This window comes from Artibeus jamaicensis, unplaced genomic scaffold (genome assembly GCF_021234435.1).
Source record: "Artibeus jamaicensis isolate MK-2021 breed Jamaican fruit bat unplaced genomic scaffold, CSHL_Jam_final contig_700, whole genome shotgun sequence".
Classification (NCBI taxonomy): domain Eukaryota; kingdom Metazoa; phylum Chordata; class Mammalia; order Chiroptera; family Phyllostomidae; genus Artibeus; species Artibeus jamaicensis.
Window position 1 is genome coordinate 5,623,739 of NW_026521930.1, and position 138,301 is coordinate 5,762,039.

Sequence of the window (138,301 nt, forward strand, 5' to 3'; positions counted from 1 at the left end):
ACACTGGTGATCAGGATGATCACAGAACTGGTTGATTTTAGTCACAAATTAGAAGAACATATGAAGGCTAAACTAATTGAAATGAATGGAAATACACAGGAAACCAATAGTAATGGAAAGGAAACTGGCACTCAAATCAAAGGAGTGGACCAGAAGGAGGAAAAAAATGATCAAACAGAAAAGGATGAAGAAACAAGAATTCACAACAATGAGGAGAGGCTTAGGAACCTTCAGGACATCTTTAAATGTTCCAACATCCGAATTATAGGGGTACCAGAAGGCAAAGAGGAACAGCCACAAGTGGAAAACTTATTTGAACAAATAATAAAGGAGAATTTCCCCAATCTGGCAAAGGAAATAGACTTCCAGGAAATCCAGGAAACTCAGAAAGTCCCAAAGAAGTTAGACCCAAGAAGGAACACACCAAATGACATCATCATTACATTAGCCAAGATTAAAATGAAGGAGAGAATCCTAGAAGCAGCAAGAGCTAAGGGGACAGTCACTTACAAAGGAGTTCCCATCAGACTGTCAGCTGATTTCTCAAAAGACCTTACAGGCAAGAAGGGACTGGAAAGAAGTATTCCAAGTCATGAAATCCAAAGACCTACAACCAAGATTGCTCTATCCAGCAAAGCTTTCATTTATAATGGAAGGGCAGATAAAATGCTTCTCAGATAAGGTCGAGTTGAAGGAGTTCATCATCACCAAGCCCTTATTATATGAAATGTTAAAGGCACTTACCTAAGAAAAAGAAGATAAAAAAGATAAACAGTGAAAGGACAGCAAACTCACAGTTATTAAGAACCACACCTGAAACAAAAGCAAACTAAGAGGATAGCTAGATCAGGAGCAGAACCATAGAAATGAAGATCACATGGAGGGTTAGCAACAGGGGAATGGGAGAAAGAGAAGGGGGGAGAAGGTATAGAAAATAAGTGGCATAGACGGTAGGTATAAAATAGATAGGGGGGAGGGCAAGAATAGTATGGGAAATATAGAATCTAAAGAACTTGAGACACATGGTCATAAACTAAAGTGGGGGGAATGGTGGGGGAGTGGTGTGCAGGGTGGAGGGGAATGAAGGGGGGAAATAGAACAACTGTAATGGCATAATTAATAAAATATATTTAAAAAAAGAAAGAAAAAAAAACAGCACATGAGCTCTCAAATGAACTTGGACTTCAGCACCACTTGTTACTGTATGGTCACTGAAGCATGGTGTCTGGACTCATGGAGCCTCACACATGAACCTTAATTTTGTCGTACACAAAGTGCATCACCTCGGAAATAAATCTTAATATACTTTAAAAAAAATGAAAGAAAACTTCCTTAATTTGGTGAAGGAAATAGACATACAACTCCAGAAAGCATAGAGAGTCCCAAAGAAGTTGGAACCAAAAAGGGCAACACCAAGACACATCATAATTAAAATGCCAAAGGTTAAAGTTAAAGAGAAAATCTTAAAAGCAGCAAGAGAAAAGCAAAGAGTTACCCACAAAGGAGTTCCCATAAGACTGTCAGCTGATTTCTCAAAAGACACTTTGCAGGCAAGATGGGACTGGCGAGAAGTATTCAAAGTGATGAAAAGCAAGGACTTACAAATAAGATTATTCTATCCAGCAAAACTACCATTTAGAATGGAAGGGCAGATAAAGTGCTTTCCAGATAAGGTAAAACTAGAGGAGATCATCATTATCAAACCCTTATTATATGAAATGTTAAGGGGACTTATCTAAGAAAAATAAGATCAAAACTATGAACAGTAAAATAACAACAAACTCACAACTATCAACAACTGAGTCTAAAAAAACAAGGAGACTTCCGCCAAGATGGAGGCATAGGTGGATATGCCGTGCCTTCTCACACAACCAAGTTTAGAGACAACTAAATATTAGCAACAGAAAACACAGCCAGAACACAGAAAATTGAACTTTTCGGAAGTCCGTTAACAACAAATTCTTCAGTCTGACCAGTAAGGGGCGAAACCAGCAGCTGGTGGAGCAGGGTTGCACAGGAAAACTCGGTCAGACGGACTCAGGCGCATGGAATCCAGGTGCAGTGTTGGACCTAGTGAGCGACCGAGTGAGCGACTGCGGGGGAAACAGCCCGGGAGCAGGGCTGCGTGTTGACTGTGGTCGTGCATTTGTGCACGGATAGACAAGCAAGGGACTGGGAGATTGGACCGGAACCCAGCAGGCCCCAGTGGCGAGCGGCAGCACAGGGCGCTGCCATTTCCCCACTCTGACCACGCCCCCACATACAGCGTCACAACCCAGCGACCTGGGAGTCCAAGGCGCCGCTTCTCACACTTAAAGGGCACGAACAGACCAAAAATGGCGCAGGAAGATCTCAAAGCCCCAGAGCCTATAAATCTAAGCAATGAAGAAATAGCAAAACTCTCAGACTCACAGTTTAAAACACTGGTGATCAGGATCCTCACAGAACTGGTTGATTATAGCCACAAATTAGACAAATATATGAAGGCGAAACTAATTGAAATGAATGGAATTGCACAGGACACCAATAGCAATGAAAAGGAAACTGGGACTCAAATCAATGGAGTGGACCAAAAGAAAGCAAATAATGGCCAAACAGAAAAGAGTCAAGAAGCAAGAATTCAAAGAAATGAGGAGAGTCTTAGGAACCTCCAGGACATCTTTAAACGCTCCAACATCCGAATTATAGGGGTACCAGAAGGCGAAGAGGAACAACCACAAGTGGAAAACTTATTTGAACAAATAATAAAGGAGAATTTCCCCAATATAGCAAAGGAAATAGACTTCCAGGAAATCCAGGAAACTCAGAGAGTACCAAAGAAGTTAGACCCAAGAAGGAACACACCAAGGCACATCATAATTACATTAGCCAAAATTAAAATGAAGGAGAGAATCCTAGAAGCAGCAAGAGCTAAGGGGACAGTCACCTGCAAAGGAGTTCCCATCAGACTGTCAGCAGATTTCTCAAAAGAGACCTTACAGGCAAGAAGGGGCTGGAAAGAAGTATTCCAAGTCATGAAATCCAAAGACCTACAACCAAGATTGCTCTATCCAGCAAAAGTTTCATTTAGAATGGAAGGACAGATAAAGTGGTTCTCAGATAAGATCAAATTCAAGGAGTTCATCATCACCAAGCCCTTATTATATGAAATGTTAAAGGGACTTATCTAAGAAATAGAAATTAAAGAAACATGAACAGTGAAAGGACAACAAACTCACAGTTATTAACAACCACACCTAAAGCAAAAGCAAACTAAAAGGACAGGTAGATCAGGAGTGGAAACATAGAAATGAAGATCTCAAGGAGGGTTAGCATCAGGGGAGTGGGAGGAGGAGAAGGGGGGAGAAGGTACAGAAAATAAGTAGCATAGACAGTAGATAGAAAATAGATGGGGGCAAGAATAACATGGGAAATATAGAATCTAAAGGACTTGAGACACATGGTCATAAACTAAAGGGGGGGTAATGATGGGGACGGGGGGTAGGGTGGAGGGGAATGAAGGGGGGGTAATAGAACAACTGTGACAGCATAATCAATAAAAAATTTTAAAAAAGAGAGATAGGACAGAAGCAGAATGAAAAGAATTCAGGGACTGACCGGATGTCCGGCAGAAGAAAATTGAGAGTTGATGATCCATTCACTAAAATTATGAAATCAAGAAGGATGGGCTTGTAGGGAGAGATAATTGCAGCTTTTAACATTCTGAGTTTAAGGTACTATGGAAAATAGCAATAACAATCACCAGCATTTATTGAGCACTTAATAGCTGCCAGGCCCTGTGCTCTGGGTTTTACCAGGGCCTGTGCTCCGTGTTTTATGTGCATCGTCTCATTTAATTGTCACAGCAGCCCTGTCACAGTGCAGTAGATAATATGATTATCTCCATTTTGCAGAAGGGAAAACCGAAGCTCAGAGAAGCTAAGTAAGCGGGCAGGGGTGTAATATCTGCTATCGTGTGCATCTGCCACTTTGCACAGAACTGGGCACGTGGTGAGTGCTCATAAAATGGCAGTGTTATTCATTGCTATTATCTTCGTGTCGCTATAGGAAGGAAGCGCAGGTCAAGTCTGCAGAGTGGGGAAACCAGTCATATTTAGGAGTCCTGTGTATACAGAGAAGTATGTATACATGCCTTAGTGTGTATATACATAGACCCAGTTTGTTGCTGCTTTTTATTTTTGGCTTTCTAATTAGGCATCTCAAATGCCTTTTGATCTTTCCCATTCTCCAGCCCTGTCCCACGCCCACCCCATAATTACTGTATAAATAAATTTCTTCCCCAAAAGTTAAAAAAAAACTGAGTCTAAAAAAACAAAAATAAACTAAGTAAAACAACTAGAATAGGAAGAGAATTATAGAAGGGGAGATCATACAAAAGGTTATCAGCTGGGAGGGGGAAGAGAAAAAATGGGGGGGAAGTATAGGAATTAGGAAGCACAATTGGTAGGTACAAAATAGACAGGGAGATGTTAAAAATATAGTGAGGGTTGGCTGGGATGGAAGTAAAAGACAGAAAACTGTACTTGAAAAATAATTAAATAACAATGAAAAAAATAATATAGCAAATAAATAAGCCAAAGAACATATACATGAACCATGAACATTAAATAAAGGGTCGGGGATGGCTGGAGGGAACGGGGGTACCTGGCAGAGGGGGATAAAGGGGAAAAATGGGATAACTGTAATAGCATAATCAATAAAATATACTTAAAAAAATTTCTTGGAAGTGGAACATGTTACTCATACTCAAGTTTCATTGCTTAAAGCAAGCTACATGCTCAGAGATGATGTTAGTGGAGTGTGGAGATACATATAGTATGGTGGGACCCTGTAGTGAGGGCCAATGAATGTTTCTTTTTTTTTTTAATTAATTAATTAATTTTTTTAAATTGATTATGCTGTTACAGTTGTTCTATTCCCCCCTTCATTCCCCTCCACCCTGCCCCCCCATCCCCACCATTACCCCCCTTTAGTTTATGTCCATGTGTCTCAAGTCCTTTAGGTTCTATATTTCCCATGCTATTCTTGCCCCCCCATCTATTTTCTATCTACTGTCTATGCTACTTATTTTCTGTACCTTCTCCCCCCTTCTCCTCCTCCCACTCCCCTGTTGCTAACCCTCCTTGAGATCTTCATTTCTATATTTCCACTCCTGATCTAGCTGTTCTTTTAGTTTGCTTTCGTTTTAGGTGTGGTTGTTAATAACTGAGAGCTTGTTGTTCTTTCACTGTTCATGTTTCTTTAACTTCTTTTCCTTAGATAAGTCCCTTTAACATTTCATATAATAAGGGCTTGGTGATGATGAACTCCTTGAATTTGGTCTTATCTGAGAAGCACCTTATCTGTCCTTCCATTCTAAATGAAAGTTTTGCTGGATAGAGCAATCTTGGTTGTAGGTCTTTAGATTTCATGACTTGGAATATTTCTTTCCAGCCCCTTCTTGCCTGGAAGGTCTCTTTTGAGAAATCTGCTGACAGTCTGATGGGGACTCCTTTGTAGGTGATTGTCCCCTTAGCTCTTGCTGCTTCTAGGATTCTCTCCTTCATTTTAATTTTGGCTAATGTAATTATGATATGCCTTGGTGTGTTTCTTCTTGAGTCCAACTTTTTTGGTACTCTCTGGGCTTCTTGGATTTCTTGGAAGTCTATTTCCTTTGCCAGATTGGGGAAATTTTCTTTTATTATTTGTTCACATAATTTTTCCACTGGTGGTTGTGTCTTTCCCCCTTCTGGTACCCCTATAATTCGGATATTGGAGCATTTAAAGATGTCCTGGAGGTTCCTAAGACTCTCCTCATTTCTTTGAATTTTTGCTCCTGGACTCTTTTCTGGTTGGCCATTATTTGCTTTCTTCTGGTCCACTCCATTGATTTGAGTCCCAGTTTCCTTTTCATCTCTATGGGTTTCCTGTGGAATTCCATTCATTTCCCTTAATTTAGCCTTCATATGTTTCTCTAATTTGTGGCTATAATCAACCAGATCTGTGAGGAAGCTGATGACCAGTGTTTTAAACTGTGCGTCTGAGAGTTTTGCTATTTCTTCGTCGCTTAGATTTATCTCTGGGGCTTTGAGGTCTTCCTGCGACATTTTTGGTCTGTTCTGGCCCTTTAAGTATGAGAAGCAGCGCCTTGGACTCCCAGGTCGCTGGGTTGTGACGCTGTATGTGGGGGCGTGGTCAGAGCGGGGAAATGGCGGCGCCCTCTACCTCCGCGGCCGCCCTTTATCACCTCCGGGACCGGTCCAACCGCCCACTCCCTCGCTCGCGCGCAATTAGGCAACCGCAGTCAACACGCTGCACTGCCTCCCCACTGTCTCCTCTGCAGTCCCTCACCCGGTGGGTTGCTCGGTCGCTCACTAGGTCCAATCCTGCGTTTGGAACCCGTGCGTCTGGATTCGCGCGTCTGGATTCCGCGCCTGGGTCCGTCCGACCGAGCCCTCCTTTGCAACTCCTCACCAGACGCAGGTTTCGCCCCTTACCGGTCGGGCTGAAGAATTTGTTGTTAGCGGACTTCCGAAAAGTTCAGTTTTCCGTGTTCTGGTTGTGTTTTCTGATGCTAATATTTAGTTGTCCCTAAACTTGGTTGTGTGAGAAGGCACGGCACATCTACCTATACCTCCATCTTGGCGGAAGTCCTCCAATGAATGTTTCTGAAGAATTGTACAATTTTTCCCAGTCTGTCCTCTTTGTCACAAATCCTGTCTTGGTTTTTTTTCCCCCCACATGCAAAATAAATGCATTTCCTTCCCAAGAGAGACCACCCAAATGACCCAGTGAATTATGGCATCAGACTCAAATCCAGAACTTCTAATAGTCTCTATATCGAGTCCAAGTGTGGCTTCTTTGATCCAGAGACCTATGAAGCCCATCCCCAAAATAAATAAGTAAAACAAGTTCTCTCGTCTCCCCACCCAACGTATGAGGTGGAACAAGGACAGAATAATAGTAGTAGATACTCTCATTCAGAAGAAAGAATGGGAGACATACACTAGTTACTGGTCTATACACAGGGAGTAATTCTAAAATCTTGCTGGGCAGACATTGAGAAGGCCTCCCCACTTTTTCCTGGGACTAGGGATACTTTCTAGAGGTAGTTCCCTGTTTCATTTTACTCCATGTCATTGCTCCGCCCTTGGAGTGGCCCTTCCTTTTCCACTTACTCTCTTTGGCCACATTTGAGAAGATACTGGAGGTTATGGCTTCCTGAGGTAGAGCAGCTTTCTTGATCTCCTTCTTGTTCCTACAAAATTGGGAGCTCTCAAGGTCATACTAAGTTTTGAACACTCATGGTCTTTTTTTTGGGGGGGGTACATTGAGGCATTTTATCTGCATGTATGTATTACATCCCTAGAAAAAGAACCCCAGGATTTTCCCTCCTGTGTGTTTTCATCTTCCTTCTTCATGATCCATGATGCCCACTGAGATTGTCCATACAGTGAAACCAAGTGACAGGATAAGAGCAGGTTGCTCTTCCATTTTCCTAGATCTCTGAGTTGCACATCAAATCAGGGCTAATTACTCCACACTTGTCTAACCTGCCCGTGAGGTTCACTACAGTTTTTCCAGCTCTGTGGTCATCAATAATATCAAATTCACCAATGTAACCATACTTTGTCATCACAGTTATAAAGCAGACAATGACTTGGAAGCACAGCCTAATAAGAACATGGCATTGCCTCTCTTGTCAGTATTGTCGATACTTTCAAGTGCAACAAACAGGACTTTCACGTGCGCCATTATGGCACCATGGAAAGATGGTGGAGAGAACCCCCTCTTTTAAAAGCCCATGCTAATGGCTTTTGGTGGAGGGAGCTTTTCATTTTTTAAGTATATTTTATTGATTATGCTCTTATAGTAGTCACATTTTTTCTCCCCTTTATCCCCCTCTGCCTCAGACCCTGCTTGCCTCTAGCATTCCCCCACTTAGTTCATGTCCATATAAGTTCTTTGGCTTCTCCATTTACTATACTATTCTTAACTTCCCCTTGTCTGTTTTTTACCTACCATTTATGCTTCTTATTCCCTGTACTTTTTCTCCTATTCTCCCCCTCCCTGGGGAATAACCCTCCATATGATCTCCTTTTCTATGATTCTGTTGGCCCCCACAAGGGACCTGGCCTTCAACCCAGGCATGTGCCCTGACTGAGAATCGAACCCACAACCCTTTGGTTCTCAGGCTGGTGCTCAGTCTATTGAGCCACACCAGCCAGGGCTGCCCTTCATTCTAAATGATAGCTTTGCTGGATAGAGTAATCTTGGATGGAGGTCCTTGCTTTTCATGACTTTGAATATTTCTTTCCAGCCCCTTCTTGCCTATAAGGTTTCTTCTGAGAAACAACTGATAGTCTTATGGGCGCTCCTTTGTAGGTAACTTTCTCCTTTTCTCGTGCTGCTTTGAAGATTCTCTGTTTATCTTTAATCTTTGGCATTTTATTTTTTAAGTATTTTAATTTTATTTAAAAAATATTATATTTATTTTTAGAAAGACGAGAGAGAGGGAGGAAGAGGAATAGAAACATTGATGTGTGAGAGAGCTATCAAATGTTTGCCTCTCACTCTCCCTTAGGTGGGGACCTGGCCCACAACCCAGGCATGTGATGTAACTGGGACTCAAACCAGTGGCAACCCTTTTGGTTCACAGACTGGTGCTCGATTCACTGAGCCACACCAGCCAAGGCTAACCTTTGACATTTTAATTATGATGTATCTTGGTGTGCTCCTCTTTAGGTCCTACTTCTTTGGGACTCTCTGAGCTTCCAGGACTTGTACGTCTATTTCCTTGGCCAGATTGGGGAAGTTTTCTTTCATTGTTTTTTTCAGATAAGCTTTCAATTTCTTGCTATTTTTCTTCTCCTTCTGGCAATTTCTTGCTATTCTTCTCCTCCTTCTATGATTTGGATATCAGAACATTTAAAGTTGTCCTAGAGATTCCTAAGCCAGTCCTCATTTTCTTTGAAATTTTGTTTCTTCATTCTGTTCTGGTTGAATATTTATTTCTTCCTTTTGTTCCAAATCATTGATTTGAGTCCTTCCCTTCACTGTTGTTCCTTGTATATTTTGCTTCATTTCACTTTGTATAGCCTTCATTTCTTTATTTTGTGCCTGTACTCAATCAATTCTCTAAGCATCCTTACCACCAGTGTTCTCAACTCTGCATCTGATAGGTTGGCTATCTCCATTTTGCTTAGTTGTTTTTCTGGAGCGTTTTTATTTTTAACACTTTATTTATTTTTAGAGAGAGGGGAAGGGAAGGAGAAAGAGAGGGAGAGAAACATCAATGAGTTTTCCTTTTAACAATCGAACCTAAAAAAGGACATTGTTCTTTTTTAGGTTCGGTTGTTAATAGCTGTGAGTTTGTTGTCATTTTAGTGTTCATATTTTTTATCTTCTTTTTCTTAGATAAGTCCCTTTAACATTTCATAAAAGGGCTGGGTGATGATGAACTCCTTTAACTTGACCTTATCTGAGAAGCATATTATCTGCCCTTCTTTTATAAATGATAGCTTTGCTGGATAGAGCAATCTTGGTTGTAGGTCTTTGGATTTCATGACTTAGAATACTTCTTTCCAAGCCCTGGCTGGTGTAGCTCAGTGGATTGAGCACAGGCCTGCGAACAAGAGGATCGTGGTTTGATTCCCAGTCAGGGCACATACCTGGACTGCAAGCCAGTTCCCTGCAGGCCAGTTCCCAGCAGGGGATGCATGAAAGGCAACCACACATTGATATTTCTCTCACTCTCTCCTTCCCCTCTAAAGATAAATAATAAAATCTTAAAAAAAAAAAAAAAAAGAATACTTCTTTCCAGCCTCTTTTGCCTGTCAGGTTTCTTTTGAGAAATCAGCTGATAGTCTTATGAGAACTCCTTTGTAAGTAACTTTCTCCTTTTCTCTTGCTGCTTTTAAGATTCTCTCCTTATCTTTAATTTTGGGTAATGTAATTATGATATGCCTTGGTGTGTTCCTCCTTGGAGCCAACTTCTTTGGGACTCTCTGAACTTCATGGACTTCCTGGAAGTCTATATCCCTTGCCAGATTAGTGAAATTCTCCTTCATTATTTGTTCAAGTAAGTTTTCAATTTCTTGGTCTTCCTTTTCTCCTGCTGGTACCCCTATGATTCGGATATTGGAACATTTAAAGGTATCCTGGAGGTTCCTAAGCCTCTCTCTCTCTTTTTTTTTTTTTTTTGGATTCTTGTTTATTGTGTTCTGGTTGAATGTTCCTTTCTTCCTTCTGATCCAAAACATTGATTTGAGTCCTGGTTTCGTTCCTGTCACTGTTGGTTGCCTGTCATTTTTTATTTCACATAATGCGACCTTCATTGCTGCCTGGGTCATTTATGCTGTTGAAGTACCCAGTGAGTTCCTAGAGCATCCTGATAACCAGTGTTTTGAACTGTGTATCTGATAGGTTGGCTATCTCTTTGTCACTTAGTTGTAGTTTTTCTGGAGCTTTGATCTGTTCTTTCATTTGGGCCTTTTTTGGGGGGGTGGGGGTCTCAGCCCACCTGTTACGTAGTAAGGGGTGGAGCCTTAGGTGTTCACCAGGGCAGGGCAACCCATGTAGCTGCATTCTGACACTGTGTGTGGGGGAGGGGTCCAAGAGGGAACAGTGCTACTTGCTTCACTCTCTGCTGGTTTTCAGTCACTTCCTCTGCTACCCATAGTCAAATTGGGCCTTTCTGGTGCTGACTCCCGGGTGGGTGGGTTTGTATACATTCTAAGACCCTATGGGTCTCTCCAACGAACTCTCCTGTGATCTAGGCTTAAGAAGTCTTGATCTAGCAATTACCAGGCTTGTGGGAGACAAGAAAAAGAAGGGAAGCTGCCAGACTACTCACTGGTGCTTAAAGCTTTTATTGGGTAGGCCAAAAAATCCATTTAGTTTTTTTCCTTAAAATAAAAGATGCATTTTTCATCTTTACCAGTAACTTTATTGATTTGAATATTTTGAGTATGTTGGCTATCTCCCACATGATAGAACACTGATTATTTTCAATTAATGTCTCGATTTGACTCCTATCAACTTCAACTGGTCTACCTGATCAGGGAGCATCATCTATTGAGAAATCTCTAGCACAAAACTTCAAAAACCCCTTTTGACACATTTGGTTAGTCACAGCACCTTCTCAATACACTGCATAAATCTTTTTTTGCATCTCAGCTGCATTTTTACCTTTTGTGAAATTATAAAGCATAATATGCTGAAAATGTTGCAAATTTTCTTCCATCTTCAATATTAAAATAGCTACACAAAAATTCAGCAATTTTGATAAGTTTTTTGTTTAAAAAAAAACTGTATTGTGGCATGCTGATGTGACAGTTGGTCACAATCTACCAAAAATGTTCTGAATGAAGTTAAAGACAACTAAGCACTACTAGAGCCATCTTGCAGAAAAAAACAAACAAACCTTTTGGCCAACCCAATATGTACATTTCTATTCACATTCCATTGGTCAAACCAAATCATACAGCCAAGCCTATTGTAAATGGGACATGAATATATAGTCCTCCTACAGTGAGGGACCTAGTAGGAATGATAGCATGCGCCCATGCGTGCACACACACACACTCACACACACACACCACACATACCACAGAGCTGTATCAGAAATGTCAATCATTGAGCTCATATACATTCTGCTACAGCATTTTATATCATGTAACCTCACATCTTGGTCAAGGATAAAGTGCCTTGACTCAAGACAGACAAATCATAGGCAGGTCAATGTAGCCTGACCTAGACCAATCAGGTTACTTTGATTAGAAATTTGAGCCATAAACATTGAGTGAATGAAGCAATAGGTAGAGAGAGATGCAGATGAAAGCTTGTGATGCAAGATGGATTTGTATAAGCCACAACTAACCAAAACCCTGATTTCTGAAAGCTGGGCTGATAGGATTTCAGTCCAAACCTGCCCTTAGCTCCCTACTCAGGTCAGTTTCCCACAGGGAAGGGGTATACATAAGGAGGCCTGTGAAATGTCAAGTGCATGTGTCTGCTTGTCTGCTAGGTTTGCTTGAGACTTGCCATTTACCTGTTCAAAAACCTTCAGTGGGTCTCCTAGCCCACAGGAAAAATTTAAACTACTGAGTTTGGCCTCTAGGCCTCAACTTGGCCACCTAGCCACCTCTTCCAAGAGGTTCTAGACAGTTTTCTGAATGAGACAGGTAAGCAGACTTTCAGAGCTGGTGCTGTCCAAATGGCCAGGCAGAAGTCACATGCCCCACATGGACACCCGGCTGCATAAATATGGCGTGGTGTCTACATAGGTCTGACAGTCTTTATCAGGTCCCAATAGGTGTCATGGGTGATGCAGTTTTATTCTGAAGGCAGAAAGGTGAAGGAGTAGAATAAGCAGACCAGCAGGACAGTATTCCACTGAAGATGCAGGCTGCAGGGGAAGAGATGGAGAATCAGGGAAACCCAGGGACCCCCTGTCCCAATCAGTCTTCTACTGGGACAGAATCTGGTGGCCCTGCAGTTTTCCATTGGGTGGATATCAGGTTGTTTGCATACTGCTGAGAATGAGCTCTTTCCTGTAGGGGTCTAGAATTTCACACTACTGTATAAACAGTGCATGATCTCAGGCAAGATGAAGGCATGCGTATTCTCCCAGATTTGGGCAGGTACAAGTTCAGTGGCAAGGGAGTGGAACTCAGCCATGACTTCTCATATGAAGAGCCTGAATCTCCCTCCATTCCTGCCAGTCTCTCCAAAGCCCACAGACTTCTCCTGTTTTGTGGGTTTGATCATGCCCCCTGTGCTCTGTAATCCAATCACTTTTGGGTGCAACTGCAGAGTCAGAGGCCCTGCCCATAACAGCGTCCCACATCTAATTGGGGTTTAATACTGGGGTTAAAGTACCAGACCTCAGTACCAGGTCACCCTACAGACCAATCCTGATGCTGTTCAGGAACAACATTCAGGTCCGCTAGCCAATCGTTTTCCAGTCACAGCCACCATCTCAACATCATCCCATACACCACACCTCATGGGCACAAACACTTCAACTGTGGCTCCAGGGCCACTGCAAGGCTCCACAGGTGGATGTCCTTCCAGCCATGGATGGAGGCAAAGGCAGGAGTCCTGTTTTGGGGGCCCAGTCCCACCCTCTGGCCCCTCTCCCATCCTAGGTCCAGAAAACTGCACCAAGAGTATCACATCTAGCCCTTCCATAGCACCCACTTGTGTGCCCCCCATTCAGTGGCTGAAGCAACTGGTACTGTGGCCAGACAGGCTGGGCAGCCAGAAGCAGCAGCAGGAGGGGCCTGTGGGATCAGAAGTGGGATGGGACAGGACGGCCAGAACCAGGCCGCTAGCCAAGGTTAGGTGCCACTCCACTCCAACCAAGCTTCAGACCCAGGGGCCACCCTCACCCTGAAACCAGGTGACGGAGGACAGGTGTCACACCCAGCTCCAGAAACCAGGCACCTGCCCTCAGAATTCTCAGAAATTTAGTGTTAAGGCCTGAAGCTCAAGTGCCACATAAAAATCAGGTTCCTCTGCTTCCTCTACCGGCTTTAGCCACATACCCCTTAGAAATGGCATGCTTGATCCCAAATGGCTTGGTCTTCAGGCTGAACTCGGGTAAAAGGCAGTACCTTTTTCTGGGCACAGGACCTGGCCTGTGAGACACCGCCTGCAACTTCTCCTATAACTGGCTCTTCATGTGACATTCCACTCAAATGTCACCCCCTCTGAAACAGGCCCTTCCATGACAACTATATCCAAAAAACAGCCTCAGTCACTCACAATGCCTCTTCTTCTTGGCTGCAGGAATGCCCATCCATGTCTCGCACCCACCCCCCCCCACACATACATCTCACCTGTGTCCCAGACTGGCCTGGCCCAGCCTCATGGCTTCAGGGTTACATAGCCACAGTGGTCTTTCCCCAGCGACAGTACTGAGCCAGATGTGGGTTTACCCCTCCCAAACCCAAGTGTTCCTGTGAGAGACAGAAGGGTAGTGCCAACCTGCTGTGGTGACAGTGCCTAGAAGCGTCTGAGTTAAGCTGGGCCTGGCAGGATGGCCAGGAGGTGGGAAGGCTGGGTACCTGGAGGCCCTGTGCCAGCCCTTCTAGGAACACACACGCACAGGGAAGTCTCCAACCTTTTTTTTTTTTTAATTTCTTACAAAACCATGTGTCCCATCCAAACGGGACAGTGCAGGCCCTCCGCCAGGCATTGCGGCCCAAGGAGAGAGGTCCCCATGAACAAGTGGCTGCCAACCCCAGAAGAACCATCTGCCCCTCTGCACAGGGCCAGTGTGAGGAAGGGGGTTTGGCTGGAGGCACTGTGCTGCCTCTGCCCCAGCTGCAGGCAAAGAAGGCAGACCCTGGGTCCCTGGTGCTCTTAGTGCCTGCAAGGGAAGGAAGGAGAAGAGGGTCTAAGGGGAGGAAACAAGGTGGGGGCCAGGGAAGGGGCAGGCTGGAGGGCAGGCCCACAATATCTCACCGAGAATGCATGATGCTATCAAGCCAGTATGGAGACACAAATGATGACCACCAGAATGAGGACAGTGATGAACACACAGATGGCAATCAATACTTTCTTCTGTGAGAGAGGAGAGAGTCAGGGAAACTCAGGAGAGGAGGGAGGGCCACCCAGGGGAGGGGGGAGGATCACCTTTCGAGCTTTCTTCTGGTACTCCAGGGTCATCTTGACGTGTTCCTGCCCACGTTCCACATAGTCTGCTGAGCTCAGGATGTTCTTCTCAATCCGGTTGATCATCTCCCCCTGTTCACAGAAGGTGGAAGTTCAGGCTGGTGGGAGTGAGTGGGGCGGGAGGTCCCAGTAGTCCACTCTGGCCACCCCAGTCCCAAATGACCAAAGGACATTACTGGCAGAAAACACTGCACTAACCAAGGCATGGAGACCGGACCACATCTGACACAGTTCACAAGCCCAGGGTGGCTTCCAGGCCCTGTTCTATCATGTGGTACCTTCTTCCCTGCTCCCTTGCCCTACGCAACCTTTATTTGTAGCAGTTTCTTGGAGCCAAATGCCTTAAAGAGCTCATACCTTTTCACAGAGTGTGAACTTTTGTCCCCTCACAAAATTGTCTGAATTTACCCATTCTCCTAGGCCTGTCTCCCAGCTGTAAAGCTCTTCCTACTCCCGCCTCCGCATGGCATCACCAGCGTGCAGGTTCTGGCAGTCCTGAGTAAAACCACTTCCCCATGGCTCCCAGCTATAAAAGGGTATTGGCCACAGCACTAGTGGGTCAGCTCCTCCAGCACAGGGCTAAAAGCTCACTTCACCCCCACGCAACCAGGGCCAGGGCAAGAATAACACTTCCCACCCCAATCTTGTACAGATTTTAGGAGGCAGGCCTTCTAGGGGGCGAGTTTGACTAGAGCTCTTAGATGTATAAGGGTAATTCTATTGATGGAGGGGGAGCCAGGGTTGGAGCTATAGTGGGGGGTGGGCTCAAGTGCAGGGCCAGGAATACTATGTATAAAAGAGTGGCCATCTTTGTAGCTGTGGAGGTGAATGCAATTCTGGGGCACAGCTAAGGGTAGAAGTAGGGCTAAACTTGAGGGCATGGCCCAGAATGGATCAGGAAGAGAGGCTAAGGGTGGAGATGGGCTGACAGTTACGGCTGGGGGTCTGACTCAATATGGTTTCACATTTGGGGTCTGGGTCAAGCTCAGCCAGCTCCCTGGGGTGCCCACCTGCATTTCCACCTCAGTAGCCAGAAAAGTGAAGATCTCATGAAGTTCACGAATACTGCGTTCAAGCTGCTGGATCTCACTGTGCCGGGCGGAGATCTCATTTAGGGCCTGTCGGGTCACCTGAGTGTCCTTCAGTATCTGGGGAGTGGACAGGAGTAAAGGGACAGGTAACAGGGAAACCAGCAGCAGGCCACAAGGTCCTATTGATTTGAGGGGCAACCCTTGGGTCTAGAACTGGGCCAGGGCTCTGCTGAGTGACTCCGGGCATGCAAATTTATTCCCTTCTGGGTCTCACTATCCCCTCAATCAAAGAGGGCCAGAGTTTGAAGAGGATGGGAGGCTCAGCAGAGGGAGGCTGGTTGTGGCCACTCACATTAGACACAAACACCTCGCTCTGCCCGCTGTCCAGCATCTGCTCTAACTCCTCGTCAGATACCGTTCCAGCATTTGCTGTGAAGGAAAAGGCCAGGTTCAGAGCTGGGTCAGGTTACCCAACCCTGTGGGCCAGGTACCACAACTCACTAATCTTCAGCTGCCTCCGAATCCGCTCCACATTCTTCTCTCGGTATTCAGACTGCATCAAGTTGCACTTGTTGATGAGCTCCACAAATTGCTGGGACAGGATCCCATGCTACAGACAGGGAACACAGGCTGGGCACCCTTGGGAGGATCCCTGCCCAGTCTGGGCCTCAGCATCCCCATCAGTACGATGAGCAAACAGCATGAGCTGATATAGGTGCCTGCTGTTTTACCACCATGAAAGCTCCCCCATTCTCTGAAAGTAAAAGCCAAAGCCCTTACCAGTGCCTACAAGGCCCTATGTGACCTGCCCCTCCCCAGTTTCCCTCTGACCTCACCTCCTCCCACTGTCCCTCCCTTATTTCTTCCAACCACGGTGGGCTTCCTCCTCCTCCCTGAACAAAGCACACTCCCACCACAGGCCTTTGCGCTCATTGCTCCTTCAGCATAGCATGCTCCTGACACATGAAGGTCTTTAAGTCTTTGTTCCAATATTACCTTTCCCTGCTCAATATTACCTTTTGAATGCAGTGTTCTCCACTTCACTGAAATTGCAACCTGCCTTTTCTGAGCACTTCTGCACCTTTTTCCTTAATACTTAACAATGTTCTAAAATAATTTACTTATGTATTATGGTAATTGTCTCTCCCCACTGGAATGTAAGCTCCACAAGGACAGGGATCTTCGGTTCACTGCTGTAGGCCAAACAGCTGGCACTCAATACATACTTGTTGAATAGTTGCCTCACTGCTTAGACTAGAGATGTGCCTGGAGTTCAATCTGTGGCCAGATTTTACAGGTCCAGCTGGGCACTCGGCCTCTTACACTGAGGACCACCTCAGGCTCCCTTTGAAATGCCCTCTGGCCTTGTCCATTTCCCCGATGCCTTATTCCTTGGAGTACTTTCCTCAGAGACACAACTGTTCTCTTGGCTTCAGCTGCACCCTTTCAAGATGCCCAAACTGCTCCATCTTCAATCTGGGCTCTTTGCTGAGCTCTGGGACCACCCACTCCAATTCTGACCTCCAAGAATTCCAAACCCCTCCTCTTTGGGCACCCAGAGGGGGCTGGTCAGATCACCTCAAATCTCCCTGCTAAGATGTTCATTCAGTGACATTCCCTCCAGGAAAGTTCCACCTCCTAACTTCTTTAATTCTGCCCCTGGGGCACAGGATGTCCATGTCCTCTGGGCAGGAAACCTCCCAGTCATTTATGACTGCTCCCTCTTATTCTTTGAGCAGAGCCACTAGCTAACAAGTCCTACCTCAGTAATGTCTTTGTCACCTGTCTCCCAGAGCTGAGCCCAGGTCATATCTGGGGACTCAGCAACTTCTCACTGAATTCAAAAGAAGGCAGGGAGTTATAACAGATTGGGAACCAGAAGACCTGGATTCTTGATCTTGAGTAAGTCCTTTCTCTTTCTGTGCCTCAGTTTCTCCATTTGGATGATCTCCAAGTTCCCCCTTCTTACTTTTTGTCATCAAAATACTTGCTGAAATGCCCTAGTTCTGGGAATAACAAACCCACCTGGGTTTTTCTCATCCTTGTGTTGACTGAATTACAGTTCTCATCAGCTTCCTCCTTCTGGGGTTCTATGGCTGTGGGAAGACACAAGGGTAATGTGGGGGAGGGGGGCCGGCCTGTGGCTTCTGAAAAGTGTCTGGAGATCAGGACACACGGCCAGGGCCGTACTTCAGCCACACAATACAGAGGTGCTTATCTCCATACGATTTGGGGGGGAAATACAATCGATCATTAAATGACTAATTCAATTCTAAGTCTCTGGCAGGAGATAGATTTCTGATAGGAGATATTTTTCTTCGCAATACATCAAATAATTCCCATAAGTATGCAGAGGCCTCGTAACAACCCCCCCCCCCAAATACCTGCCTAAAGAATGCACACTGGGCAGCAAGAATTTTAGGAGTGGACAGTTTCACAGTTAAAAAAAGAACCCGGGGCGGGGGGGGGGGGCAGACATGTGCTGTGGAAAAAGCTATGGGCTTTTGGAAGCCTGGAGATGGAGATTCCAGACTGCTGTGTAACCTGGACATATCACAGGCCTTTCTGGGCCACACAACTCCCCAGATATATCAGGAGCTTGGCAAGAACCAAAAGAAGGGTCAGGTCCTAGGAGCTCACCCTTCAACTGCGCTCGGATCTCCCTCCCTAGCTGTTTGATCTCGTCGCGCAGATTCTGCAGGTCCTGCTTCATGCCTAAACAAGAAAAAGCAGTCCCTACATCAACAAATCTCCCTTGCTACCACCTGCTTGGAACTACAGTACCCAAAAATCCCTCTGGTTGAGCATGCGTTCTGCATCCAGGTTTCAACTCACTGTCCTCAGGAAGGGGCGTGGCCAGGATGGTGACCTGCTGTTTCTCCAATTCTCGGACTTTATTCTCCAGCTTGACAATAGTCTGCCGAATTGTCCGGACCTGGGGAGGGTGACCGAGACGGCTGAAGGAGATATGAGGGTACTCCAGACTGCGCTGCTCCTCAGATCCTCCAGCCCCCTCGTGAATCCAGGCAGAGACCCAGCCTCGTACCTTCTGGAAGAACTCATCGTCTGGGCTCCCCAACCGTGCCGTGCCCGGGTGTACCACCAGCGCGACCCGATCGTTGTCCTCATCATCCGAGCTGTCATCCCCCTGCCAGGGCCGGGGTCACTGGCATCACTGCCTTGCTGTCGCTTTCTCCCCGCAGGACTTAACTGGCTTCCTTCCGGGTCTTCCCTTTCCAGACTTCAGCCACCCCTCCCTGCCCCGAAGACCAGGAAACCGGCGTTCCAGGCAGATCCCACCCGTCCCCCCGACCCAACCCTGCTGCCCCAACTTCTCACCTGCCTCAGCTCTTGGGTCCTGTCCCGCATGGTGGCCCGAGCTCCCTCTCCCCTGCACCTGAGCCCCGAGGGCCTCAAGATTCTAAGTTTGGAACTCCCGAACTCCCCTCACACCCTGACACTCCCCTCCGCCTTCACCCTGCGGGCCCCCAAATCCCCCACGAGCTGCGAGAGGCTCCGTCCCTGACACCATCCACAGTCACTGGAAAGGACCTAACAGTTGGGACCCCGGAGACTCCACAGGTTGGAATTCCCTTTTCTTTCCCCCCTCCCGCTCCCGGAGCCTAGGCCCTCCTCCTTTTGGAGGATTCCGGGCATGCGCACGAGTTCGCGTCTCTTCCCCGCCCAGGACCGAGGCGGAGGTCGGAAGTTGCAACGTCGGGACCAGAAGCAAAACCCTGGCGGTTTTGCGAAGTGAGAGCCCGCCCCCGCTGCCGGAACTGTCGTATCTCTCAACGGCAATCAAGCTGCCAAAAGGGGTGGGAATGCGTCATTTATACGTAATCCGAGAGGCCCTGCATCTCACATCACCCCACGGTGCACCCTCGCATCACGTGACAGACCCGTCCCCGCTTTCCGGACCACGGAACGTGACGCTAGGGCCGTCACGTGTGTCCCGGCTTCCGACAACTCCGTCTGCGGAGCACCCCGCTCTCCACCTGGTCGCGGGCGCCCGGGCTACGCCCCTCCAGCTCTCACCGGGCGGGAGAGGGCGCTGACTAACGCCAGAGACTTTTTGAGGCAGTGGGTGGTAGGACCCTTGATGAATTCGGCTCTTACTTCTTTTGGGTCCAGGGGCGTGGGCAGACTGAAGACGGAATTTGGGGCTGTCAGCATCATGGGACCTTGAAATTAAGGAAATAATAAGATCCAGCGTCAGAATTGCAGGGTTTTGAAGGCAGAGAATCTGGGGGTGGGAAATGACCTCATCCGAGGCAGAAATCTCTTCTCCCGCACACTCCTGGCACGACCGCTGACAGGTGGGCGGAGGGCACCCTGCTTGAACACTGCAGTCCCGCTGCACTCACCACCTGATGAGCAACGAGACCATTTCAGGGCACCTCAGGCTGAGAAGAGTGTCTGAATCTCACCGAGCAGTTTGTCTTTTGCACTGGGCTCTACCCTCCGGGGCCCCCGCCCCCCGCCAAAATCTGCACACATTCCACATTAGAGTGGACTGTGAGCACTTGAAGTCGCGTAATGACTGTCTTGTTTTATCTGAATCCCCAGCGCCTAGTTCCGTCGTACCCAATGGGCCCTCCGTAAATATCTGTAGGCAGAATTTCAGCCTTTCCTATGTCTGAAGATAAAACTCATGGTTCCTTGGTTTTCTCTTTTAGGCTTCAGACTCTCACAGTGACACCTCTCTATAATCCTGGTCCTCTAGATGTTCAATAATTCAGTATTTATCGGGCACTTACTATGGGCCACTGTTCTAGGAGTGGGGTGTACATCAAGGCCTAACAGATTAAAATGCCTTGCACTTGTGGTACTTACATTCAATAGGAGTCCCAAAGCCACTAACTGAGTGTGGGCATACCTGGAATGAACGAGTGCCCAGGATCCCACAGCTGATTGCAGGGAGTTTATATGAAGGTTCAAGCAGGAGAAGGAAGGACCCCTCTGTAGTATGCCCTGGTAAGGAAACTCAGATTCCTATGACTGAGTTACTGTGGCCTTCTAGAAAGTCATTTGTCTCTGGGCCTCAATCTCCCATCTATACAATGGGTGGCAGTACAGGGGTGGGGAGATCATCTTTATGGGTATTCCCTGCCATATCCTTCAACAGTTTGAGTTTGGAAACTGTCAGATGCTGTCTGATTCTATACAAGGGGCTTTGTACCTTCTCCTCTTCCCTTTAGAACCTAGCTTGCCTGCAGTCAAGAATGAAGAGATGAGGATGCTGTGATCAGGGTTCCTCTGATCACAGGGGAAATTAAAGGTGGGAGGGGTTTCAGGAGGCCAAGCCCTGTCCTGCAGATCACAAGGAAGGATTTCTCTGCTCTTGGGTCTTCCATATCAGCCTCCACCTCCCTGCCCCTCTCCTCTTCTCTATCTGTCTCCTTCATACTCTATCTGTGTGGTACAGTGGAAGGAATTTGGGACTTCTGACTCTTAGTCCTGGGTGTGATCTTGAATAATTCATTGCTCCTCTTTGGGACTCACTTTGTCCATTGGACAACTTGGTCAGGTAATTTCTGTGTTGCTTAAGGTAAAACACTGAACAATATCCAGTGAGGTCAGGAAGATATGGGAGGGTCTTGGAACACGTTGAGTGTTTCCCCTCCATGGGCTTTTACTGCTGTGAGTTCAGCACTCTCTGGGTTCGGCAGTGCTACTTGCCTTTCTCTGTTTATTAGCCTTTTGATGACTTGCCTTTTTGGTTCCCAGCTGTAATTTGAAATTGTTGCTTCCTTTGTTAAATAGCCCTGGAGTATGATATTCATCATTTTTAAAAAGAATTTTATTTACTTATTTTTAGAGGGGAAGGGAGGGAGAAAGAGAGGGAGAGAAACATCAGTGTGTGCTTGCCTCTTGCGCACCCCACTGGAGACCTGGCCCACAGTCCAGGCATGTGCACTGACTGGGAACTGAACCAGCAACCCTTTGGTTTGCAGGCTGGCACTCAATCCACTGAGCCACACCAACCTGGGCTGATATTCATCATTTTGTTTCTGGTCTCTGGGTAGGATCTAGCTTTGGGATGTTGACTTAAGGTCCCAGGAGACTGGGCTCAAAGGCTTGTGGAGGGGATGAGGAGCAGGGGCCATCTACGGAGAATGGCTCTGGGGATGGGGCTTTCCAGAGTTGAACCCTTTTCTCTGTTTCATGGTCCTTTGTTACTCAGGCCCTATGAGAAACTGTGAAGTGTGTATTAAATATATGGGGTTTTGGATGTGTGGATATTGGTGATGTATGAGTATTTTTCTTTCAGTCTGTATAAAGGTCAGGTCCTACCTGATCCTGAGACTTGGCAGCCTGCCCTATTTCTTCCACATGTAGGTCCATCCCACTGACACTGGAGGTAGATGACCTGGTTTAGAATCCCAGCTCATTCACCTACTATATAACTCTTTAAGGCAAGTTACTTAACCTCTCTGTGCCTCAGTTTCTTCACTTAAATTATGGGATCAGTAACAATATCAACCTTATAGGGCTGCTGTAAGGATTGAAGAGGTGATATAAATATAGTGAATAGAACAGTGCCTGGTACAGAATAAATGCTCTATAAGTGTTTCTTGCTATTATATGCCGGTGTAATGACGATTGTTACTCTGAGGGCGCCAGCAGCGCTGATGTCTTTGCTAGGGACCCCATTCTGCTGCGTGTCCAGGGTCTTCTCCCCTTTTCATCTCCTGAGCCCCACCGTGTACCAGGTCCTGGCTAGTGGCCTTGTTAACACCTGCAAGTCTCTTGTGCCTTGACTTGGGTCTCATATTACCATATATTTGGCCTACTTATTTTTTAAAGATTTTATTTATATATTTTTAGAGAGAGAGGAAGGGAGGGAGAAAGACAGGGAGAGAAACATCAATGTGTGGTTGCCTCTCACATGGCCCCCACTGCGGACCTGGCCCGCAACCCAGGCATGTGCCCTGACTGGGAATCGTACTGGCGACCTCACAGCCCACACTCAATCCACTGAGTCACACCAGCCAGGGCTTGGCTTATGTATTTTATATATTGCCTGCCTTTATCCCCTCTCTGCTCCCTACTAGAATGTACGCTCCATGAGGACAGGGATTTTCACCTACATTATTCACTGTTGTGTCCCCAGCACTTTCAACCGTGCCTGGAACACAGTAGCTGATCATTAAATATTCATAAATGAATAAAATTTAATTTTAATATAAAATTCATACAGCATTTACTATGTACCAAGCACCAATATAAGTACTTCATAAATATTTACTCATTTAATCTTCGTATCAGTTCTGTGAGATAGATAAAAACTGAAGCACAGAGATGTTAAGTACCTGGCCCAAAGTTATACCTTGGTAAATAAGAGAGCCAGAATTTGAACTCAGAGAGTGAGCTCCAGAGTCTGTGGTCTTAACCATCACACTGTGACCCATGGAAAATACTAACTAGCGGTGGCTCCTGGTGTTCCGTCCACCTTTGGGCACTTGCTGCCACCAGTCGATGCCCTGCTCTGGATCATCTGAGGGCAGCAGGGAGTAGACTGCCTGTAAGACTGAGCCTTCACCCTCCTTTGACACAAGGTCTCTCTTGTCAGTTGGGGCTGACAGCTAGGGAAGTTATGGTCCTCATCTCGCTCATGGTTAGCTGTGTCCGCCAAGGGCAAAGATACGTGTCATACGTGTCTCAAGTAAAGGTCCTCTGTTTACCCCGAAAGTGTGTGTGAGGCTGTTTTTGTGCCAAGCCCCAAGGGCCACAGAGATGAAGCCCCCACAACTTTTTCCTCGTGATGTGCTTTGGGCCCAACCTTGATCACCCCCTAGAGCTTCATCTGAGAACCTCTCCTCTTCACACTCTACACACATTCATATATGTCAGCTTTAACCGACATCCACGTGTTAGTTCCCAAATCCATATCTCCAACTCAAAATGTTCTCTTGAGTTCCAGATCTCAGAATCTATCTACTTGCCTCCTAGACATTCTGGATGTCCCACAGGCATCTTAAATTCAACGTGTCCCAAACAGCATGCATCATTCCCTCCACCCCTGAGTATTTATTTCTTAAACCAGCTTCTGATTTTTCCTGTTTCCTGTCTACATGGGTGACAGAAGGTTACCCATGCCATAACCTTGGCCTTAAACTTCATTTTAAAGGTGATGGGTCAAACTCCAATTGTCAGGATAAACTCCAAAATATACTAGAAGAAAATATGGGTAAAATATTTTATAACTCTTGCAATGAGAAAGGCCATTCTACTGCAACATTCCAAATTTAGAAGCTAGAGCCCTGGCTGGTGTGACTCGGTTGGTTGGAACATTGCCCAGTAACTTAAAGGTTGCAGGTTCCATCCCTGATCCAGGCAGATGCAAGAGGCAACCAATCAATGTTTCTCTCTCTCCCTTCCTCTCTCTCTAAAAGTAACGAAAATAAAAATGTCCTTGGGTGGGGCTAAACAATTAAAACAAAAAATTTAGAAGCTATAAAAAAACTTACCTCATTTGTCTCCATGAAAAAATTCTGCATGGCAAAAACATCAAAGCAAAATTGAAAGACAAACTAGAAAACATTTATAATTCTTATCATATACAAAGGGCTAGTTAAAGAGCTCCCACATATTGATAAGAAAGACCAAGTGTTATGTGAAAAACATAACAGACAGATTACCAAAAATTCATAAGGATATGAACACTATTCAAATGTTCAACTTCACATGTAATATGAGAAATGGCAATTGAAGCAAAACTGAAATAGCATTTTTTTATCGCATTAGCAAAAATCCCTGTGTTTGATAAAACTCTTTCAGTAAGCCTCTGAGGGAAACAGGGACTTTTGTCCATTGTTGGTAGGAATGCAAAAGAAGACAACCCAGACAATATTTATCAAAATTATAATGCGTATACACTTTGAACAAGCGGTCCCTTTTCTGAATTTATCTGAAAGGTATTCCTGTTGTATCAGTTGGCTACTGCTTCCTAAGGAAGCACCTCAATACTCACAGGCATAAAACAATGATTTATTATTTCTCCAGATTCTAGGGATGGGTGGGTGGTTTTTCTGCGGATATTACCTCAGATTACTCAGGTGGCGACAGTCAGCTGGCACCTCTGCCGCAGCTGATGACCCATGATGGTCTCTGTCACAATACCATGTCTGGGACCTCAGCTCTAACGGCTGGGTGAGAAGGGGCAGCTGGGCCTCTCTCTCCATGTGGTGTTTCATCCTGGTTTTCTTCATAGCATAATGGCCTCAGGATTACAAGAGTATGAACATAGAAGCTACAGGGTCTCTCAAGGCACTGCTGAGAAGTTACACATTGCTGCTGCCATATTGTATTAGTCAAAGCATGTCACAAGTCCACACACACTGCACAGGGTGAAGAAATAGAATTTTAATTCACATTATGCAATGACACATACGTTAATGTTCTTCATTGAATATTATCTGCAATAGATCAGAAACTTGTCCATCAGCAGATACACAGCTGTCAAAAAGAAGGAGAATGCTCATTATATATAAATGTGAAAGCACTTTAAAATATATTGTTGCCTAAATATCAAGGTGTAGAAGGAGTGTATCATGCTAGAGTTCTAGAAGAAAAGCGTGTGTGTGTGTGTGTGTGTGTGTGTGTGTTTGCTTGTATTGTCATAAAGAAATCCTGGAAAATACATAAGAAACTAATAAAAGTGGTTCCTGATGAGTGGCTCATGAAAGCAGGGTGGTGAGTTGTTAGAGTAAGTATTTTCACTAAACTTTTTGTGTTACTTAGATTTTTGAACCATGTTAAAGTATTGCCTATTTTAAGTTACTATATCAAAGAAAGAATTGTACAGAGCTACATATTTATTTATTTAATTCTAGAGAGAGGGGAAGGGAGGGAGAAAAAGAGGGAGAGTAACACCGATATGAAAGAAAATCGATGATGGGTCGCTTCTCCAATGTGTCCCGACCAGGGACTGAACCCACAACCCAGGCACGTGCCCTGACCAGGAATTGAACTGACAGTTTTTCACTTTTCAGGATGATGTCCAACCAGCTAAGCCACACCGGTCAGGGACAGAGGTAACTCTGAGTAACTTTAAGAAAAAGAATATGTCTTAATCAGCTCAAGCTCTTATAACAAAATACCATAGGCTGGGTGGCTTAAACAACAAATACTTATTTCTCACAGCTCTGGAGACCGAGAATTCCAAGATCAAGGTGCCGGCAGATTCAGTTCTTGGTAAGGGCTTTCCTCCTTGCTTGCAGATGACCACCTTCTCGTCTCTTCACATGGCAGAAGCAAAAGGCTCTCGTGTCTCTTCCTTTTCTTACAAAGTCACCAATCCCATCAGGGCCCCCACCAGAGTGTCTTTATCTAAACCTAATCACCTCCCCAAAAGCCCCACCCTCTGAGACCATTACTTTGGGGGTTAGGGCTTCGACATACGCGGATGAATTGGGGGTGGGGAGGATGCGTATTCAGCCCATAACAGAATGCTATGGGCAAACTTTTATTTTACAAAGATCCCTGTGGTGGCCACGTACCGGGCCACCATCGATGGCTGTGCCCGTTTGCACTATACAGGACACAGCACAAGAAGGGCGCCAATTACACCAAAGACATGGTATATTTGAATGTTTATTATAACAGAATTATTATGTCAGAATGTTTATTATCTGACAGAGTGTCATGAGGAAGGGACACCTTTTTCTATTGACACACGGATATAGTAAGAGTTGTCAGTAGCCCTGGCTATGTTAAGGTTGATTGGCAGATCAGTTAGAAATCACCCTAGGCTAAAAGAATGAGGCCAGACTGAGGCCTGGAGGTGGAGATGGAATTCCACAAATGAGGAGGTCTATCCCGCAGCTGCAGATTGGAAGGGGTGGTGAGGGGGTGCGGGAGGGTCCTACATCACTGCCTTGGCTCAGGCAAGTTTGCTGATAAGAGAAATATCTCAAAAATAAATTGCCCTTATAAGTCAAAGTAACAGGGGTGGAGGGAATTCAACAAACAAACAAATATATTGCGGCAGCAGACTTTCACGAAATGTAAAACCACCATGGACAAAAATATGTGGTACCAAAGTAAATCTTTTCAAAAGATGTTAGTATCCTTGATGAGAGAAAAATGTACATTTTTATTGAAAGATTTTAAAGAGGTCCTAAACTAATGTACAGATAACCAAGTAAATGGGTAAGAGACTCAATATTGTAATGGCATCAATATATCTACGAAGTCCACATATGGTGCAGGCTCTGCTGCCTGACGTTGAGTCTGGTTTCAGTGAAAAGGACTGGGCTGAGCCTCCCAGGAGACAGAGGGCCAGTTTTCCAGGAGAATGTTTCAATAGTCGAGGGTTTCTGCCTGGATCGGATCCAGCTCCTGCCTTGAAGAAACTACTTGAACTCTTTGTGCTTGAGTGAGTCCCCTTATTTACGGATGGAGATGATAGCAGTAATCTCAGATAACCATTGTAAAGATTAAATGAATAATAGATATAAAGCAATTAAAACAGAGCTTTGCACATGATAGGTACTGTATTAGATAGATATAGAATATTTAAATATTATTATTAACATTACATTCATGATGTATGAACGAGGTTTATGATGAGTTGAAGAGGCAGTGGAAATAGGAGAGGGATGTGCTACCAAATTCCAGGGGCTTACGGAGTAAAACCTGACAACTGGATAGAAGGGGTGGAGGAGCAGATAGGGGCACCCGCCAGAATAACAGCATTCATTCACTTCTGCTTAGATTGAGATTTCCAAGTAACAAATGGCTTCCATGCTTGTTTTCTTCATTTTAATATGTTTTAAAGATTTTATTGGGCCCTGGCTGGTGTAGCTCAGTGGATTGTGCTCGGGCCTGCGAACCAAACAACCACAGTTCGACTCCCAGTCAGGGCACATGCCTGGGTTGCAGGCCAGTTCCCAGCAGGGGACGCGCAACAGGCAACCACACATTGATGTTTCTCTCCCTCTCTCCTTCCCTTCCCCTCTAAAGACAAATAAATTTAAAAATCTTTTTAAAAAGATTTTATTTATTTACTTTAAGAAAGAGGGAAAGGGAGGGAGAAAGAGAGAGAAACATCAGTGTGTGAGGGATACACCAATTGGTTGCTTCTCCCCCACCCCCAACCAGGGACCTGGTCCGAAACCCAGGCATGTGCCCTGACTGGGAATTGAACCGGAGACCCTTTGGTTGACGGGTCGGCACTTGGTCCACTGAGCCACAGCAGCCAGGGCCATGCTTGTTTTCTCAGTAAATCCTCACTTTACAGATTTGGAAATTAGGGCTTAGAGAAATTAGGTTACTGGCTCCACGGGGCAGGTTGATGTCTGTTTTGCTCACCACTGTGTCTCTAGCACTAGAGCATAATCCTGGTACAAAGAGTAGGGCCTCAATAAGTACAGGGTAATGGATGAATAGCTCGCGTGGGTATTCTTTATTTTGTTCCTGAGCACAGCAAGGGTCATAGGTCCTATGCCAGGTACCATGAGGAGGCAGAGATTAATGAGATGGGGTCCTTGAATATGAGGCGATCAAAGTCCAGCATGTTAATAAACTGTGTATAGATTTCCCCACTGAAGCACTGTGTCTTCTTTGAAGGACAGGTACTCTGGAAGGTAACCCCAACTGCTACAGAAATAGAGCTTTGCTGTGTTGAGTCACGGAGATTGGGAGGATATTTCTTACCCAGCATAACCTAGCCTTAGCCTTGCCTACCTGATAAACTGTGGCTCCCATACTTGACTGAAAATATAAATTGCCAGAGGTGAGCCCTGGCTGGTGTGGCTTTAGTAGATTGAGTGCTGGCCTGTGAACCAAAGGTCACTGGTTCGATTCCCAGTCAGGGCACCTGTCTGGCTTGTGGGCCAGGTCCCCAGCTGAGGGTATGTGAGAGGCAATTTATCGATGTTTCTCTCACACATAAATTATTCTCTCCCTCTCTTTTTTCCTCCTTTCTCCTCTCTCTAAAAAATAAATGAAATATTTTTTAAAAAGAATTGCCTGAGGTGATTCTTAAAAACCAAGATTTCGCCTTGGCCCTGGCTGTGTGGCTCAGTTGGTCAGAGCATTGTCCTGATATGCAAGGTTGCAGGTTCAATCCACGGTCAGGGCATACATAAGAAGCAACCAATGAATGCGTGAATAAGTAGAACAACAGGTCAGTGTTTCTCTCTCTCCTGCTGGCTCTCTCTCGCCCCCTTCCTGTCTCTCTAAAATCAATCAATCAAGCCCTGGCTGGTGTAGCTCAGTGGATCGAGCACGGGCCTGCGAACCAGACAATCGCGGTTCGATTCCCAGTCAGGGCACATGCCTGGGTTGCAGGCCGGTTCCCTGCTGGTCAGTTCCCAGCAGGGGACGCACGAAATGCAACCATACATTGATGTTTCTCTCCCTCTCTCCTTCCAAAGATAAATAAATAAAATATTTAAAAAAAATAAAATCAATCAATCAATAAAAAGAAGAGTAGGTGTTGCACTGGGAATATGAGAGGATGGGGTGTTCAGGGATCAGGAACAACATGAGGAAACACATGGAAGTGGGGAAATGCAGGGACAGCTCGGGACTGGAATCAGAGAACACGAGGGATGATGGTGTGGTGAAAGTGTGCAGTCAGATTAGGAAGTCAGAGCCGAGGGAACTGGGAAGGTTTTCCACAGAGGCTGGCCTGGTTATACTGATGCTTTAGAAAGACCAGTCAGGCAAGGAGACTGCACAGGAGGTGGGTGTGCAGTTCCAGCAACTCACCTGATAGAGTTACGGGGAATCCTTCAAGGGATCATGGATGTGGTGAGATCAAAATCACTGAGCAATGAGAGGAGTCACCATGGTCCTTGCATCGTGTGTTGTGCACCTGTGTCTACCTTTAGAACTGTAACCAAATTTGAGTTCACACCTTTCACTGATACATTCATTTAATAAGTATGCATTTATTGAGCACCTACCATGTGCCAGGTGCCACAGTGATACTGGAGAACCAGAAATAAACAAAACAAACAAAAATCCCAACCTTTGCCCTGGCTGGTATGGCTCAGTTGGTTGGAGTATTGTCCTGTGCACCAAAAGGTTAAGGGTTGGATTCCCAGTCGGGGCACACACCTAGGTTGTGGGTTTGATCACCAGCGGGGGTGCGTGTGGGAGGCAACTGACCAATGTTTCTCTCTCACATTGATGTTTCTCTGTCTCTGTCTCAAATCGATAAACATGTCTTTTAAAAAACAAATTTAAATACTCACCTTCATGGAGATTGTTTTCTTTGTCTTTATTCCTGGGTAAAGGTGTAAAGGAATATGGCATTCGCTGACTCATTTAGTCATTTAGATTTTTTTTAAAATAATTATTTATTTATTTTTAGAGAGGGGAAGGGAGGGAGAAACAGAGGGAGAGAAACATCAGTGTGTGGTGGCCTCTTGTGCGCCCCCTACTGGGGACCTGGCCCATAATCCAGGCTTGTGCCCTGACTGGGAATTGAACTGGTGCCCCTTTGGTTTGCGGGCCGGTACTCAATCCACTGAGCCACACCAGCCAGAGCTAGTCACTTAGATTTTTAGTGAACACCTACTTTGTACCTGACCTTGTGCTGGTTGCTGGGGAGAGGCAGACATGAATCAGACCCAGTCTGGTCTAGTGGGGAAGTAGACTCAGCCCACACCTCAGAACATTGTCTGCCTGGACTTCAGGGAGAGGCCTGAACTGGGCCTTGAAAATGACCTTCAGAGAAGGGATGAAACAATGTGCCAGGCAGAGGAAATGGCACAATGAAGGACTCCAAGGTTTTTGGGATCTGTGCTTCTTCAGTGTCGTTAAGGCCTCACATTGGTGGCACAGGGAAGGCAGCAGTAGAAGTGAGGTCATGGTGGTGTGATTCAAATGCCAGAGCAGCTACTGAGTGTAATCAGGAGGCAGTCGGGGCGTGGTGCAGGGGACTGATATCACACTGGTTTGGGGGGGGGGGCAACCACACTAGTGGTTGTGGAGAAAGATGGACATGAAGGAAAGGGGCTACAGGTGACAAGACCAGAGAGGAGGCTGTTCTGATGGTCCAGGTGAAGGCAGATGAGGACCTAGACTGCCCCAAGGGGGTGCGGATGGGAAGGACCCAGGAGGCAGCTCTGGACCTGGCCACTGCGGGAGAAGCTGTATATAACACCGTGGTTTCCCAAGAATGGGCTTTAAAATCACATAATGCAGGGGAGAGCCCGAGTCCTACTCTTTACTAACTTTGTGAACTTGGATTCATTACGTAACCATCCTAAGCCTCAGTTTCCTAATCTGTACAGTCCTGACAACAGCAGTAGCTGCTCTGGAGCTGGGAAGATTATGTAAATTGCTCAGCATTGTACCTGGACATAATGGATGGTCATGGATAAGGGGAGGCTCCAAGAGCAGCTTTCTGTTTGCGCTGAGCGTCAGGGTGGATGGAGGTGCCATCTCCGGCAGAAAATACAGGAAGGAGCACAATGGGGGAAGGCGAGGCCTCCACAGCTGGGGCAGTTCCAACATCAGAGCCTTGGACTCACTCACTACAGTTATGGTTCTACTTATGGCTCTGATCACATCTTTTGTCTCTGTGCCCTTGGTGCCCAGCTTGGTGCTCGGGCACACAGTAGGTGCTGCCTTTGAGTTGCAGGTATAGGTGTGGACACCATAGACATGTACAGACGGCTGAATGTGGGGAGGCTGGAGGGTAAAGAAAGAAGAGAACCTGGGATCGGGCCCAGGGAACCCTGCTGTGGAAGGGTTGTGGGAAGAGGAGGGGGTCTGTGAGGAACTGGGAAACAACACCCAGAGGGCTTTTGGGGGGCAGGGTGTAGAGACAGGAGGCAGACTGGGAACCAAGAAGGCAAGGATTGAAAGAAGAGAGAGGTCATTAGAGTCACATTAGAGTCCCTGAAATGTCATGGAGGATAAGGCCGGACAAATGTTGATGGATTTGATATCAAAGAGGTCACTGGTTACTTGACAGAAACAGGTTTAAGGCCTGCTTGGGGCCAAAGCCCCACTGCAGGAGCGGAGGAGTTGATGTGGGGCTGGGGAGAGGAGAGGTGGGCGTCCAGGAGGGGGCTGCAGGGTGCCGGGTGGTCAGGGGCACCAGAACTCCCCTCCCAATACGGACGAATTTCCACTTTAAGTCAGAGCCGTCTAAAGACAGGCCAGGAGTTCTGGTCAGGTAGTGAGCAGCCTGCCTGGAGAGGTAGACAAGGAGAGCTCCGAGACCCCCTGGTGCCCAGGGACTTGCACTTGAAGTTGGGAAGGCTGTTCGACAAACATATCTCTTGTCCTTCTCAGCTAAGTGTGGCTGATTCCTTGCATCACAAAAGCCACCTAGAGGGTCAGTCTTGCTATTTCTAGTGTCCAAAGAGCCTCCTGTAGGGACACACACACACACACACACACACACACACACACACACACAGAGGTGGTCGTACACAGACTCACACAGAGACTCCCAGAGACAAAACATAAAATGTATCTGTACCTCCCGGTGTCAGAGGATTCACAGCACCTCTCCCAGGATATTCATTCTCTTACCTCCTCGTGCTGCTGTTCCACCTCCCCACTCCCTACGCCCAGCATCTCTGTGCCTCCCCGCGGCATCTCCTCTGTCTCTCTCCACATCTCTTCCTGTCTCTGGCTCTGCCCTTACCCACTCCCTCTGGGACTCTCCAGTTCTCCTCTCCTGGGTCCCCATCCCCCGGACTACAACCCCCAGGCGCCCCCAGACCCGGGTGCTGCGCATGCCCCCTGCTCCCCGCCCCCTCCCGGTTCCCCCCTCCCTCCCTTCCTCCTTACCTCCCTCCACCCCCCTCCCCCGCGCTTCGGCTCCCGCATCCCTCCATCCAAGCCTGTGCCGCAGCCGCATCGCCACCGCAGCCCCAGCAGAGCCGAGCCTGGTCCAGGCCGGTGCCCCTGCTCCGCTCTCTGCCCGCCGCCCCCGGCCCCGCCCCCGACCGCAGCACCTCCCTCAGCCGCTCTGCCCCCCAGCGCCCCCAGACCCCCGGCCTCCAGCACCGAGGCGAGAGGTAGGAGCAGCAGCAGGGACAGTAGGACGAGGCGGAGGAGGAGCCGTCGCAGGATGAAGGATCGGACCCAGGAGCTGCGGAGTGTAAGCTTGGGGGTGGGAAAATGGGGGGAGGGACCCCATTATTTCGGGAGCGCGTGGGGGTGGAGTGGGGCAGGTGCTGAAATGTGGGGGCAAATGATGATTGGGGGTTGGTTGCAGGGGCGCCACAATATCTGGAGGCACATAATGTGCTTCAGTGAACCTGCATTTGGGGGAACAGTGGCTGCAGGGGTTGGAAGCTGGTGAGAGACAAGGGGCAGGAGAGGTCTCAGGGGTCTTGGACACCCCACATTCCCAGGAGGCCCCTAGGATCTAATCTGAGGATGGGAAAGAGTAAATGCTAAGAAGGAATTGCAGGGTGCCGTCAGCCCCGGGCTGAGTCTAGCGGGACCAGAGATGGGGGTGATACGGGAAGGGCACAGGTTGGCACTGAGATGCCAGCACCTGGCGGTGGATGAGGTGTGTGTGCGTGTGCACACGCATGTGTTGCTCTCCTCCATGGGAAGGGGGCACCTCAGACTCAACGATGGAAGGGGTGCCTCAGGAGACAGCCGGAGGGCCAGGGCCTGAGATGGGGTGACCCCAGAGGTTGGAGGTGGGGTTGCAGAGAAGAGGAGGAGGTTCCAGGCCCAGGGCCACGGAACCGGGCTGTGTGACGTGGACTGTGCTCTGCGCGGGGAACTGGGGTACCCTGAGCAGTCAGGGCTGGCGGACGTGGGCCCTCGAGCTGCAGGCCTGGGGAGGCCGGGCGCCAGGAGCCCGGCCAGGCAGTAAGTTGTGTTTGGGTGACAGGAAGGAGGGCGGCACTGGTGTCTGCAGTGAAGGCTGCCACTTGGAGGGGCTGGGCAGTGGGGCCTTGGTGAGAACGTTCCTTTGGTGGGGAGGATGCTGGGGCATTTGGAGAAACGACCTGGGGCTTCAGGGAGGCAGAGCTGACAACCTGCCCTGCGCTCGGGTCCTGTGGTGTTAGGTTAATAAAGCGCCGGCCCAGCCAACTTACTCCATTTGGCCAATCGGGAAACGGGGGTTCAGAGATGGGCCGGAACTTGCCCAAGGTCACCAAGCAAGTGGGTGGGAGAATCAGACAGGAACTTGGGTTCTCCTTTTGCCAAGTTGACATGTGTCTTGGCTTTTTTGGCCTTTGAAACCGAAGTCTCAATACAGTCAGGGATGGGGGTGGGATGGGGGGTAAAGGATTGTGGTTGGAGAACTCCTGGATTTTGGAGTGGGGGAGGAGGCCGCTACTGAAAGACAAGAGGAAGGGGTTTGGAGGCCAGTGCTCGCTGTCTCTGGGGAAGGCGGCTGGCAAGTGGGAAGGAAGGAAGAAGGAATTGGTGGATGAGGGAGGGAATTTTGAAGGTTTATGTCTTTATTAAACTTACCGAATAGGTAAACTTACAATAATAAAGATAGCCAGCACTCATGTGCCAGACACTGTTCTAAGTGTTTTATACACACTCACTTATTTTGATTGTCAGGGCAACCCTAGGAAGCTGAAACTAGTCTTATTCCATTTCATAGACGAGGAAACTGAGGCCCAGGGAGGTTGAGTAACTTAACCAAATTCCCGTGGCTAATCAGAGGCAGCCAGGCAGGCTGGCTCTGTCTCTGCCCTAACTACCCTTCTCTCCAGATGCAGTCTTCATCCGTGGCAGGTCGCCATCTGTCATCGTTTAGGCCCTCACCTGCCTCATGGGAAGGCAGGTAGACTGAGATACTACCTCCTTTCAGAGTTGAGGAACCTCAAGCCCAGAGTGGTTAAATAACTCGCCCAAGGTCACACAGCTAGCAAGTGAGGAATCCAGGTGTGAACCCAGATTCCCTGCTGCCAAGACTATCCATGAGTCCCAGACCCAGAGAAATGGAGAGCGGGTTGGGGTGAGGGGGTGGAATTAGAGAGGGAGGGAGGAAGGGCAAAGGGACAGAGCAGGAGGCGGGGGAAGGGAATCCTCATCTGAGTCAGGGGGCCCTGCCCAGAGCTGAGGAATCCTGTCTGCGGGGCTCTGATGGGCAGCCAGGTGGAAGAGGTGGGAAGTGGTGCGGAGGGTAAAGGGGTCTGGGCGAATGCTGGTGGCTCTGGTGCTAGTCACAGCTCTGGAGAACCGGAGGTTTGGGAGGGGTGGCTGGGGAGGGAAGAAGCTGCCAGGTGCTAGGATTGCTGAGGGTCTTCTCCCTGCAAGAGCGAAGAGCTGAGAGACTGGGAAGCGGGGGGAGAGACTGGGCAGGGTGTGGGAGACCTGGGAAAGGACTCTCTAAGAGGCTGAGAGGGATGGGGGGGGGCAGTGGTGGGAGGTGATGTCAGCCCAGCGGGCCCGATTGTCTTTCCAACAGTACTTTAGAGTTCCCAAGGGCTTCTCAGACAGGTTTATCACATAGCAGGTGAGGGCACAGATTTGGGAGTCAGACTGTCTGGGTTCAAATATTAGCTTTGCTGCTTCCTATGTGGCCTGGGTAAGTTGCCTAACCTCTCTGGTTCTCAGTTTCTTCATGTGTGAATTTAGGATAACAGTTTGCCGAGTTATCCCAAGGGCTGAAATTAGTTGCTATGCAAAAAGTACCCAGAAGAAGGCCTGGTACCCAGCAATGCTCTATGTGTCTGTGTTATTCTACAGCAAACTAACTTCTCTTGAACTCCGGGGATGTGTGACTGTAATTTACTTTAGAGAGAATTGAGGGCCACAGAGGTAACCCGACTTGCTCAAGGTCACACATCTATTATGGCAGACGCAGGGTCAAACCAGGGTTTTCTGTTTCCAGTTCGCCAGACACGTTTGGTTGGGAACTGGGAGGTGCTGGGCTGAAGTAGAGCCTGAGATTGGAGTTAGTCGACTGCATTGGCACCCCAGGATCCAAGTACCGGGGCCAGGGACGGGGCCCAAGAAGAGAGGAAGGGGAGCACCTGAGGTAGAGAAGGCTTGTGGGAGAGAGCAACGCAAGGAGACGCATTGTGGGCTAAAGCCTGTGGGGCGGCTGTGGAGTGGGGAGGCAGGAGACAAAGGAGGTGGGGAGACTGGGAAGTGGGGAAAGGTGAGGCCTGCGGTGAGAGGGGCGTGACTCTGAGGCCTGGTGGGAAGTGGGGACTGTCACAGGACAACCTGCACCCTGAGGGCAGGGACTGAGTCAGATGTGTGGCACACAGGTATGGTCCAGCACCATAGGGGATTTGGAAAGGCAGACTTGAAATAACAAGGAAAGAGTGGCCCAGTTTGCACAAGAGGAGGCAGGGACCAGGGAGCCCCGGATGATGAATTGGTACCAGCCAGCTGCACCGGGCTTGTGTCTGCTGTTCAAACACAGCAAGTTCACCCCTGCTTTTGAGGACTTTTGCACTTGTTCCCTCTGCCCAGAATGCTGGTCCCTCTGTTTTGAATATTATCCCCTCTGCCTTGAATCCTGCGTTCCCCAGACTGTAGCACAGTTGACTCCTACAGGACTTAATTCAGGTGTCAAGCCCCCAGAAAGGGCCTCCCTGGCCATCCTGTGTAAAGCAGCGCTTGTCACTTGTTTCCATCACGTCTCCTGGTTTATCTCCCTCCTGCTATTTAGCACGATCCGGAATTGTTGTTCATTTTTCATTGTCTGTCTCCTGCACTGGGATGTCCACTCTTTGGCCGCAGGACCTTCTTCCTGTATTGCTCACCACTTTTCTCAGCAGCCACGTGCAAGAGAACTCGGCACAGATCATACATACTTGTTAGATGAATGAATGACTCAGTGGGGCAGAAGGAGGATGAGGAAGAGAATAAGTAGTAAGGCAGGGAAGGCAGGGGAGTGAGGTCATGCTGGCTGCTGGAAGAGGAGAGGCCCAGGTCAGGGAGACGGATGGATGGAAGGGGGTTCCCGTGGAGACCAGCCGCTACCTCTAGATCAAGCGATGCTTGCACCCCTGAGGAGCACATGTGAGCACGTGTGTATACATGGACCTTGTACACACACACACTGTGACTCTTCTATCACCAAATTCCAGTCTCTCTCCGCCTGTGTTTTAGTCACCCTCTCACCGTCTGTCTCTGCGATCGCTGACTTGCTGGCTCCCATCGTCCCTCTCCTCCTTCCATGGACGTGTCTGTCTGTGTAATCTCCTGCCACTAACACGCGGAGGGCCCTGGGTGTTTCAGGTGGGGAAGGAGGCTTGGATATGATTCCCTATTTCTAAGGTGGTTCCAGAAGGTGCCCGGGATCTTCTCTCTCTCTCATTCAATCCTCGAAAACACGTGAGGGATTGTGAGCGCTAAAGAGTGGAGTGCCTGGGTTCAAGTCCGGACACCGCTCTCTCAGCACCCATAAGCTGTGTAATCTTGGGCAAGTTATTTAATCTCACTTCGCCTCAGTTTCCTCATCTGTCAAATGGGAATAAAGATAGTATCTACTTCATGGGATGGCTGTAAGGATTAAAAAAGAAATTCACAACACTTGTAACAGGGCCGAACTCATGGTCATCAGTACGTATGTGTTAGATGCGTATAATTCTTCTCTTCTTCATTTTTCACATGAGGAAACAGGCTTGAATTGTTCATAGAGGGGATCAGGCACATTTGATCATCTTCTCCTAGGTCATCTAATTTGCCCACAGTTGGCTTTCTTTTTGGCCAACTTCTTCTGGAAATAGAGGCTGTGCTCATTATTAAACATGTATGCCTCAGAGCAGTGGGGGCCCTTGATGAGCACAGCCCACCCATTTCCCAGCTGAACTGGGGCCCAGAAGGGGCTGAGAGTCCCCTGGGGTCGCACAGAGAGCCAAGCGGAGGCTGCAATGCCTGCCTGCCTTCCCGGGTGAGATCTCCTGGCAGCCAGCCGCCTCTTGCTGTGTTTCTGTCCTGGCCACAGGAGTCCAGCAGTAGTGAGGACAGAGCAGAAGGGACTCTGTGAGGCCAGGAATAGAAGGGTGGGGGGGAAAGAACCTGGGATTTAGCACCGGACAGTTTAGGTGCCACCTCTGGCCTTATTGCTGCAAAGCCTTAGGCCAACAACTTCCCCGAGCCTGTGTCCTCATCTGTGACAGGCGAGGGGAGGCAGTGATAGCCAGCCCTCACCAAGCATTAATTCTCACTCTGGCACCATCAGGCACTTTTCTTCCTGGGGCTCGTTGGCCTCCAACCCACCATGTGGGGTCGATGTTACTGCCATTCAGTGGGCCGAGACTCAGAAGGGAGAAGTCCGATGTGGCCTTCTGGCTGCTGACTTGGGCAAGTTCTTTAGCCTCTCTGTGCCTCAGTTTCTCTATGTATAAAAGGAGGCTATAATAATATCTACCTCAGGGGGTCATGTGTAAGAATTAAATGGATAAGTCTATGCAGAGTGCATAGAACGGTATCCCTAACAGGCTATGTAAGTGGTTGCCATAATTACAATTATGTTGGTCAATGGTCCTGATAGAGGGTTTATTTTATTTTATTTTTACTTTTTAGAGAGAGGGAAAGCGGTGGGGGGGGAAGAGAGGGAGAGAAACATTGATCCGCTGCCTCTTGTGCGCCCCCAGCGGCCAGGTCCTGGCCCACCGCCCAGGCACGCGCCCTGACCGGAAGTCAGACCAGTGACTTTTTGGCCCGTGGGACGATGCCCACTGAGCCACACTGGTCAGGCCCCTCATAGAGTTTTAACGAAGATTAAATAAGATAACAAGAAGGCAAGGTCTATGTAGAAGTGCTGTTAAATGATAAAATTTGGCCAGGCTTTCAGGCACAGAGCCTCGCCCAGACTGGGCATTAATTAGCAGGAACCGAGAGGGGAGGTGGCTGGCGCAGACTTCCCGGAAGGAGGCGGCCTGGTCTCTGGCCGTGGGAGGGGCTGTGGTCTCCCTGCTCCTTTCAGCCTCAGTGCCCTCTGGAAAGTCACTTTTCTTGTTTTCTTTTGACTTCCTGTTCCCTCATCTATGGAATGGGGACAGTGATAATTTGTTTTGCTCTGCCTTTCTTGTCAGGTGTATGGTGGTAAGGATCAAAAGGAATTATAGACGCCCTGGCCAGGTGGCTCAGTAGGTTGGAGTGTCGTCCTGTGCACCTAAAGGGTTGCAGGTTCAATCCCTGGTCCGGGCACATACGGGAGGCAACAGATAGATTTCTCTCTCTCTCTTTCTCTCTCCCTCTCTCTCATCTCTATATCCTTTCCTTACTCTAAAATCAATGGGCATGTCCTTGGATGAGGACTGAAAAAAAAAGGGCAGTATTATAGATGCAGAAGTGCTTGTGAACTGTAGAGGACTGTTAACGCTAAGCTCTGTAATTATTACACCAAATAGGTCTTGGGTCCTCTACCTTTCTTCCTGTCTCAAGGACAGGTGCCTGAGGGCAGAATCTAAGAAACTGGCTCTGGGACCAACAGGAGAGAAGGATATTAGACTTCGGGAAGCCCGAAGTCAGAATGGGGAAGGGAAAGAGACGGAGAACAGGAAGGTGAGAGGCTCCTGACCTGTGGGCAGCAGGGCTGAGTTGAGTACTTGGAGGCAGAGAAGGTGCAGGGGACTGGCTTTTGGAGCCAGGAGGAGGAGTCCCTGAAGGGCAGCACCAGGGAAGGCCCCTGGTTCCTCAGAGATGAGCGGAGCATCTCAGAGTCTTTAAAGACTGAGGTCTATCAGGGTGGTTAGGTGGAGGCTTGAGAAGTCCCATCGGAGTCCCCAAGCCCTACCTGGTGCCACCCCTACTTCTGAGGCAACTGTGGAGAAAGACGGAGGAACCTCCCTTTCCCCATTTGGGTTGAGATTGTCTAGGAATTAAATGTAAACACTGAACACACTTTCTGATGTGGTGTGGGGCCCAGCATCCGTGGAGAGAATTCCTGGAGTTTGGGGGCGGGGCTTGGGTGGAAAGCTAGGGGGGCTTTAGGAGTATCCTGCTGAGTCTTCTCTGGGCTTGCAGGTTCTTTCCAGTGCTGCCGGGACTCTGCTGACTCCAAGTTCAGTTGGCTGTCTGTGTTGCATCTAGGTCCCATCTGGCTCTGTCTAGGTTCGATCTGAGCTGTCTGGGGCCTGTTTATGCCGAGTCCGGTTTGGTCTGAGCCTGTCTGGTTTCTGGCAGGTCCTGCCTGCAGGCTGCTCGGACCCTGTTGAGGTTCCACGTGAGCTCTTTTTAGATCCCAACTGGCTGTACCCCGGGCAGACACTTTTTGAACCCTGTCTTAACTTCATTCAGGTTATGGTACTTAGATTCTCTGAGTTTTGGGTGGGTTCTTTCTGGAGATCAAGGTGAACTGTGTTTAAATTTCCATTGGAGCTGACTGGGCTCCAGATGTAATTAAGCTTGAAGAGCTCAGCTTTTATCCTCAGACTTCTGTCCCGAGCAGGGACATCTAGAATCAGAAGTGTGCAGGGTTGGGGGGGGCCTCCTGCCCCCCTCTCCTTTTCCCCAGCTCCAAATGAGTGTGCAGACCTGAGGCTCTGAGAGGCTGGGAGAAGTGGCTCAGAGAGCCCTCCCAAATGTCCCTGGGGGGCAGGTGATACGTCCACACGTATCAGCATGCAGCGCTGCCGTGGGTCTGTGTGCGGCTGCATGTCAGCATGTCGGGGTATCTCCGCGGGTATTGGCGGGGCATCTCTCCGTGCGCCTTGTGTGTCAGCTCGTCTGTCTGTGTCACTGGTCTGTGTCTTTGTGGAGGCGTGGGTGGGTGAATCCCTTTGTGTCTCTGAGCCCTGGGGGTGGAGGGCTGAGCCGCTGCAAGTTGCAACTAGGAAATCCAAGCAAGTGAGAGTAGGTGGGTGTGAAGTTGGAAGAGGCTGGATGAAAGCAAGTGAATACACTGAGGAGAGTCAGAGGCAGCGGGGGCGGCGAGGGGCAGAGCAAGCTGAGGGGGTGCAGGTAGGCAGGAGGAGAAAGACGCAAGGAGCAAGCAAGATCGGGGTGCTCTTTGTGTCTCCTCCAGCCCTTACTGGGCCCGACTGTGCTTGCTCAACCTGATGCTGCCCAGAGCTGACAGCGAATTGACCTTGCACAGGGGACGTGGCTGGAGGGGAAGAGGAGGGGAGCAAAGTGAGGCCTGGGCTGGTGCGGCCAGGGAATGGTGAGGAGGGTCAGGCTCCTGGGACTCCAGCCCAGACGTCTTCTCAGAACCAGGGACAGCTACTGCAAGGCTGACATTTACCTGGTAGTTACAATATTGAAATACTCTCATACTGGTTGGTTAATAGCAGCTGTCTTGAGCGCCACCTGCCTCCAGGGTGACTGCATTCACAGGGTCACATCCACCCCCAAAAGGGGGACTTTTTGCTAATTCCTTGCAAGGTGTCTTTGGGCTGTCAGCTGTCTGGCCTCCAATACTCTGTTCCACAAGACATCCAGTGTTCATGCTGACTGCCCGGGGTCCTTGCCATGTACCCTACATGTGACCCCTCCCAAGACCCCTGCTCTGAACCTAGAACGGGGAGCAGCAGGACCAGGGTGGGAGCTGCTTGTGACCTACACCTTTCTTTTCCTCCCAGGCAAAAGACAGTGATGATGAGGAAGAGGTGGTCCACGTGGATCGGGACCACTTCATGGACGAGTTCTTTGAGCAGGTAACTGAGACTCCAGTACCCCAGCCATCAACTCTTCCTCCACCCCCCGCTCTCTATTCCTACACCCCTTGGCCTTTTACCAGTCCCTCTGGGTCTAGCCCACTTCCCTGAACCCTGACTGAGCCCTGTGGATGCCCTTGCCTGGCCTGAGGACTTGGCTGGGTAGAGCCGATTTGCTGTCCCAGGTGGAAGAGATCCGGGGCTGCATTGAGAAGCTGTCAGAGGATGTGGAGCAAGTGAAAAAACAGCACAGCGCCATCCTGGCCGCCCCCAACCCAGACGAGAGTGAGTGCCGCTGTGGGGTAGCTGTGGGCTGGGGCAGAGGCAGTCTGGGGTCCACCCGGACTTATTACCCATCCCGGCCCCCTCCTCAGAGACCAAACAGGAGCTGGAGGACCTCACTGCAGACATCAAGAAGACGGCCAACAAGGTTCGGTCCAAATTGAAAGGTGAGGACTGCAGTCCCCTGACTAGGGAGAGAAAGAGCTGGACCTTCCAGTGGCCCAAACAAGCCTTTCTATCAGGAACGTCCACAGACTTTTCTAGGAGCTGGATGCGCACACAGTGAGAAAGCCCAAAGCCCCAGTTCTCCTTCTTGCTCCAGATTCTCTGGAGGCAGATACATGACAGGGACACAAGGAAGAGGAGGCTGTCTGTCCAGATTACATTTGAGCTCTGCCGGTTCCAACAGCATGAGGATCTGTCAGAAAAATATAGTCTCCCGAGTGGCTTTAGTGTCATTAAGGCCTCATTTCTTCAGAACAGGTGCCAGGCACAGTGCTAAGCACCCAGTAGGTGGGTTAAGCAAATGCTTCTGAATTGGTGTCCTCAGCTCAGGACAGATTGGACTGTGTGGCTGACATCAGGGGCTGGCAAGATTTCAGGAGGAACTTGCCAAATGCTCATGCATTCTCTCTAATTTGGGGACTTGGGTGCTGGTAATAACCACCTTCCCCCAAAGCACTGTGGGTTGGGAACCTCCTTGTCTGCTGATGCCAGGGGAATAGTAGTGTTACCGTGATGCTAATATGTGTGCTCATGGTAATTCAGCAGCAGAAAACATTTACCAAGCACCCACTCTGTCCAAGCCACGCTACTGGGCTTTGGGGAAAAGGAAGCATGCCAGATGCCAGGGCCTGTGTGCTCTGACCTTGGTCCAGGGACATGAGGACAGAGACTCGATGCCCTCCTGGACTCTACAGGAGGCCATGTGTCAGCCTCTAGCGCTGATCTGTAAAAACGAACCCTTTGCACTCAGGAGAGTGTGCTGGAGAGGAAACGACCTAGCTGGGAGCACATTAAGTGCAAATCCAGGCAGAGGGAGTCCAACTTACATCAACAGCTCAGTCTGGACAAGTCCCTACCCTCAGCTTCCTCATTAGTACAGTAAGAAAAATAGAAGTAATTTCAAAGCTGGCTTTTCAGGGGGGTGGTCAGTAACAAAAATCCATTTCCCCCCTAATGAAATCTTACACAGAACTCCACTATACATAGCACATAAAAGTCAGGCTATTCTGGTTGAACTGGGACTGGGAGGCCCAGGGCTTCCTCTTCACTCCTGTCAGCAGCCCCTGAAGTTCCTTCTCAGAAGCAGGGTTCCATGGAACACAGCTGTAAAACCCCTGGGCTCTTGTTTCTTTGGGCCTGTCAAGCTCCGACCTTAGCAGTCTCTCTATTAGACTATGAGGAGGGCTCTGGCAGGGGCATCCAACCTTTCAGCGTCTGTGGGCCACACTGGATGAAGAACAGTTGTCTTAGGCCCCATATTAAATATATTGTGACTCCTAATCACAAAAAAAATCCTATGATGTTTTAAGTAAATTTACAATTTTGTATTGGGCCCCATTCATTGCCATCCCGGGCTGCACGTGGCCTAGTGGCCACAGGTTGGACACTGCTGAGGGGTTCAGGAATAGATCAAGAAAGAAACTAGGGAAAGCAACTAAGTCCCAGGACTGTTGTAAGAAATCAGTGAGACCATGTAAAGGACGCCTTCCTCTGGGGCCAGGCCCTAGTTGAGGTCTGATGATAGGATCCCAGTCTGGTCCAGAGACTCCGCCATCCCTGGGTGTAAGTTCCTGTGCTTTCCCTGCAGCAAATGGGCCAAAGCTCCCCCTCGGTCACTGCCCTGCTTTGCTGGCAGGGAGCACTGGGGTGGGGGGCATCCAGCCCCGCATCTCCTCTGCTGCCAGCAGAGCAGGGAAGTGATGTTCTCAGGAATGGCGAGAGGCCCTTCCAGGCCTGAGAGGACTTGCTGGTGATTCATCCCTGCTGCATTTTCTGAGCACAGTAAATCTTACCACAAGGTCTTTTTTAGAAAATCTGAGTAAGTGTCAGGAGTGCATGATCCAGAAGCAGACACCCCAGTTAATCTGTGCGCTTTCCCAGAACATCCTGTAGAAGTGGGAATTCCCAGGAACAGGGATCATCTTGTCAGGCACAGGGAAAGCTATTTTTTTTTCTGTTGGAACGTCCATCCATTCACCCTAGAATTTTCCAAGGAAGGGGTGATCACTAGAACCCGACCCACATGAAGTGCTTGCCTTCCACCAGAAGAATCCCAGGATGGGTTCTTGTCCCTTTCCAGAGGATATAGAAAGTGTAGTTCCCTGACCTTCACAATGGACTGAGCCCACACCCCCTCGAGACACTGGGCCACAGTCACAGCTGTGGGACTTTCCAAGACCCAAGCTTCAGAAAGAACAAATAGCCCCCTTCCGTCTGGTTACTCGCCGACCCTCAATCTCCTTCCTACCTGCTTTTCTGACTCCCTCCAAGGTCTGTCCCTTTACTCTCCGGCCTCCTTCCCTTCACCCTGGATCCTTTACTGTCTGCCCTCGCCACGGGCGTGACAGGTCCGGGACCTGCCCCGGGGTGTCAGCCCTTCACACCTCCCGGACCCCCGCCCCATACACCCCGGGTCTCCCGCCGGTCAAAGCATCCTCTCTCCTGCAGCGATCGAGCAAAGCATCGAACAGGAGGAGGGGCTAAATCGTTCCTCCGCAGACCTGCGAATCCGCAAGACCCAGGTAGGAGGCAGCGACCCGGCCGGGGCGGGACCTTGCTGGAGCAGGAGGAATCCTGCTGGTTGGTGATGGGCGGGCCGGAGCGCAGCTTGAGTGCCGGGCCGGCCCAAGGGGCGGGGTTATAGCGAAGGGCGTGTACGGGTCACGTGGCGGTGAGCTGGCCGCTGCGGCAGCGGTTTGGCGGTGGCACAGAAACAGGCGCTAGAAGACTGTGCACTCCTGAGGGGATGGGGTCGAAGCGCGATCACCCCTTCTCTCCACCCCATCCCTGCACTAACGATTCACCTCTTTGGTCTCTGCTCCCTGCCTCCTGATGTGTTATCCCCATCCCAGCACTCCACACTTTCCCGGAAGTTCGTGGAAGTAATGACCGAATACAATGCGACCCAGTCCAAGTACCGGGACCGCTGCAAGGACCGGATCCAGCGGCAGCTGGAGATCAGTACGAGTGCCTCCCCTCCGAACTCCCCAGGCCCACCCAAGTCCCCTTCCGGGCCCTTCCACTCCGTGGACGGGACACCCGGCCTAAGGCTCGGTGGAAGGGTGGTCTTCCGGGTCCCTGCCCCGTCCCACCGCCTCGGGCCCCTAGGCCGGCCCAGTCCCTGAGCACCGAGTCCTTCCTTTCCACAGCCGGAAGGACCACAACCAACGAAGAACTGGAAGACATGCTGGAGAGTGGGAAGTTGGCCATCTTCACCGATGATGTGAGCCGTGGGTGGGGATGGGCCCTGTTTTTGGAAGGCATTTGCCTCTCCACCCCAAGCTTAGGTTAAACCCAAGGTCCTAAATCCACCCTGGAATAACCGGCAGGGGAAAGCCTGGATCTGTAACTGGGGAATTCCGTGAGGGCAGACGGAGCAGGAAGCCACCCCCCTAAAAATGGCACAGTAGTGTGCCAGGCACTGTTTTAAGCACTTTACATATTAATATTTACCTGCTAACTTCATTTAATCCTCACCACAACCCTCTGAGGGACCCACTTTCACAGATGAGAAAAGTTTGCACAAAGAAGTTAAATAACTTGCTGAGGTCATAGAGCTGGGGCCAGTCTATCTGAATCCCTGGTCTAGGTTTAGAGTTAGAACTTTTCAGTACTAAGATAACCTTACTGAAGCAGGTTATTTCACCCAATGACTAATTTCCCTATCTTTTGAAGATTTTTTTAGAAAGCCCTTTTTAAAAAAAAAAGATTTTATTTACTTGTAGAGAGGGGGGAAGGGAGAGAGAAAGAGAGAGAGAGAAACCTCAACCTACGAGAGATACATCGATCATCAGTTTCCTCTCCAACACCCCCAGCTGCCCCCAACCAGGGACCCAGCCCACAGCCAAGGCACGTGCCCTGACCGGGAATTGAACCAATGACCTTCTGGTTCACAGGCTGGCATTCAATCCACTGAGCCAGTCCAGCCAGGGCAAAAAAAGCCCCTGTTTTAATTTTGCACTGTGTTCCACTCTTGTCATTTTACATGCGAATGGATGGGCTTCCCCAGCTGTGGTTCTTCTTTCTCTTTGTTCGGTTTTACTCTAGTCTGCCCAGTGCTGTCTCTCTGTTTATGCTTCTGGCGGTGGAATGGCTGTGGTTTAGGTTTCTAGACCAGGACTAGGGTATGTTCAGTGGCCGTCTAGCATATTGTTACTTAGATCATTGTTATTTGTTAAATTAGTTTTGAGCAAATTGATTGTGGGCAGTTAGCCCGGAGCTGTCTAAAACAGCTCTCCCCAGGCTGTCTGTCTGTCTGTCTGTCTGAGAATGGAGGGAACCTGGTGAACAGTTCTAAGAGGGCAGAGCTGATCCCTGCCAATTAGCCCACCATCACAGCACAGAGTGGTTGGTGCTGTGCGCAAGGGCTGTTCAAGATGCAGACTAGCCCGGAGGTAGTGGTTAAAATTAACTTCTAGAGTCCGAGAAGGTTTCCTGGGAAGTGGCATTGAGTTGTGCCCTAAGAGACAAGTTGTGCATTTATTTGACTTGGGGAGATGAGCAGAGGACACTCTAGACCAGGGGTGCCGAACTCATTTTCACCAGGGGCCACATCAGCCTCGCAGTTGCCTTCAAAAGGCTGAATGTAATTCAACTCCTTAACTGTGAGGGAGTAGAAGGAGTAGTTACGTTTATACAGTCCTAAAATTATTTCGGCCCTTTGAAGGCAACTGGGAGGCCGATGTGGCCCCTGGTGAAAAAGAGTTTGACACCCCTGCTCTGGACAAAGGGAACAGACTGGACAAAGACAAGGAAGGTGGACCACTTGCCAAACAGCCCCCGGATGGTTCTGGCTCTTGTGTAGAAGATGAGGGCAGAAAGGGAGCCCAGTCCTGGACCACTAAGGTAAAGGCACGCGGCCTGTGAGGAGCCCTGGCCGGTTTTAGAGCACAGAAGTGCCTGAACGTGGTCTAAACAATGAGTGCTCTGGGAAGTGAGTGGCCTGGCTTGGGCCAGGCATTTGTGGGGAGCAGGTGTATCTAATTGTGTGTTGGGGGTCTCTCTCCCACTGACTCTTGAGGCTGTGGTGCACTCCTGTATGATTTCCCCCCATCTCGTGTCGTGGGGGCTCCAGGGGACTTGTGGGCACCCTGCCTTCTCATCTGGGCTCCCTTTTCTGCTTGCTGCTCCCTCTCCCCCTGCTGTGTCTTCTTCCATTTTCCTATCTGCCTTTGACCAGACAGGAGCCCCCACACTAGTGGGGGCCCTGGAGCCCTGCCTCCCTTGCCGAGGCTTCCTGGCATGTGTGGTACAGTTAGCCCCGGGCTGAGGTAGTGAGCTAGGGACAAGCTTTACTTCCTGTAATTTAACAAACTTGTCTTTAATGCTTCCTGTGTGCCAGGTACTATTCTGATCAGCGGACACATATTAACTCATTTAATCTTCACAGCACCGTGGGGAGGCCACTATTAGTGTCCATGTTTCTAGGTGGGGAAACTAGGGCCCAGAGAAGTTTAAAAAATTTCCCACCATTATAGCTAGTGAAGGACAGCCAGATCTGAACCCAGATGCTCTGGCTGCAGACTCTGAGCTCTTATGGGAGTGACATGTGGTCTTCCGCTCCCCTCACTGCCCCCCCCCCCGCGCCATCGCCCTAGATCAAAATGGACTCACAGATGACGAAGCAGGCACTGAATGAGATTGAGACAAGGCACAACGAGATCATCAAACTGGAAACCAGCATCCGCGAGCTGCATGACATGTTTGTGGACATGGCCATGCTTGTGGAAAGCCAGGTACTGCCTCTGCCCCCCACACACACCATGTGGAGCCTCCCCCAACCCCTCTTCCAGCCCAGCCCCACCCCTCCCCGTGAACATCCCCTCTGCAGGGCGAGATGATTGACCGAATTGAGTACAACGTGGAACATTCCGTGGACTATGTGGAGCGAGCTGTGTCAGACACCAAGAAAGCTGTGAGATATCAGAGCAAGGCCCGAAGGGTGAGCCAGGGGGGATGGGCCTGGGGGGCAGGAGGGTTGGAGCTGGGTGGGCCAGGCTGGGTTCAGGCCAGAGCTGAGACAAGTGATGAAATCCCCTGGAAGGCCTTATCTCCGGCTCTGACCTCTTCCTTTTTCTGTTTTCTCTCCCCTTTTCTTTTTCCTCATACCCTCCTCCCCCATCTTCCTGTCTCTTTCTCTCACTGTCTGTCTTAATCTTTGTCTCTCTCTTTCTCCTTCTCCTGTCCCATTGCCCTTTCTGCCGACAGAAGAAAATCATGATCATCATTTGCTGTGTGGTGCTGGGGGTGGTCTTGGCGTCATCCATTGGGGGGACGCTGGGCTTGTAGGCCCCCCACCCCTGTCTCTCCCAGACCCTTCCCCAACCACATCGGGAGCAATACCCCCACTGCCCCTTTCACTCCATCCCCTGCTCCAGGCCCACACCCAAGACAGACCCAGGTAGCCCTCCCCTTTACCCCCACATCAGACCCTGGAGTCCTTGGACCTTACTGCGCCATGGACCACCCCCGCCCCCGCACATAAATAGCAGCAGGCGTGATTACACATGCACTCCAACATGCATGCCGCCGGCACACGCTCGAGACGAGTGGACACCCCAGTGTGTGTGTGTATGTTCGTAGACGTGTGTAGAAGCACCTCATCAGCCTTCCTGATCCCACCTCGAGTCTGTGTGTTGTCTGAGCTTCCCCTCCTCACTCGGTTGTTGTGTAGACTGCGGCTGGGTGTAGCACAACAGCCCACCAAGCCCCGCTCTGTCCTCTGTGAATAAGTGTGTGTGTGCGCGCATGTGTGTGTCCACATTCAATCTGTGGGCACATAATTTGTGTACATGGAGTTCTGTGTTTGAATCTAATGCAATAGCACTTCTTCCACTGACGCCCCCTCCCCTGTGTCTGCTACAAGCAGAGAGGTTGCCAGTGTGCGGACGTTCATTCCCCGAGGCTTCGGACAGGCCCAAGTACACAGGCACGGCAGACGCCCAGCGTGATGCAGAGCGAATCTTCCTGGCTTAGTCACCCCAGGCATGTGCATGTCGTGACCCTTGGGGGTCAGCCTACATGAGTGGAAGCGTACACGTATATATAACCTAGTTTGGCTTTTACATACATGTACATTTCCCCCAGCAGGCTATGTGAGAAACACGTGTGTGTGTGTGTGTGTGTGTGTGTGTGTGTGAGGGTTTGCCGGAAGTGCTGGTGGGTCTCCTCAGAGAGCCCTCCCTGCCGTGCACCAGACACCTGTTCTGGGGGGCATGACAATCTGTATTCCTGTGCTGTCTGCAATATGTCTATGGGTGTGTATTTGTACAGAGGCTTTCTACATAGTGTTTCTGGTCCCCTGTATATTATATGCGCACCTGTTTCTCTGTAAGGACTCATGCCCCATTCAGGTTTGTTTACACCTATTGATTTGCCCCTCCCTCTCTCCCTGGAGCTGTTGCCCCGTATCTGGCACGGCCACACACTGCTGCGTCAACATTGTGTGACTGGCGCCTCCTGCCCTGTGGGGTCTCAGAGCCCCTGAGCACACACGCCTACATGCTTTTCTTCCTCTGTGTCTCTGCCAGGGACAGGCCCGCACATGCCAAGGCTCAGGAGGCCTCATGTAGGTAACCATACCCAGGCGTGCGCGCGCACACACACACACACACACACACAAGCACATGTGCGTGCTGATATGGACAAGGTGCCCATGCAGGCCTACTCCCATTTGCAGAGGAATGCCTCCTGGAGTGCCTGCTGGAAGGGCTGTGAGAACGTCACCACGTCGAGGGCTATCCCAGACTGAAAACGAGAGCATTCCTGCCTTCCATCGTGTACTCAGAATGGGGGGAGGACAGTATTGGTCCCCGCCGGCCCACTGGATGCTCTAGGCTCTGCCTCAGGGACTTTGGGCTTGGGGAACTGTTTATTGAAGATACCCTGGAATGGCCAGTGTGGCAGCAGCCACTCGGGTGGGCTAAGTCCCAGGATTCACCCCCAGACCCATTTGCTGAAATGTCTGGAATAGCTGTGCCCCCACCAGGGCAAGATTGAAGGTGGGACACAGGCTTGAGTTCCTGACGGTGAGGAAGGGCCAGCTCCTCCCTTATGTAGGCAACATATATACGGGTGGCTTTGTGCATTTGGTGGCAGAGGGGAGGCACATGAGCAAAGGACAATGTTAGATGGTCCCCGTACTCCATGGCTGAGAAACATGGACCCACGTGCGCAGGACTGAACACACAAGTACAGGAATGTGTCCTGCCCTGGGGGTGGGACTACACGTGCACAGGGGAAGGACTCGGAGTGGTGTGCAGATCATTTCCCAGGGTCCCACTGCGTGTGAAACTGTGTGTGTGAGAGAGAGAACGCAGAGGTGACCTGGAACACGATACCCTCCCTGTCCTCACCCCAACCTGGGTCGTCAGTCTCTTCCCTTCCTGGCTGTTTGGGCCCTACCTGTGTGTGGCCAGTATGTGTAAACCGCAAGGTGGGCTGTCCTGAAGAGGGGCATCTGCCCGTTTATTCCCAGAATATCCTTCTCATGGACAGAAAGTCCACCCCCACCACAGCCCCCCTTCTCTGTCCTCGGACTTCTCTGGGGAAGTCGGAGCAGGCCCCGCACTCCCCGCCTTCCCTTTCCTCTTCCTGCTGCCCAACCAAGACGCCCAGCCCAGGTGTTTCTGGAATTCTCGCAGCCTTGGGGCCACAGGAAAAGGGTGGGGCTGTGGCTCCAGTGATGTTGCCGCCTCCTTGAGTGGCGTTAGGCCTCTGGCTGCCTGTCTCTGGGCCTCAGTTGGACCAGAGTATCCCAGAGGATCTGCTGCCCCTGAGCTTGCACAAGTCTTGAGTCATGTGCTGTGTTTGCTTGTTGGCTGCTGTGTCCGTGTGTGGCCTGGAGTGTGGCCTGGGGCTCATGTCTTTCGTGTGGTCTTGAAGGAGTGTGTTCGGCCCACCCTTCTCCGCCTCCAACCATGTGCGCCCCATGGGTGGTGCCGGGCCCGGCCAGGGCTCACTGCTTCCCCTGCCCCTTTAACCCTAGCTCTGCCTCTCATGAAGCACACTGCGCGTGTCCATCCCATGTGCCTGTGGGTCGGCACACGCTCTTGCCATGTCTGGAGTGTGTGTACATGATGTGTTCTATGCATTCACCCCAGACCCCCCAGCCCGCCCTGCAAAGGACAAGATGGCGGCCCCCGGCTCCCTTCTACCTGCCCTGCCCGCTGTGCAGCCATGTGTGCTGGCACGTTTCCGTGTCGCTGGCGTGTCATGTGATATAGCTGTGTTTGCTGACATGAGTCCCTGCCCCTTCTGTTTCTCCATTGGTTCTAGAGCTCCTTCCCTCTTGACAGGACTCTTGGGGCCTGGCTGGGGGCCCAGAGCCAGGCCACCCTCTCCTGTTAGCCCTCAGAGACCCATTTTTCTCTATTGGTGACTGAGTTGCAAATGGATAAAACACAGGAAAATTCTGCCCTCTGTCCTCAGCCCTGCATGTCCTGTCCCCAGTGCCCCCACCCCCACCCTGGGCTGGGTTGGGCCCCATGGGACGGGAGAAATAGCAACCAATCCAACAGCGGGTGTGCTGCGTGCTCACTTCCTTCTGTCCCCACACGGGACAGGCGCCGTGGGAAGGGAAGACACATGGGGGGAGGTGGGCCACGGAGCCGGGCAGGTGGCTGGACACAGGCACAGATAAGGAGTTTTAATCCAGGGCTTGGGCAGGCACAGAATTACGGGGAGGCCTCAGGTGGAGATCTCACAATACTGCAGGAACTCAATTTGAATACAGGGTGGGAAGAAGTGAAAATATACAGATCTCCTCGGTTTTCACTGAGGAGACTTAAAAGATAAACATCTAAAGGTGATAAATGTTTTAAAATAATGGAAGTGTGGCCCCCAAGGAGGGACGAAGGTGACAGGAAGAGTCAGAAAGCCTCTTCACTCAGAACCCAGGCTTGAGGCTCACGCCTGGACATCAGAAGGCAAAGCATGAGGCCTGTGGAACTTGTACCAACTTCTGGATTGAAAAGCCAATAATGGGATGGCAGTTGAGAACATCGGAGAAATCAGACCCTTGCCAACCAGCCGTCAGGCCTGGCTTGAGAGTGAAGAAGTTCTTTCCCTAGAACTTAGGCATCAGGACACAGATTTAAAGTTCATAGATTTAACATGTGGAGACCTCTGGCACTCAGCCAGTCTGGCACCAGACACTAGCTCTAGAATGCAGCCTTCCTTCCTTAGCCAGGGTCTGTGGGCTCTGGACCTGGATGGATGGGCTGTGCTGGGCTCCAGGCCCCAGCTCCACTGTCACTGGGCCGAACTGTCCTTGGCCTGCATCCAGCGGATGGTGCGGGTCCGGCTCTCCTCCCATGAGAAGAGCGGCTCGTAGCCAAAGTGGCGCTGAGCCTTGTTGGTGCTGACAGTGAAGGTGGTGTTGGCCACAGCCAGCGTGTAGGGGTTGAGCAAAGGTGCGTAGAGCAGCAGCGGTCGCAGCAGCCACTGCAGCAGGGTGTTGAGCACCGCCAGAAGCATCAGTAGCCAGTAGGGAAACAGTGGACGGGTGCCCACCAGCCGCAGTCCGCAGGGGCCCAGGAACTCCATGTTGAAGTCCTCATAGCTCTTATAGGGTGATTTGTCGTAACAGAAGTACACCTGGCCACCCATTAGAGCTGCTCGCTGCTCCAGCTCCCGGGCCACCAGCACGTGCATCCAGGCCACGTTACCTGCCGGTGAGGGAAGTGGGGTGCATGTGCCCCTGAGTATCCTTGTGACCGTGTAGATGCTGCTGTCTCCCAGGCCAGCCCAAACACAAGCCACCTCCTCTTTGGGCCTATGTGGATGCTGCCCCCCTCCTCCTGGGGGCTGCTGCTTCTGTTCGTGCGATCCTCTCTTTAGCCTGTGACATATTTTTTATGCCAGCCTTCCCAACTTGCATGGATGCTGTTTCCTCTGTGGCCTTTGCGGACAGTGCCCACATGTAGTCTGCCCTGGACCACGTATAGACTGTTCTTTTCTCTCCAGGGTACACACTGCACACCTCCCAGAACTGTGCAGGTCCTGCCCCATTCCTAGGCTCTCCCCTGCCTCGCCCAGGCCTCACCTACATAGACCCGTCCATGCTCCACAGAGGCTGGGATAGCCCGGAAGAGCCGGCCTCCTAGGCGCAGGCCCTGGTGGTAGATGTCCCTCATGATCTGGTGGCCTTCACCATAGATGCCGGTGGGACGCAGAGCACATGTCACCAAGGGCAGCCCCCCACGGACCTGGAGACAAAAGGTAGGCACTGCTAAGACCTAAGACCCAGTGGCCTGCCCTCTGCCCTGGCCTCTTCAAGCTGGGAGTGGAAGGGAGGTTCCCAGGTCAGGATGCGAAGAAGCCCAGCTTGCTGTGGCTCTGCATCTTATCTCGTCTCACCTCCCTTCCATTGGCTTCCAGGACCAGCCTCTCAGCTAGGGCCTTGCTGCAAGGATAGGGGTGTCTGTGCACTGCTTCATATGGGGTGTCCTCATTGCCCCTAGTAGGGGAGAGGGAAGATTCTTAATGCTGAGGGAAGACAGAGCTCTTAAAATTTCGGGGGGAAACTCAGCTCACCTGTAGAAGGGGTGGCCTTTGATGTTGGGCCCCACAACTTCCATGCTGCTTGTGTAGACCAGGAACTGTGTTCCAGTCTGCACACAAGCCTCAATCACGTTCTGCGTGCCTGGGGGGGTGGGGTTGTGTTCAAACTGAAGCTTCCTCCCGTTCTGTATCTAGCCACCCCCCATCCCAAATCTGGATGAAGGCACATGGCTTCCTCCCCCAGGTCCAGGGAAAACCACCACAGGCTGGCACAAACGACAGAATGACACACACGACAGACTGACACAACAGAATCACAGAGGTCAAGGTCCAAGGGAGGGGGGTGGGACACAAACAGTCAAGGTCAGGTAATGTGCCAGAAGTGTTAAGTGCATTATTAGAACAGTGGGGGAGTATCTCACCCTGCACGTTGACCTCATGGATGGTCTCAGGACTGGCCCTCCCAAACACGTCTACCAGCCCAGCTGTGTGGATGACCACATGGGCGCCAGCCATAGCCGCTGCCACCTCGTGAGCCTGGGTTACATCTCCCTGGATGGCAGTCACTTGCACTGTGCCTGGTATTGGGTATGGGCAGCCAGAAGCAATGTCAGAGCTGGGGCCACCAGTCAGCTGCTTGGTTCAGCCTACATCCTTGGGAACCACATGTTCCCAGCATGACTCATTCACCCCACCCATGTGCAATAGACAACAAAAAGAGGCATCATCTTTTCCACCACCACAAAGGGAGTCCACATCCTCCCCCCAACTCCCCACCACGATCACCTGTCTTCAGCTCCTCCAGCCAGGAACCCAGGTGCAGGTCAAAGATCCGCAGCTCACGGAGCCGGGGTTCCCGCTGCAGCAGCATTCGAACCACATGCTCCCCCAGGAAGCCACAGCCACCCGTGACCAGGTATACCAGCCTCTGGGTCTGTGTAGAGTCTGCCATGTCCTGCTAGGGAGAGACACTGGTTCACCTGAGTTGCCTGCCGCTACCTGCCTCAGCACCGGCAGCCCACCTGTTATTCCTTGAAGGGGCCTCTAACCTAGTGGACTGAAGCAGTGACCACTGCTGGGGACAGAACTGTTCCTGGGGGGTGCAGCAACCAGGCTACCTGTCCTCTGACCCTGCTCACTGCAGTTACTGAGATAAAGTGAGGGCTTGCAGAAAGGGTTGTGTTTGAAGTGGAGGGGGCAGTTCTGGGACAAAAGCGGGCGCGCGGGCGCGCGCGCACACACACAGACGCGCGCGTGAGGTGCGTGGCAGGGAGTTAGGGAGGAAGGGGAGGGGAAGGTGGGCAGGGCTGAAGTTGGGGCAAGGGACCGCTGGTATCACCTCTGCCTACCTGCAACCACAGTCCCAGGGTGCCCAAACTAGCCACCAGAGGAGCTGGTCTTTCTGTCTCTGTCTCGCTCGCTCTCATTTCCGGCCAGCGACACACCGTTGTCCCCTTCCGCTTGCTCCTCCTGCTCATTCCAGGAACAGACCAGCCCAACCTCCACCCCTCCTCTCCCACTCTTGACACAGAGCTCCCCCTGGTGGCCAGTGTGCTTCACCGACATCTGGTTCCAGCAAGGAATTTGGAGGGCAGGGACACCAAAACTTGCAGGGTGGGCACTGAGGGGCTTGGGTGGGATGGATATTGAGCAGGAAGGGTGATCTCACTCCTATTGCATGTCAGTCCTTCCCTCTTGCTGGATTTCCCAGGAGGCCCGCTGTGGTTCTGGGAAGGTAGGCCTCACCTTGGCCGGGTCTGGCTGGGCTCACTGGGGCATTCTAGGTGGCTGTTCCAGTCGGTCAGGTGGCCCAGAGCAATGGTGGCTGAGTCTGTGGATCTGGGCTCTTGCCTAAAAGCTTCTGTACCCACCCAAAACTGCAGTCTCCCTCTCCATTTGCCCTAACCTCTGTCCTTGACCCTCATCCCATCCTATTTCCCAAAGATACTGACCAAGCACTTTTGTACAATAAAGTTTAATCACAATTATAAAAATGTGGCATTGGGTTTGTGCTATTAACATATATACAGTCCAGCCCAACAGGAAGGGCCCGCTCCCCCCACTATCCTGGCCTGGCCCAGCTGGAGCTTCCAGACACCAGGGTAGGAGGGTGACCCACAGGGTCTGGCAGGAACAGAAGATGAGGCAGGGTTCCAGGCACAGAGTCCCCAGGAGGGAGGCACAGGGCCCCCCTCCCCAGGGGGAGAACATGGCCACTGCCCCTAGAGACCCCTAAACTGGGGAGGGGTGCACGCAGGGCACAAAAGGGAAGTCCCCATTAACACAAAGCAAGGGGGGTGTGCAGTCCCCAAGAACAGGATCTGTACAGGCTGGCACCCCAGGTTTCCACAGGAAACAGCTGCTGGCAGCTACAAAACATTTACAGCTTCTTCTCCGCAAAGAAAAAAATTAGAGGGTGGGTGACAGGGGAGGCAGACATTGCCTCATGGACTGAGGCTCCCTTGCAGGACTCAGGGCCCAACTCCGTATTTGGAGATGGGGGCATGTGGGCCCTCCTGAGCCCACTAAGGCCAGGGGCAGGAGCAGGGTGGGGGGGGCAGGGCAGGGGCTGGGAGCTCAGGGCACCAAGGGGAATAAATAGGGGTGTGGGCACCAGTCCTGCCCACCTCAGTTGAGGGAGCCACGGCAACTCTCAGTGCCACAGAGACACGGGATCTTGTTGTCCTCTAGCGGGAACTTGTAGTCATAGGTGATCTCCTCGTCAACGCCAATGGGCTGCTTGGAGTAAATCACAATCTTCTTCTGGGACTCAATGGTGATCACCTTGGCATAGCAGTTGGGCTGTAGGAGGACAGGGCAGAGTGAGCTGGGTAGCCACCCCCTCAGACCCCACTCACCCTGGCCAGGCCCCCAGCACACCGTGCAGCAGTGGTTGATGAACCTCGCCAGGTTGCCACACTTGGTAGCATCAATGATGGTGTCGTGGTCCACCCGGAACAGGTAGCTGCTGCCAATGCCCTCCTGCACGTAGCGCTTCTCCCTCATGTCAGCCACCATCTGGTAGGATGAGGGACGATTGTCAGGGAGCTGCCCCTCCAGTCTTACAGCTACTGGTCCTGGGAGCCATGATGACCTGTCCTATCTGTAGTCTTCTTTCTGGCTCCCACTAACCCAAAGCATGGACACGGCTTCTAGGAGGCCTCCCTTCACAGCTAGCCCCCTATGCCTTCAGCTGTCAATCTAAGTCACCCAAAGGAGACCCCACGAAAGTGTGCACTGGTTACTGGGCAGAAGCAGCCCCTGGCCCACAGGGAGCCCCCAATCTGCTCAGGGGCTGTGGCAGTTCCCAAGATGACAGTGGCCATCCATGGCCTGAACCCTCTCTACTCAACACCGAGCTCTCTGCACTCTTCCCTTGGGTGTGCTCTCTTCCAGGGCTTCAGCTGCCAGCTAAGTGCTGGGGACGCCTTCCAAACTTCCCCCTCCAGCCAAAATTCACCTCAGTGGAGCTGCTGGGTGTCATCTTCTAAGTGACCCCTGGGTACTGCGACTTCACATGTATTGATTGGAACTCATCTCAATCACCAACCTGCTCTTCCTCCTCACTCCCTTCTCCCTGACAGCCCTACTACTCCCAGCTGCTAAAGGCAGAATGGCCCCACTACTCCCTTGCCCTCACTCTCCAAAGCTGACTTACTGCCTGTCCGGCCACCTGCCTTGGACCCACAGACTCCTGTTTTCTTGGCTGCCACTGCCTAGTCCAGGTATGTGTCTTTGGCCAGGATCTCTGTAACAGCCCCCCTGCCACCCTATTGGTCTCGGTCTCTCTTCACACTGCAGCCAGAGGGAATTTATAATCTCCCAAATCCTCTTTTATTTAACACTTCCCAGCAACTTTCCTCCTCTCACCATCTGTCACAACTTATTAATGTGGCTCCTAACTTCTGGGGAATCTGGCCTCCACCTGCCCCTCCATTTATACATTGCTGCCGCTGGCCCAAGTTTTTCCAACTGGCCACGGTGCCCTCTTGCCCTCCTGAGACCGTCCTGCCTCCATGCCTTTGCATACGCTGTCCCATAACCAGGAGCACCTCCCCGTACCTGAGCCCGGAACTCATCACCCTCCAGCTCCTGGGGGAAACATCACTGTGCTCAAACCAGCCCTGCCTCCCTTTTGTAACCACCACACCCAGTCCTTTATTACAGCTGCTTGTTCAATGCCTGTCTTCCCCACTAAACTGAGGACCTTAAAGGGAGAGATAATATTAAATCTCATTTCCTGCTGGGTCACTAACATCTAGTTTACTACTTTACTAGTTCCCATTACTAGGTAGAAAGGGAGGGAGGGAGGGAAAAAGGGAAGGGATGGTTTCCTTGACTAAGCCTTGGAGCCAGGAAGGTATGTGGGGCTTTATCCAGAGGGTTGGATGGGGCTCATGTCAGTATCCCATGCTGACATCAGACAGGGAGCTGGGTATGGGCCTCCTTACCTGGCGGATGTTCTGACCCACATATTCAATGACCATCTCGTCAGCTGCAATGGGTTCCATGGCAAACAGACCCCACTCGTGGATCCGGCTCCGGCCGAATCGAAGCTTCTTCTTCCGGAACTAGAGAGCAGAAGGTAGACTGTGCTGCTGGGTGCCTCAACCTATCTCCTGTGGACCTCCAGGGCAGGAGGGTATTCTGGCCACTCGCCCCTGCCCCCATCCACACCCCTAGGGGACCCCAGGATGCTGCCCTTCCATTGAATCTCTCTCTTTAAGTTCTTGTTCCTCACCTTGAGCTGGTTTAGCTTTAGCAGATCACTATCCATGATGGCTGAGGTGCCAATGGCACTCAGTAGCCGCCGCTGCTCAGACCGGCGCTCCGAAAGCACACGATTAGTCCCCTGTGAGAAGCAACAGAGAGGAGGGAAGTTCGCAGAGAAACAATGGGAAGAGGATGCCAGAGACCCACGCCAGGGCAGAGCCTCACCTGAGTGTCCGCCCCTTCCAGCTGTCTGGCTGAGACAGGGCACACGTCCAGGTACCTGTCCTTTTCCTTCTTGCTGATGGGGTAATAACCTTCGCTGCGGGCTGAGCCTGTCTGGTGCTCACGGGGCCCATCCTGGGGCCGCCGCTTGCGTTTTGGAGTGCTCAGGTTGGTGAGTGCACAGTGTGTTAAGGAAGAGAATGGGTTCCTCGCTGACCAGACCCTTGGGGTCCCCCTCCCCTATGTTCCTCCAGTCCCAGCCCAAGGAAAGGGTGACTGACCTTCATTGGAGGTCCTGATCACACTTGTGAGGAGTACAGAAAGAGAGAAATAAGTCTTAGGCCCTCTTTTCTGCCAGAAAATCTTTGGGAGGCAAAAAAGAGGCATGAGGCAGAGAAAAAAGGATAACCTGCTAGCCAGAGGAGAAATACCCAGGCTGAACATGGGTGGGAAAGACAACTGGCCAGGAAAATGTAGGCACTAACAGTTATCAGAAGAGAACACTGCCTGACTGTGGGAATTAAAGGGAGTCCACCCCACTCCCTGAGCCTGTCTTTCTATCCTGAGAAGGCCAGCCTTGGGCTCAGGATATTGGTGTGATGGACCCAGTGGGTGTCGTTAAGCCAATCGGCCCCGCTTGTCTGCTGCAGCAGTTGCTCATATGTGAGCCGTAGGTAGCCCATGTCTTCCAAGTCCAGGCCTGAGTTCCAAATGTCATACAGGATGGTCATCTGCTCAAACTCACTGCGGGGTTCAAAGGTGGGAGGTGGTGGGGGTGGGGGTGGGGGTGGGGGCCTCCGGCGCCGGGTGTGGGAACGGAGGCTGCGCCTCCGAACAGCCCCCTCCCCGTTGCTGCTGCTGCTGCTGCTGCTCTCAGATGATTCGGACTCCTCCTCTTCCTCTTCCTCCTCACCCTCCTCTTGCTGCTGCTGTTGATGCTTTGGCTCCTCTGCCTCAGCCACCACCACCTCAGGGGCCTCCAGGACCTCATCCGCAGGGGAGCTGAAGAGGGCTGCAGGGGCAGGAACTGGTTCCAGGGGGCGAGGGGACGGTGTGAAGGGTGGGGGCTTGATGGCCAGGGCATAGTTGTGCTCCAGTAGGATGTGGCTGAGCAGGGGGCCCAGGCGGTCTGCCTCATTCGATGTCTCTGCGGCCTCTGGGTCATCGCCAGTAGGCAAGGCAGCCAACCCGTGCCGGGTTGGGGTCAGGGCCAGGTTGGCCAGCACCGCCAGGTCCACTTCTGTTCCTGGCTCAGCCTCTTCTTCCTCGGTGGAGCGGCCTCGGCCTACAACCCGGCTCCGACCTCCTCGAGACACTTCCTCAGGCCAACTCTTGACCAGAGATGCATGGTCCAGGGGCAAATTTCGAATGGTCCGCTCTACGCCCCGAGGGACTTTTCGGGAGATGGGGCCAGGAGACTTGATTTGCTGTGGGGCAGCTGGGGAAGGCTCTGGGGTTGGCACCTCCTCCACAGCAGAGAAGGAGACCGTTTTCCGGCGTTTCTTGGGTGGGGGCAGGAGGGGGATGGGAGAGGAAGGGCGCTCATCAGGACAGGGGGGTGGGGCCGAGGCCCCAGCCGGTGGCTCTGGGGAAGGCTGGGGCACACTGGGAGCTGGTTCCTCAATGGAACCTGGGGAAGGAAGCACATAGGAAAGGGAGAGGGTCAGCCTCTTGGCCTAACATCACCAGATTTAGACTCATTATGGACAGGAGACTGGCCAGCCTCACCAGGAAGTCCACACCCCAGCGGCACTCATTCACTCCTGCTCGCTCAGTAAACACACTGCCTGCCTCTCACACCTGCAATGTCCTCAGCACTATGGGCTCCCTTGACAGAACAGGATTTTACACCTGTCCATTCATACACTCCACATTCCCTAACACCAACTGTGTGTCAGATATGGAAAAAGACACGTTGAACAGACACATTCCAAATTCTCCGAGTTTACAGTCCAATGGAGACAATGTCATGAAACAAATGCAGAGCCTGAACTGTGAAGAGTGGGGTAGGGTCGGGACAGCTAAGGAAACAAACACTCGGACTCTAGCCCTTTTACCAAGACTGGTGGTGACAGAACCCTATCCAGGAACTGGGCACACAGACCAAGATAATTCTTGCCAGCTGCATTTATGAGGATACAGTGAGCCAGATCTGAATTAAAGTACCCATTATTTCAACCACAAACAATATTCTGTTTAGTTAAGTAAGGAAGATACAATGTAAGAAGCTGAATCTTTGCAGTAAAATATTTTGTAAAACGTGCCTTCTTCCCCAATGCCCCCCAAACAGCACTGGGGATTTTTGCCCAAGTGAGGAGAGAGTCAAGAAGTCTCCCTTAAAGAAGGTGAAGGTCGGGCTGAGAGCCCAAGGATGTGGGGTGAGCTGGGGAGGGGAAGACACTCCCTTCGGGCAGGCCATGCTGCCTTCCCCAGCTAGCACCCACAGGACAGGCAGCACGCCCTCCCTCTGCTGGGGTCCCCAAGCCTGCCAAGGAGTGCAGGAATCTGAACTTGCTCAGCACACGAACAGCCCGTCCCTGGAGCAGCCCCCTCCTGCAAGTCTGACCATCGGACAATCCCCGTGAGGCCAGTCCACGTTCTGCCCTCTCATCCTAGGTTTCGGCCACCCGAACAGGCAAGACCTCTGGCCCTTGGCTGACACGGTTCACTGTTTGGAATGCCTCTCCCCCCGTCCACAGGGAAAGCCAACGTGCAGCTGAGACCCAGCTTAATGCCGTCTCCTTGGTGAGGGTTCCCCTGACTTCCCCAGACATTGGTAACATCTTCCTCTCAGAACCAGCTGGGGGGTTGGGGGCGGGGGTGGGTTCTCAATCGTTGGTCTTCAGGTGGCTGTAGCAGATTAATAGTTACTATTTTATGCCAAGCACTAATCTAAGCCCTTTACATATATTAACTTCTCATTTAATTCTCACAACCACCCTAGGAGAGAGGAACTATTAATAACTTCATCTGACAGATAAAGACACTGAGGCAGAGAGGTTAATAATGTGACGAAAGTCACAGAGCTAGCAAATGGCAGAATGAGATACACATACTGGGCAGCCTGAGTTGAGTTCGCAGTTTCCCCTACTGCCCTGTGCTGCTCCAGATGCACTGCCCTGAACTCACTGTTTCCTATGTAGCTCTACTCTCGGAGCTCAAGGGCAGCCGGCACCAGGCCTGGCCGGAGTAGGCAGTTATGTGTGTCCGGTGCCTTCTCCAACCTGGCAGCCTGAGCAAGGCCCCCAGCCTGCATTTCCCAAGGCTCTGGGCACCATCTGGGGTCCACTTTGAAGCTAGCAAGGCCCTGGGATGTTTATCCCAGGTTCTCCAGTTTGAGTCCTCTTAGTTCTTTCCAACATTTTGGGACAGCTTCACCTCTGACCCATCCTCTCAACCTGGCCCACTTTGCCCTCTAGAAGCCTGGCTCTAGCAGAGAACAAATTTCCCCTCCTGGCTCAGCATCTTCACACAAATTTCTCTGTCCTAATGGAGACCTGGTCATGCCTTTCATTTAGGGAGACAACTTTTGGGGTACCTTCCCAGTCCATGCAACTCCCAGAAGCCACTGTTTCTACTGCATGACTGACTCTCATTAACTGATGGCTATCTGACACGAGCCAGACCAACCAGAAACCTCCCAGAGAATAAGGATCTAGGGCAGGTGGGCCTTGTCTGTGGGGGCATTTTCTACTGGAATGGAAAAGCAGAGGAAGCCCATTTGCAGAAGGAGAAAAGAATGAACCAGATCAGAAGACAGGAGAAAAGCAAGTCCAAAAGGCTTCCAGCACAGAAACCCTTTGGGTTCCACCATAGAAACCCTGTCCCAGGTTCTTGCCATCCAGCCACATAGCTTTCTATCCAGTTGCAGCCTTGGTAACTCGGACTTCCCTGTCATTCTCTAAAAACCAAGGGACTTCCCTTAATTGTCATCTCCTCTCCCACCTCTGCCATCCATCTCAGGGACTGTGATATTTCCCACCTGTTTACCCAATTTTACATCTTCAGTGGCCTTCTCCATCCTCTGCTGCCCTCCAGTCACACACCTGACCACGTCGCCACCTTGAACCCTTACACTCTAACCTCTACCCTCTGACCGCAATTCCCCAGGTCCTTTCAGTTCATCCCACTGTACTTTTTCAATTTACCATCCTTCTCCCTCCAGCGCACCCTCCTCCTCCTAAATTAACTTCTTTCTTCCTCACGCCCAGATGGCAGAGGCCCTCACTTTGTCCCCTCCTTTCACAGACCTTTCCACTTTCTATCACCTCCACCCTGTAGACCCCCCAATCCTGAATCTACCCAACCACCTGCCTCTTGTCCTCCTTGACGCCCAGCCCTCAGCATCAGCAGAGCTTCTGAGTTGCTGGCAAACTCAAGTCCGTTTTCATCTCCCCCATTCTTTTCTCTTTCCAAGGCTCCTACTCCACTTATTACCCTCAGGCTTGGAAAATGTCCTACTTTCCTACTGCAAAGTGAAAAAAGGGGCCTTCGGGCACGAAACCCCACATTTCCCTACCCCCCACCTACACACAGGTCTGCATCAGATCCAGAGTCCACTCCTTCCCCTGTGCTAAGCCAGCAAGCGCTCCTCCCTCTGCTGGGTCAGCCACCTGTTTCCTCCTTCCTTCGGTGTGTGAACATGTTCAAGTCTCACCTACTTTGCAAAGCTAACCCTCCATCAACCCTCCTTCTTGCTGTCTCTCCAATCCCAGCAGGGTAATCTGAAGTATCTCACTAATTACTTAAGTCCTCATCTGTAAAATGGGAGTAAGTTTGTCTGTCCTCACAATGAGGACATGAGAAAATAAAACTACAATGTGTGAGGCCCAGAACCTGGCACACAGGTACTCAATAAATGCTAACATTATTAATTACAACCCCTCAACTCTCCTTTCTTTTACGAGAGTCTATCCTTCCACAAGATGGATTCTCTGGTGTCTGTCCTCACTTCTCGAAATCCTGTAACTTGGCTACAGTCTGATCCACCCTACTGAACTGATAAGGTCACCAGTGACCCAACTGCCAAATCCAACAGACACTTTCCTATCCTATAGTATCTCTTGTGGTCCAGTGATACAAGCCACTCCCTCCTTTGGAAACTCCAAGACGCCTGCCCTGACTGGTGTGGCTCAGTGGGTTAGATATTGTCCTACAAACTGAAAAGGTCGCCAGTTCAATTCCTGGTGAGGGCACATGCCTAGGTTGTGGGACAGGTGTCCAGTTGGGGGTGTGCGAGAGGCAGCGGATCGATGTTTCTCTCCCTATCTCCCTCCCGTCCCTCTCCCTAAAAATAAGTAAATAGGAAGGAAGGGAGGGAGGGAGGGAGGAAGGAAGGAAGGGAAAAATAAACAAAACTCCAAGCTCCCTGTTTTCCTTGCCACCTTTCTGATCACTCCTTTCAGCAGCAGCTGGCTCCCCTTTGCCCACCTATCTTATAAAAGACTACAAGGCTCTGGCCCTCTTCTGTCCTTCCAAACAGCTTTCTAGGGCACACAAATATACTGAAATCCATACTTTCACTACTCTGAAACACCCGCCTCATTTCCAGCCCACTGCTCTCCCCAGAGCTTCAGATTTATTTATCCAACTACCTGTTGAATATTTCTAGCTGGAGATCCCAGAGACACGTCAAACTCAACCCCAACTAAACATATGAACATTCTTCCTAATTCTGGTTCTCCTTGAGTTTCCCTTCCTGGTAAGTAGTTTAACCAAGCAGTTGTACTCTTCTAAACTTCTCTCAAGTCCTCACCACCACTTCTACTCCCTGTACCTCACTGTAACCACCCTCACTCTAGTTCACACCATTCACTTACAGGCATCTCTTCAAACCTCTTCATGGGTCCCCCTACAGCTTTCCTCACCTCTTCCAAATCCCTCTCCCTCTTGCCAGAATGATCTTCCTGAAATGCAAATCTAACCATGTACCACACTTTGCTGAAAATGAGAGAGTACTAGATTCCCTCTAATCCCACTGGCTCTTCTGCTACCAAGAGGCTAAGAAGAGGGTATATGAGGGACCTGAGGATTAATGACAGCCTCAACTCCTTCCCTCATGGGGTCTGAACCAGAACAAAGGGCACCAGTGTGAGAACGTCTTCATGCAGTCTCTACTAATCTCAGACCACAGAATCTCAATGATGCTCAAGAGAGATCTCTGGAAGGTCACATGCATCTCTGCTTTGAAGCACATCTTGAAAACTTGAGTTACTAATTCCCTTAGAAGAACACTGTACTCCAAAGTTATCAGCATTGCTTGCCTTACTCACTTATAACAGTTTCAATCTTCCTGCATAAACCCTGGCCCCTTTCCAAGTTTTCTCCGCATTACGCCTTTTGAAAACACAAACACAATCATGTCATTCCTCTAATGGCATTCCACTGCCCTTAAGATAAAGAGCAAATTCCTAACGTGGCCTATTCATTTTGCATTGCCCAGCCCTCGCTCACCTCTCCAGTGTCAACCCTCCAGGTCAGCTTTCTTTTATGTCTTCCAACAGGCTGTTTCCTTCTCTTTAGGGCCTTTGCACATGCCACTCCCTCCCTCCCTGCAGCCGGCTGTGCCCATGTTCACAGTACAACAATGCTTCAGCAGGAGCTTCTCCACAGACGTACTCAGGTGCTCAGAATAGCCTGCACTTTTGTTTCAGTGCTTATCACAGTTGATAATTAGATTCTTATGTATTTATCACTCAACTAAGCTGTCTCCCCATAGAACGTAAGCTCCATGAGTGCGAGAACAGTGCCTCTTGTGCAGACACCATCGTATCCTTTGCACCTCTGTAAGCATTCAGTAAATAAATACCGATGACCTGAACAGACAGCTCATTCAGCACAAAAAATTACGTGTATGTGCTATAAAGTAACAAGTGAATGTACAAATCCACAAAGGAAAGCAAAAAAAAAAAAAAAAAAGAACTAAGTTCTTAGTTAAGGTTTTTAATGGTTGTTGACTACCTATTTGTCTACCTAATCACATGCAAGTATATACTACACATTAAGAAGTGGGCTTAAGAAAAATTGTATGAGGAATTTGTTAAATTGGGAATTGTCTCAGCCTACTTGGGAAGAGACCACCCCGTTTCACTGCAGCGCCCAGGCGCCCAGGCTGGCTGGGCACACCACTTTGGGCAGTGCATCCTGAGACGATTAGGCCATGAACTGCTCCCAGGGAAGAGTGACAACTAATAGTGACTTTTGTCCAACTCTGTATGCTTTCTAACAAAGTCACACACTGTACGCAACAAATACATGACAACCTCACTGTTATCATGGGAAATACACACACACACGTGCACGCGTGGAGACCAAACCAATAACTCCGCACCACCTACCTGCGGGTCCCGCTGGAGACTTCTCCTCTTCAGGGACCGGTGTGACGGGCGAGCCTGCAATCCTCTCTGGCTTGGGCTCCTCCACAGGTGCTGGCAGGGGCACAGGGACATCTCTAGGGGGTGGTGATACCGAAGGAATGGTTGCTGGCTGCTCTTCTTCCTCTTCTTCTTCAGAGGACTCAGATGATGATGACGAGGAGGAAGAGGAGGAAGAGGAGGAGCTGGATGAGCTGCCACTCTCGGAGTCCGAAGTGCTATCATTTTCACCATCTGAGTCAGCATACAGAGAACATTTGGAGGACGAATCGCTTCCCTCGTCCTCGCCTGGAAATCCAGAAGGGGCAATCAGGCGAGGGGCGAGGTGGGAAGATCCCTCACTTGGCCAAGCCGTGGGTTCATTCACTGACTCACTACTGAGGACATGTAAGGCTCCATGCTGGGTGCTGGGAAGCCCTATCCTCAAGGAGCTGGGTACGCACACAATGTGTTCACAGTGTGATGAACCTCAGTGTGAAGGGCTGGGAGAGCATGGCAAAGGGAAGCCCTGGATTATGCCTGGAGGGTGAAGTCAAGGAAGGCACCCCTGTGAAACAGATGCTGAAGTCGAGAAAGACACGGAGGAGTTTACCAAGCAGAAACAGGCTAAGTGGAGGTATTGAAGGTTAAGAGAAGATGGGGCACGAAGAGACTGGCAAGCAGTCCTCTCTAACTACCAAAGCTTTCCCCACAATGGGTCTTACAGATGCTGGCTGAATAAGACTCTGAAAATGGATTCCAGGCTAAGATGTTACATGCTCTGTGCCGCTAGGACACAGGTGGCAAACACAAGGCTCATAGTCCAAATCCCGCCCTCCACCTTGTTTTCTCCAGCCCAGGACCTCGTTTCTATCTGGTGGCAGCACCAAGCTCCCACTTAACCGTTAAGGAGTAGTTATATTTATACAGTCCTAAAGTTACATTCAGCCCTTTGAAGGCAACTGTGAGGATGATGTGGCCCCCAGTAAAAATGAGTTTGACACCTGTGCTCTAGGAGATGATAAAATATAGAAAGGGCTCTAAGAAACTAAGGATTACACAGTCTCTGATTGGGTAAACCTGACTAGAAGGCAGTGGTGGCGAGGGAGGGTCTGGGTAATGACAAGAGAAATGTGAACAGGTAAGCAAGAGCTGGACTATAAGTAGCCTAGTGTGTCAGACTGAGGAGACACCTTGTGGAAAATAGTGAGCCAGGAAAAGACTTTACAGAGAGGTCCAGTGTACATTCTCCGAAAGATAATTCCATCAGCAGGCTGGAAAGTGGATGAAGTGGAGAGGGAGAATGGAAGCAGAGAAAGGCAAATCAGACAAAACTGCTGCAGCATCTAAGCAAGAAAGGCAAGACCGCAGGATCAAAGGTGACAGACAGTTCCAGAGCCACTAAGGAGGGGAAACTGAAAGGAGCTGGTGACCGGGGGAAGGTGGGGTCTGCACACAATCATCCTTAGAAGACGGCTTCGGCCTCCTACTCTCCGCCTGATTAACATATTTTATTTTCTTCAAAGCACTTAAAGTGCTACTGTTGGTTCAACTGTCTGTCAAGACGACACCTTCCCCACCAAACTGGTCACAGGCTCTGCAAAAGCAGGAACCACATCTGTCTTGGTCACTGATGTGCCCCCATACTTAGAATAGTGCCTGGCAGAGTTGGAGTCCAATGTACAGGGTGGGGCAAAAGTAGGTTTACAGTTGTGAGTGTGCAAAAGTTTATTCTTGTATTATCTGTTACTGTATTACTTTCCATATGAACTGGAAACCTACTTTCGCCCTAGCGTGCATATTTCTGAACAAAGGAATGAAGAGATTCAACCAAAGCCTCAATGAATGTGGAGGAACAAACAGGTATTCGGCTGAAGAACAGCACTGTGCCTGGTAACGGCAGCTACAGAGAGGGGAGCAGGGAGGCACAGCTCAGTGGCTGAGCCTCAAAGGAAGAGCAGTGCTCACAGAGGGAAAGGCGCAGCCTGACAGCATCAAGAGGTAAAGGGTTAAATAAACCCTTTACCCCAAGGTTAGGGTTAATAAACCCTGTCACCCTCAAGGGCCCGGGAAATAAACAGACTCTTTGGGGATGTCTTTAGGGGACAGCTGTGTTTCAGCAGAAGTAAGCAGGAGGGAACATCTTGGGTAATGGGGTTACTGTTTACAATGGGCCAAGGGCTCCAAACGACAGGACTAAAAAGTCACTTTTGGGGAGGGCAAAGGTGACAGGAATGTCCACAAATCCAGCAAATCTAGCAGGACTGTTAAGTGGGTTCAGGAAAGGACTTCGTAAGTGGCCAAATCCTTTCACTCCCAAGCCGGAACTCTGCTGTGCTGTCTGTGCTTACCGTCTGATGCCTCTGTCTCCTTCTTTGCAGTATCCATGGCTTCCTCACGATCTTCATCTTCTTCATCTTCCTCATCTTCCTCCTCATCCTTAAAGAAAGGGACAAAAGGAATAAATAGGGACTACTATGGCAAGGACCACTGGTCCTCTAGAACCCTCTAGCCCAAAGGGGAAGTTGGCCATGGGGACAGAAACTCTGAAAGGTAGGCTCCCGGCAGGAACCTGGTGTTCTGGCTCCTCACCTTCTCTGAGGAAGACTCCTGGGATGCCTCCTCCCCCTCGCTGTCTAGAGCGAAGGACTTGCGGTGCTTGCCCTGGGTCTTGCTTCGCTCTTCATCTCGCTTTGGCGGCTTGGTCCCCGGACGTCCTGACTCTCCAGCCTCCTTCTCTCGCTCAGGGTCTAGGCCCAGGTGAATGGTAGTTAGGACAATGTACCATCATCGGCAGTTAAGTCACCATTTCTCGACCCTGTGAAAGCAGCTGTGCAAACACTGTCGCTGACCACCCATCTCACAAGACAGACCTTGTTTTATAGACCAGAATCTGAAGCTCAGCAGAGAAACACAAAAACCTCAATACCTAACATTTTACAGTTTTAAATATATCATGCTCATTTTATCTTCCATCATTTTCTGGGTTGAGTGAAAGAGACAGCTGACTTGTTATGCCCGTCCCCAAAAAACACTTCCAAGGCCAATGGGTTTGGTTTCCAGGGAAGATGATCAGACTCAATGAGGAAGTTTCCCAGACACAAGCTGCCAACCAATAGCTTAGATGTAGACAAGCTATTAAGAAGGTGTAAGTGAGCTTAAGCACTGGATGGTTAACTGGGTAGATGACCTATTTAGCCTTAAAATTCTGTGACTTTAGATGTGGAAATTATTAGTTATTTTATAGGAGAAAACTGAAATACAGAAAACTTAAAGTCAGCATGCCAAAATAAGCACCATAACTAAAATCTAGAGACAACCCTATCTGAAGCTTCTTACATCTCAGAATTGCTTTATTTTAACCCTGTACCAAAATCTCCACCTAACTCCTTGCCTTTACGACACCTTCATCCCTTTGTCCCTGGTCTCTCACTTTCCTATCAGAATCTGAGCAGCCTTCCCCCTTACTCCTTCTACCTGACCTTCCCACTCACCATCTTCATCTTCCTCAGCTGGAGTGGAAGGCCGGGGCCTCTTTTCCTCACTGGCCTCTGAAATTTCTGAGGGCTCTTTTCGTTTTACCTGGGTGACAGGAAAAGCCAGAGCCTATTTAGAACTCAAACACTCAAAGTTCCCAACCCCTGCTACCCAAAGTAAGGGGTGGGGGTCCCCTCACCCCATTAGGCAAGACCACAGTTCTGGGTACCTTGAAAGAAGGCAGCCTCAAGGCCCCTCGCAGCCCTGACCCAAAGGCGAAGGCCTCAATGCCTGTGGTACCCCCGCTCTTCGCCCAGTCTACAAGGGACAGCAGGCCTGGCTCCTTGAGCTTTGTCTTCTCTTTATCTTCCTCCTTGGCTTGCTGTTTGGCTGCATTCTGGAATGGCTGCAGAGAGTAGCGGACTGAGCCCCAGAAGCCAGGTGCTCCCTCCTGGCTGGGAACTACTCCCAGGCCCCAGGAACACAGAATTGCATCTACTCTCTCCTCCATTTGATGCACACCTATGCCAGGCCTCCCCTGCACCAGGCCCTGTAGAAGCATTTCCTCAAAAGTCTGCTCATTTAGCCTTGGCCGAGTAGCTCAGTTGGTTACAGTATCATCCCAATATACCAAGGTTGCGGGGTTTGATCCCCACTTAGAGCACATACAAGAATCAACCAATAGCTCAATAAAATATAATTCATAAAAAATAAAAACTAGCCCTGGCTGGTGTGGCTCAGTGGATTGAGCACAGGTTACGAACCAGGGAGTTGCCAGTTCGATTTCCAGTCAGGGCACGTACATGCCTCGGTTGCAGGCCAGGTGCCCAGCGGGGGCCACATGACAAGCAACCACACACTGAAGTTTCTCTCCCTTCCTCCCTCCTATCTCTAAAAATAAATTAATAAAATCTTTTTTAAAATTTTACAAAGCACTAGGTCCTCCGTTGGGGGCACGTTAAAGGCAACCAATCAAGGTTTCTCTCCCTTTCTCCCTTTCATCTCCTCTCTAAAAATAAATAAAATCTTTTAAAAAAAATCAACCAGTGAGTGAAACAACAAATCGATGTTTTCTCTCTCATCCTTAAAATCAATAAATAAAATTGTTTTAAAAAAAGGGCTGTTCATTTAAAGTCCCACCAACCTTAGAAAGCAGCAACTGTTCTTCCCACTCTACAAATGAAAACTGAAAATTGAAGCCTAGAGACAGTTAAGGGCCTTATCCACTGCAAGCAAGCAGCAGAGACAGGACAAAGCCTTCAGACCCCCAAGCTCATCCTTCTTTACTGTTCTGTGTGCCCCAACTCCCCTGCCCAACCAGTGTCCCACCGAGTGCCCATAGTCTCTCCCCACTTGCCCTGATTATCCCTCTTCTGTATTTTGAGCTGTGTAGCCTGGAGAAGCAAGACATCTACTTCCTCCAATGGAGCCCCAGGTTCTCCCAGTCCCAGACACTGGCCCTCACCTTGGCCTTCTCTTCTTTGCTCTCCCACCACTGGTCAAAGGCTCCGAAGGCCACATTTTCCACCATCTTGCGGTTGAGGTCCCGCTGCATGATGCTCTTCATTTCTTGGACGAGGGTGGCCAGCACACGGCCCACAGTGCCTGCTGATGGTAGGGCCTTGCCCTCTGCCAGCTCTGCTTCCTCCCTTGGAGGCAGCCGGGCCTCGTCTCCTGATACTGAAGAGGAGGGCAGGGGCTCGGCCGCCAGGGGCAAAGGCAGGTGGTAAGCCTCACGGGAGTAGGCACCTCGGCCTTCCTGCCCTTGTGTGTACAGAGCATAAGGTAAGCCATAAGCTGCCTCTTGCGGGGGCGGGAACGGGAGGAAGGCCTCCCCAAAGGCCCCACCATGGGGACCAGCGGAGGCAGCAGTCAATCCCTTGCCTTGCCGCAGTTGGTGAAGCCGAGTTAACATCTGGGTCTGCATCTGGAAGGACATGGGCATTCCTCCCCACTGAGCCCCAAGTCGATCCATGAGCTCTAGCGAGTTCACAAAGTCATAGATATGGGGTGGTGGTGGAGGAGGTGGGGGATACTCAGGGGGTGGTGGCCCATCAGGTCGGGGTGGGAGGAGGTAGGCAGGCTGGTGGGGAGGATAAGCAAGGGGAAGGGAAGCCAGGTACGGAGGCGGAGGAGGGGGCGGAGGAGGAGGTGGAGGCTGCTGGGGGGGCGTTGGGGCCGGCGGGGGTGAGCCGCCCCTGTCATCATCAGAGATCTCCATGTCCTCTCCAGAAGAGCATGGAGAAGCCTGTAGGAGTACAGAGGAGGGTCACAAAAAGCCTCTGCTTGTTCCCTGGGCTTTCCTTCAAATCTGTGTTCTGTTGTCTAATTTCCTTCCCTCCCGTGCGCCCACCCCTGCCCCTCTGACCCCAAGTACCTCCACTGGTTGACCCCATCCTCACCTGGTTCTGACCGTTGGCCTTGGGAGACTCCCGGGTAGCCCCTGGTTCCCCACTCCCTGTAGGTGCCACATCCTCAAAATTAGCTGGGGCTGGAGGAGGCGTGCAGGGCCCATGACCTGAACCAGAAGGCACCTCAATCCCTGTGTCTCTAGCCCCAGGGCCTGTGGTGCTATTCTCTTCCTCCTCCTCTGTGTCAGAAGCCAAGAAAGAAAACTTGGAGCGCTGCTCTTTCAGCAACATCTCAATGCGGGAATCCAGGCTGCTGTGTTGAGCGAAGGGCACACTCTCGTTGGTGGTCTCTGGGGCTGGGGAGCCGGAACGGGCAGGTGACGCTGGGCGCGGGGAGGTCTGAGCATCTTCTCTCTCGGGGCTGGGTCCCCCAGCACCACCACCTCCACCAGGTTCTGGGGGCTCCGGGGGTGGAGCCTCTGAGGCAGGAGGCCGGTAGTCCTGGTCAGTGGGCCGGCTGGGCTCTGGGGGCAAGTAGGAGGTGTAGGAAGGTGGAAAGCGCTCAGCTGCATTTTCAGCAAAAGGAGCCCCGGGGGGATCCTCCCGAGTTGCCCGGTGGGGTGGGTAAGAAGAATGGCGTTGATAGCGATTCCAGCTTTCATAATATGGTGGGTAGTTTGAGTCAGAACCACGAAAATGAGAAGATGAGGAAGAGGAGGAGGACGAGGACGATGAGGACAATGAGGAGGAAGAGGTGGAAGATGTGGCGGTGGTTGCAGTGGTGGCAGAGATGGCTGCAGAGGTGGTCGTGGGGGCCGAAGATGAAGAGAAATGGCGACGGGAAAAGGAATCTTGGAAGCTGTTCTCTGACCGCCGGGGCTTGAAGGAGGTTGAAGTGGTGCTGGAGAAAACATGCAGGAGTTAGCTGGGTTCAGCCCTGTATCTCCAAACCCTAGGGTCCCAGGTCTCAGCCCCCAAAGCCCCTCAATGCTACCTCCAAAAGATCTAAATGCTTCTGGGTTCTAGCTAGAGAGAGTTCTCTAAGAATAGGCATCTGTTGGCTGAATCCACAGAGAAACTGGAACAAATTATTTCAACTTCTTCTTAGAGGGACGTGGGGCTTCTTCTCCCCAGGGGTAGCTCCCACAATCTAAGGGTCCCAAAGGGTATTCACTCTGTACCTGCTAGAGTAGGCAGAGTCCTGAGAGTAGGGGGTGCTGCCCCGAGACGTGTAGGGGGTTCCTTGGGAGGACTGAGGGGTGAACTGGCCAAAGGAAGATGGGGTATCTTGTCGGTTGCTGGAGAAGCTCGTGTCCTGGGAGCAAGGGGTGCCATTGCCAGGAGTGCCCACCACAGCAGTGCCTGGTGGGTAGGCAGCTGTGTCAGAGGAGGGGCGGCGGCGGGATTCAGTCTGGAGGGGGAGAGTGGAGCAGGGAGAAAGGAAAAGAGATCAAGTACCATGTAACAACTTGCTCTTCCCCAAAAGAAGAATCCCAGTTCCCTGTCTTTTGAAAGCATCTAGGAATCTCTTCTTGGTTCTTCCTATACTTAACAGTGAAGTCCAGAACCTCCCAAAGACCAGCCCTGTTGCTCAAGGACCATGCCCTCATGGCTAGGGCTATGGCAACCCCAAGCTTCTCACCGTCTCAGCGGCTGCACCAGAGCCCTGGAACTTCTCACTTAGGGCCTTGCCCCCTGTGGGCACTGTCTGAGGGGTATAGGAGCCATTGACTATCAGTTCATAATACTTCATTCGTTGTTGTCCTGGAGAGAAAAAAATGGGAACCAGCAGTCAGATGGAGAAACCAACTCCTTCCTTATATGCTATTCCCACTGATGCCTCAGGCCTCGAGTTGAGTCTTGGGTTTGGGGATTCAAACTCTTCTACCATATTTCTATCTTGAGGTCCTTCTACTTCATCTCTACCTAACTCCACCAACATACAGTACAACACTTGAGTTTCTTCTACATGTGTCAGTACACTGAATGACCAACAAAACGGAAAGGCATCAGTACCCCTACTTCATAAGCTTAAAGAAAGTTGACCTTCACACAGTCACTAAGTTGGTTAGCAGCAGAACTGGAATTCACACCCAAGCTGCCTGAAGCTAGATCCTATCCTGCTCTTCATCCTATAAACTTAGGGTTGCAAAATGGTAGTCTGACGACTTTATTCAACCCAAGATTGTGTTTTATTTGCCTTAAACAATCACTTAAAACAATTTTGGGGGGTGAAGGGGGGGACGCAACATTTTAAAACCATGAGATTTGACACTAAAACCTAGGTTTCTGGCTTAACTCTTTTGGCAATGTTAGTCTTCATTCCCACTTGCAAAATGGCTAATGCCAACAGCTGCTTCATTTAGATGGCCCCATACTACAGTACGCCACAATCCCCACACCTCCCTATTACTCCTAACACTAAAACCTACCCAGTCTGCTTTCTTCACTCACCTATACAGGCCTCTAATTCCTATTTATCTATTTGTTTATTTTTAAAGAGAAGAGAAAGGAGAAACATCAATCTGTGGTTGCCTCTCACACACCCCCTACTAGAAAACTGGCCCACAACCCAGGCATGGAACTGGTGACCTTCTGGCTTGCAGGCTGGCACTCAATCCACTGAGCTACACCAGCCACAGCAGGTCTCAAATTCTTGATCCAAAATTTCAAACCCCTCAAAAACTCAAAACCCAGTGTTTTGGGGAATTCAATGTCAAAACCTAACCTAAGCTGAAGCTATTTAGTACAATTTTCATTCATGCAACCTAGTATGACCCTTCATATACTTCCCTACAAAAAGTCATATGCTAGACTGTAGGGTGATGCCCTAACCCTGCTGAGGGTAACACCCAAAAAATCACATGTACCATAATCCCTCCATAAAACAGTGATTTCAGGAACCCATCTGGCTCCAAGAATTTCAGATGAGGAATCCCGAACCCAGTCATGTGCCTGGCTCCAACAGGCATTTGCATGTACAATCTCTGCTGAAGCCCAAATTCGGCAATAGGCATGGCAACCCTCACCTTTGATGTCAAGCTGGGCATGGATGATGTTGCCCATGACAGAGGTAAGGTGGAGGTTTTTGACTGTTTCCTTGGCTCCTCGAGTGCTGGTGAAGAGCACACGGGCCAGGCCCAGGTGCTTGCGAGTACGGGGGTGAAGAAGGATCTCTACCTCTTCCACCTCGCCATACTTTCGGCACATATCCTTCAGGAAGGTCTCCCGCACATTGTCATTCAGTCTTGCAAAAGTCACTTCCTTCAGTGGGATCTGTCCAATATAGAACTCATCCAGCTGTGGAGAGGACAAGAGTTAAATCTGGAGTCTTAATACTTTCTTCTTTGGGAAACTTTAGAGAGATCTGTGAAATCAAGAGAGATAAGACTGGGAAACTGAGGGGTAAAGGAAGGGAGGCCCAAAAAGGGACACATCAGTCTTGACCCTTTTCTTCCCTGAGTTCTTCCCACCAGAGTAATGGCAAGAACCAGGAAAAGGTGCAAAATGAGACGTACACACACATGGAAAGAACTAGCTCTAGAGAAATAGTTTACTAACTCAGTTTTTACTAAGTGATTACCATGGACTAGGTATTAAGAATACAAAGGTTAAAAAAAAAAGATTCCTGCTCAGAAAAGTAGACAAGACAGGACACATACATGATAACATGACACAGTGTCAGTAGAGGTGTAGAGAGGGTGTTTGGGGGCTGACAGAAAGAAACCTTTGTTCACAGTGGAGGCAAGAAACCATGCATACTGATGGTATCATTTATACTGGGCTTTCTGGATAAACAAGAGTTCACCAAAATGACAATGACTTCAAGGGCATAAAACTAAAATAACTTAGCATTTCCTAGAAATAGCAAAGTGTACAGTAGAATGAACATGGGTGTATAGTATCAAGGCAAGAGGTAAGGTTTGTTCAGATCAATAATCATACATGTCAATGCACAAAAACATGGACTTAGCAACAATAGTAAAATCAGGGAACAGTGAAACCACAAAGACAATGACAGCAAGATGGAACATAAAATGGAAAAGAAATAGAAGCAAGGACACCAGGTGAAATAATTACAAGAGTCTGCATTAAAGAAATGGCAATGAAAATAGAATAATTAAGACAAAAAGGGCCAGCAAAACTTTGTGACAGACTACGATAAAGAAGAGAAGAATCATAGGATGACTCCTGGTTTCCAGCTTGTGCAGCTGAATAGACGGAAGGGAGAGAGGGATTACAAGGTTAATTTCTTTTAGACCTCTTGAGTCTGAGATGTCCATGGGGCCTCCAGATGGAGCTGTCTCACTATCAGGCATATAAGTTTGGAGTTCGAGATTGATCTTGACCAGAAACAGGTATTTGGAAGTCATGAACATTTCGGTAACAGTCAAAATTATGGCTGTGAAAGAAACTGTCCAGGGAAAATGTACAAAATTAAAAAAGGGGTGGGGAACCCCCATAAGTGATTTATTTAAAAACAAAGAAGAATAAAAAATTAGTAAGGGATTACAGGAACAAGTATAAAGGACACATGGGCAAAAAGTGGGGCGGGGGGGAATGGGAGGGAGATGGGCTGGGATGGAAGTAAAAGACAGAAAACTGTACTTGAACAACAATTAAATAAAAAAGAAAAAAAATTAGTAAGGGAAACTAAGAACCACCAGTTTTCCTGGCCCAGCCCAAGTCCTAATGAGTATCCTGCATAGACAGGAAAATGGGAACCCTCTGAGGAAACAAGATGGAGGATCAAATGGCCAAACGAGCGGTAAGGAACACAGGACTCCAGGGACAGAGTCCCTGGCCTTGTCACTCCCCTTAATTGTTGAGAAATTGGGGTTTCACACCAGGGAACTATCAAGCTATGCACTGTCTAGGAATACATAGTGATAGGTATGGGAGCTAAACCAATCTTAATGTTATCCTTTAAGAAGTCAACCTCTGCTTGGGACATCTCACCTATACCTTTTGAGAAAATAAACATAATCCTGTCCAGAACAACTCAGTCTCACAGCCTGGGAAACTGTTAAATCTGGCTGTGATCCTCTCATTGAAGAACGTTTATTGAGCTAAATCAAGCCAAGGGCCACCACACCAGAAGACTAGTAGACACATACCTTAAACTTAGGGACTGGGAGGGAAAAGTCTCTGTTTTTGGACCTGACATGGCAACGGGGGTCTTGGAGGTCTTCGACTGGTATATACTTTGAGTCCTAGGAAGGAAAAGAAAGACAGCTCAAGGTGAAACCACACTGTTGAGCTCAGAGAAGCCCATTTGGAGACCCATATGCAAAAGAGTTGGGTTCTGATTAGCCACTTTTTAAGAAAGCAGGCCATGGGTATGGAAGTTCTAGATGCTGAACAGAGCCAACAGGAGAACAGGACCGGAGTATCCTAGATGGCAAGGAGAGGCCTGGGATACTCACGTTGACACTGAAGTGGACTCCATCGTAGCGGTACACCTTTTGAGAAGGCCTGCGCAAGGCAGGGTCCAGGGCAGGATCCACGATGAGCTTGTAGTTCCGCCACTGGAAGCTTGGGGCCTTCTGCCCATCTCCCCCACCTTCCTGATCCATCTTTGCTCATTTACACTGTTATGAGAAAGAAATACATAAGGGGGTTCAGGTCTTAGGCCTGACTGACTCTCTTATTACCCTTCACCGACTAACCCAGACTCTAGGTTCTCTCATCACCCCAGTTTCCACACCTCACCAAGACCCGTAGCTCCCCCAGATTTCCCCCCAAGTACACTCTTTCACCGTAACCACCCATTCTCTCTCCACCCCACAACTCTCCGCTCAGACCACCAGGCCCATCTCGTGCGCCCGCTCTACCTACTGCGCGCCCCACTTGCCTACGGAGCAAGACCCCTCCCCCGCCCCCTGGCAGGCCCCGCCCCCTCCCGCCTCCTCACCGGCCAGCGGCCCGGGCCAAGCCCGGCTCCCGCTCCCACACACCCGCTCGCGTCCCCAGCCCCGATCCTCCGGCCAAGAGGTAGCACCTATTCGGGGCGTTGGAAACACCGCGAGACCGAGACCGAGACCCGGCTTCGGCCCCGAATCCGGGCGGGGGAGTAGGTGGAACGCGCGCCGCTGCCCTCTCCTCCCGCCCCGGCGCGTTTGCCCCCCCATCTCCGCGCACGCGCGGCGCGGCCCCACTCACCCGCTCTGGTCGAGCGGCTCCCCCTCCCCCCACCCCGCGCGGCACCTTAGTGGCGCGAGGCGGCGGCGGCGGCAGCGCGAGACCCGGCCCCGCAGCGGTGGCGGCGGCGGCGCCCCCCCACCACCACCTCCCCGGCGCGCGCACCAAACACCACCGCCACCTGCGCGAGGCCCAGCAAGCACAGCGTCGACATTCGCACTTTCGCCACAGGCGCCACCGGGAGACCAACGGGGCCGAGGATAGCGGTTTCGCCTCGGCCGGCGCCCTATATGGCTCGAGAGTTGCGGCCTAGAGAGCCTGGAGATTGGCCGCATCCCCCGAAGTGGGCTTCACCACGACTATCCAGCTGCTCTGGCCTGGGGTCGGTGACGAATCGACGGCGACGAAAGCAGCGACTAATCCCTGAGGAAAAGGGGGCGGGGCGGAGGGGAGGAGGCCAGCCAGAACAGGGGAGATTTGAGTGGCCCGTAGAACTGGCGCAGATTCGTCAGGCGGGCGGGGCGAATGGGTGGACGGGACGCGCGCTCCTTTGCTCCTCTTTCCTGCCCCTTGCGCGGCCAAATGCCCAAGAGGTTGCAGATTCGCCACGAGTCCTGGTCTCAGCTGTTGCTTCCCTTTGCCTGCCTTGGTGAAGACAAGAAAATAACGCCTGGTTAGCCTTGTTGGCAGAGTCGACCACTTTTCTGGATTTTCATACTAGTATAACTCAATTCTGCTCAATTCTGACCTGGGGGAAAAGGCTATGGCCCAAAGCTCCTCTCGGAGTCCGATGATAATATTCGGCCGAGCGCCGGGGCCTGAGTAATTCTAAGGACCCGGTATAGCGAATCTGCGAATTCTTTTGTGGGCGGAGCCAAGGCGCCGTGCGCAGAGGGCGTGGTCAGAGCGTGCGGGGCCTGGCGTCGCGGGGACGCTTCCTGTAGGACCCACCGAAACCCGGGCGGGTTGGGAGGGGCGCATATGAGATGGAAAAATACAACCAACAATGGTGACTCAGGCCGTTCGCCAGGCGCCGCACGTAACGCAAGGAGCGTTTAACTTCCGTTATCCCCTTTGGGCCTTTTATCTGCTTAAGATACCCACTTGACAGATGGGGAGACTGAGGCACACAGAGGGTTCGCATTTTGCCCCTACTTGGCCACCATTAGTGGTAAAATCCGAAGCCTATCTTAAAGTTTTGTGATAAACCCGGCTTAATTGGGTCTTGTAAAAAAAACAACAACTGGGTTTGCCCTGGCTGGTGTAGCTCAGTGGATTGAGCGCAGGCCTGCGAACCAGACAATGGCGGTTCGATTCCCAGTCAGGGCACTTGCCTGGGTTGCAGGCCGGTTCCCTGCTGGTCAGTTCCCAGCAGGGGACGCACGAAAGGCAACCACACATTGACGTGTCTCTCCCTCTCTCCTTCCCTTCCCCTCTAAAGATAAATAAATAAATCTTAAAAGAAAAAAAAAACTGGATTCTACAGGAACTAGGGTGGGATGGTGGATTGTCCAGGCATCATGGTGCCAGGGCCCGTGTATGTCATGGGGGGGGCGGGGGGGGGGGCTGGTGGAAGGCGGTGGTGGTTGCTATACTCACGCAGTCCCGCTGGGGGGCAGCACCAGCCCAGGCCTACACCTGGGACCCTGGGACTAGCGTTGCCTGATGCTGGCCATCCTTTATCTCCGTCTTGGATGCAAGATATTCTGGTCTCTAGGTAATGACAGTCCAAGGAAGCCATTCTGCCTGAGCTGAGAATGTCCTAAGTTCCAGACAGCTCTATCTACATCACTTGCTGTATGATTGCTGTATGACCTTGGGCAAGTAATTGACCTCTCAAAGCTTCAGAGTCTTACTCTAAAATGGATATAAATTCCTATCATGCAAGATATTACTGTAGTCCTCAGAAAAGCATGGGGAAAGGCCCTCGAAGCCTGGTTCATTCAAGTTTAGTATTTTAAATAACAGGAAGTGAGAAAAGGGGGACATTTCCAAAATCTGACATCGTAAGAATAGAAGAGAGAGAACTGAGATTCTTTAAATTTGAGGAAAATGAGGTTGAAAAAAATGAATTTACGCAGAAGCATGGGTGATGAGATCATATGCCTTTCTCTTGTCTGACTGGGTAGCTCCATTAGAGCATCCTCCCAATATACCAAGGTTGCAGGTTTGATCCCCAGTCAGGGAACATACAAGAATCAACCAATGAAGGCATAAATAAATGCAACAACAAATTGATCATTCTCCTCCTTCCTCTCTAAAAATAAATAAAACGTTTCAAAAAGCACAAAAAAAAACAACCCGAGAAGTTTTTTTTTTTTTTTAATGATACTGGCTCCTTTTTTCAAGTCAAACAGGACTCCTCATGTGATCATAGTAGTCCAAGTTTTCACTGACTAGATTAGCCTCTAGAGTGTGGCTCTATGCAAGATCCTCAGCCTTCTTTGGCTTCAGGTCCCTTACCTCTGAAATGGAAATTAAAAAGACCTGTCTCCTGAGGTGGTCTGAGCCCATATATGTAGTGATCACTCAAAAACAGCATAAAGGAAACTTACACTAAATTGGCAATGGAAGAGATGGAGACCCTGGGCTCAGAACAAGAGTGCAAGTCTTCTGCCTTGAATAACTTAGCCTCTATGTTGAGAAACTACTGGCTCCAGTCAGCAGCACCAGAAGGGGGGTCACACCTGGAACCTACTCTCCCACCCCCTTGCCCAGCATCCAGGTACACTTGCCTCTATTGGTCTACTGGTCTCTTAGGAACAAGTCACCTGATTCCAAGGAGGCCCTCCCCTTCACCCCATTTACAGCCACCAGGACATCTGTGAAACACAATTTATTATACAAAACAAGGTGCATCAAAAATTCAGTGGCAGAATAGCTCTGTATTCCAAGGGTTAGGGACTAGACCTTTACCCTTAAAAATCTCCTCACCCCAACCCTTGCGAAGTAGTCAAGCTGGGGACACAGGCCCACAGCCTCCAAAGACCCCCAAACCCTGGCACAAAAGAGGAAGAATCATATATAGAAGTGTGGGTCTAGGGAAATTGGACTGGCACTTGAACCTCCAAAAATAGGGAGGCTCCTTCTAGGAAAGGCTGGACCTATGCCTGGGGCAGAAGCACCCAAATCTCTATAGCAACTAAAGCAAGAGTGTGAAACCCACTGAAATCTGGGGATGGGGAAGAGCTTCCCAAGAAATGCCAACCATAAAATAGATTCTACAAGCCCTGGCTGGGTGGCTTAGTTGGTTGGAGTGTTGTCCATATACCAAAGGGTTGCAGTAGGGGTTCAATCCCCAGTCAGGGCACATACCTAGGATGTGGGTTCTATCCCCATTCATGGTGTGTACAGGAGGGAGGCAGCTGATCGATATTTCTCTCTCACATTGATGTATCTTTCTCTAAAATAAATTTTAAAAAATTCTACAAAAACAAAGCAAGGTTTGGCTGCCTTCTGGAGCAATTGGGTGGGTGCATAACCTGACCTCCACATCCTATATAGGGGCAAGTGGCTAAGGGTCAGCACCAAAGGTCTGACCAGGGTCTCCCTGCCTCCATTCCACCTACTGTATGAACCTTGGACTGAGGATCTTCCACTTCCTCCCTTGCTTCTCCCAGCCTAGGCGTAGAGTAGAATTTATAAAACCCATAGGAAAGACTGACAGGAAAAATTCCTGGGAATATGGGAGCTCTAAGTAGTCCAGCCCAAAGGACTATGAGGTCAAAAATCTGGTCTCTACCTAAGTACCTCCAGACAGGGTCAGGGAGCAGTGTTCTGTAGACCTGGGGTCTCTGGCTGGCCCCTGAAGAAGGCAGTGCTTTTGAGGGTACTAACACCAACCTCACACAGCCTGCAGCTCTCCCTGCAGGCGACTCAGCTCCTCTAGCTCCTGCTTGTGGCGGTCTGTCTTGTGTGCCACCAAGGAACGGTAGAAATGTAGGGCAAAGGCCACAAACACTAGCCCTACAGGTACCATAATTGCCGTGGAGGCCATGGCCGCTTGCCAGCCTGGTCCATGGATCCCACCACCACCACCACATGCTTGCTGGGGTGGGCAGGCTTCAGATGGCTCAGTCTCTGGCGGGGCTACAGAAGCAGAGGGTGGCTTAGAAGCTGGACTAAGTGAGGTGGCCACTGGTGGTAGAGTCCCAGGTACTTGGGAGGCAGGTACCACAGGGGCTGCTGTGCCCAAGGGAGCCCCAATGGGTACAAACTTGACCCAGCCAACCAGAACAACTTCTGCGAGGAAGAGGAAGGTGCCCAAGGCAGTTGAGAAGCCCCAGGCCAGCTCCACATAGCGGTGGAGTCGTTGGTGTGGAGACTGGTGGACAGAGTTGAGGTTGTGGATGTTGCTAACAGCTTCAATGTGGGGTAGCAGACACGTGGAGACCATGAGTGCAAAGAGGTGTACAGCTACTAGTATAGTGGTGCAGGCACTAAAGGCCACCAGCAGGCCTGGCGGGTATTCATGGTTGCTCTCCAGCTGTACCTCCACCATGGCCACCTGTAGGGACAAGAGGGGATGGATTGAGTGCCATAACCTCCTGAACAGTAGTAGAGTGTTTGCCTGTTGGCATACATCAGTGATGTGTTCTTAGGACCTATTGTTTGCCTGGCAGAAAAAAGACTCTCAGTCTTTGTTGAGTACAGGAACAGGCAGCTTTGGTGAAAAGGCTCTTGCCTGTTCTGGTCCTTAGTTTTCCCACCTAGCTATCCAAATGTCTGGAAGACATGTTTCTGACAATCTTACCTTGTTATAACATAAGGGTTAAAAAGCACAGATCCTGGAGCTGGTCTGCCTGGGTTCTCCCAGGTCTACAAGCTGTATAGTCTTGAGCAAGTGACTTAGTGTTTCTGTGCCTCAATTTCCTCATCTGGAAAATGGGGATTGATGATAGCACCTACCTATCTTATAAAGTTATTGTGAAAATCGAATGTGATAATACTCGTGATCAGAATAATGTAAGACATATGGTGAGTACAAGTGTTTGCTGTTATTATTAGAGTTAACACTAAATTCCAAGGCCAGAGTTTGCAAATTGGCACACTATGAACCAAAGCCAGCTCGCAAACATATTTCGCTTATCTCAAACAGTGTATTTCTTAAAGAATGAAGTTACAAACTTTTAAAATTCAGGAGATTTCATATAAATATCCCAATTTCCAGAAGCTGTTGAAAATTTGGAAAATCTGGTTATTCCAGGTCCACATTCTTGCATGGCAACTATCAGCTAGAGTTCAGTCATGGCTGCTGCTTTTGAACAGCTCATGGGATCTCTTTATAGCCACAGTCCTCACAAAACTTGGCTTCCATGTTACCTGCTCACCTTTGCAAACATTTGAGTTGATGATCCTGTTCTAGGTTTGTATAAATTTGAACTCTAGAACCAGACTGCCTAAGTTCAAATCTTGCTGCTTACTTGCTGTGGGACCCTGGGAAGGTGTCTCAACATCTCTGAGCCTCAGTTTTCTCCACTGTAAAATGGACATAGCAGTGGTACCTACTTCTGCTAGATGTAATAGGTGATACAGATAGATGTCCTAAGCAGAGTGACAATTCAATACAATTTGATGTTATTCTAACCTAGGCCACCAGAATTAAAAAATCTGTATCTCTCCCCAGTAGTTCTTGCAGGACCCATTAGATTGCTCTGGGGCTGAGGAAAGGAAGAAGGTGCAGAGTCTGGAAAGAGGTGATGGAAAAACAAAGATGAGTATTTTGGGAAACTGGACTATGAAGGGTGTTAGTACGCGTTTTCCACAGACAGGTATCTGGGCTAGGCCTACTCCTGGTTTCTGCCACAGGATAACCCAGCCTTGCTCTCCCCGGGCCAGGCTGGAGCCAGTTCTGCTCCCAGAACCTACTCATCTGGCCTCTTGATCCTGCAGAGATGTTCCTGGCCCTTAAGCTTTCATCCCAGAAACATGCAAGCCCAGCAGTGGCCCAATTGGACCATGGGGTGGGCAGGGGTGGGGAACCTCCCTGGGATAGGTCCGTGGGACTTTTCCCCCTGCAGTCTGTACAGTTAAAGGAGAGCCAACTCCCTGTCCCTACACGACTCCAATCAGGAAGTGTGGGCTGGCCCGTGGATCTCGAACCCTCACATAAAAAAAACAGAGACCTAGGATGATTCTTAGCATTTAAATACAGAGGCTGTGGCACTGAGAGGCAGGGACTACTGAGAAAGGCAGAGACTAATCTAAAACACCAAGTGCTCTGACCCTTTTATTCCCATCTCAATGTGCCCTCAACAGAAACAGGTCCTACAAAGATTTGCACCTCACCCCTTCTGCCAGACATATTTCCCTTCTTCCTGTCATGATGGTGGAGAAACCCTGGACTAACAGGCCAGTGACTCTGCGCCCTGGTGTTTTCTACATCCTCCATCTGCTGAATGCTCTTGGCAGAGCCATTGCCCCATTCTGGGCCCTGGTTTCCATGACTGTCCGTACAGGTAGTCTGCCATCTTTCATGTGTATCTTGCTCTAACATGCTTGAATCTAGGGTTTGATGACAAGAATTAGCTCATCCTTGGGCAAATAGCTGGCAGGCTACATAGGGCACACCCTCCATAACCTCACAATTCCCACTGACCTGCAAAGTGATGGGTGCCTGTCCAGGGTCACACGACTGGCCACAATCAGCAAAGAGCCAGGACGTGTGTATGCTGACTCCTTACCCTGGGACCTCCCGCAGTCCCACTTCCTATGAGGTTTCACTGGCACCGTTAGTTGATATCATCTTTCCACACCCCCAGTTTATTAACTCAGGAATCTTGAATCAGCTTCCTAATCAGCTTCCCCACGCCCCCAGCCCCCAGGCTTCCTCACGGGCATCCTGTCTTCTCAAAGGTTCCTGGGCTAAATAAACTAAGTACCTTTTGTCCTGCTGGGTGCTAGCCACCTCCTTGGGATGGGCCCACCGCCAGTTGGGTGGGCCCATCCAGTTGGGACCCTGGTGAGGGCTCCATCCAGTTTCTTTTCTTAGATTCCACCCCCCCACCCCGAAGATCTGATTTGCCCTTGTCTAATAATCACTCCTGCCTGGAGTTGCTTTTGAATCTCTTTGCCCCATCTTTGCGTATGTATTCCCCTTGGTGATTTGTCTATTCCCTTAACATCCTTTGTGTCCCCCATGACATTTTTAGCACTTATCCTTCCTGTGGCCCAGTTTATGCCAGGGGTCTGTTTACACACTGACACACCCATTAGAGAGATTTGTGTCGTCTCTTCGGACCTCGTTTGTTCCCCTCTTTCACCTTTTAAAACCCAACCTTTCCCTTTCCTTTCACCCTGCCTCCCTTGGGTTTACTTTGCCCATGACCCCGCACCTCCCCCCATCCTGTGCACCCCCACCCTCCCCTCACCATGGCGAAGCCCGAGAGCAGGGCAGACGTGCGGCTGGAGGCTTTGAGCTTGGCTCGGCTGAGGTAGAGGCGGCGCCAGCTGAGCGCCCGCAGCGAGTGCTCACTGGCCCCCATGAGGTCCAAGTAGCCGCGGTGCACGAATTCTCGGTATGTGGCTGAGCCAGCGGGGCACTCGGCCTCCGGGTTCAGTGGGACTTGTTCGCCTGCATCCCCCTGGCCACCCTTCATCCTGGAGGGGGGGTGGGGGCGCGCAGCACCAGGTGGATTGGGCAGTCAGGGTGGGACCAAGTAGCCGCGGGGAGTCCAGGAAGACCAGCTCAGTCGAGGGGGAGACCCCATCCCCCTGAGGGGTGAGAAGAGATGTAGGCGGCAGGCACCCAGAAAGAGGCAGTCCAAAGCGAGGAGGAAGAGCTGGAGGCTGCGGATAACTCTAGGGGCCAAAACGGGACAGCAGAGACTGAAACAGGAACTGGGGCAGAGGCGGAGCTGAGATGGCCACATGATGGGGTGGAGCCCGAGGGCATCTGGTAAAGTTCTCAAGGGACCCAGCGATACTAGTCCATCTAAAATGTCACAGGTGCCCTAGCTCCGCTGAGGTTAGCAACCAGCTGCAGCCTGTGACCCGAGCCCTGCACCGTTCCAAGTAGGCCGAGACACTCCCAGATGTCGACCTCTAACCTCCTACCTAAACTGCTAACTCGGTAAAGGTGAGCCCATCAGCCTGTAGAAGTTGCAGGGTTCCTGCAAGCTCAGTTCCGGGAAGCAGAGAAGATCCAAGATTCCCAAATCCAACCAAACAACCCCACCTCCGAGAGCCCCAAAAGGCAGGCACTCAAGGCCTGCCCGCACCCGCAGCCCCCCCCCCTTCTCCCGACACCGCAGACAGAGGAACTCTGGCCCCAGCTGGAAGATTTTCAGTTTTATAGCAAACCATATTGTACAGACCTGGGGCCCAGCCCGGCTGGGTCCCCAACTTGTCCCGCGCCGGGCTGCCTCCTCCTCCCCCCTCCCGTCAAGCGGCCCCAACCTCAAGCCTTTCACAACCCCCATGACCCCCTCCCATTGACCTTTGGTCCGCCCATTCCCTCCCCCCACCCGTGCACCGCCCTGATACCTGAGGTATGTGGATAAATTCCCCCCTCCCCTACTTGGTACAACCCAGCTCCCCAGGAGGCCTGGGCTGAGGGGCGTGCACTGCCTCCCCTAACCCCGCCCCACCACAGAAGGAAGGAGCAAGGGCGGGCCAAGAGTGTTACTAAATTCCCATGGCAACCAAGAGGGGCTATTACCAGCCTTAGCCTTGGCTTTGGGACACGTCCATTGGCTATTTCCATGGCAACCAGGAGTGGCAGTTCCCTGGACAAATGGGATACAAGCTTCCATGACGACGAGTGGGAAGAGCCATACTGGAGTTGTCCCATCTTCCCCATCCTTGGGCTGGCACCCCACCCCACTGCAGGTCAGCAGGGGTGGAGCTGCTCAATACAGTAAAGCAAGAGAGAGCCTGCTGGTGGCGCAGTCCAAACTGGGTGCCCACCGGTCCAGTCTCAGTCCAAGCGGTCACAGGCCCCTCACACTCCGGCTCCCCTAGGTTCGAGGTTCCCCAGGTTCAAGTAACACTTAAGTACAGATGAATGTTCAAGTATTGAGTGGGAAGGCAGGTAGGGGGCTGGGGTACCCCTCACCACTCCCCTGGGCCACGTTGAACAGCAGGTAGGCCAGCTGGCCCCCACTCCTCGCAATAGCTGCCATTGTCAGTGACTTTCAAAGAGTCAGGGTTGGGGGAAGAACTGAAACTGGGGAGGGAGTAAGGGGAGGAGTGACCCCCTGAGGGAGTACTTACTACCCCCACACCTGCTCTTGCCCCAACCCCTGGACTCCTCTTAGCCCTGGCTTTCCCTGGTTGCCCCAGTCCCCCCCTCCCGCAACACCTAATTGCTCCGCTAGTTTCCCTTTTTGCCCCTCCCCTACAACTCCAAGAATCTGGTCTGTTCCCTGCACCCTTGGTGGTCTGCGTTCTGTGCCCCCCACCCCAGCCCATCCTCCACCTCCCCCAGCCCCTGGCTCCCAGTATCTTGTGTGTAGATACATTTCCCCCATTCTCCCTCCCTCAAACTTGCACCTTACCCCCCCTCCCACCATCCCTTTGGCTCGGCAACCCCCAGTACCTCTGACTCACTCCCCCCAGGGGATGGACAATGAAGCAGGTGGAAAGGGGAGGAGATGGGAGGGAGAGACCCCCAGAAATATCAGTGCAGGGGGTAAAGAGTGGGGAGGCTGGCTCAAGTCCCTGGGCAGGAATCCCAAGTCTGAAAACTCAGGAATCCCAAGTTATGAGGTGGGCGACCTGGCCTCCTGGCAGGAGTGAAATGAAGGCCCGGGGTCCAGGCTCCTGATGAGTCCTGGGGGAGAGTGGGGGGCACCCAACTAGCTGTCCTTGAGAAGCAGCTTTTCTTCTGGGCAGCGGAAGGGGCCAGGAGGCCCAGCAGCTGCCAGCCGGGCACAAGCTTCTGGTGAGAGCTGGCGGCAGGAGCGCAGGTCTAGACGGCGTAGACGAGGGCAGCGACGGAACAGCGGAAGGCAATGGTCAGTGAGGCGGTGGCAACCTGGGGACGGGGCAATGGTAGCCAACACCAGGAAAGTGAGTAGGGGTAGGTACTGGTCATGGGGACCAACAGCCTAGCAAGACAGATGGGACCATGCTTACCAGCAAGATTGAGGTGTACCAGGGTCTCTCGGAGTGGGGAGGTGGGGGCTGTGAGGAGATGGACGCTGGGGTCCCCGACGTGGGCGCAGTGGCTCAGGTCCAGGGCACTCAGCTGGGGCGCATGGCGCAGCAGGAGCCGCAGGGAAGCATCTGTCAGCTCCAGGCCTGCCAAGCGGAGCTCTGCTACCCCCTGCAGCCGCCCACGGCTCTCCGTTTGCCCTGGGTAGACAGATAAGAGGTCAGTACTTCCCTGCTTCCATACGTACAACTAGGCAACAAGACAAGCTATGTTTCCATTCATATTCCTCACCACCCCCTAAATCTGCTCCCACTGTATGTGAGCCTCTCTGGCACTCTGCATGGCTTGCTCTTCTCCCAAACACCTACATGTCTGACCTCATCTCATCTGTTCATTGCTCACACTGCCTCCTCAGTGATGCCTGTCATAATTACTCCATTTGAAACTATAATATTCCACAAAGTTCTACCCCTTCCCTGTATTATTTTTGTCTGTCTTGTTCTTCCTTTATCCCAAACATTGGCACATAGATCATCTACAGCCATTCATGCAACAAATAACATCCCTGATAGGACTGCCATTCCAGGCTGCTCTTCCACTTCCCTCTGCTTCTATGATTAGTGAAGTCACCAACCGGATTCCTTTCTCTCCTTTTCTCCATTTCACCACTCTGAGTCAACACCACTCTTACCTCATTCTGCCCCAGCCTCATTACTCACTCTACTCTCTCCTATTCTTCCTGAAATCCAAAGAGAGCCATTCTCAAACACTAGGTAGGGCAATATTATCACTTCTCTGCTAAAAACTCTTGACAGCACCTCGAAGTCCCATCTCCTTGGAGGAACATTCCAGTTCCTATAAGGTCTTATCCCTTTCTCAGCTCTTAATTCCTCTTCCTCGCCCCCAAGTACTTGGGCCAAAACCCACAGCTGCCCCTGCCCCTGAGGCACTCTCCCTACGGCCACCCATGCTCAGTCTCCTGCCTGGCCTGGCCAGTGTACCTGGCTTTCAGGTCTGAGCTCCGGGTCCTCCTCTTCACCTGTCTCTGGGGTTAGAAGAGCTTACACTGCTTGTCTCTGCACCAAAAGCACAGGGTCTGTTTCCCTTTCACTGTATTTACCACATTCCTGGCATTACAGTGTTTGGTACACCTGTGGTGGCAGCAGTCACTGAGCATTCACTGTGGGCCAAACACAGGCTAGGGGGCTGTCTGCTCCTAGGCCAGCAGCTCTCAAACTATGTCCCCTGGTAGGATGGTTAAAATGGATTGCTGGCCCTACCCCCAGAGTTTAGGTACTTTAAGTTAGGGCCTCAGCATTTATTTTTTTTAGCAAGTTCTCCAGTGATGTTGAGGCTACTGGTCTGAAGACCACGCTTTAAGAACCACAGCCTCAGGAGACAAGTCCTCTAGCTAGCATTCCTGTTACAGATGAGAAAATGGAGGCTCAAATTCTTGAGCAACTGGTCCAAGGTCACGTGACTATGAAGTAACAAAGCTAGCATAGCAGGCCTGGTGACTCCAAGTCCAAACTCTTATCACAACACTATTTACCCCTAGGCACCAGCCTAGCTTATAGATAAACTAGATCAGACACACAAGAGTGTTATGGAGTTTGCACAATGCTAAAAATTTTCTATGTGATTAAGCCTACAAAAAAGGACATTTTTATAAAGAAATTTAGACATTGAGCTTCTCCTTGAGAACTGTTAACATCTGGTATCACTGGGCTGCTAGGGCTTCCTTATTAATGCCCTGCACCAAGCCTGCCACTTGTTGTCTGTCCCGACTCTGTGGGTACTTGACTTTGCAAGCTCTGACTTCCACTCCCTTGTTTTTTCGGCTTTGAAAAGCCAAAAGCCTAGAAAGGGAATATATCTACAGATGCCCTCAACCTTGGGCCATCTGTAGACATATTCTAATGGCTTTGCCTCATCCAAAGCCATTAGAGGGAAGCAGAGGAAAGAGGGCACTCTGGCTCAGGTGGAGAAAAGGGGGGACCAGCGAGGGTTTCACTGAGGGGCAGCATTTAAGCGGGGCCTTCAAAGACTGACCATGTGGAGAGATGGGAGAAGACTACACCAGGCAGAAAATAGCAGGGGCGAAAGCAAGAAGCAGAATTTTAAGTTTTGCTCTAGGAATGCTGTCAGAACCAGGGAGTCAAGATCAGAAAGGTAAGTATAGAGTTCCAACAGGTACAATAGGTCTCAAGGGCCCAGAAAACTCATCTTTGCAAACTCCTGATAAAGGGGCTCAAACTAAAGTGAATTCAGGAAGGAGAAGGGGTCAGTCTGCCAGCCAACCAGCGCTTCCTCACCTCATGGAATGTACTCTTCCCAATGCCCACCCTTACCCACGCCCAAATCTTCCAGGCTCAGTCCATTTCCAGTAGAGGGGGCAATGGGCGAGCTCTGGTTTGGCTTGGCCTATGTGACTTGCAGCAGTCACTTAACCCCTCTGGGCCTCTGGTGCCTTGTTCAGAAAATGCAAAGAATCCTAGCTGCTTCGCTGCTACTCCTCTTTCAAGGCTGCTGTAGAAGGAGGAGGGGAGAGTGGGAGGGGGAAAAAGGAAGCCTTCAGAGAACTATGAAAGCAAGGTGCATGGGCAAGGTGATAGTTCTTGCCCTCACAGAGCTTAAAGAACCCAGTGAGAGGAAACATGTTAATCAAACCATTTCATAACAGTACACTGATCTGCTAGGAGGGGACTGCTCTCAAAGCTAAAGAGGAACTCGATCTCAATGGGGGATAGTATCATCAAGGGCTTCTGGAAGGAGGTGGTATTTACTATGCAGCCTAAAGGGTGATTAGGTGTTAATTAGATGAAGGAGATAGAGCATACTGGGCCAAGAAGAGTGGGCAAAGGCCTTGGAGCTGGAAGAAACTTGGCAAAGAGGATGAGGTGGCTAAGATGCAAGGATCACACAGGTCAGCAGAAACCAGACCACGCCAGGTCTTAGCAACTGTAGTAAAATACTTGTCTTTATCCAAAGAACACAGGGAATCAATGAAATACAGTTTATAGCACAGGAGTGAAATGGCTAGATTTGTCTTTCTGGATGGTTCTCCTGACTTGGATGTGGAGAACAGACTGGTGCAGACCAAGGAAGATGCTACTGTGAGCATCTCATTTCAAATAGACAAGGAGCCCCCAAGGCCTCAGTGCCCCCACACTCACACCTCCAAATGACCCCCCAGGTAACCAGGCCTCTCAGATCACCTGACCAGCTTCAGCTCCCAGCATTCCCCTCAGGCAATATAGGCCTCCTGCCCCACAAAACTACTTGTTCTGCCTCACATTCCCTAGAAAACCCTGTCCCTTACAGGACTCAGCTCAAATAGCTCCTTTCAAAGAGGGCCTCTTTCATTGCTCCCCCTCCCCCGACCACAGCCCTTACAGCCACATCGTTATAACCTTCTCTTTCTGAGTCCCTCTCCTGCATGACTGGGGTTCTACCAGGATGGGGAATGGGGCTGGTTCAATTTGAGGTCTCCGGGGTCCTACACAGGACCAGCCAAGAATGTGTTCAACAGTAAAAGGTGACTTCACTTGGCAGGGTACCTGGGCCTGACTTATGGTGAAGAGGTGGCTGCTCTGACCGGAGAGATGGTGATACCGTCTCCATGCAACCTTCCAAGTCAGTCGGCTCCCTCTTTCTGTTCTTTTCCCTGAGGAAAATCTGTATCTTTTTACTGTAAGGCAAGGGAATCTAGGGAATCCATTGCTCAGCCATATTTTCACTGGCTCACATATGAATTTTAAAAGAATCTGAACCGATTTCCATCATTTAAAAGCCAGGATGTCACAGAAAAATACGTATTTCTGGTTCATCTTAACAAACAGAACTGACTGGCCACATGGAGCCCACATTCTTCCATGGCCACTGCCACACTCCCTTTGGAGGAGGCTCTTCAGTAGAGGCCACAACACCCAGTGACTTCACTCACACGCCCTGGCTCCTCTCAGAATTCAGGGTCCTGTATTTGCTTTACCCCATATTGTGCTTAATCCCATAATTATCTCCCCCCAAAGGGCAGGAATGTTCCCCCACTCCTATCACAAAGCCCAGCACACAGCCGGTGAGTGAATGAATGAGCAATGGCAAAGCAGGGTCCTCCTATCCAAACTCAAGTGTTCTATCCTTTCTTTAAAACTTTAACACCTAGCATGAGTCACAAGAGATACCGGAGGCGTCATACCCTCACCTTGCCCAACCCATTCTACAACAGACAATGTAGGCTGCACCTGGTTTGGTGTCAGGCGGAGGCAGCAGCAGCTCACGGAGCTGGGAATCTTTAACATCCTCGATCCAGCGCAGGTCCAGGAGCCGAAGGGCTGGCAGTGGGGCTGAGCCCAGGGCCGAGACAGAGAGCCAGGAGCAGCCAGACAGCACCAGTTCCTGCAGGCCTGGAGGAAGTTAGGAAGCTGGTGCTAAGAGAGCTCTCTGCCAGGTCTATCCCCCATCTCACCCTATCCTACCTCACCACTATGCCATACCTTGCAGTCGGTTCAGAAGCCACATGAGCTGCTTCTTGGAGACACCTGTCCAGCTGAGGTCCAGGGCTCTGGGCTGGCGACGAACCACACCACTAAGCATCGGTGGAGTCAGTGACTTCCGCCGGCTCAGATCCATTCGAGGCCACAGACGCTTGTCATAGCACCTGCCAGCCACAAGGGGGTAGACAGAGCCCTCAGTTCTCAGGAAGCCCAGAAGCCTTACCACACTCACCAGTTCACCCAGTTTTCTCCCGGATCCATACAGAAGGTAGGGGTCAGGTGCAGGAAGCTCCAGGACCCAGGCCAAGAGCCCTGAATTTGTGGCTCAAGAACATCACTAACTGGATGCAAGACCCTAGGAAAATTCCATTCTTCTTGAGCCTCAGAGGCCTAGTTTAGAAAACGAAGATAATGACCCTTAGCCTGCCCCACAGGACTGCTGTAAGGTCAAATAGGTCTTTCTGGTTTTTGTACCTCCCAACTCATAATACATTCCGCCAAAGACACACACAAACACCCTATATGTTGTATTTGTTGTAACACCAATGGTATCTATCAGCAACCCCAACCCCCCCCATACCGACTGCTCTCTAAGTTATGTTGTTGGCTTACGGGCACTTTTCATCTCCTCTACTAGTTTCTGCCCTTGATTCTCATCTACCCCATCCTGGTGGCAAGGTGCCCAAGGCTTTACTTATAGCTCTATTTGCTCTCTTTACTCAATTACTGTGTACTGCTAACTACAATGTAGGCTTCACAAGGGCAGATCTGGCCTTTTCCCTTTGTTTTCCCCAAATACCCAGCACTGTGCCAGGTGCATAGTAGGTTACCTAATGCGCTTTAGTTGAATGAACAAATAGTACCAAGCTTCCACTGAGCACCCCCCACAACATACTTCACTTACAGCCTTTCATTTATTCACTTAGTCAATTTTTTTAAAGATTTTATTTATTTATCTTTAGAGGGGAAGGAAAGGAGAGAGGGAGAGAAGTATCAATGTATAGTTGCCTCTTGTGTGCCCCCTGCTGGCAACTGGCCTGCAACCCAGGCATGTGCCCTGACTAGGAATTGAACTGTGATCCTTTCCTTCGAAGGCCCACACTCAATCCACTGAGCTACACCAGCCAGGGCAACTTAGTCAATGTTTATGAAAGACCTAGCATGTCCAAGGTATTGAATAAGCTACGAAGATGAATGAAGCCTGAACAAAGTTAAAACTGGTTTCCCGATCCCAGCATTTCTGAGAGCCTTAACTAGTCCAACACGAAGTGAACTGGAAAAGGGCTTCCCAAACCTATTTTACCAGGGAACATTTCCCTACCTCTCCCAAGGTTATCTATTAATACTTTGTGGTACACTGAAGTTCCTTGAGCCTCCCTTTGAAAACTCTTCTTAATGCAGAAGTTCTTGAAGGCATGTCAGGAATTTCCCCCTGGGCTAGATGAACTATGTCAGAAGCAGCAGGGGTGGGGAGGGGCCCAGGAAGCTCTACCCCCCCCCCAATTCTAAAGGGCTCTTTCTTCAAGAAGCCCTGGGCTAGAACAGTGATCCTCAAATCCCAATCATTTGTTATCCACGTATCTGCAAAACATGAATTGATCCCCTCTGTGTACTTAAAACCAGTATTGTTTCACATAAATGTGTTAACCATAGAAATAAATACAATAAAAATAGACCAGGGTTATTAAGTTCTAGCTGAGTGTTGCTGTGGTGTTAGGCTACTGCTTAGAGACTATTTTTGTTAAACAGGGAGATAAATATAAGAAGGGTGTTAAAGATACAATAGCACACAATAGACAGACTTCCTTTTCAAAATTAATAAAAGAATTAAGCCTGTTTTTGTACCACTTAAAGCTGCCGGGCACACTCCAGAGCCCCTGACTGCCAGGTTAGGGAATGCTGGAGGCACAGACATTAAGGCTTCAATCCCAATAACTCCACCTCTCCGTCCCACCTACCACCTCCTCCCATTTCCGCCCTCTTCTGGCATGCTAGCCTCTCCCTCTCCTGGTTCCATCCACTCAACCAATAATATTTGCAAATGTCTCCAATTTTAAAAAGGAAAAACATAAAACCAAACCCTACCTTCAACCCAGCTTCTGTCCCTAAGTCCTGCCCCTTTTCCTCTTTCTACCTAGTAAAACCCTGTTCCACCCAAAACCTCTCTGCCCACTCTGACCCAATCTTGAGTCCCAGCTCAACTATGACCACCACCCTGAAGCTCCTCCAAGGATCTTCCGTGGCTAGAAGGGAACACTTCTCCCTGGAGACACACGCAGGCCTCCATTTGTTTCTGCATCATATTCCACAAGAGCCAGGCCAAACCACTTGCCAGTCTATCAACACACAAGGCTGACTGGTGCCAACGCATTCTGCCCCACGTTGTGCTGGAAATGCCAACCAACCCAGATCCTTCAGCTCCAGTGCCTCCGCTTTCAGGAAGTCTCCCTTGACTCTTCTTTTGGTGGACCCAATCTGTCCCTTAAACCTCAGAGCGGCAGCCAACAGTCACTGAGTGCCCTACTGATAGTAATATATCCAGCCTCCACTGGGCACAAAGCAGTCAGAAAATGGGGGAGACACAGTCAGCTGTCCACAGAAGCGAAGCATCAAAAGACACGATAAGAGTCAGTGAGAGGACTGGGACAGGGGAGTGCCCCAGGGAGACAATGCATGATGAGAATTTAAGGACAGCAGCCACTATTCCAGTGAGGGGAGAGGAGAAAGAGGATGTACATTTTAGATGGGGAAGAGCTAGTATCCAGGTTCAGGGCACAGAGAAACAAGAGCTCTGAGAACCTCAGGTAGCAGGAACAACTTTACTGTCTCTTAATAATGAGAATGACGATGATAACTAATAACTAGTGTTTATCCAGGTTTACTGTGTGCCAGGTACTCTTCCGTGAATTAAGCATTTAACCTTCCCACAGCCCTAGGAGGTAAGTACTGTTATCACCTCCTTTTTTTTTTAATTTTTAATTTTTTTAAACGATTCTTTTTTTTTTTTTAAATTTATCTTTTAGATGGAAAGGGAAGGAGAGAGGGAGAGGGAGAGAAACATCAATGTATGGTTGCTTTTCGTGCGTCCCCTGCTGGGAATTGGCCTGCAGGGAACTGGCCTGCAACCCAGGAATGTGCCCTGACTGGGAATCGAACCGCGACTGTCTGCTTCGCAGGCCCGTGCTCAATCCACTGAGCTACACCAGCCGGGGCTATCACCTCCTTTTTAAAGTAAAGGAAATCGAGGCTCAGAGAGGCCAAGAAACATGTTCAAGGTACTACAGCTATTAAATAAGAGCAGAGCCAGGGCTTAAACCAAGCTGGCCTGGACGGAGAGCCTGAACTCTGATAAGTGGGGAGGAGGCAGAGGTGAGGCTGCAGAGGAGGCCTAGGGTAGGGGTGACATGTCAAGAAGGGCTAGAACACCACACTGTGTTGTCATGGCCACAGAGCCCAGAGGTGAAGGGTGTAAGCACTATGACTATCTAAATCCCAGCTCTGCCACTTCTGTACTTCCATTCTTTAAACCGTAAAAGGGAGTAAATGCAGCATTTACTTCAAAGGTTTGCTACAGAGATGAAGTGAGATGATACAGGGGAAGTGTTTAGTGCAGTCACTGGGGCACTGTTCCTGACCAACGGTCCAACAGGACTGTGGGAGTTTGTTGTGAGGGCAACAGGGAGCCATGGATGGATTCTTCCTAAGCTGGGGAACAACACGAAGGCAAAAAGCAGGAAGAACTCTTAAGAGGCTAACGCATGCCATCATCCAGGGGGTCAGGGTTTGATGTTCAAGTTCTGCAAGTAAGTCATCCCCCTACTAAGCCCATCTCCAAAATCCTAAATTCTAGTCTTCAAAAGAGTCCTCTCCCACCTCACAGAGGCCCTCTGAGGGCAGAGATAGAGCAGCCCAAACTGCTACCTGTAAAGAGCACAACAGCCTCCTGGGCCTCAGCCAAAGCCAGTTCTTCCCTTTCAGCTCTCTGGGATCCCTGATGCCACCGATGTCCTCCAATCTGTCCATCTCTTAAGTCTTTACTCACAACTCCAACTGGCCTTGACCCTATGTTCAGTCCCTTCCTTGCCACCATTCTCTGCCTACATCCTACAAAGTCCCAACCCTCTTCCCTGCAACTCAACAACTCCTCCACACTTCTGCCAGCCTTCTCTCCCCCGGCTCTCGGTAGATCACTTCAGCTCACAGTTCCAAGAGAAGATAGAAGCCACCAGAGAGGAATGCCTGCAACTTCCTGCTCTCCCACCAATAAATTTCTCTCCAATTCTACCCTCACTACCTCTTTACATTCCATCTTGATTTCCTCACTGTCATTCATTCAATAAGTTTTTTGTGTGTGTGCCTATTGTATGCCAGGTGCCATCTTAGAAACCAGGGTATAGCAGCAAACAAACAGATGAAGTCCCTGCCTTAAAGTTGATATCCTTGACCCCATGTGACTTGGCTTTGGTCCCCTACCACCATGTAGAACGGCCAAGGATACCAAGGGCTCCTTGTAACAAAATCTAACTGCTACTCTGGCCCTTGATCTCCCACAACCTTTTGCCAACATTCGTCATTCACTCCTTCCTCAAACTCTCCTTCAGAACACACCTCCACCACTGATGTCTTCCAAGTCTCCGGCTGCTCTTTCTCTAACTCACACACAACGACATTCTGTCTTCTGCCCTCTTCCTTGAAGCTGATACCTACAGGTTAAAAACTCCCAAACTTGGACCTTTCTCTTGGTAGATCACTTCACCTTCTAGTTCCAAGAGGACAGAAGCCACCAGATAGGAGGACCTGCAACTGCCTGCTCTCCCACCTGTTTATTCACTGCTGTGTCCCAAGTTTCTAAACGCAGATCTTTCTCTTTAGCAGACCTGTACATCCGGCTGTTTTCCTACTAGCTCTCCACTGGTCCACAAACATGTGGACCAAACATGTCAAGTCTGTGCATTCACTTTCCCCTAGAACTTGCTTCTCTTCCTTTGGTGAGGAATGGCACCGATGCCCACTCAGGCTTGTGGGACAGAAACTCAGTTCAGAGTCATCGTGTTGCCCAACAGACACTTAAGTCACAAGCTATTCTGCTTCTTAAAAATTTCTCAACCTGAGTCCTTCCTTTCTATCCCCACAGCCCCTGCTTCTGCCCCCCAGTTCTGACAGAGCTCCTATTCCCATTGTGCCCCACTCCACAGGCCCCTGCTCTGCCGTACCCTCATTCTTCTTATCAAAACCCACCCTTTCACTGAGTGTTCAGTACCCTTCAGGAACTGTGCTAAGTACTTTGCAAGAACCATCTCAGGTAATCCCCACAAGGTAGTAATATGAACCCCAAATAACAGATGAGAAAACTGAGACCTTGATAGGTATAGCTATCTAACCATGGCCACACATCCAAGAAGTGCCAGAGTCAGAGATGATGAAACTTGTAAAGACCAGATCCAGGGCCCAAGCTAGAAACCACTGTGCAGTCCAGCCTCTCTACTTCTGGTCGTAAGTCTCTTCATGAGGCAGAAATCAAGTCCTCTTCACTTCTGGATCCCATGTATCAAGCATGGGGCTGGCCTCGATGAAGAGGCTCCAGCAAACATTTCATCAAGTACTACATGAGGTAGAGGTGGTAATCCCCAGCAACTATCATAACTATTTGCTAGGCTGACCGGGAGCTCTTCCAGGACATATTCCACAGTTAAGTGCCTGAGAAAGAGCCTCAATTTACTTATTTAATAAAATATTTCTTGCCCTGGCTGTTGTGGCTCGGTGGATTACATGCTGGCCTGCAAACAAAAGGGTTGCTGGTTCGATTCCCAGTCTAGGGCACATGCCTGGGTTGCGGGCCAGGTCCCCAATTGAGGCTGCATGAGAGGCAACCACACACTGATGATTCTCTCCCTCTCTTTCTCCCCCCCTTCCCCTCTCTCTATAAATAAATAAATAAATAAGGTAAAATAAATACATTTCTTAAACATCTACACTGCCCCTTGTCCTATGCTAGGAACATGGAGATAAAATAGACACTGTAACTGCAGCATCCCAGCAACTAATTGCAACATGGAAATGAATGAACAAATGAAGGCCCGTCAACATGCAGAAGGCCTCTATCGTGCTGTGAGGGGAACAGAGTGCCATGAGAGTCTGACTGGGGGAAGGAAGACCAAAGGTTTGGGAGGATGAAGGAGATTTCTGAATAAACAAGGTTCAGGAAGCAGTAGAGAGATGGAGGAAGACAGGGAGAGGGAGTTGGTGGTGGCTCTGGGACATGAAGAGATTATTTGGGGTCAGGAGGCCCAAGTATGGCTGAGGGCAGGGACCACCTCAGTAGAGAGGTTTCTTGTATGTAAATGAAACATTTTTTCTTTTTAAAAAGACTTTATTTATTTATTTTTAGGCAGAGGGGATGGGAGAGAGAAAGAGAGGGAGAGAAACATCAGTGTGTGGTTGCCTCTCATGCATTCCCCACTGGGGACTGGGGCTGCAACCCAGGCACATGCCCTGACTAGGAATTGAACTGATGACCTTTTGATTGGCAGGCTGGTGCTCAATCCACTGAGCCACACCAGAAAGGGCTAAATGGAACATTTAGATTGTCCTCAGAAGAGGAAATGCGAAAAGGAAATGAGATGATGCATATATAGCAGTCAGTACTGTGCTTGGCACATACTAAACACTCATAATGATATTGTTAAGATGATTTGGGGGCAAAAAGGCCTGGGTTCAAATTCCTGGTTCTATTGCTTCCTCTCCACGTGACCTTGACACCTCAACTTCATCTGTAAAAGGGAGCAGTACCTAACTCATGAAGTTGTTACAAAGGTTAAATGAGCTCAAAAATGGAAAGCAGCCTAGGCATAGTAAATACAGAAGCATCCCAGTATATAGTGTACACGTACTACAAAAGTATCAACACAAGAATAGTGACCAGGGAGGAATAATCAGGAACCCTTTGCAATTCTCACCAAAAGTGAGAAGGGTGTTAGCACCGGAACCCAGGCCCATGCAGGCCACTCACCAGCGGCTCCAAGTCCGGCAGACTCGCATGCAAATGCATAGCTCTCGGGGCCCAAGGTGCTGGAAGACACGAAGCCAGGCGGCACGAGGCAGAGGGTGATCGGATCCAGCAGCCAAAGGCAGTGTGTCAGGCTCAGGACTTCGAGGTGGGGGCCGTACCACATGCCGTTCCAGCTGTGGGGGCCGAGGCGGTGGAGCGGGGCCCAACGGCCAACTGAGGAGGGGCCCCCCACTGCCAGGGCGTACAGCCCGTCGTCCTCCACGGTTCTCCTTCTCGCCTGAGCTGCCCCGGGCTGGCCGTCGCCCATTCCGGGCCTCGCCAGGGGCCTCGTCCTCACTCAGCGATGTGCCTGATGAGTCGGAGTCTGAGTCTGAGTCTGAGGAGGACGAAGAGGTGTCAGGCACCCGCTCTAGCAGCTGGCACATCCGCTTGAAACGCTCTAGCTTCTCCCTCTGTGGTGATGGGGATGGCGCTGCTGGGCCCTCGGCAGAGGTCAAAGGTGGTTTTGGTTTCTGCAGGGAGACAGAGAACTGTTCTAGAGTCTGACACACAATTTCCCACCCCACCCTATGAAAAGTCACCAGGGGATGAACAGCCCAAGAGATAGCTGAGTTCCAGCACTGGTTCTGAACAATGTAAGACATCAGCCAAGCTATGTCCCTTTGAATTTCATTTTCTTTATCTGTCACATTAAGGCACTGATTGAAAGGACTGAAAGCCTTATGGGTTTCAATAGCTCATCAATTTCCACAAGCAGTATGGTATGGAAAATAGACATGCAAATCTGAATACTGGTCCAGCTCTCAACTCTCTGTGTGACCTTGGGAAGCCCCTGCCTCATCATCCACAACATGGGATGTTGGAGTAGACAATTCCAAGTGTCCAGTCAACAGTATAACAGCAACAAAGATCTCCTGATTCCAGGCAGGGAATTCTGTACTTGCTGACTCATCGCATCCTCACAGTGCTTGAATGGAGTGGGAACTTGGGTCACTCCTTTTAGACACGAGGAAAATAGGCTCAGAGAGATTAAATGCCAAAGTGACAAATGGCAGAGCCAGGATTTGGATGCACCCAGGCAGACCCCTGCATTTAGTGTGTCCATACAAAGTGACAGCTGATATCTAGCTTTGCTGTGTGATACTGGGCAGGTCTTTTAACCTCTCTGGGCCTCATTTTCCTTGAATTTAGGTAAGTTTTAAAATTTACAAAGCCCTTCATTTACTTTCAGTAGATTTAAACAGTTCTGAGAGATAGGTGGATAAGGAAGATGGTATCATCTTCATTTCCCTGACAAGAAAGCTGAGGTTCAAAGCAGCTGACAATTTGCTAAGACCTCACAGGGAATCAGTGGGCAGGGACTTGGACTCATTTCTTTCTCCTTTAAGGTTTGGCAAGATGATATAAAAGGATCAGATAATACTCCAAGGGTTCTTGGAAAGTCAGGGACTCATATGGCCTAGCCCCCAACCCATTCTCTCCCTCTACTCTTCCCAAGGGTCTAGATATTCATCATGTCCAAGGCGGGGGGAGGCAGGGGCAGGGCAGGGACAAGATCTTGGTCTCCAGGAAGGGGGTAGGGCAAGGAAAGATGGGAGAGGGAGGGAGAAGATCCCCGGCACACCTCCCAGTTCTCGGGAGGGAGCCCAGGGTGGCAGGATGAGAAAGCCTGGCTTGGATTCAGAACCCTGGGGGGCAGAAGGCCTGGGCCGCCTGGGTCCGATCCTTGGAGGAGGCAGGCATCTCCACCCACCTTCTTCAGGTGCCTCTCACGGACTCCTTTCACCTAACAGTTAAAGAGAGAGACATGGGAAAAGGGAGAGACCTATTAGCCCCACATTGTCCACAAAATTAAGACCCATCCTCTTCTTGGACTACAATTCCCAGAAGCCCCTATCCCAAGGAGAGCTTTGAGCATGCTCACCTTCCAACCAGTGTCTTCACTCGGGTAAGCACACTCTCATCTTCCCTTCCCTCCCTCCAGCCCCTCCCCTTCTTCCTCTGTAGCAGTTTCCAGTACCCTCCTCCCCTAATCCTTCAAGTACCCAGGGCTCCCAAAGCTTCCCTGCCCAATGCCAGCTGTCCCTCACCTGTACCTCTCCTCAATGAGCATGCCCCATCCTCCCCTCAACACCTTCTGAACTACATCTCTCAATAACCTCTGAGGGAACTTGTTGAGCACTGCCTCCCAGGCCCACCCTCCTCAAAAAGTAACAGGACTACCCCTCCCAGATTCCCTTGGGCTGAACCTACTGAGCATGATCCCTGGCTCACCTTTTTCCTTGGGGTGGGGGGCTCATTCCCTGCCTCCCTCTCCTTTCTTTTGGGGGGCCCAGGCACATCCTCTGGGGGGGTCCCAGCAGGCAGGGGACCCTTGCGCCTGGGTGGGGGTGGTGGAAGCGGGGGCTCCTCAGTCAGCTTCCATCCACTCCCCAGGCTGGCGCCCTCCTCGCCATTGTCAGCCCTGCGGCGGCCTGGTCCCTCACCTGAATCCTGAGGAGACAGATGCTGGGGGTGAGATTCTAAACAGCTCCCCAAACCACTGCCTACTGAGAGGACAGCACCCAGCCCAGTCCCTGCCCCTACCTTGCTAGTCCGGCCTTCCTGGGTACAGCGAGGGCACTCCCAGCAGTTAGGAATTTCTGCATTGATGACACCCTCAGCCTTCCCCATCTGTGGGCAGGGAAGTAGATACAGGTATCAGTAAACCCGGAGGCAGTGTTCCCCACTCCCTTGCTCCCTTACAATCTGCCCCATCCCGGACTCCAGTTTCCCCAGGGCCATCACCTTCAGGCAGCCAGGGTGGACGATCTCATTGCAGATTGTACACTCCATGAGGCTCAAACCAAATTTCTCTTCCTCTCCCTCCACTGTGTCCTCCTTTCCAGCCTCCCCACACAAGAGGCACACAGCTGTGTGTGGGAGCACGGGCTGTTGGAGGAGAAGGGGCATCAGAAACCCTGAAGGCAAGCAACAAGGGAAAAACTCTTCTTCTGGGGAACCTTGGCCAGCTGTTGGATGAGGTTCAGACCCTACGGGCCAAGGTGGGTCAAATCTTGAATTTCTTTTTTTAACCCTCACCTGAGGACATTTTTCCACTGTTTTCTTTTTAGAGAGAGAGGAAAGGAGAGAGAGAAACATCAATGCAAAAGAGATGCACCGACTGGTGGCCTTCCCGTACATGCCTGGACCAGGGTGAACCCACAACCCAGGCATGTGCCCTGACCCGGAACTGAACCTGCAACCTTTTGGTTACTGGACAACACTCCAACAAAATGAACCACACCAGCCAGGGCTTGAATTTCTTATTTCTTCTTTCTTGGCAGCATGACTTTGAGCAACTCATTTGACTTTCCTTATTTCTGTTTCTCCATTTGTAAAATGGGGCTAGGAACTTTCCTGTGAAGGACTATTTTAAGAATGAGATAATGCAAGAGGACCAGTCAATATACAGTTTGTTCTCACTGTTGTGAATACTCAGCTGGATCCGGGGCCTGTATGACCCTGGAATTGTAGCTGGTTTGGGGAGGAAGACAGACCACAGGCAAATATGACGATAATACTCAGAGAGGGCTGGAGGAGATACAATAGCAGCCTGGGATGATTCTGGGTTTGCTCCATGGGCAGCCTAGGGTGCTCTGGACCTCGCAATGAACCTGGTTTGGGCAAAACCCCTGGGAACACTAAAGGCCAATCCTGGGGAAGAGGGAGCAGCCTTCCGAGAATGTGAGACTCAGAAGAACTGAGTCTTACTAGGGATGCAGAAGGTTGAAACAGACTCAAGGAAGAAGCAGGTAGGGGGAAGAAGGAACAGAAAAATGGGCTGGAGCTGGGAGACAGAGAAGAAAGGAGCTCTGGGGTGAGGACACCAAGCAGTGAAGAGCAGCTGGAGGGGAAAAAAGGAGATGGTGGTGTAGGCAGAGGGACAGAGGATGCTGCGGCGGCTCATGGCTGCTAGGGAAGGGCCGCTCTTTGGGAGTCTGGGAAGCTCAACGGATGGAGACAGTCGAGAAGAAACCTATGTTCCTTAGATACCTACTGTGTGCTAGACCTTGTAGTGGGCACTTTCGTATCTGTGCTACTGTAATAACTCAACAAAAGAAACATTTTGCAGACTGGTACCTTGAGATTCCAAGTGACTGGTTCAAGGTCACACAAAGGGTAAGCTTGGCCTCAAACCTAAGACCACTCTAGCAAGTGAGGAAGAGGACAAAGAAGGCTAAGACCTATTCACAGGCACTAACTCTGGGGTGGGCTGCTGTGCACAGATACCTCTAGAAAGTGGGACAAGAAGGGCCAGGTTTTCTAGAGCTCTGCCTCTCTGAAAAGTTGGAAAAAGTGTGACGGTAGAGACTGGGTTGGATTCTTCTGTGTATCCTAACATTGCCCTCAACTGGAACTGGCGGGAAAATATGGGCCCGATGGACACTTGAACAAACCAGTGAATGAATGAGTGAACAAACAGCAACTCTACCCTAGGAAGCAACCACCAGTCATCCCAGAAAAGCATTTAGGCTGGCTGCGGAAGAGCACCCAGGGTCCCCAAAGCAGGGGTAGAACTCACGGCAGTGCACTGCCGGAGCAGGCACGACTGCTTCATGCGCCCAGGCCCCCCGAACTTCTTCATGTCTCGGCAGAAGTGGCAGTCCCCGCACTCAGTTCGCACACAGGCCCGGCAGCGGCGGCAGCGGGTTCGGCGTCGGCGCGCTCCGGCCCCCGGCCCCCGGCTGCTCGACGACATTGGGGGCGTCAGCAACGCCGAGGGCTGTGGGTGAATGAGGACAGGGTCAGCTGGGCCTCCTACAGCCCTGACCAGAGAAACTCCTGACAGCTCCCCCCACTTCTAGGCAGCCAGAGCTTGTCCTCCTCCTCCCCAGGGAGATAAGGAACATGGAGGTCACTCCTCCTACAGGGGCTGGGGGGAACCACTCCCTCAGGTCCTATCTCTCCCAAGCAGTTCACCTGGCTCCTCTGGGAGTCTGAGAACTTGGCTTCCTAATCTCACTCCTCCTCTAACACTTCCTCAAGCGCCCCCCTGACTAACCCAAGGAAGATGAAGGGGCATGGGCCTCTCCACTGGAATCCCACATCAAAGTTGCTTGGAAAGCAAGGACTCCTTATCTGTACTACACCCCACCCATGCTCTCCCCAGACTAAAATTCCCCAGATTTACCTCTAAGTATCCACAGATTCTTGAGTAGAAGCTCCAGACCTTTCTCCCTCCTTTCTCTCTCTCACACACAATTATCTTCCCCACAAACCTAGATATTATCACCAGATCCAAAGGGATCCCTGCCCCACCCATCCCCATCCCTAAAAATTCACTCTGCTGCCCAATTTCCAGGACACCCCCTGAAATGCTGCTTCAAAGTCCCTCCTCCGCCCAAGACCTCAATTCCTCTGCTTCTCATAGAGCTTCCTCTGCCCTAAGACCCCCTCTTTTCATCTCTCTCAGGTGAACCCGGCAACCTCCCAGATTCCCTGGGATTCTAGAACCCAGCCTGACATTTTCACACAACTCAGGATGGGTTGGTACATATGTCCCCCATGCCCAGCTTCCCAGTCTGCTTTCCAATCCTAATTGTCTAGAATCCCTCGGGCTCCCTTTCCCATGGAAACCAAATCCTCCAAGATCCCAGCAGGCCTGGAGGGTCTTCATGGCCCGAGTCTTACCCCAATTTCCCCCTTTCCAGGGGCTTCCAGATCCACCTAGGGGGTGGGGAAGGGGCCCTCCAGGGCTCCAAGGGAGGAGCCTGGAGGGCGGCGACTGCAGGCAGGGATGGGGGTCTGCAAGGGGAAGGCGGGTCTAGGAAGGAAGGTCAGTTCCCCCGGGTAGAAAGGTAACAGGATGAAGGACTGGAGATGAGGAGTTTGGAGGAGAGAAAGGGTGAGACTGGGGGCGGGGAAGGTAAAGAGGCTGGGCTGAGGATGAATGGGAGTGGGAGCTGCCTAGGTCTGGGGGTGAGGAGGAGTCGCATGAACCCACCTCACACGTGTCCCGGGAGCCATCTCTCCCTTCTCGGCAGCTCCCGGCGGGTCGGCGGCCATCGACGGCGGGGGGGCCGGGCGGCGCCGGGCGCGGAACGCTCAGAACGCCGGGGTCCACGGCCCCCCGAGGGCGCTCGGCCCCTCCCTCCGGCGGAGGCCGGGACGGCAGCGAGTGGAGATGGGGGGCGCCGGGGGCGAGGCCCTCCCACGGGCTGCGGCGCGGCCCTTCCAGGGGGAGGTCCTGCTCTGGGGGGCTCAGTCCCTCAGCCCCCCCAGGCCAACGGGGGCTTCTCGGACGCAGGGTGCTCGGCTTCTGCCCGGGCCCCACTCAGTCCCGGGTCCGAGTCCCAGCTCCCCTCCCCCAACCCCGCCCTACCTCTCCCCAGCGCCCCGGACCCTTTAAACTGTCCCCTTTCCAGCCCCCACTGCCCAGGGGTCCAGGTCCAGGCCTGGGCCCCCCACCGTTTCCGGGGTTCAAGCCCCGCCCACCGCCGCTTCCCGGGGAGGGGGGGGTCCCTGTAACCTGCCCCCCTCCCCTGGGCCCGCCCCTGGACTGCGGCCCCTGACCCTACTACTATCTGGCGAACCGAGGGGGGTGAAGTAAGCTGCTTCGGCCCCGCCCCCCCAGCCTGCGTAAGCCCCTGCCCTCTCCCCCTCCCCCCAGCGCGCGACCCTCCAGAGATAGGGATTTAAATAAAATTTGAATAAATTCCCTTCTTCAAGCAGAAGGGTGGAAGGAAAGAATGGAAAGGTAGGCAAACGGGGAGGGAACAATCGGGGTGCCTCAGCCCCCCTGGTCCCCCGGCCCGGTGTTGCTTCGGCCCGGGGCCCTGGCCGCCTCTCTCATCCCTCCTGAGCTCCTTCCTCCTTCCTCCTCTCTTACCCCTCCTGTCCCTCCTCCTTCCCTCCTCCACCTCTTTACTCCCTCCTTCTCCCAGAGGAACCCCGCCCCCTGCCTCCTCCTTGTCCCACCACTCCACTTGCCAGGACGAACACGCGCAGGGAACGACGGAAGTCGTAGTCCAGCGGCCACAGATGCTACCGTGGGAACAATGGGGTGCTGGGGTTAGTGGGTACTACAAAGAAGATGGCGGAAGGCCTGCCAAGCAGGGAGCCGAGGATGCCGGGAGTTATAGTCCGGCTCACTCGAGGCTCCCCTTTGCAGAGCATACACAAGGAGCGGGGACGGTGACTACAAACAAGATGGCCTTCTCCCTCGACCCGACCTCCTTCCCAGGCACTCACACGCCCTTCTGTCCACAACCCTCCGCGTGAGTGGTACCTGACGGGAGTCGCAGTTCATCTGCTGCTTTCCCGCTGCCATTTCTACTCGTCAGGAACAATGGAAAGGTGAAAAGGAACGAGGACTACAAACGAGATGGCGGAAGAGGGGCGTACAACTTGAATAGTAGTCGATCTTATGGGGTGCGATGGGATTAGTAGTTTTTTTAGCCTGCTAGTGTTCCTTAAGAATGATGAAACCGGGAGGTTAAGGAGACTACTGTAAAGATGGCAGGCTACCGAGCCTCTCCCCATCACCTCATTCTACCACCTTGGGCACCTCGTCCGCATCTTAACATCGAAATACCCTTCCCGGTGCGCAAAGCCTGACGGGAGTTGCAGTCTTCCAGTCCCCTCTCTATTATCTTCAGTCGAAACAATGGAAATAAAAAAGGGGCGGGGATAACCGGCAAAGATGGCGGCCAAAGGAAGTTGGGAGGATGACCTGGAATTTGTAGTCCAGGGCCAAAGGCTACTCCCTGTAGAAACGGGGGAAAGGACTACAATAAAGATGGCGGCCTACCGCTCTTCCTCTGCGGCAACGCTTGCTGGGGAACGTAGTTCTTTAGCTTCTGTAGCGAAAGGATGTGGACTGTAGAAATGCGTATTTCGGGAGACAGGCCAAACTACGAGCAAACAGAAACCTGTAGTCGCCCTCTCCTAGCTACCCCCTTCCCAATGACCTGCCGGGAAATGTAGTCCCACGCCTCCACTCGCTAGTGGAGGGGGAGAATTTTTGTCATTAGTGGGCTTCAGAGCGGGCGAAACAGAAAGAAGTCTGGGCGATCCAGGATTGTATAATGCCCGCCTCCCCGTGTGGCGACGACTTCATATTTCAGGGGAGGCCCTCAAAGGAAAGCAATACTAATCAGTATTGTTGTGACAAGGGAGGCGTGGTTGTGGGCAAAAGCACCATCACGCTGATGTCCTTGGAAAGCTCGTAAGCCTCACACCCGAGGATTGTTCCCCCAGATCTCAGGGAATAAGTATCTTTCAGGTGTTGAGGGTACCAGGGAAAAGGCTCTGAAGTCATGCAAAATCCCCGTCCCTCCTTGGGAAGTCACCAAACTTGGGTTTTCACATCTGAAAAATGGGGATACTGTAATGATACCCGTCTCCAAGCCGAGTTAGGTGTGTTAAGACAATGGTCACAAAAGTGCGCACCTTAGGACTTGACACGGGACACACAGTGGTAGTTCCTTTTTTGAGATCCCTTCTAGCCCAGTTGTTCTGGGATCCCGGGAACCCATCATGCTGGAAAAAGTTAGCTCATGCGAGAGAAAACTGTCTGGGCAGGCAATCCCCATTTGAGCCCCGCTCTTCCACCCCTAGAACTCCTCAGTTTGGTCTTCCAGACTCTACTACTCAGCACTGCTACCAGGGGGCGCCCATTCTCCACTTGACTGAGAGGTCCTACTTCAACCTCAAGTTGTAGGCCAGGGGTGCCTAAACCTTTGGCGTCTCTGGGCCACACATAAATCACACACACACTCACAAATCTCATAATGTTTTAAGTAAATATAAAATTTGTGTTGGGCCACATTCACAGATATCCTGGGCTTCATGCAGCCCATTGGCTCCAGATTGGACACCCCTGGGTGTCCCCTCTCCAGCCAGCTTTGGAGGCATAAACCTAAACCAGCGCTCCCCAACAACCTATTTGCCATCAGGGACCAGTTGGTGAAAGACAATTTTTCCACAGACGGGTGGGGGTGAGGGGGTAAGAGGGGCTCAGGTAATAATGTGAGTGCTCAGCGGTTGGGGACCCTTGCCCTAAACACCTCAGTTGCCAAAGCAAATGTAACTGCTTCTCACCTCCGTGCCTTCTTACCTGTCTTCTTAATCTTTCTCTGCCTGGAAAACTACTTATTTTTTACCCCAAGGCTTCACTGTTTCTTCTGTGTTTAGAGGAGAGGGTTAGAGGTTTGGTTTTTCTGTCAGAGGAACTTAACCACTAGTCAGTATGTATGAAATCCTAAATTTGTTAGGACTTACAGTCTCTGTCTGGCTCATATTTATCAGAAGATCCTTAGCTGCCAAGGACTGTCTCCTCTATGTCCTCACTGTTTTAGCTTTGGCTTCCATAATTACTTCAGGTCTATCTTGAGTTCTGTTCCCTCTGCCTGTTATGCCCTTCCCCTCCTCCTATTCCACTTCTCTACCCAATTAATTCATCCTTCAAGTCTCTTTAAATGCCACTGTCCCATTGACACCTTCCATAATTCCCAGATGAGATTCATTTATTGACTCTTCCACTAGATTGTAGATTTTATGAGGAGTCCACCTCACATGTTAAGTGCTTTCAGCATTTCATTTGATTATAAGAATTCTATGGGGAAAAAGAAGAAAAAACACACAACAAAAGAAGAATCCTATAAGGTAGAATCCCATTTTATAGATCAGAAAACTGGGGCTTAGAATGGACGAGTCAGAAATCAACCTAAGACTCCAGAGCCCATCCTCATAACTACTGGAACATCCACAAACAGATCAAATCCAGCCTATACGTGTGTTTAATTTGACACAGCAGCAGCAAATTTCTCATGCAAAAGTAAATTTTCACTTTCATTTGAAATCCTGTAATCTAGCAACACCAAGTCTGTATTCTCTGAACGAGAAACAGCTGGAGCTGAGCAGTGGCTGCCCCTTTTGGATAGGATGTACTCACCAGCTCAACACAGTCTCCACCTAGCTTGTTTCAGTTCTAATGTAAGCATTATTGACTTCGTTGCATTGCCTGAGACAACCAGAATAAGCCAGACTATTTCTTTTTCTTTCTTGAAGATTTTTTACTTATTTATATTTAGAGGGGAAGGGAAAGAGAGAGGGAGAGAAATATCAATGTACGGTTGCCTCTCGTGCGTCCCCTGCAGGGAACTGGCCTGCAACCCAGGCATGTGCCCTGACTGGAAATCGAACCGCGATCCTCTGGTTTGCAGGCCCACACTCAATCCACTGAGCTACACCAGCCAGGACCAGACCATTTCTTACACTGTGTATTGAGCACCACAGTGCCAGGCGCTGTGCCTGGGTCCACAGCTGGGTGCAGAGGGGGAATGACAGAGTGAGACTGCATATGAAGACATAGGAAACTTTTGCTTTTCACTTTATAACCTACTCTATAGTTTGAGATTTTTTTGCCATAAGCCGATATTAACTACATACTGGAAAAATGAATTGAAAATACTATAATCCATCCATATTGACATTAAAATATAAAGACAGTAGTCAGGGGGTTTGAGGAGGTGAATGAAAAAGTGAAGGAACTAAGAAGTACAAATTGGGCCCTGGCAGGGTAGGCCAGTTGGTCAGAGCATCATCTGGATATGTCAAGGTTGCAGATTTGAGCTCCAGTTAGGGCACATACAAGAATCAACCAATGAATGCATAAATAAGTGGAACAACAAATTGATATTTCTCTCCTTTTTCTCTAAAATAAATTTTAAAAATGTTTTAAAGTACAAATTGGTTGTTATTTATGTGGTGGTAAAGTACAGCATAGGGAATATAGTCAATAATATTCTGGCCTGGCTGGTGTGGCTCAGTGGATTTAACACTGGACTGTGAACCAAAGAGTTGCTGGTTTGATTCCCAGTCAGGGCACACGCCTGGGTTGTGGGCCAGGTCTCCAGTTGGGGGCACCTGAGAGGCAACCACACATTGATGTTTCTCTCCCTCTCTTTCTCCCTCCCTTCCCTTGTCTCTAAAAATAAATAAATAAAATCTTTTTTCCTTTGTTTGTAATGAATGGGTATCATTTTAACAAAAATAATAAAATCATTAGTGTTTTAAATATATATTTTTAAGAATTTAATTGCATAAATTCAGGAGCTGGTTCTTTGAAAGATAAACAAAATTGACAACTCTTTACGCAGACTCATCTAGAAAAAGAGAGAGAGGACCCAAATAAACACAATTAGAAATGAAAGAGGAGAGATTACAACCGATACCACAGAAGTACAAAGGATTGTAAGAAAGTACTTCGAACAACTATATGCCAAGGAATTTGAAAACCTGGGTGGTATGGATAAATATCTAGAAAAATATAATCTTCTAAACCTGAATGAAGAAGCAGAAAGCCTGAACAGACCAATAACAGCTGACAAAATTGAAGCAGTAATCAAAAAACTCCCAACACACAAAAGCCCTGGACTTGATGGTTTCACAGGAGAATTCTACAGAGCATTTAAGGAAGAGCTAACCCCTATCCTTTGCAGACTATTTTTAAAAATCCGAGAAGACAGAAGACTCCCAAACTCTTTTTATGAAGCCAGCATCATCCTAATCCCAAAACAAGATAAAGACACAACAAAGAAAGAAAACTTCAGGCCAATATCATTGATGAACATATACACTAAAATCCTCAACAAAATATTGGCAAACTGCATCCAGCAACACATGAAAAAGATCATACACCATGACCAAGTAGGATTCATCCCAGGAATGCAAGGATGGTACAATATTTGCAAATCAATAGATGTAATACATCACATAAAATGAAAGACAAAAATCACATGATCATATCAACAGACAAGGAAAAAGCATTTGATAAGGTGGAGAACCCATCTGTGATAAAAAACACTCAACAAAGTGGGAATAGAGGGAGCATTCCTCAACATAATAAAGGCCGCATATGAGAGACCTACAGCCAACATCATACTCACTGGGCAAAAACTAAAAACTTTCCCACTAAGATCAGAAACAAGACAAGGTTGACCACTTTCCCCACTTCTATTCAACATAGTACTGGAAGTCCTAGCCACAGCAATCAGACAAGAAAAAAGAAATGAAAGGCATCCAAATTGGAAAGGAGGAAACAAAACTGTCATTGCAGATGACATGATAGTGTACATAAAAAATCCTATAGACTCTACCCAAAAACTGCTCAACTTAATAAATGAATTTGGCAAAACAACAGGATACAAAGCCAACATTCAGAAATCAAAAGGCATTTTTGTATACTAACAATGAAATATCAGAAACAGAAATCAGGGAAAAAAATCCCATTTGATATAGCAACAAGAAAAATAAAATACCTAGGAATAAACCTAACCAAGGAGGTAAAAGACCTGTATGCAGAAAACTACACAACATTGAAGAAAGACATTAAGGAAGATACAAACAAATGGAAGCATATACCGTGTTCATGGACTGGAAGAATTAACATCATGAAAATGTCCATACTACCCATAGCAGTTTACAGATTCAATGCAATACCTATTAAAGTACCAATGGCATATTTCACAGATATAGAGCAAACACTTCAAAAATTTATATAGAACCATAAATAATCCTGAATAGCTGCAGCAATTTTGAGAAAGAAGAGCAAAGTAGGAGGGATCACAATACCTGATATCAAACTGTATTACAAGGCCACTGTGATCAAAACAGCCTGGTTCTGGTATCAGAACAGATATGTGGACCAATGGAACAGAATAGAGGGCCCAGAAATAAACCCAAGTCTCTATGGTCAATATTTGACAAAGGGTGCAGCGGCATAAAATGGAGTAAAAATAGCCTCTTCAACAAATGGTGTTGGGAGAGCTAGACAGCTACATGTAAAAATATGAAACTCTTTTTCACCGACTTACACCACACACAAAAATAATTCAAGGTGAATAAAAGACTTAAATATAAGCCATGACACCATATAAGTCCTAGAAGAGAACATAGGCAAGAAAATCTCAGACATTCCATGCAGCAATATTTTCCCTGATATGTCCCCTAGAACAAGGAACATAAAGGAAGGAATAAACAAAAGGGATCTCATCAAAATAAAAAGCATCTACATGGCTAAAGAAAACAGCATTAAAAGGAAAAAAGAACCAACCATATGGGAAAACATATTTACCAATGATACCTCAGACAAAGGTTTAATCTCCAAAACATATAAAGAATACACATGACTCCACTCTAGGAAGACAAACAACTTAAATAAAAAATGGGCAAAGGTCTTGAACAGACACTTCTCTAAGGAGGACACAGAGATGGTCCAGAGACATATGAAAAGATGTTCAGCGTTGCTAGTCAACAGAGAAATGTAAATTAAAACCACAATGAGATACCACTTCACGCCGGTGAGAATGGCCATCATATACAAAGCAACAAACAACAAGTGCTGGAGAGGATGTGGAAAAAAGGGAACCCTAGGGCATTGTTGGTGGGATTGCAGACTGGTGCAGCCACTGTGGAAAACAGTATGGAATTTCCTCAGAAAACTAAAAAATGGAACTGCCTTTTGACCTGGGAATTCCACTGCTGGGATTATATCCTAAGAACCCTGAAACACCAACCCAAAAGAACCTATGCACCCCAGTGTTCATAGCAGCACAATTTACAACAGCCAAGTGCTGGAAGCAACCTAAGTGCCCATCAGTAAATGAATACATAAAAAAAACTATGCTACATTTACAGGATGGAATACTACACAGCAGAAAGAAAGAAGGAGCTCCTACCCTTTGCTACAGCATGGATGTAACTGGAAAGCATTATGCTAAGTGAAACAAGCCAGGCGGTGAAAGACAAATACTATATGATCTCACCTGTAAGTGGAACCTAATCAACAAAACAAACAAGCAAGCAAACTATAACCAGAGACATTGAAATTAAGAACAATGTGACAGTAACCAGAGGGGAGGTGGGAGGGGATAATAGGGGGAAAAAGGGTGAAGGGTTTTCAGGAACAACTATAAAGGACACATGGACAAAACCAGGGCAGGATGGAATCAGGGGAGGGAGGTGGGGATGGCTGGGGTCAGGGGGAGAGGTCAGGAGGAACGGCTGAAAACTGTACTGTACTTGAACAACAATAAAATTAAAAAGAAAAAGAATTTAATTGCAGACTTGAATAGACATTTCTCCAAAAAAGATATACAAATGGCCAATAAGCACATGAAGAGTTATTAGGAAATGCAAATCAAAACCAGGTGATATACCATCTCACACACTGTAGGATGGCTATATTTAAAAATAAAGAAACAAACAGAAAATAACAAGTGTTATTGAGAATGTGGGGAAACTGGAATCCTTGTGCATTGCTGATGGGAATGTGAAATAGTGCAGTATGGTAGGTCTTTAATAAATTAAACATTGATTTATGTGTCATTAGTTAATTAATCAAACAGAACTAAACATGGAATTACTACATGATCTAGCAATCCACTTTCTGGGTATCTGACAAAAAGAACTGTAAGCAGAAACTTGAACAGATACTTGTACACTCATGTTCATTGCAGCATTATTCACAATAGCTAAAAGATGGAATCAAATTAAGTGTCCATTGATGAATGAATGATAAATAAAATATGGTGCATACATACAATGAGATACTATTTAACCTTAAAGAGGAATGACATTCTGATACATGCTACAGCATGGGTGAACCTTGAAAACAGTATGCTATGTGAAATGAGCCAGACACAAAACAACAAATACTGTATGATTCCACTGATATGTGGTACCTGGAGTAGTCAAATTCATAGAGACAGAGAGTAGAATAGTGGTTAACTGGGCTGGGAGAGGTGGAATGGGGAGTTTTATTTATTTATTTATTTATATTTTATTTATTTTTTATTTTTTATTTTTAGACAGAGGAGAAGGGAGGGAGAAAGAGAGGGAGAGAAACATCAATGTGTGGTTGTCTCTCACGTGCCCACTACTGGAGACCTGGACCACAGCCTAGGCATGTGCCCTGATTGGGAATTGAACTATCAGCCCTTTGGTTTGCAGGCCAGTGCTCAAGCCACTGAGCCACACCAGCCAGAGGGAATTGTTATTTAATAGATTCAGAGTTTCAATTTGGGATGATGAAAAGTCTGGAGATAGTGATAATCATTGCATAACAATGAATATACTAATGCCACTGAACTGTACACTTAAATAAAATAATAAATATATTATGTATATTTTACCACATTAAACAACAAATCATTATATTGTAATAATAAGGGAAAAAGGATGTAATTGCAACAAGTATCTAGTTGAGAATGGATGTAAAAGATATGGGTTTAAATTATGTAATGAACTTAGAATATTACCTGGAAACTTTTCAAACTTATATTTCAGTCACTTTTCACTTGTTTTAAAAGTGGATAACTCCTGGCTGGTGTAGCTCAGTGGATTGAGGGCAGGCTGTGAACCAAAGGGTCGCCAGTTCAATTCCCAGTCAGGGCACATGCCTGGATTGCAGGCCAGGTCCCCAGTGGGAGCCATGTAGGAGGCAACACACACTGATGTTTCTCTAACTCTCTCCCTCCCTTTCCCTGTCTAAAAATAAATAAAATCTTTAAAAAATAAAGTAAATAAAAAATAAGTCTGATTTTTAAAAAGTGGATAACTAAATATAATTGTGTAAAATCAAACAACTAGTAGGGAATGATTTTGAGCTACATGGTAAGTGAAAAGAGCAAGATGCACAACAGTGTGTGTGGTTTGCTACTACTTGTTCTAAAAAGGCAAAAACCACCCTGGCCACGTAGCTCAGTTTCCTGGCTGGGTAGCTCAGTTGGTTAGAGCATCATCTCCATACCCAAGGTTGTGGGCTCAATCCCTGGTCAGAGCACACACAAGAACCAACCAATGAATACACATATAAGTGGAACAGCAAATCGATGTTTCTCTCTCCCTCTTTCCTCTCCCTTTCTCTGAAATCAATAAATTTAAAAAAATTTAAAGGCAAAAACCAAGAATTCATATTTGATAGCATATTCATAAATGTACTTGAAAGTATTCAGAAGAAAAAAGCAGTCATGGTTGCCTCCATAGAGGGGAACTAGGTCTCTGGAGAACAGAGGTGGGAGAAAACCTTTTCACTGAACAGATGCCTTTTGGGCCCATTTGAATATTGAGCTACACAAATGAATTACCTGTCCCAAAATGACTGCATTATCTTTGTAAAGAATCATACACAATTATGCCCTAGCGTGGCTCAGTTGACTGGGCATTGTCCCTCAAACCAAAGGTTGGATTCCCTGTCAGGGCACTTGCCTGGGTTGCAGGTTCCGTCCCTGGTTGGGGTGCATAAGGAAGGCAGCCAATTGATGTTTCTCTCTCACGTCGATGTTTCTCTCCCTTTCTTTCTCTCTCTCTTCCCCTCCCTCTAAAATCATAAATTAAAATGAAATTAAAATAAAGAATTAATACACAATGATAAAGAATCACATGATGTTAAAAGATTTCTGGCCTTTTCCCACAATGACAGCCTCGCGCTAAGAAGAGGAGAAGAAGAAACACAAGAAGAAGGACCTGGTGCAGAGCCTCAACTCCAACTTCATGAACATGAAATGCCCAGGACGCTATAAAATCACCACCATCTTTAGCCATGCACACATGATAGTTTTGTGTCCTCTGTCAGCCTAGAGGAAGAGAAGCTAGGCTTACAGAAGGATGCTCCTTCAGAAGGTAGCAGTGCTAAAGGCAACCCGAATCAAGATGAGTAGGGAACCATCCTAATAAACACATTTTGGATTTAAAAAAAAGCTTTCTGGAAAATTCTAATAGGCATAAATGGTTGATTGGGGGCCACTACCACTAGACTGGATAAATGGATATTAAGTGCCTCTTGTATGCCAAGCCCCATGCTAAGCACCTCTGATATAAAATTCCTGCCCAATCCAGAGTGAGGAGGGAGCCTCAGGCCTCTGTCCAGATATTAGGAGTTAGGATTTATTTGCCCCATAATGTAGGATCTGTAAGACTATGGCATCTTGCACAATATTATATCCTTCCAAAGCATGATGAAGAGTCCTGAACACCTGTGTAATAACTCCACCAGCTGCCAATACATCACCTGCCTCTATCCCCATTCTGAAATGGGCCCAGATGCTCCATCCCTCTAGGCCCAAGACAGACCCTAAACACCAGCTACTCTCACACACGTACTAGGAAACCCCAAGGGCTTAGATTTGCTGGTGCCCAAAGTTCTCTCTTTCACTAGAATGACGTGAATCTCCCTTGCTTTCTTTGGCTCTCATGCTGGCTGCCTCCCAAGCCTAATTCCTTCATTCTTCCTCCTTTATTTTCTTCTTCCCTTTCTTCCTCTCCCCCCACCTTTTTTTTTGCCTTTTTATATTTACTTTTATCTATTTCTACCTGAAATATTTCTCATGATTGTTTTCTCTAATTATTATTTTTTAAAAATATTTTATTGATTATGCCATTACAGTTGTTCTATTTCTCCCTTCATTCCCCTCCACCCTGCACACCCCCTCACCCACCATTCCCCCCCCTTTAGTTTATGACCACGTGTCTCAAGTTCTTTAGATTCTATATTTCCCATACTATTCTTGCCCCCCCATCTATTTTCTATCTACCATCTATGCTACTTATTTTCTGTACCTTCCCCCCTTCTCCTTCTTCCACTCCCCTGTTGCTAACCCTCCATGTGATCTTCATTTCTATGGTTCTGCTCCTGATCTAGTTGTCCTCTTAGTTTGATTTTGTTTTGTGGTTTTTAATAACTGTGAGTTTTCTGTCCTTTCACTGTTCATATTTTTTATCTTCTTTTTCTTAGATAAGTCTCTTTAACATTTCATATAATAAGGGCTTGGTGATGATGAACTCCTTGAATTTGATCTTATCTGAGAAGCACTTTATCTGCCCTTTCATTCTAAATGAAAGCTTTGCTGGGTAGAGCAATCTTGGATGTAGGTCCTTGGATTTCATGACTTGGAATACTTCTTTCCAGCCCCTTCTTGTCTGTAAGGTCTCTTTTGAGAAATCTGCTGACAGTCTGATGGGTACTCCTTTGTAGGTGACTGTCCCCTTAGCTCTTGCTGCTTCTAGGATTCTCTCCTTCATTTTAATTTTGGCTAATATAATGATGATGTGCCTTGGTGTGTTCCTTCTTGGGTCCAACTTCTTTGGGACTCTCTGAGCTTCCTGGATTTCCTGGAAGTCCATTTCCTTTGCCAGATTGGGGAAGTTCTCCTTTATTATTTGTTCAAATAAGTTTTCCACTTGTTGTTGTCCTCTTCCCCTTCTGGTACCCCTATAATTCGGATGTTGGAGCGTTTAAAGATGTTCTGAAGGTTCCTAAGCCTCTCCTCATTTTTTTTTGAATTCTTGTTTCTTCATTCTTTTCTGTTTGGTCATTTTTTTCTTCCTTCTGGTCCATTCCCTTGATTTGAGTCCCAGTTTCCTTTCCATTACTATTGGTTTCCTGTGCATTTCCCTTCATTTCAATTAGTTTAGCCTCCATATGTTCCTCTAATTTGTGACTAAAATCAACCAGTTCTGTGAGCATCCTGATCACCAGTGTTTTGAACTGTGCATCTGAAAGTTTGGCGATTTCTTGGTCGCTTAGAGTTATTGGCTCTGGGGCTTTGAGTCCTTCTTGAGCCATAATGTTTTGCTCTGTTAGTGCCTGTTACGTATGAGGAGCGGAGCCTTAGATGTTCACCAGGGTAGGGCCACACAGGTTGCTGGTTTGTGACTCTTATGTGGGGGCGGGGTCAGAGGGGGCAATAGCGGTTCCCTCTGCTGCTTCCTGCCACTGGGGCCTGCGCAGTCCATCTCACTCCTCACTCCTTCACTGGTTTATCTGCGTGCAAATATGTGACCGCGGTCAGCCCCCACTGGGTCTGCCACCTTGAGCCCTTAATGGGTCTGCCCACTGCTACTCCACACCTGGGATCTGCCCACAGCTGCCAGCATGCCTGGGTCATGCGCCTGGGTAAGTCTGGTGGGTCTTTCCTGCCCTACCCAGCTCTGCTGCTGGCTCTGCCTCTCTTACCGGTTTGGCTGAAGGGTTTGTTGTTGTCAGACTTCCATATAGTTCAATTGTCTGTGGTTTGACTGCATTTTTGTTGTTAAAACTTTGTTGTTTTTAAACTTGGTTGTGTGAGAAGGTGCAGTGTTTCCACCTACGCCTCCATCTTGGCTGTTTTCTCTAATTAAAATACAGTTAATATGCAACAGCTTTAGAATTTGTATGTTATTTCAACTTCAGTGTACAATTTTTATTTTTTTATATTTCCATGATTCTGCTTTTTTCTTACAATTTTCTTATTTGTTTGTTTGTTTGTTTATTTATTTATTTATAGAGAGAAGGAAAGGGAGAGAAACATCAATGTGTGAGAGAAACATTGATCAGTTGCCTCTCATACCACCCTACCTGGAGACCTGGCCTGCAACCCAGGCATGTGCCCTGACTGGAAATAGAACTGGTGACCTTTCAGTTCACAGGGCAGTGCTCAGTTCACTGAGCTACACCAGCCAGGTCCAGTGTACAATTTTTAGTTTCAATTCACTTTGATTTTTAACTATTACGGAAATTTTTGAAAACATATAAATGTAGAATAATATCATGAACCCCTTATGCATGTAAGATTACCAGCTTCAACATTTATCAATATGTGACTAATCCAGCTTCACATATACTCCCAATCATCCCTAAGGCAAATACTCCTAAAGCAAATCTCAGACGTCATAACATTTCACTTGTAATATTCTTTTTTTTTTTAAAGATTTTCTTTATTTACTTTTAGAGAGAAGGGAAAGGAGGGAGAAAGTGAGGGAGAGAAACATCAGTGTGTGAGAGCTACAGTAATTGGTTGCCTCTCTCATGTCCCCTACTCGGGACCTGGCCCACAACCCAGGCATGTGCCCTGAGTGGGAATCAAACCAGTGACCTTTCAGTTTGCAGGCCAGCACTCAATCCACTGAGCCATACCAGCCAGGGCTCACTTGTAATATTATCGAGATATGAGGAATCTTTTAAAAAACATAACCGCAGATGTTTGTCATTTCTAAATGAATAGTGGTCCCTGGCTGGTGTGGCTCAGTGGACTGAGTGCTGGCCTGTGAACCAAAGGGTCGCCAGTTTGATTCCCAGTCAGGGCACATGCCTGGGTTATCGGCAAGGTCCCCATTAGGGGGCACAGGAGAGGCAACCACACATTGATGTTTCTCTTCCTCTCTTTCTCCATCCCTTCCCCTCTGTCTATGAACAAACAAAAAATATTTAAAAACAAATAAATAAAGGTAATTCTTTAATATAATCTAATACATAGTCCATGTTCAAATTTTCAGAATTATCTCATAAATCTGTCTTTACAGTTGGGTTATTGAAATCAGACCCCAAGCCAGGTCCACACATTGCATTTGGTTGTTGAAGTAGGCACCTTCTAACACAGCTCCAAATGATTCTTACCTCTTGGTATTGCCTTTCTTTTGATGTAGGCTAGACCTAGTGACTTGCTTCTGTAATGAAGAGAGTGGGCAACAGTGATGAGATCTCACTTCTAGGATAAGATTATAGAAGACTGTGGTTTCCATCTTCTTAGCACTCTCTGGCTCTTCTTGTCTTCTCTAATGAAGGAAGATGTCATGCTGTGAGAGGTACACATAAAAAGGAACTGAGAGCAGCCTGCAGCTAACTGCCAGACTAGGACTAAAGCCCTCAGACAAACAATCTTGGGGAACTGAGTCCTGCCAATGCCCCATGAATGGACTTAAGCAGATTCCTCTATCCCTTGAGATGACTGTAGTCTTTTGAAGCCTTGCCAGATTCTTGCTCTACAAAAATAGAAATAATAAATGTTATTTTAAACCAGTGGGTTTGGGATAACTTGTTACATAGCAACGGATAACTAATCCTGTTGTCCTGTCTTTATAATATGTAACAGTTTCTCAACTTTTTTTTTTTTTGTGGGGGGTTAGGCTTGGTTCTGTATGGAAGAAAGGGCTGCGTGTATTGTTCAGTGGCACTGAAAGTTGGACCCAGAATCCCCTGGGAGTTCCTCTTAAAAATTCAGACAAATATTAGCCTGCAGCCAAGATGGAGGTGTAGATAGATAAATTTTGCTTCCTCACACAACCAAAAGAAAGATAACAACCAATTTAAAAACAAAAAAAAATCAGAACTGCCAGAAACTCAAATTGTAAGAAAGTCAAACAACCAAGGAGTTAAAGAAGAAACATTCATTCAGACTGGTAGGAGGGGTGGAGATGGGCAGCCAGAGTGGAGAAGACATGGGGCAATGTGGTGGCTGATAGACTGGGTGGTCCCACATTTGTGTGCAGATAAATGGAGAAGAACAACTGAGGAAGAAGACAGACCAGGGAACCCAGGATTCCAGCACAGGAAAAATAAAGCCTCAGAACCTCTGGCTGTAAAAATCTATGGTGTTGTGGCAGTGGGAGAAACTGCCAGTCTCACAGTGGAGTCCATTGGAGGGGCCCATGGGGTCCTAGAATGTGCACAAGCCCACCCACCTGAGAATCAGCACTAGAAGGGCCCAATTTGCTTGTTGGTCATGGAGGAAGTGACTGGGAGTGGGGCAAGAGCCTAGCAAAAGACATTGTTCCCTCTCTTACCCCCCACTCCACATACAACACCACAACATAAAGCCAAGTGGGTTGCCCCGCCCTGGTGAATACCTAAGGCTCCACCCCTTACTATGTAACAGGTGTGCTGAAGCAAAAAAATATGGCCCAAATGAAAGAACAGATCAAAACTCCAGAAAAAGAAGTAAGCAACCAGGAGATAGTCAACCTATCAGATGCAGAGTTCAAAACACTGGTAATCAGGATGTTTAGAAAAATGATTGAGCATGGATGCAAAATAAAGGAAGAAGTGAAGGCTATACAAGGTGAAATAAAGTGAAATATACAGGGAACCGACAATGAAAGGAAGGAAACCGGGACTCAAATCAACGATTTGGAACAAAAGGAATAAATAAACATTCAACCAGAACAGAATGAAGAAACAAGAATTCAAAAAAGTGAGGAGAGGCTTCCAGCATCTGAATTATAGGGGTGCCAGAAAGAGAAGAAGAGCAAGATATTGAACACTTATTTGAAAAAATAATAAAAGAAAACTCTCCCAATCAGGTGAAGGAGATAGACTTCCAGGAAGTCCAGGAAGCTCAGAGAGTCCCAAACAAGTTGGACCCAAAGAGGAACATGTCAAGACACATCATAATTAAATCACTCAAGATTAAATATAAGGGAAGAATCTTTAAAGCAGCAAGAGGAAAGGAGTGAGTTACCCGCAAAAAGTGCCCATGAGGCTATCAGCTGATTTCTCAAAAGAAACTTTGCAGGCAAGAAGGGACTGGAAAGAAGTATTTAAAGTCATGAAAGGCAAGGACCTACCATCCAAGATTACTCTGGCCAGGAAGGCTATCATTTAGAATGGAAGGGCAGATAAAATGCTTCCCAAATAAGGTCAAGGTAAAGGGGTTTATCATTACTAAGCCCTTATTATATGAAATGTTAAAGGGACATATCTAATAAAAAAAGATAAAAACTATGAACAGTAAAATGACAACAAACTCACAACTGTCAACAACTGAACCTAAAAACAATAACAACAACAACAAAAACAGCCCAGCCCTGGCTGGTGTGGCTCAGTGGATTGAGCACCAGCCTACGAACCAAAGTGTCACTGATTCCATTCCCAGCCAGGGTATATGCCTGGGTTGCAGGTCAGGTCGGACCCCCAGTAGGGGGCGCATGAGAGGCAACCGCCTACTGATGTTTCTCTCCCTCTCTTCCTCCTTCCCTTCCCCTCTCTCTCTCCTTCCCTTCCCCTCTCTCTAAAAATAAATAAATAAAGTTAAAAAAAAAAAACCTCAGCAAACAACTAGAACAGGGACAGAATCACAGAAATGGAGATTAAATGGAGAGTTATCAGTGGGGAGGGGAAGAGGGATAATGTGGGAAAAGTACAGGGAATAAGAAGCATTAATTGGCAGATACAAAATAGAGAGGGGGAGGTTAAGAATCGTATGGGAAATGGAGAAGCCAAAGAACTTATATGTACAACCAATGGATGTGAAGCAAGGAGGGGAGGAATGCTAGAGGGATGGAAAACACAGGGCAGAGGAGGATAAAGGGGAGAAAAAATGGGACAACTGCAATAGCATAATAAATAAAATATACTTAAAAAAATTCAGATGCTTGAGCTCTTTGAGTACTGATGAGTCTCTGGATGGGGTCCAGAATTCTGTATTTATAAGAGCATCCCAAGGATTCTTTCATCCACTGAAATCTGGAATCAAATATAGTTGATTCAGAGACCTGACTCTACTACTAGTTGTGGGGTATTGTGTGACCTCACCTATTTGAACCTCAGTTTTGTCATCTGTAAGAGATAATTCTCATAGTGCTACTCTTTTTCTGTCTCTTGATCCATGGATGTGATCTCTCTTTTGTGAAAGAAAACAAGATTGGGTTGTAGGTCGAGTAAGGGGGAATTGGGCCTAGGGATGGTTTCACACACGTCCTTGCACATTCACTGTTTATGTAAGCATGTACAAACTCAAGTTCTTGCAAGGGAGAGCCAACCTGGTTTTTCAGTTTGCCAAAGAGAAGTTTTTTCTGCATGCTAATTTTCATATATCTAAGAAACAAACTACATTTATGGGAAAATCAGCTCAATTGTATATAAAATGTTGAAGAGTCAAGAAATTTTAGGAAATCTGAAATGTTAAACCGGCTTTGGGTTCTGAACTGTCCAGATTCTTTCTGCAAATTGCTATTGAGTCTATGTAATCTAATTGCTCTTCATTTTTGTGCCATATATTTCACATAGTCCCTGTTTTATTTATTTTTCCTAAGCTTAGTTGGCTTAAAACAACAACAGTTGTTTATGATTTCTCATGGTTTCTGTGGTCAGGAATTCAGTCAGGCCACAGTAGGGATGGCTTGTCTCTGTTCCAGCACGTTTGAGGTCTCAGCGAGAAGACTTAAAAGCTGGGGGCTGGAATCTAAATCTTCATTCACTCATGTATGTGGCTATTAATGCTGGCTGTTAGGCTGAGGGTCTGGTCTGGGGCTTTAAGCCAGACATTTACACATGGCTTCTTATGTGGCCTGTGTTCCTTACAACATGAAACCTGGGTTCCAAGGGCAAATGTCCAGAGAGCCACTTCCAGTGACCTAGCCCCAGAAGTCACACATCACTTCTGCCACATTCTGGTTGTTACTGTTGACAGTATCAGTGGAAGCATAATCCATTAGTGTCCTCTGTTGCAAGAGAGTGCATGCTAATAGTAATCAGAAATAATATCTGGGTGTACTTATAATAAAAAAAGGAACAGATGTATTTAAATATATCAAACTTTAACTTTTTATTTTCACAGGTGTTATGTTTTGTGACTTGCTTTTTTACTTTGTTAATTTTTAAAATTATATTTTATTGACTATGCTATTACAGTTGTCCCAATTTTTCCCTCTTTGCCCCCCTCCACCCAACATCCCCTACTCCCTCAGGCGATCCCTACACAATTGTTCTTTGGCTACTCCATTTCCTATGCTATACTTTACCTCTGCATGAGTACTCTGTAACTAACAATTTGTACCTCTTTTTTAAAAACTATTTTATTTATTTTTAGATAGGGGAAGGGAGGGAACAAGGGAGGGAGAGAAACATCAGTGTGCAGTTGCTTCTCATGCACTCCCCGCTGGGGACCTGCCCTGGAACCCAGGCATGTGCCCTAGACTGGGAATTGGACCAACAATCCTGTGGTTCACAGGCCAGTGCTCAATCCACTGAGCCACATCAGCCAGGGCCCAATTTGTCCTTCTTAATCCTCTCACTTCTTCACCCATTCCCCCAAACTCCTTTCTCATCTGGCAACCATCAAAACACTCTCCATATCCATTATTCTGTCCCCATTCTTCTCGTTTTTCTTGTTTTGTTTTTTTAGATTCAGTGGGAACTCCCCTGTAGAAAAGTAACTGCTTTTCTCTTGCTATTTTTAATATTCTTTATCTCTAAACTTTGGGATTTTAATTTTGATGTGTCTTGGAGTGGGCCTCTTTGCATCCAGCTTGTTTGGGACTCTGTGTGCTTCCTGGACTTGCATGTCCATTTCTTTCACCCGGTTGAGGAAGTTTTCTTTCAGTATTTTTTTCAAATAGATTTCCAATTTCTTGTTCTGAAGATTTTATTTATTTATTTTTAGAGAGAGGGGAAGAGAAGAAGAGAGAGGGAGAGAAACACCAGTGTGTGGTTGCCTCTCACGTGACCTCTACTGGGGACCTGGCCCACACAACCTAGGCATGTGCCCTGACTGGAGATTGAACCAGCAACCCTTTGGTTCACAGCCTGCGCTCAATCTACTGAGCTACACCAGCTAAAGCAGATGTCCAATTTCTTGGTTTTTTTTTTTCCTCTTCTCCTTCTGTCACCGGTATGATGCAAATGTTGGAATGCTTGAAGTTGTCCTAGAGGCTGCTTTCACTATCCTCATTTTTTTAGATTCTTTTTTCTTCTTGTTTTTCTTATTGTTGTTATTGTTGTTTCTTATGTTCCAAATCATTTATTTGATTCTTGGCTTCAGCCACTCTACTGTTTCTTCCCTGTAAGTTGTTCTTCATTTCAATTCATGTATCCTTCATTTCTGACTGGATCTTTTTTATGCTGTTGAGGACTTCACTAAGTTCTTTGAATGTCCATGAATTATTTTTAAAGGCTCTCTCTTAGCCTTTTTTTTACATACTTAAAAAAAACTTTATTTATATTTAAAAACTCATTTGTTTTTAAAAGTATTAACAAGAGAGAAAGAAACACAGAAAAGGTATGGAGCAGAAGACCTGCCCCTTAGTAGTGTTCAGTAGGAAGGTACAATTTTTGGTTTTCTGGAATTGAATGCTTAGTGTTCCTATAAACAACAAAAAAAGACAGTTAAAGATCCCCAAAAGCCTATGGCTGTTCTATTACCCACATCCCACCAAGAAAATGAGCATCAGCAAAACAGCAAAGAAGACAAGAGAAACAAGAGTGAAGACAGGTCCAGACAGGGGCAGTTTTCCCTGTGCAGTATTTTAAAATACCCTTTAAAGTATTTTTCTATGTTTTTGCTGAGTAATTTTAAAGCTCTCTTTTCTATTTAACACATTTTTTAAAAATGGTATTAGAAAGGGATCTGCCTTATTTTAGGTTCCCAAGAAACAGTCCAAAATGAAGATTCTTGACCAAGTGACTGAGGAAATGTTCTCAGAAGGGAAATGAGGTCATCAGGATAGGGCGGTGATGAAAAGCTGAGCAAAAATGTGCCCTCAGCTGGTGATCACCAAGTTAGTTCTGCCTGGGGGCAAGAAATCTGCCATTTATACATCTATGCCATTCGGTCACTGGCCAAGGTCTTCCATGAAGACTGCTGGGTAGTTCTCCAGAGGTGGGGGAAGCTAGCGGATGGGTGCTCAGTTAGTAAAAGGAAGTGGGGTGGTACCAACAGTTCGCACTACAGTTCATCTTTGCACTTCTCTGATCTACTTGTTTTTCCCATGCAGTTCACTCTACCTGGGTACAGCTGCTGCAGGATTCTAATTGGCCACAATTTCTGGGTAAACTTAGGGGAATTAGTTCTAGAGCTTTAACTGATGTTCACCACGTTCTTCTGCTGCTCGCTCATTTAGCCCTCCTCCTACCTTATAAACTGGCTTTTCTCTGCTGGTCTACATATCTTGCCTTGTGGATTCACCCTGGCCCTCATCCCTGAAGGGATGGGTCCAGAGTTACCATATTCTATCAGGCCACAGTCATAGTACTTGCCCGCTTACAAAGAGAACTTAGCATGAATATCTGGAGATGTCCTAATGGATCACCTGGGTGCTAAACATATTCCTGCCTTCCCCGTTACATAGCAGCAGTTCTTCCTCCTGGTAATGACCAGGGTTTATTATTTTTGGCTGTACAGCAAGTCCTTTCTTTGCCTGCTGGTCTATTGGCACAAGGAGACCAAAGTGATTAGGGGCAGGTGTAGCTCAAAAGTCATTGGGACTCTAGCCATGTCCCCAGTGGGAATATACAACTCCACCATGGGAATTAGGATCTTTAGACCCTCCGGATCTGGAGTTGGGGGGCTGGAAGCATAGGCTCCCCGAGGAGGTCACTGGCAGTGATGGTAGGCAGAGCCACCCCTGCTTCTATTCCTTTGCCCCCAGACTCGTGTACCTATGTCTGGGGCACAGCACTGTAAAACAGCCATTGGTTTAAGGTGCGTGCCTCATCCTGAAGGATGGTGCTGCATCCTCTCCATGCTGTTTTCTCAGCTGTGCTTCCAGAGGCTGGTCCACCACTGCAAGTGGCCAGCCTGTTCTTGATGGTGCAGCAAATGGTAGTGTGTCCACCACTACATTTCCTTTGCCACAAAGTGGGTTCCTTGGTCTGAGGGAGGAGACAGTTGTGAGTCCACAGCCAATACTCACTCCGGCATGGGGATGGGTGCACTAAGAGCAGAGGGGATCTGGGTGGGACACCAGCTGCATGCATCACGTGATCTAACTTAAAATTTTTTATATAATTTGGGGGGACTTCCACCAAGATGGAGGCATAGGTGGATGTGCCGTGCCTTCTCACGCAACCAAGTTTAGAGACAACTAAATATTGGCAACAGAAAACACAGCCAGAACACAGAAAATTGAACTTTTCGGAAGTCCGTTAACAACAAATTCTTCAGCCTGACCGGTAAGGGGCGAAACCAGCGGCTGGTGAAGCGGGGTTGCACAGGAGGACTCAGTCAGACGACTCAGGAGCGCAGAATCCAGACACGTGGAATCCTGGCGCAGGGTTGGACCTAGTGAGCAACCGGGCGAGCGACCTCGGGGGAGACAGCGGGGCAGTGGGGCTGCATGTTGACTGTGGTCACACATTTGTGCGCGGGTGGACAGGCGAGGGAGTGGGCGGTTGGACCGGGGCCCAGCGGGTCCCCGCGGCAGGCAGCCGTGGAGGGCGCCGCCATTTCCCTGCTCTGACCCCACCTCCACATACAGCGTCACAACCCAGCCACCTGGGAGTCCAAGGCGCCGCTTCTCACATTTAAAGGGCCAGAACAGACCAAAAATGGTGCAAGAAGAACACAAAGCCCCAGAACCTATAGATCTAAGCAATGAAGAAATAGCAAAACTCTCAGATGCACAGTTTAAAACACTGGTCATCAGGATCCTCACAGAACTGGTTGATTATACCGACAAATTAGACAAATATATGAAGGTGAAACTAATCAAAATGAATGGAATTGCACAGGGCACCAATAGCAATGCAAAGGAAACTGGGACTCAAATCAATGGAGTGGACCAGAAGAAAGCAAATAATGGCCAAACAGAAAAGAGTCAAGAAGCAAGAATTCAAAGAAATGAGGAGAGTCTTAGGAACCTCCAGGACATCTTTAAACGCTCCAACATCCGAATTATAGGGGTACCAGAAGGGGGAAAGGCACAGCCACCAGTGGAAAACTTATTTGAACAAATAATAAAGGAGAATTTCCCCAATCTGGCAAAGGAAATAGACTTCCAGGAAATCCAGGAAGCTCAGAGAGTACCAAAGAAGTTGGACCCAAGAAGGAACATACCAAGGCACATCATAATTACATTAGCCAAGATTAAAATGAAGGAGAGAATCCTAGAAGCAGCAAGAGCTAAGGGGACAGTCACCTACAAAGGAGTCCCCATCAGACTGTCAGCGGATTTCTCAAAAGAGACCTTCCAGGCAAGAAGGGGCTGGAAAGAGGTATTCCAAGTCATGAAATCCAAAGACCTACAACCAAGATTGCTCTATCCAGCAAAACTTTCATTTAGAATGGAAGGACAGATAAAGTGCTCCTCAGATAAGATCAAATTCAAGGAGTTCATCATCACCAAGTCCTTATTATATGAAATGTTAAAGGGTCTTATCTAAGAAAAAGAAGTTAAAGAAACATGAACAGTGAAAGGACAGCAAACTCACAGTTATTAACAACCACACTTAAAACGAAAGCAAACTAAAAGGACAGCTAGATCAGGAGTGGAAACATAGAAATGAAGATCTTGAGGAGGGTTAGCAACAGGGGAGTGGGAGGAGGAGAAGGGGGGAGATGGTACAGAAAATAAGTAGCATAGACAGTAGATAGAAAATAGATGGGGGGGCAAGAATAGCATGGGAAATATAGAATCTAAAGGATTGAGACACATGGTCATAAACTAAAGGGGGGTAATGGTGGGGATGGGGGAGTAGGGTGGAGGGGAATGAAAGGGGGAATAGAACAACTGTAACAGCATAATCAATAAAAAAAATTTTTTAATAGAAATAAATAAATAAATAAAAATACAACCAAAAAAATTTTTTTATATAATTTTACAGCCATCCCCAAACCTTTCATTCTCATATTTTATCCTCATTCTCCCTCATTTTAAATGTCCCTTTTATCACACCCTAAGTCCCTGCATATACATGGGTCTATTCCTGGTCTTTCTGTTCTGTTCCATTGACCTACTTGCCGGTTCTGAGCCTCTATCACTCAATGTTTAATTCAGTACAGTTTTGGGGAGTTTGGGCTATTTGGTAGGGTCCAGTTATCTAACTAGGCTCTTTATGTGTCACTTCTTTGGGAAATTCAGGTTACACATGGTAATGCAGCATGTAATTGCTGAACGGGAGACAGCCCTGCTGGCTCTAACTGCACTTTCTCCCAATTTTAAAACCAATGTCTGCCACCTGCTCCTCCCCACCAGACTCTGCTTCTGGCACAGGCTCATTGTACCTTTTCCTCTGGCCCTCCTCATTAAGGCTGTGGCTGCTCAGGAGCAAAAGCAAAGTTGGGTTGGATTCCAGAGAGATGGCCAAAGGCCATGTTGGGACCAGGTCAAGACTCCACTGGGGGTTTAGGTGCACTGGGCAGCATGCTGGCTGATCTGTGTTTCCCACTTGGTCCTCGTGGTGTCCAACTACGTTCCCCAAGCATGGGGACAGATGGTGGTACAGATACTGGGACAGCAAAGGAGCTACATCTGGGGGTGGCAGGGAACAACTTGGACACTGGAGCCAGTTGTGAATTCAAGGCCTCTACAAAAATTCATTTTCTGTATGATCTTTGGCAAGTCACCGAATCTCTGAACTTCATCTGTAAAAGTGGAGGTAATAACCACACATCTACTTTCCAGTGTTGTTAGAAGCGTTAAACAAGATAATGTCTAGGTATAAAGTGACTGGTGACAGCATCTCATCTGTGAAATTGGGGTGATAGCCCCTTGTCAGATAACCCTGAAGGGAATCTGGGGTGATAAGGATGGTGAGGAGGGCTCCTAGACCAGAAAGTATCAAGTCCTAAAGACTAGAGATGGTGATAATGGTAAAGAGTCCCGGCTCTGGAGCCTGCATTCAAACCCTAGCTGTACTTGCTCCCTACTAGCTGTGTGACCCTGCTTAACCTTGCTGTGCCTCAGTTTCCTCATCTATACAATGTGAAAACAGTGCTCTCCACTCTGTGGGGTTCTGTTAAAGAAACATGAGTTTTACAAAAACAGCTTAGAACAATTCCAGGCCCCTAGTATGCACTCAAGAAATGTCATCAAGTGCAGGAAGGCGCTCAAGTGATGCCGGTTCAAGCCTCTTGAGAGTTTTGATAGGCATGAAGCTGCTTACACACAATTTCCTGAGCTCATATGTGAAAGGGGTGGGACCCCATGGATTCCCCCCTGAGCCTGCAGGCCTCTGAGGTCCGCATCATGCTTGTGGAGTTCAAACCTGACTTCATGGCATGTATGATACCAAAGGTGCAGTGGGCGGTGCTTCAGGAGGTGGCCAATACCTTGTATCCGGGGAGGGTGCCCACAAAACAGATTCAGGGGTATGAGCAAGATGAGACATTTCTGAGGAAGATGCATCACATACTGGTGGAGGTGGAGGTGATGGAGGGCATCTGCAGTGCCCAGAGTCTGGACGAGTGTTCCCCATCACCTACGGGGTCTCGAACATGCTGCTGAGTGATGAGGAAACTGAGACTTAATCATGCCAGGCATCAGCTTTTCATACTGTGACCACGTGTGTCTTTGTTTATGTATATTCCTGTTTGTTAATTTTGTAAAGTGTAGCCCCAACTTTGACCCAGTGACATGCCACACAGTGTTCTCGAGCTCAATACATATATTTTTTTTTCATTAAAGGTTCAAAGCAAACAAACAAGAAAGAAATGTTAGTGACAATGACAAAGAGGAAGGCTGTGCACTCCCAGAGGGCAGGAATCCTTCCACACCCCAGCCTCTGGAACAGTGCTGTGGAGGGCCATGGACTAGGCGAATGCAGCAGGCTGTGCTCCTCACCCTACAGATCCCTGCCCTGGGCACCTCTTCCACATACTCTTGCTGTGCCTTCCACTTGCCACCCCATCAAGAAGAGGCAGTAACACAGACGTGCATCTGAGACCAGGACCTCTTTTTCAGCAGAACAGACTCCTGGGCTTGCTTTGCACAACCCCCATGCTCTTGCTTTCCTTCCTTCATCCAACATTCACTGACGCGTCTCCTTTGTGCATGGTCTGACACTAGAGATGTGAGGGTGACAAGGCTCTGCCTCTTGTCACATTCAGGGGACAGAGACTAGGAGACTGAGAATTACAGTGTGAGGTGATCAATACATGGACAGGTGTAACGGGGTGCTGAGGGGTCCCAGAGAAGGCAGAGGAGGGAGGGAAAAGTTCCCAGAGGAGGTAAAACCCGAGTTGAAGTTTAAAATTTCAGGTGAGGAAGGATTGTGTCAGGTAGGGGAGAAGCAGAAGAACTTTCTACACAGGAAGAATTCCATGAGAAAGGCCTGGTGTTGAGCAGGCGGGCATTATTAGCAGGTTTATGTAGCTGAGGCAGAAAGTGGAGAAAAGCAAGGGACTCAGGGGTTGAAAAGGCCAGGCTACAGAGTCAGAGCTTTCTCCTGAAGGGGCTGGGAAGTAAGGAAACGTATGGGGGTGGTGGGAGAGGGCAAGGCCACGTTTGCTCTTCCCTATTGTGTCATATCTCACCAAGCATCAGTCTCCGCTCTCCAGTGTTCTGAAAACTGTTGAGCATGCTCCCACCTCAGGGCATTTGCACGTGTTGTTCTCTGCCTAGAGAAGGAGGGTGAAGATTTACAGTTAGGGATGGGGGAGAGCTGAACTTAATATTGAGGCCTGGGCCTCACTCTGTGACCTGCCAGATGGCATTGGGTCATGCTCGAGTGTCCTGGGAAATGTGTGGGGATGGGGACTGGGCTCCAAGCATCACATCGTGGGACATTGAGGAAGCATTATGTATCATTGGGGAAACACTTCCAGGGCCCAAGAGGGGCCTCATAGCAGGAGTCAGGCACTTGAAAGGCAGAGTCGGTAAAAGCCTGGGAGGTGGGTATTATCCCAGTTTCCAGATGATGAAACAAACTTTGGCTCATAGAGGTTTAAGTAACTTGCCAAAGGCAGGATTTGAATTCAAGTCTGTTGACTCATAAGCTGCTAGGATTCTTTAGGCATCAGCTTTTGGTGAGACCAAAATAGAGGTGCAGAGAGGTGGGCTGTGAGGTGGGGCTGGACAGGGTGGCAGAGCAAATGACCCTTGCCAAGACAGACATCTGGGATGAATAGAGCTGGGCCCGGGATGGGGTCCTATTTCTCCAGCTGTGAAGGTGCACTTAGGGGTCCAGAGAGAGAGAAAGCAAAGGCCTTGAGAGAAGCGGGAGGGGTGTGGTTGGGTGAGGGTGAGTCCGCCCTTTTGGATGAAGCCCAGCCCCACATACACCATCCACCTGTGAATAGCACCAGATCAAGTATCTGCCTCCCTCTTCCCCTCCTCCCCTCCTGCCAGCCTTCTCCACCTCCGCTACCTGGCCTGGCCTATGCCTCAGTGCACCCTGTCAATGGGCCTCGCCTAATCCCCTGACATTACCACCTGACCAGTTTGGAGACTCAATTTAGAATCCCTCACCTCAGAACCCACCTTTCTCTCAACCTCTTCGCTCCTTCAGCCCCACAGTTCAGGTCAGGGACACCCCAGATCCATTCCTGCACTAGGTACAAGAGCCTAGGATCTGTCCTGGACTTGCTATGTGCCTCCAGGTAAGTAGTCATCCCTTTCTGGGCCTCAGGCTCCTTATCTAAGTCTCCTACTCACATCAGTCTATTTTGGCTTCTTCTCAGCATCTTGTTGCTTTAGGAAAAATTTTTTATGAGTTCATATGTTTGTTGTTTGCCTAAACCACTGGACTGGGTGCCCAGAAGGGGCCTGGCCTGTCTGACTATTCCCCTCCAGTGCCAGCACACAGCAGGGGCTCCATCGAAATCTGCTGAGGGCATGTATACATGGGTGGATGAATGAATATATGTATCTCCTGCCTAAGCAGAAAAAGTATGGGCTTTCTCCCTCCGTACCACCCCCAAAGAGTAAGGGAAGGTAGAGTAATATTCCAGCCGCCCAGAAGATGGAAACAGGGTGGAGTTCTGACTGACAACTCTCTGACTCAGCAAGGTAGACAGAGGCTGAGAATTGAACAATGATCCTGATACAGGGTGCAGCCAGGGGGTCCCCCCAAAAAGGATTTGGAATGGTGTCCAGAATTCAAGGTGTATAGAAATATTAGAGAGACATATAAGATGTCCTCACCGTCCCCCCCCCCCCAGGGGGAAGGGATGAGTGGAGCCAGGCCATTGAGAGCTATTTTGCATAGCAACAGTTTTGGAGCTAACCTCCGGAGGAATGGTTATTTAACATATCTATAACCTTTAACTGGTTTCATAGATATGTTAAATAGCAGTGGCCAAGTTTGGAGCCAAGGAGAAGAGAGCAGGATGGGAACTAGAGAAGAGAGTAGCTGGGACTGAGAAGGAACTAGCAGAGACTCAGAATGTAACTAAGGGCTGCTGTCCTGAGTGAGTAGACTGGGACTCAGGAGAATGTAACTAGGGTCGGCGCTCCTGAGAAGGGAGAGAAGGTTGTGGCGGGGACTCAAGAAAGGAGGAAGGTGGTGGCAGGGACTCAAGATGGGAACTAGGGGCTGCTCTCCTGAGGGAGAGGGGCTTGGACTCAGGATGTAACTAGGGGCTGCACTCCTGAGTGAGAAGGGCTTGAGGACTCAGGATGTAACATGGGGCTGCGCTCCTGAGTGAGAAGGCCTGGGAGAGAGAGCCACGCGGTTTCAGCAGAGTGAGGACCCCCTGTTGGTGAGGTGAAAGAGGGAGCCACGCGGCTTTGGCAGGGTGTGGACCCCCTCTTTCCCAGGTGAAAGGGAAAACCACGCAGCTTGGCCAGAATGGAGATCCCTGCAGCCAGGTGAAGAAGAAAGCCACATGCTTTTGGTGGAGTGCGGACTCCTGCAGCTTTGGTAGAAGAGGCCCACGCGGCTTTGGGGTGCCCCCTTTGGCCACGGGGCCTGAAAAGCAACAGAGACTTTGACTGGAACTGGGTACAAAGGACTCTTGCCAGTGGACCATGAGAGGGTACCACAGTACTTTGGATTAACTCGAGATCCTGCCTGCACGGTGACACAGCTGACGGTGCCAGCGGCCTGCAACACAGATGTGTGCTCTTTTCCTGATTTACGGTACCCGGAGTTGGGACAGTGGGAGAAGGGAGCGCTGTGTGGGTGTAGGTGTACAACCTAAAGGTCTTTGATATTTTAGTAGTGGCGTTAGGCCTGAATAGCATTAAATAAACATTTTGTTTCCTTTTCACAAATCTCTGGCATTAAGAGATGTCTTTCCAATTGGCGGCGGACAGAAGGGCCCAGTAGATTTTAGTATTTTGGTTTTCGGGAGGGGCCCCTGTTGTACAGCAGTTTTAGGCATCCCTAGGTGGGCCAAATATTGTATTGCCCCTCCCACGGACCTCCTCTTGTTCGGTAACAATCCCTTATGAAGAGATTGGAAAGCTCTGAAGAGGGGACAGACCTAACACCTGTCACTCTAGCCATCCCTCTGCTGTAAGGCCCCACAGGGAAGGGCTTTACATGCATGTCTGTGCATCAGTGTGTGCTGTGCCTGGACGGAGGGAATCCATTGGCCCAAGATCTCCCAGGACAGCAAAGACTGGGATGTGTTTAGATTTCAGGACTCCTGCCCCCCAGCTGCAGATGTGTCTGTGTGCACACACTCAGCCATGGTGTGTATACATCCATGTATGTATATTTCTGCTGTGTGAATGCACCTCTGGCAAGGCCTCCTGTTGTGGCTATGCATTCACATATCTGTGCATTTGTGTGGGCACCTGTGCACTCGTCTGTACACAGGCTCTCCCTGTGCAATGTGTGCAGGTCTGGCTGGGTGTACATGTTACAACATGTGTGTAGGTATGGAGTGTCAGTGCCACGAGGGCAAGGACTTTTGTCTGACTTGGTCTCTGCTCTATTCCAGCACTTCAAACAGGGGTCGGCACCCAGTGGTTGTCAATAGATACTTGAATGAATGAATGAATGAATGAATGAAAGTGTGCACATGTCTGGTGTGTGCCCATGCACCAACATATATGTAGATGTGCGCATGTCTAAGGGTGCACCTGGGTGTGGGTGATATTGCTCACGAGCCACCCCTCCTGTCCTTTTTCCAAACTCCTCTGAAGCCAGGGCTCAATGCCTGGGTCCCTGTGAGGCAGAGCAGGCAGCCACCTCCTCACGGGAAACTGGATCCTGGGACGTGCAGAGCTGCAGGGAGCAGGGCGTCCCCTTTGTCCCCCATAATCCCTCCCTGCCCTTGCCCCCGCCCTCCCAGCATCCAGGGTTTAAGTTTGAGTTTGGGGGCTATAGGGGACTAGTGTGTCACCTCAGTGTCCCCTTCCCTGCCTGTCCCCTGCCTCTGGAGCTTCTGCATCTCCTCTTCTCCCCCATGTGTCTCCTTCCCTCCCCCTTGGGCAGCCCCAGGGCTCACCCCAGGTATAAAGCCATCTGAGGGACAGGACAGGTGCCTGGAATGACCCAGAGACTGCAGAGAGGAAGGAGCCAAGGAGAGAACATGAGCTGTTCCCTGGGTGAGTGAAGGGGCTGGGGCATCAGGGTCCCAAAGACCAGGAGGTTTCAAAGGGGGCAATGCCTGGCCTTCTGGCCCAACTATGCCTGGCTGTTTTTGCATCTGCTGGGAAACACCACATTGTCACACACAGAAGGCTTCATTCATTATTCATTCATTCATTCATTCATCATTCATTCAAGAAGTAGTTTTTGAGTGCTTATTTTGTGCTAGGTAATAACCTGGCTCTGTCTGGTGTGGCTCAGTGGATTGAGTGCTGGACTGTGAACCAAAGGGTCACCAGTTTGATTTCCAGTCATGGCACATGCCTGGGTTACAGGCCAGGTCCCCAGTAGAGGGTGCGGGAGAGGCAACCACACATTGCTGTTTCTCTCCCTCTCTTTCTCCTTCCTTTCCCCTCTCTCTATAAATAAGTAAATAAAATCTAAAAAAAAAAATAATCTAAGCTTTTGGTGATAGAGCAGTGAACAAAGAGACAAAAATCCATGGTCTCGTGGGGATTTCATTCTGCACACAGGTGGTAGTGGTGCATGTAATAAACAAGTAAATTAGGGTGCCATGATAGAAGGTAAGTACAATGATCCAGGTTTGTTAAATGTACAGATGGGTAGATGGATGAATGAATGAGCCTTCACTTTCAGAACTTCCCTTAAGTTTTGAACTTCTGGGAACCCAGGAATCTAGAAAGGAGAATAAAGGAGGCCATTCTGGTTTGCCTCTCATCTCCATTGCTTTCTGCTAGCAACCTTAAGAATTTCCCTGCCTCTGAGCCTTACACTGTTGGTGGGAACGTAAACTGGGCTTGACCTTTGACAGGACAATTTGGCAGCATTTACTCAAACTGAAAACGAGCATACCCTCCAATCCAGATATTTCCACTTTTGAAAGTGCCCACAGAGGCTGGGAGAAGGATGTGTACAGCAACTCTTCATTCATTTGAAAAATACTAAGCCCTGTGCTAGGTGCTGGGAAACCAGGTGTGGTTTCCTCTTTCCTGGAGCCAACATTCTAGGGGCAGAGACAGCAACAAGCATGTAGACAAACAAATAAACGAGGTAGTTGCAAATAGCACGAGTCTGTGGAGACTGTAAATCTGGGAGAGGCCAAGGCTTTTGATATGAGTTGCAGCCTGAAGCACAAGAAGGAGCCAGCCTCGGGAAGATTTGGGGGTGGTCCTGGCAGGCCTAAGGGGAATGCCGCAGAACAGAATGGAGGCCAGTGAAGAGAGGCCGGTCCTTCTGGGCCACACTGAGGACTTTGGCTTTCACTCGGTGTGAGGTGGGAGCCACGGGAGGGTTCAGGCAGGGGAGGGATCTAAGGGGTTGGACTTGAGGGGTTACGGCAGGTAGGGTGGAGGCAAGGGTGGAAGCAGAGACCAGCAGGGAGGCCACTGTAATGGTCAGGTGAGAGGTGCTGGCAGCTGGGATTCGGGGAGTAGCCAGCTACCTTTTAAGGACAGAGCCAACAGGATTTACTGTGGGGCTGAATGTAGAGAGGAAGGAAGACCTCAAAGAGGACCCCATGGCTTCGACCTGAGCAACTGGAAGAATGGAAGTGCTCTGACCAGAGATGGGAAGACTGTGGGAGGGGACTCTAGAGCTGAGTAGTAGATATTTTGAGTTTGAGATGCTTATTAATATCTAAGGGAAAATGTCAAGAAGGAAGTTGAATATATGGGTCTGGAGTTGAAGGGAATCTTCTGGACTGGAGATCTCCTTTCAGGGTGATTCTGCCCTGACTTGGATGTACCCAACAACTCAAGGTTGTTGTGGACCACAAGGGTTGTACCCATTCGAGTTGTTGTAAGGAATAAATGAATCAGTAGACAGGGTCAGGGGCATGGGTCTGACCTCTGATTTCTTCTGCCAGCCCCTCTCTGCCTGCTGCCCCTGCTGCTGCTGTCCCAAAGTCTGGGGGCCCCCACTTCCCCGGCTGAGGCCATCGGTCAAGCCTACAGCCTGGCCCTCTACATGCAGAAGAACACGTCAATGCTGCTACAGACATATGTGAGTGATACTTGGCATGAGAGGGGACAAGGGGAGAGGAACACTGCCTTCCTTGTCCAGCCCTGCATAGGGGAAATAGAGCAAGGCCGGGAGAAGTTTCCCCCATGGGTCCGAGGGCACAGGGGGTCTGTCAGCTAGAGACATACCCACATGAACACTGTCACTGATGGCTGGTGACCTTGGGTCAGTCATTCTTTCTCAGTGGCAGCTTCCTCATCTGCAAAATGGGATGGTGACCCCCCCCCCTTTGCTGACCTGTCAGGACTATTAGGAGATTCAAAGGAAGCATGCAGAGGGAAGGGCTTCACTGGGTCACAATTACTTCCACAAGCATTTGATCCTTCTGCCATGCGGGGCACTACTCTCTCTCATTATCCTACAGACTCCCCAGCAAGTTCTGAGACATGTTCTAATCCACTTTACAGTGGATTATAACTGAGTCTGAGAGAGCGTGAATAGTCTGCTGGAGGTCATACAGCTAGTAACTGACAGTGCCAGGGTCTTAAACCAGGTCTGTGACATTCGATGCCAATTCCTGCCAGTTCTCCCCACGTCCCCCAACTGTCTAGAAGTTCAAACTGGCAGCCTGTTGGCTGGGTCTGACCAACAGATGTTTCCTGTTTGAGCCATGCAGTGCTTGTTCAATTTGGAATTTGAATGCCTGTCCAAAACAGACACGGGGATCCCACTGGTCAAAACTCCTGAGCCCCCACCCCCTGTCCATCTTAGTCTTCCTTTCTTCTCCGAGTTGCGCCATCTGCCTTGCCCCTGGACTTCTAGAGTGTGTGACTCTTCCACTGTCCATGTGGAGGCCCATTCCAGGCCCAGGTGGAGTTACTAAATCTAGTTTCTAGTCCCATACCTGCTACCATTCCATGGGTAGTTTGGGGCACCCTAAGCCTCCTTCTCCACCTGTAAAATGGGGATGTGAAACTAGGTGACTTATCTGTGAGGGAATTTATCAGTGTGCAGTAAGATTCTGTGGATCTAGGTTTGTGGAGGTAAGGACTTTAATGAAAAAGGCACTCAACTAAATTTTATAATATTAACAATTACTTCTCAATGATTATAGTAAAATCAACCAACATAAACAACCAAATGCTATAAATAAAAAAGAAATACACAGGGCTGTAACTATATTGTCAATAATATATTGAGATTGAAAATATTATAATAAATAATTACTACAATATGTGCTCCTGATATTAATATACATATATTATCCATTAACGGTGGCTTATCATGCTCTTATTGTATACCAGG

At 49.2% G+C, this 138,301-nt stretch overlaps 7 protein-coding genes, 1 long non-coding RNA gene and 3 pseudogenes across 15 annotated transcripts in view; 5 read left to right on the forward strand and 6 right to left on the reverse strand.

Moving 5' to 3' along the window:
* Positions 1-7,344: 7,344 nt before the first annotated feature.
* LOC119041172 (40S ribosomal protein S15a-like) lies at positions 7,345-7,734 on the reverse strand (annotated as a pseudogene).
* A 6,364-nt stretch (positions 7,735-14,098) lies between these two features.
* Positions 14,099-19,382, reverse strand: STX4 (syntaxin 4). Its single transcript, XM_037134367.2, has 11 exons — positions 19,032-19,382; positions 18,739-18,840; positions 18,528-18,627; positions 18,333-18,407; positions 17,718-17,788; positions 16,194-16,302; positions 16,045-16,121; positions 15,672-15,809; positions 14,623-14,733; positions 14,452-14,550; positions 14,099-14,356 (listed from the first exon to the last, which is right to left on the reverse strand). The coding sequence occupies exons 1-10, from the start codon at positions 19,059-19,061 to the stop codon at positions 14,470-14,472; spliced, it is 894 nt and encodes a 297-aa protein (XP_036990262.2). The 5' UTR covers positions 19,062-19,382; the 3' UTR covers positions 14,099-14,356; positions 14,452-14,469.
* Positions 19,189-20,223, forward strand: LOC119041169 (uncharacterized). Its single transcript, XR_005080978.2, has 2 exons — positions 19,189-19,274; positions 19,381-20,223. It is a non-coding gene; the product is annotated as an uncharacterized LOC119041169 (long non-coding RNA).
* Positions 20,224-32,626: 12,403 nt separating this feature from the next.
* On the forward strand, positions 32,627-51,273 carry STX1B (syntaxin 1B). Of its 2 annotated transcripts, none has more exons than XM_037134320.2 (10): positions 32,627-32,772; positions 41,141-41,215; positions 41,401-41,500; positions 41,590-41,664; positions 44,171-44,244; positions 44,575-44,683; positions 44,872-44,945; positions 47,320-47,457; positions 47,553-47,663; positions 49,401-51,273. In XM_037134320.2, exons 1-10 carry the CDS (start codon positions 32,743-32,745, stop codon positions 49,470-49,472), a joined length of 858 nt encoding a protein of 285 aa, XP_036990215.1. In that variant the 5' UTR covers positions 32,627-32,742; the 3' UTR covers positions 49,473-51,273. The 2 variants fall into 2 exon arrangements, with proteins under 2 accessions (XP_036990215.1, XP_036990214.1); XM_037134319.2 differs by lacking the exon at positions 49,401-51,273 and adding an exon at positions 47,930-48,683 and having other exon boundaries at positions 32,628-32,772.
* An 80-nt stretch (positions 51,274-51,353) lies between these two features.
* HSD3B7 (hydroxy-delta-5-steroid dehydrogenase, 3 beta- and steroid delta-isomerase 7) lies at positions 51,354-54,702 on the reverse strand. Of its 2 annotated transcripts, none has more exons than XM_037134315.2 (7): positions 54,574-54,702; positions 54,011-54,179; positions 53,647-53,802; positions 53,258-53,366; positions 53,081-53,180; positions 52,767-52,929; positions 51,354-52,389 (listed from the first exon to the last, which is right to left on the reverse strand). In XM_037134315.2, exons 1-7 carry the CDS (start codon positions 54,700-54,702, stop codon positions 51,974-51,976), a joined length of 1,242 nt encoding a protein of 413 aa, XP_036990210.2. In that variant the 3' UTR covers positions 51,354-51,973. The 2 variants fall into 2 exon arrangements, with proteins under 2 accessions (XP_036990210.2, XP_036990209.2); XM_037134314.2 differs by having other exon boundaries at positions 54,011-54,182.
* Positions 54,703-54,812: 110 nt separating this feature from the next.
* SETD1A (SET domain containing 1A, histone lysine methyltransferase) lies at positions 54,813-77,752 on the reverse strand. Of its 4 annotated transcripts, none has more exons than XM_037134308.2 (19): positions 77,662-77,752; positions 76,766-76,930; positions 76,457-76,552; positions 74,369-74,639; positions 72,982-73,103; positions 72,521-72,750; positions 71,391-72,240; positions 70,454-71,236; positions 69,218-69,394; positions 69,006-69,093; positions 68,104-68,261; positions 67,863-67,950; positions 65,497-65,820; positions 58,752-59,789; positions 58,163-58,335; positions 57,966-58,076; positions 57,676-57,795; positions 56,105-56,242; positions 54,813-56,026 (listed from the first exon to the last, which is right to left on the reverse strand). In XM_037134308.2, exons 2-19 carry the CDS (start codon positions 76,913-76,915, stop codon positions 55,853-55,855), a joined length of 5,091 nt encoding a protein of 1,696 aa, XP_036990203.2. In that variant the 5' UTR covers positions 76,916-76,930; positions 77,662-77,752; the 3' UTR covers positions 54,813-55,852. The 4 variants fall into 4 exon arrangements, with proteins under 4 accessions (XP_036990203.2, XP_036990204.2, XP_036990206.2 ...); XM_037134309.2 differs by having other exon boundaries at positions 77,502-77,718; XM_037134311.2 differs by lacking the exon at positions 77,662-77,752 and adding an exon at positions 77,341-77,454.
* Positions 77,753-80,301: 2,549 nt separating this feature from the next.
* Positions 80,302-85,650, reverse strand: ORAI3 (ORAI calcium release-activated calcium modulator 3). The gene is made up of 2 exons (XM_037134368.2): positions 84,851-85,650; positions 80,302-81,987 (listed from the first exon to the last, which is right to left on the reverse strand). Exons 1-2 carry the CDS (start codon positions 85,076-85,078, stop codon positions 81,325-81,327), a joined length of 891 nt encoding a protein of 296 aa, XP_036990263.2. The 5' UTR covers positions 85,079-85,650; the 3' UTR covers positions 80,302-81,324.
* Positions 85,651-86,964: 1,314 nt separating this feature from the next.
* FBXL19 (F-box and leucine rich repeat protein 19) lies at positions 86,965-105,672 on the reverse strand. Of its 3 annotated transcripts, none has more exons than XM_053671781.1 (11): positions 105,068-105,672; positions 103,646-103,846; positions 101,869-102,012; positions 101,668-101,754; positions 101,356-101,574; positions 100,706-100,867; positions 99,082-99,593; positions 92,073-92,236; positions 91,821-91,982; positions 87,558-87,776; positions 86,965-87,456 (listed from the first exon to the last, which is right to left on the reverse strand). In XM_053671781.1, the coding sequence occupies exons 2-11, from the start codon at positions 103,820-103,822 to the stop codon at positions 87,278-87,280; spliced, it is 2,025 nt and encodes a 674-aa protein (XP_053527756.1). In that variant the 5' UTR covers positions 103,823-103,846; positions 105,068-105,672; the 3' UTR covers positions 86,965-87,277. The 3 variants fall into 3 exon arrangements, with proteins under 3 accessions (XP_053527756.1, XP_053527757.1, XP_053527758.1); XM_053671782.1 differs by having other exon boundaries at positions 86,966-87,456; positions 100,835-100,867; XM_053671783.1 differs by lacking the exons at positions 91,821-91,982; positions 92,073-92,236 and having other exon boundaries at positions 87,337-87,456.
* Positions 105,673-115,620: 9,948 nt separating this feature from the next.
* Positions 115,621-115,753, forward strand: LOC119041156 (40S ribosomal protein S27-like; annotated as a pseudogene).
* Positions 115,754-129,686: 13,933 nt separating this feature from the next.
* On the forward strand, positions 129,687-130,064 carry LOC119041143 (multifunctional methyltransferase subunit TRM112-like protein; annotated as a pseudogene).
* Positions 130,065-136,888: 6,824 nt separating this feature from the next.
* The window catches only part of LOC119041158 (cardiotrophin-2-like), a gene marked incomplete at its 5' end in the record, with an annotated part of 2,170 nt that continues 757 nt past the window's right edge, over positions 136,889-138,301 (forward strand). The window contains one exon of the mRNA XM_037134346.2: positions 136,889-137,038. Within this exon, the coding sequence (XP_036990241.2) occupies positions 136,889-137,038 (150 nt within the window). The remainder of the gene's footprint in view (positions 137,039-138,301) is intronic.

Bases quoted from the DNA above. Each gene is read 5' to 3' on its own strand.
- STX1B (XM_037134319.2), top strand. From the start codon at position 32,743: ATGAAGGATCGGACCCAGGAGCTGCGGAGT. The intron at 41,665-44,170 runs GTGAGGACTGCA...TCTCTCCTGCAG, and splicing joins GGTTCGGTCCAAATTGAAAG to CGATCGAGCAAAGCATCGAA. The intron at 44,684-44,871 runs GTACGAGTGCCT...TCCTTTCCACAG, and splicing joins CCAGCGGCAGCTGGAGATCA to CCGGAAGGACCACAACCAAC.
- STX4 (XM_037134367.2), bottom strand. From the start codon at position 19,061: ATGCGGGACAGGACCCAAGAGCTGAGGCAG. The intron at 16,122-16,193 runs GTGAGTTGTGGT...TTTCCTTCACAG, and splicing joins TCGGAGGCAGCTGAAGATTA to CAAATGCTGGAACGGTATCT. The intron at 14,734-15,671 runs GTGGGCACCCCA...TTCTGTGAACAG, and splicing joins CTACTGAGGTGGAAATGCAG to GGGGAGATGATCAACCGGAT.
- ORAI3 (XM_037134368.2), bottom strand. From the start codon at position 85,078: ATGAAGGGTGGCCAGGGGGATGCAGGCGAACAAGTCCCACTGAACCCG. The intron at 81,988-84,850 runs GTGAGGGGAGGG...TTGTCCCTACAG, and splicing joins TGCTCTCGGGCTTCGCCATG to GTGGCCATGGTGGAGGTACA.
- SETD1A (XM_037134308.2), bottom strand. From the start codon at position 76,915: ATGGATCAGGAAGGTGGGGGAGATGGGCAGAAGGCCCCAAGCTTCCAG. The intron at 72,751-72,981 runs GTGAGAAGCTTG...CTCCCCCTCCAG, and splicing joins CTGGTGCAGCCGCTGAGACG to ACTGAATCCCGCCGCCGCCC. The intron at 56,027-56,104 runs GTGTGCTGGGGG...GTCCTCCTACAG, and splicing joins TCATCAACCACTGCTGCACG to CCCAACTGCTATGCCAAGGT.
- FBXL19 (XM_053671781.1), bottom strand. From the start codon at position 103,822: ATGTCGTCGAGCAGCCGGGGGCCGGGGGCCGGAGCGCGCCGACGCCGA. The intron at 102,013-103,645 runs GTGAGTTCTACC...CTCCTCCAACAG, and splicing joins TGCTCCGGCAGTGCACTGCC to CCCGTGCTCCCACACACAGC. The intron at 87,777-91,820 runs GTGCAGCCTACA...CTGTCTACCCAG, and splicing joins TCCGCCTGACACCAAACCAG to GGCAAACGGAGAGCCGTGGG.
- HSD3B7 (XM_037134314.2), bottom strand. From the start codon at position 54,702: ATGAGCAGGAGGAGCAAGCGGAAGGGGACAACGGTGTGTCGCTGGCCG. The intron at 54,183-54,573 runs GTAGGCAGAGGT...GTCTCTCCCTAG, and splicing joins CCCTGGGACTGTGGTTGCAG to CAGGACATGGCAGACTCTAC. The intron at 53,803-54,010 runs GTGATCGTGGTG...ACCCAATACCAG, and splicing joins GCTGGAGGAGCTGAAGACAG to GCACAGTGCAAGTGACTGCC.